The 133,401-nt window shown below is 32.2% G+C and overlaps 2 protein-coding genes across 3 annotated transcripts; one reads left to right on the forward strand and one right to left on the reverse strand.

Annotated features, from left to right (window-relative positions):
• The first annotated feature begins 2,089 nt into the window (after nucleotides 1–2,089).
• Nucleotides 2,090–83,821, forward strand: LOC134699384 (beta-glucuronidase-like). Of its 2 annotated transcripts, none has more exons than XM_063560987.1 (12): nucleotides 2,090–2,348; nucleotides 4,087–4,263; nucleotides 4,997–5,166; nucleotides 6,346–6,488; nucleotides 7,385–7,584; nucleotides 8,562–8,708; nucleotides 9,576–9,751; nucleotides 11,406–11,555; nucleotides 12,224–12,311; nucleotides 12,990–13,166; nucleotides 14,184–14,319; nucleotides 83,553–83,821. In XM_063560987.1, exons 1-12 carry the CDS (start codon nucleotides 2,112–2,114, stop codon nucleotides 83,678–83,680), a joined length of 1,929 nt encoding a protein of 642 aa, XP_063417057.1. In that variant the 5' UTR covers nucleotides 2,090–2,111; the 3' UTR covers nucleotides 83,681–83,821. The 2 variants fall into 2 exon arrangements, with proteins under 2 accessions (XP_063417057.1, XP_063417056.1); XM_063560986.1 differs by lacking the exon at nucleotides 83,553–83,821 and adding an exon at nucleotides 15,541–17,196.
• A 16,675-nt stretch (nucleotides 83,822–100,496) lies between these two features.
• LOC134699382 (uncharacterized) lies at nucleotides 100,497–116,698 on the reverse strand. The gene is made up of 3 exons (XM_063560983.1): nucleotides 115,988–116,698; nucleotides 115,049–115,132; nucleotides 100,497–102,637 (listed from the first exon to the last, which is right to left on the reverse strand). The coding sequence occupies exons 1-3, from the start codon at nucleotides 116,640–116,642 to the stop codon at nucleotides 100,497–100,499; spliced, it is 2,880 nt and encodes a 959-aa protein (XP_063417053.1). The 5' UTR covers nucleotides 116,643–116,698.
• Between the last annotated feature and the right edge of the window lie 16,703 nt (nucleotides 116,699–133,401).

Raw genomic sequence — 133,401 nt, forward strand, 5'->3', positions numbered from 1 at the left:
CCATGAATTATTTCGATTCTAATAGGACAAATAAGTTAACTTAAATACTGAAGCGAGGGTTGGTATGCCGTGTGTGGAGCTGTTCTTTTTTACTCCTTGTTAGATAAAGCTCAAATATTCTCATACATCTTTAACTTGCATTAATTATTTCGTTAATAACCGCTAGAAAAAATATGTTAAATTCTCAAACTCAATATTTCCGATTTTTAATTTACATGTTTTCTCGTAAGCTACCGTCAAATCCAAAATTGACATTTCGTAAAGAAGGAGATGCCATGTTGACTCGCTGAATCAAAGGCAATAGAATAGAAAACCTCAGAATTCCATCGGAATACAATATTATACGAACCTCGTTGGTTACAAAAAAGTTTTTATTTTTGTGATATTGACTAAATATTGTTTTTATACTGCAACTTAAATTAGTATATTGATATTTTTTTTAATCGTAACATAAATATCAAGCTTATTTGCATCCCTTAATGAACCCCTCATTGTAGAGAAATTGTTCCATGATGAAATTGACATTGCACAAAATATGCAGTGTTACTATATTTAGGAAATAAACAAAACTAGTTGCAATACATTAATTCTTTTTATTATGCATCTGAATAAGAATAAAAGTTCTGTAATGTTTTTTGTTTAATTAAAATTAGTAATACAATAAAGTTGGCATAGCGTTTGCAATGTAGGTTCAAATACATGTGGATTTACGTGGGAGGTATATTGTTACATCCATTATTATGTATATCTCTGAGTCTGCGCTAAGTATAGATATATCGAGAATTTTCACACAGTGTTGTTTACAAAGCGAAAGAAGCACGTCATATTAGAATTTTTTTTATGATGTTGGTCATATTGGTAGGAAGGATGCAGCTGGGACTTCAGACAAAACCATAATTTTTTTTAAACAAACCAGGAACATATATATTAGATATACTGTTCCCAGAACAAACACAATATAAGAGTAGCAAATGTTACAAATTCAAGTATAAAATTTTTCAAAATATCGGAACTTGATATAATGCAAAAATCGAAAATAGAATAACAATTTCGGATTGATCAATACATTATAAATTCTATTTCACCAACTTACTGCAAAGAAAAAAGAAGGTGTGGCATGATTACCAATGACGCAAATCTGCACTAGAGACAAAACGACACAGAAGTAATAACTATACGGGTCACCGTTTGACCTTCAACAATTAGCAAAGCCCCGATACCGCATAGTCAGCTAATTATAGATACAAGGCCCCGAAATGACAAATGTAAAACCAGCATAGTCAGCTATGACAAGGCTCCGAAATGACAAATGTAAATTAATTCAAACGAGAAAACTAGTTAAACTTTTCTTTTATCTCTGAAAGTTCCGGAAATAGTGAGAAAAAAAATAGTGATGGCAATGCATGTTGCTCATTATGGAGCTCTTTGACAGGTAAGCTAAACATATGCACTTTGGACGGTTTACTGCTTTTGACATAAATGACACTAACTGTCACATTTAGTAGTTTAGTATATTTAAAGGAGACGATTATTAGAATATCCACAACTAACTTGGAATACTATACTATACATGTTTCTATAAAACAAAGAGATGTGGTATGATTGCCAATAAGAAGATTATCAACAATTGGAGTGGATGTAAGTAATTATCATAAATACAACCGTACAACCTTCAACAATGCTGAAATCCTATCAATAACGGGGTAAAAATATACCAAACTCGACTATCGCACTTAGGGCTTCTCTCGAGGAATAGTCGAGTTTGGTATAACTTAACCCCGTTATTGGTAGGATTTCAAACTCCTGTGCTATAATTACTCTACAAAAATACCTTACTGAAATGTGTTACTCACTGTCATAGGCAGCTTATATAAATACACAAAAGAAGAAGGATAAATCGTTATTTCACTTTATTAATCTATTTTGTAAATTATATACATGTTCTTTATGAAAGATACGAAAATCAACATGTGATGATCGATGAATTCAATAATAGTTATTTATCCTATCAGTTCGAGTTTCATACGTATTTTCCTCAATTGTTATAAACCGGTATTGATTCGAAAATTAATAATTTTTTTACAGCGCTCTGTTGATCACATGATTTCAAAATGGTAGATATATATAGATCGTTCTGTTGGAAAACAAAATCTCTATTTGTTAGTTCGACATTACTGTTTATATTCTTTGATGTAGTTCGATGTGATTATTTTCCCACTCTTTATCCAAGAGAATCAGAAACAAGAGAAGTCAAGGAGCTAAATGGGTTATGGAACTTCAGAGCAGATATGTCAGTCAACAGAACTCAAGGCTTTGACGATAAATGGTATATGTCACGACTTGAAAAGGTAAATTAAATTTATAATCACATTCAGTTTCAGTTGACACTGATTCACAGCTTACAATTGTCTGCACAACTATATACATATTGATGGTAATGTAGCGGCACAGGCACTTGTTTCTATCCATTGGAAGAACCACTATTTAACTGACTGTCACGCAGACGACCAGGGTTCAAATCCCGGTTTTGACGATATGAATTTGTAGAGTAGATATGTGCAATATACGTTGATAGTGGTTCTTCCAATGGATAGAAACAAGTGCCTGTGTGTAGCGGGGGTGCTTCCCCTCAGTACAGGTAGAACATATAAAGCCAGTCCTAATCAACTGAGCTAGGGATACAATGCTTTGGCTCAGTGAGTTAATACACTGACTGTCACGCAGATGACCGGGGTTCAAATCCTGGTTTTGACGATATGAATTTGTACAATAGATACGTAAAATGTACGTGCTCTCCGGTTACATTTGGCACCCGACTAAAAAATCCAGGATGGTTATCTGGAGTATAGCCAGGGTTTGTGTTGTTTAGAGTCATATATAAAGATATCATGACTCTTGTGGTGGGGGAATAGTGTAGTCGGGGTGCATATAAAGCCAGTCTTAATCCACTGAGCTACTCACGGGGAATCGAAATCTTTTGCTAAGTGGGTTAACGCACTGACTGTCATGCAGACAACCAGGGTTAGAAACCCAATGGTGACGATATGAAGTAGATACTTGCTCTACGGTTACAGTAGTATAATTAATCCCCTTTACAGTCACACGTCAGACGGTCATTTCCCGATACTCATGATACTGTTAGCATCAAATTGGTTAAAATTTTACTGTGATTCGTCAACATATATATATCCTAATCGTGATTTGTGAGAGGTCTCAAATAACCATGATAAGTATTGTTTGCATCATTTTGGAAAAAAAAATAACCTGTTGCTACAAAATCAGTCGATTTTTTTATTCGTCTAACCATGCTAAAAGAAAGTGTACATTTTATCCTCATGCACCAAAAATTACTGTTGCCGTCATTTGACAAGAATTTTTGCCATTATTTGTCATGAAAGTACCCCATTTACCATGATTACTACTCTCAAATACATGTATTTGTCTGAAATCTTGACTGGACTCAGGACCCAGCATTGCCCAGTCTTAGGTCTGAACTTAAAATAGCCAAGTTTAAACCAGCAAAAAATTCTCTAATCTTATTCATCACATGTTCATGTAACTTAAATATATATGATACATATGTGTATATGCTTGACTTGTGAATAAGCATGATAAGTAAAACATTATAATTACTTTGTTGTCTAACAACATTTATCTGGCCTAGCTAACATGGCTTATGGACCTAGAGCTTGTGGTCAATCAGGGAGATTATATACTAGCTGTTTCGAATTTTAAGCAATCAGTTTTGACTTCAGTCAAATCAAGGATATTATTTTTTAATTGGCTTTCAATAGACTATTTTCAAATTACGGACTGTTGACTCTGGATTGTAATTTTTTAACTGGTTAGCTTGGACATCATGGCAATGTATATTGTACCAAGTCAGGTAACGAGCAAGCTTAAGAAGTACAAGCTTTCAATCGGTACAATTTGGGGGGAAAATTACCTGCTTAACATTTTTTTCACAACAAAATCATCAGAAAACAGTAAACTTTCCCCTTAAACATGTTAAATTACACTAATGACTTCTATAAAATATCCTAAAAAAGACCACATCTTCAAAAGAAATTGCATCTTTTTTTCCAGACAGGACCAGTTATACCAATGCCTGTACCATCAAGTTATAATGATGTGACACAAGAGAAATCTTTACGAGACTTTACAGGATGGGTTTGGTATGACAAGGAGTTCTTTTTGCCTCTATCATGGAAAGGACAGAGGGTTGTGGTTAGAGTAGACAGTGCACGATATTATGCTAAAATGGTAGGCTTAAAAATCATTATATGCAATTCAGTTACATCTATATTATGTATATACAATGTATAACTAAAACTGGATCTCATATTTACAGCAATAAAATATGTTAAGGCCCAAACTTTTAATATATGTGTTTCTTCTAACTCTACATACTCTAATCTTTAGTGCCTACCCTATATATATAACACATATTTTGCCATTTTTAAACAAGCACTGTTAAAGCAGAATGATTCCCTAGTAAAGTAACATTGAAAGATACACTACAAAATAACAATTAAAATGTTTTAACTCAATCAAAAAGATGTACATGATATATTAAAAGAAAACTATTAAAAACATGCACTGATATATTTTTGGTAATGTGTAACATGCATGTGTAAGCTTTGTAGATAAATAACATGTAAAACCAACCTAAGTTTGCACCCTGGATGAACTTGTTTTATGAATCAGCACTTTTTGTAAATTTATACATACATTTGTGTATACATGAAATCAGGTTCATTGTACTCTCATCTGTGACAATGAAATATCCATCAAGAAAAGTTTGTTACAAGATGTTTCTTTTTAATTGGAATGAGTCAGAAATTGTTGACAAATATCTGCGAAATCAATATTGAATCAAATTTCATTGTATAATATATCTATTGTAGTTATTGTACACTAGCTTTGAATGTAATTAAACATTTAGAGGAAATAAATTAATTCAATCATTAATAGCTATCTTATTTTGTACTTTCAGTGGATAAATTCTGTGTTTTTAGTTGAACATGAGATGGGACATTTGCCTTTCGAGGCAGAGATACAAGATACTGCAAAGTTTGGATCTCTGAACTATTTAACAGTAGCGGTTGATAATACACTAACACCCACTACACTGCCACCTGGTGAAATAGTGTATAAACATGGCAAGTGAGTATTCCTAGGATAATTATTAAAAGAAAAAAAGCTACCCAAACCTTTTCTGTCTGATGTTGAATAGGCATCTATATAATATAGGTTTTGTGTAAAGATACATGCAACTAGACCATGTTGCCAACTTCAATTTTCACTGGTGACTGGTGTTGACACTCATTAAGACTTTTTTGGTTATCATGGTTATGCCACTTTTTCTATTTCTATGATCATGATGATAGAAAGTATACAAAATCAGGCATTCACTATATAAAGCTAAACAGTTACTGTTACACAAAACAATTAGTTTCTTTTGGTGTTATACCATGTTTTTAAATCTTCTTGATTCAATCTTGAATCTTAACATGTAAAAGGTCTGCATCCTCTGATGTCTTCATTATATAAACTATTATTATTGAAGGTCTCATATTCTCCCTGGTTTGTCATGTAGATGCTTATATGTTACAATGATAGAAATTATTATAAATTAAGGAATGTATCTCCCTCATGCAAAGCTCTGATTCCTTGCACTGTTTTGGCTATACTTTTGGGACCTTTTGGACCTTTTGGATTATAGCACTTCATCTGTTATATAATAAGCTTTGGATTTTATATATTTTGGCCATGAGCATCACTGAAGAAACATGTATTGTCGAAATGCACATCTGGTGCAAGAAAATTAATTTTATTATAAAAGTTACAAAGAAAACAAAATCATTTCATCCTGTCATGCCTGTTGTCATGCATATATGTCTACCTCTAACCAAACTTGTAATATGATGTACAGAATGATATATGTGAGATGTTGCATGCTTGGTAATTTCTCTATTTCTGTTATTTTTATCATTACTGTGACTATAGTTTTCTTTGTTAAAAATGTTAAAAGCATATTCATATATTATTATTTACATAAGGTGCAAGTGACCTAATAAAACCCTATATATATATATTGTATTAGGTCACTAGAACATGGTGTAACAAATTTATCTTACCAACTATCTTAACATGTGGTATTGAGACAATGAATGCCAACAATAATAACTTGATCATGTTGATAGCTTTAAATGTTTTATAAATTTATTTCAATTCATGAATTTCTTCACCTGTTGAAACCTTTCAGATTTTCCCTCAGCATAGTGTTGTTTTCACAAATGTGTATTGAAATTAACCATGCTTAGTATATATTTTTTTTTACAGTTATCCCCCACATTTCTTCATTCAGAACTTAAACTTTGGATTTTTTAACTATGCTGGTATAGACAGACAGGTTCGTTTGTATACAACACCACTTGTACATGTATCTGATGTCCGTGTTGTAACAGATTTCACAAATAATGGAGGCAAGTCATTTATTTACATTTATTTTAATAGGATACAACTCAACCCCTAAAAACAGTTACCTGTTCCAATTACAAAAAAAGCTTGTTTGAGTTTCCCCTTGACTGTATCATTGTATGCAGATGACCTTGTGTACCATATTTACATCTTCAATTTTGCTTGCTTAATTAAATAAAGTTCTAAATAAATATACTATAATCCTAATTATACTGATTATTTTATTTTCCTTCCTAATTTTCAATGGGGTTTAAATCACAAAGACCAAACACTACCAAGTTACTTTCTTTGATAAACAGTTCTGGTTTCTCACTTGGGGTTGATTGATATCTTTGAACTTTATTTACTGGTAGTATTGTCAGCATCACAGATCAGATCTGTTTGTTGACCATGTTAACTTTTGCCATGCTGTGTGATCAAATCAAGGTAATTATTCTCCCAACAGTTACATCATATTTATGGTTATGGTACTTCATACCTGCCAACTTTTCAAAATCTCCATGGGGATTTTAAGCCTAAGAGGACCTTATGCTCCTATTATATCATGTTTATAGTCATAAGAGTTAATCTAATTCTGTATAATATTGTTTGAATGAGTATACATGTATTTGTGCTTAAAAGAATATTATACTCATTTGAATGCTGTTTTTAGGCGTTAAGATAATACTATACAGAATTTCTAAATTCAGGTAAAAACCTCTTGTGGTGAAAATACCCCTTAAATTTTGGAGGAGCTAAGTCTGGTAGTTAAGTGAGGTATGGAAAACCACAAAACTAAAATGTACGGATAACCATCTATTAAAATCACAATTGAAACCATGCAAAATTTGTTATCTATCTTAATTACGAGACCTTTTTAAATGTATCAAAATGAAATTGTTTTTTTCCCCAATGAATTTAGGTTCAAATACTGGTACTGTCCATTGGACGATAACAACAAACTCTGAAAAGGTCAAAGTTCAGGTGGAAGTTGTTGATGCTGATAGTAACACTGTTGCCATGGGAGAAGGTATCCAAGGTCAAGCTACTGTTTCAAATGTTAAGCTATGGTGGCCATATTCAATGGTTAAAACTGGAGCTGCCTATATGTATGTATTACAAGTAAGTTTTTTACCAAATGTATAGAGTTGTTTCCTTTGTGCACATATACTTTTTCAATATCTAATATATACTTAAAAGTCATGAAAGTTGAGGTAAAACTGTAACAATGAAAATTAAAACATTTAACACCAAGCTTAAGTTTCTTTCTATAGTGTTGCCATTTGAACATGTTGAATAGCAGATATGTTTTTTATTTTCTGAAAAACTTGTAAGTTATATAGAATTATCTTATTGGCGAAAGGACAAAAAAGTTCAAATCACCTACACTCATAGTTTTAGCCATAATGATCTTGAACATTTTATTTGATGTAATGTTGTTAAAATTTGATAAAAGTATATATATGTATGTCCAATTGTTTAAGTTTTGGCCTTTTACGTTAACAGTGATGTATAATTTGTGACTTCATACCTGTTGGTGATATGTTGACCTGATATGTGGCATAATTTTGCCAGATTTATATCAGTTTTCCAGGAAAATTAACAGTTGCAAGACCACTTGCCCAGAAATATTTTTGATTAAATACTGGTATTATTGTGTATGCCATATTCTTTATTATTAGTAATTTCCAACAGACAATTGCAAACTTCTATTAAAAAACTGAAAATGAAATATTTTCAAACTTTTTTTATTTTACTTTTAATAATTATAAATTTACATTAAATTTACTCTTATAGTTGGAGTTTAAAAATACTTTTAACAGGAACATTAATTGGAGTTACTGGATCTACTCCTTTAAGATCATAAATGGTAACTTTTCAATTTGCACTGGAAAATAAATTATCATTACATTTGAAAAAAAGGTTATAAACACTGTTGTAATTATTAGACATGTACATATAGTTTGTCAAATTTGAAATTACCCTTGTTTCTAAACTAGTTTTGAATTTTTTGAATGACTTGGATAAATCAGGCTATGATGAATCTTAAGCTTATTCATTGTGGTACCACATATTCTTATACCTATTATTTAAAACAGGTCACAGTAAAAGATTCTACAAGTGCATCAACAGATATTTATAGACAGCCATTTGGATTCAGGACTGTTAACAAAACTAACACACAGTTACTGATTAACAACAAACCATTTTATTGTCATGGTGTGGCAAAACATGAGGATTATGATGTAAGTATATACAAGGACACTATAAACAATGTGCAGTTGTCTAACTGACAATCATATGCATATTGCGGATTCATTTATTTTCATGAGTACCAATTTTCCTGGATAAAGGAAAACTTGTTTGAATTGGTGGACATTTATTTTCATGGTATTTCCAAGGTCTGCATACAAGCTTATACAAAATTTATCAATAGTTATATGTTAGTTGAACATTTAATTTTGTGGTTTACCTGTACCCACGAAATCCATGAAAATTGGTATCCAACAAATAATTATGAATCCACAGTACAACATCTATTTACAGTTATAATTATATTTTTACTTATCAAAGTTTAAGGAATTAGACACATTATGTATACATATAAATAGTCTTAGGGGTTAAATGAAAAAACAGCAACAGATGCTAGCAAAAATATTGTGATATTTTTAAAGAACAGATATAATAACTTTTCATGTACTACCTTCTCAATGTTTTTTCTATTGCAGTTTTCAAAGTTAAAGTTCTAGTAAAAACAGAAAATAAATTTACAATTTTAGTAGTTGATGATGAGAATAGTACTTTATAAGTTTAATTGCTTACGGAATCTTTTATTTCAACATGAAACAAACCTATTTTGAAGTTAACAATGTCACTGATGAGTCTTATGTAGACGAAACGCGCGTCTGGGGTACTAAATTATAATCCTGGTACCTTTGATAACTACTAACATGTGAATAGATACAACCAAAAGGAACCTTCTAAGCATAGTCATAATCTTTCAATTAAAGGTCAACATTGGCTATGAGATTTTCAAAATATGGTTTCATGAGAATTTCTACTTTAATCAAAGAACAATTCAGTCCACACTAAAACACTACTCTTTATTCCAGCTTAGAGGAAAAGGTTTGGATATGGTTAGTGTAGCTAAAGATTTTAACATATTGAAATGGTTAGGTGTGAACTGTTTTAGAACATCCCACTACCCCTATGCAGAGGAAATAATGGACCAAGCTGATCATCAAGGCGTTGTAGTAATTGATGAATCACCTGCTATAGGATTAATCTAGTAAGATGTTATTGTATAAAAATAAGAAGATATGGTATGATTGCAAGTGCGACAACTATACAAAAAAATTCAAATGAAGTAGTAATTAAGTTTTAAATGGCCTTATGTGGTTCATAAGTGTTTCTCGTTTCTTGTTTATATATTGATTTAACGTTTGGTTTTCCCCATTTGAATTTTTTTACACTTGTAATTTTTGGGGCCCTTTATAGCTTGTTATCAGACCACAGATAAATTATCACGTTGTGATTGGTTAAACGCCGTCACGGGGTGACCCCCTATGAGACCGTATGGGGTTAGTAAGTTTAATATGGGGTTCGTGACGCGTTAATGGCGATGTCATCCATTAATGTTGTTGTGTTTCATTGTTTATTTTTCAACAAAACACCACAGAAAAAGTCCAGCGTCCGATAAATTCGTTATACGGTTAACTACTGACCCCCTACGGATCCATAGAGGGTGAATAAAATTAATAGGGGACTCGGCCTCCGGCCTCACCCCCTATGGATTTTACTTACCCTCTATGGATCCGTATGGGGTCAGTAGCGAACCATATAACTTTTTTAAAATTGACTTTTAATTGATAAATTGTTACTTGGATGGAGATCGAGTTGTCTTATTGGCACTCATACCAAATCTTCCTATATCTATATAACCAAGTTAATGTATCTTTACATACACAAATCTTGTCAGATTTTTTCTTGTGCACTATAACTTAGCTTATTCAGATGATGAATTGCATTACATGCACAATAACATGTGGTTGATATGAAGGACCCACATGCCATAAAAAGAGACCAGGCCCAATCGTTTTTTAAATTTATTTCAGAATGCTATATATTATAAACTGTCAGACAAATTTTTAATAAGCTATTGCCCTTAAATGATCAGTTATAAGTTTGAAAAAAAACATTACCTGATATTGTCCAGCTATTGAAATTAGTCTTAGAAAGATAGACATTTTGACTTGAATAAATGATCATCAACATGATCAAGAAAGTGATAATGACCAAAATCTTATGTCTACTCATTATGGGAATTATTGATCTTTATAGATAATCTTTTATATTGTTTCACTTTTTTTGCCGTTTATCTTGAAAAAATAAAAAAATAAATAAATAGAAACTTTGAGAAAATGAAAATTATAGATGAATTAAAGAACTGCAAGTATGTTAACGTGGCTGAAAATGTCGGTGCACATTTAGTAATTATTCCCCTTTTAATGATAATTTAAACTGAATAGTGGCTATTTATGCAGCGTTGGGTTAGCCTCTATAGCTAGTTATAATTTAATTAGGTTGTAATAGCTTCATTCTGAAAATGAGTGCACCAGCAATGATTTCACAACAAAAGAAAGCATTCAATTCATGTTATAATTACATTTTAATGGTACAGCGATGACATTAAGAATTATATGAAACTTTTTATTGGCAATGTTTTAACATTGTCACTTATAATACTGGTGGTTCACCCAGTAAAATCTTTGTATTTTATTCTGAACTAAATTTGATATTGGAGTGTTATGGTTAATCAAAATTTTGGATTCTAATAAGACATAGTTAAAGGCCATGCATTGACTTAAAATGGTTTTCTCATTGGCACTCACACCACATCTTCCTATATCTATCATGTCTATGTTATGTATCTTTTGTTACAGTGAAGGTAATTATGGGAACAAGACCTTGACCTTACACCTTCAAGCCATGAGGGAGCTAGTATCCAGAGATAAGAACAGGCCTGCTGTTATAGCATGGTCTCTAGCTAATGAACCTAATTCTAGATTAAGTATATCTGGTCCTTACTTCCAGTGAGTATAAAAAGTAGATGTGGATTAATTTATTTAAATGTATACCAATTTGTGTGGATTGAGGAAAACATTTGTTTTCTTTAATATATGTATTTGGTTTTGTTATTTTTCTAAAATATACATGAAAGCCTTATATAGACTAGTTGTTTTTGCATTCAACATTCAATTTTGTGGATTCACTTTACCTATGCTATGAAATCTATAACGATTAATATTCTTAAAATAATATAAATGCACATTCTAATATGACACGCTTCTTTCGCTTTGTAAACAACACTGTGATAAAATTCTCGATATATCTATACTGATAAAATTCTCGATATATCTGTACTTAGCACAGACTCTGTGGTGAACATAATAATGGCTGTTACAATATACTTCCCACGTAAATCCACATGTATTGAAACCTATTTGCAAACCCTTTGCTGATTTTATTGTTTTAAAAATTGCAATAAAAAAAAGACAAAATCACTTTTATTCTTATTCGGATGTGTAATATTAAGAAGTATATGCACAAGACCTTGAAGAAACCAACAAAATAAAAATAATATAAATTCCATGAAAGTCTATAAATGAATTTGACGCATAAAAATTCATTTAAGTCATTTCAAAACATGACGTCATACAAATGAAAACGCTTGTGGTAATTATACCATTTTCCTTCTAAGACAGGTATATGATTTGACAAAGGCCTTGGATCCATCTAGACTGGTAACCTTTGCTTCAAGTAACAGTAACCCATTGACTGATCATGCAGTAAGTTTATGAATTATAAATATATTTATACAAATAGAACAGAAAATTATTTTATCTTGCACTCTTCACTGGGTGAGTCCCACTGTACTAAAAACCAACATTTGTCAGGATGTTTTTTTCCTCTTTATAGATATTGGTCTGGATCTGTTTTGGGATTTTGTTTCCAATAATTTACTTTTTGAAGGTCTAAGGTCATTTGGAGACAGCTAAATACCAAAAGAGTAACTAAATTTTTATTCAATAGAAGAAAATATGCATATTTTGAAAACTAAAGTATCCTGATGCATTTTGCATTTATCTTTTCAGCAATCTTTATCAGTACATGTACAAAGAATATACACGTTTTAGTAATATTTATGATATTCAGATGAGTTTCAAGATATCATGGACAAAAATAATTATCAACCAAAAGGAAAAGTCATGCTACTCATGCAAGACATGAAAAAGGCTATTTTCAGTTACAACTCTTAATGAAACACACAGACATAAACAAGAGTTACAATCATTCCATGAGAACTGATTGAAATATTTGTGAGTTTATTGCATAAAAAAAGGAAGATTTAGATAAAATGATTAAAAATCTTGACACAGAAATTCAACATGTTCAAGTTTTTATATTTTGAGTTTTGTTGGCAGAGAATCACAGATCACAGTAACTGTTGTGTTTTCCTTTTATAGATGAACATAGTTGACATTATTATGGTAAACATCTATTTTGGGTGGTACCAAGACACAGGTTACCTGCAGACAATTCCATACCAGGTACCACCAACTTTGGGAGGTCTATTTAAGCACTACAATAAACCTGTAATGGTTTCAGAATATGGAGCAGAAACTTTAACAGGATTACATACAGTAGGTTTTGGTTCTTCTTGTTTAATTAAATAGGTAGCACATTCTTTGTGAATAGCAGTAGTTTTCAGATACCAATGATGTATGCTGTTTCAAAGATATAAGAAGATGTGATATGAGTTCCAATGAGAAAACTTGCGTACCCGAGTCACAATTTAAAAAAAGTTATCCATTATAAGTCAAAGTACAGTCTTCAACATGGAGCCTTGGCTCACTCCAAACCAGGGAACTATAAAGAGCAAAAATTGACATGTGTAAGACCATTAATTATATAAGGAAACCAATGGTCTAATCTATATAAAAAAACAAGAAACACTTAAGAAACCATATGTACATCAATAAACAACAACCACTGAACATCAGCTCATTATCTGTGTTAACTTCCAATTTAATATAACGCACCAGTACTTAAAATTTTAAGCCAATAATCTTACTTCTGTACTTTACATAACGCACCAGTACTTTAAATTTTAAGCCAATAATCTTACTTCTGTACTTTACATAACGCACCAGTACTTTAAATTTTAAGCCAATAATCTTACTTCTGTACTTTACATAACGCACCAGTACTTTAAATTTTGAGCCAATAATCTTACTTCTGTACTTTACATAACGCACCAGTACTTTAAATTTTGAGCCAATAATCTTACTTCTGTACTTTTCATAATGCACCAGTAATTTAAATTTTAAGCCAATAATCTTACTTCTGTACTTGACATAATGCACCAGTACTTTAAACTTTAAGCCGATAATCTTTTTTCTGTACTTCAGATGTTTGCTCCTCTGTTTCAAAATAGCAAACTTTTAAAAAATATTACAAATTGATAGTAATCTATGTAAAAGAGGGGCAAACAATACTAAATGGACAGTCAAACTCATAGATGGAAATAAACTGACAATGCTATGTACAGAAAGACAGACAAATAATAGTACACAAGACATGTAAATGGTGAGATAGGCCTAGTGAGATTCAATTTTTAGCAATAATATATATAAAGTTAATATTTTATTTTTCCATAGAGTCCATCATTTACATTCTCAGAAGAATATCAGAAGGACTTACTTATTCAGTATCATCAAGTATATGATGAGCTTAGAAAAGAGTATCTAGCTGGGGAAATGATCTGGAACTTTGCTGATTTCCTTATTGATCAAAGTAAGTAGTTTTGAGTAAAACAAATTATAGAAAGATTGAGCTATTGTCTATTTGCCAGACCCTCATGGGTAGACATGGTGATTACACACCCCTAAGAGTAAATTCAAATGAACTTAACATATATAAAAAATACCAAATCTGTTTGGTTTTAACCTCAAATATTAGAAGAAGAAAATGTTGATTAAGCAGCTCAGAGTTGCCTTTAGATTCTATTTGTTTATGCCCCACCTACGATAGGGGCATTATGTTTTCTTGTCTGACGGTCCATTTGTTTGTCCGTCTGTTTATCTGTCTGTCGGTTTGTCCATTTGTCCCACTTCAGGTTAAAGTTTTTTGGTCAAGGCAGTTTTGGATGAAGTTGAAGTCCAATTAACAAATAATTGAAACTTAGTATACATGTTCCCTATATATATAGCTATGATATGATCTTTCTAATTTTAATGCCAAATTAGAGTTTTGACCCCAATGTCACGGTTCATTGAACATAGCATGCATAGAAAATGATAGTGCAAGTTTCAGGTTAAAGTTTTTGGTCAAGGTAGTTTTTGATGAAGTTGAAGTCAAATCAACTTGAAACTAGGTATACATGTTTCTTATGATATGATCTTTCTAATTTCAAATGCAAAATTAGAGTTTTTACCCCAATTTCACAGTCCTCTAAACATATAAATTGATTGTTCAGTTGGGCACCCATGTACTTTGGACATACTCTTGTTATAAATATGTTTATAATCAAGATATTCTCACTATTCATATGAATTTACTGGGTCCTCTGGCATGTATACAGCAGTTGACCTGGTCTACAATTTGATTTGAATGTTTAATCGTCAATAAATTAGAACTCTCTAAAAACTTGAATGAATTGAGTGAACCACATGCAGTCACAGAATATAACAGAATATCTTCTCTATACATATATCCCTTCATGAGTCAGTTTTATATAGACTTTGATTGATCGTTATTATACTGAATTGTTCATTGCTTACCATCAATCTTTTTTGTAAGTTTTTTTTTGTGACACAGACTCAAGAGATGTAGAAACATACCTTTACGAACTTTCTATGATGCTCATTATTGTTTACATAAACTAAGATTATTTGCAAGACAACATCTCAACACATTTTTGTGTTCTAACAAAACAATTTTCTTGCACTATTATATATTGATCTGTAGTCCATGTCATTTTCTTATGTATTAACGCACTTTTTTTTTTTATTACAGAAACTAATTGGGCATATGGTTGTAACAAAGGACTATTTACAAGACACAGACAACCTAAAATGGCCGCTTTTACTGTTAGAGAGAGATATCTGAAAATGATTAATGAAACTCAGAAGTACCAGAACTAATAAAGGGATAAACTTTTGATAATCATATACTAGTATATATATATATATATATCATGTTAATATCAGGTATATATAGATATATGTGAACTAAAACAAAACGCGTCTCTTAAATTAAAATCTATATCAAAGATACGAATGATTTACTATCATAACTATACATACTCAAGGTTTTTTTAAATTTTTTTTATTTCTTTGTTTCATACATTCCAAGTTTACAGTAAAAGCATTCCTACCTCATACCATATTTATATCACTCTAATTTTGTTAATCAGAGTTTACAATTTTAATAAGATCACAAATTTACTGATTGAAAAAAAAAGAAATTACTAAATGGTATGATTTGATAATGACTTTATCCAATATTTTTCTTAGAAAACCTTGACAAACAAGTAAGGGCTAATTATGGCCTCAAATTTCAGGTTCATCTAACGAAAGATTTTGGACACTTTTTAAACACTTAAAATCTATTTCAATTGATTCAATTGGTTTTTTTGAAAGATTTTAAGTCATTAAAAACGCTCTGATTGAAGCTGTAATATGAAAAATCAATCTAATATGCCAAAAAACGTCACTTTTCAGATGTTTTTTTGTCAAAAATGAAAGTGGCTGCATCTGTGTTCATCCTCAACCTTTATATATGTTATGTATTATCATCAAATACAACTTACATTTCAATATTATGGATGAACACAAATGCGGCCACTTTCATTTTAGACAGAAACTGTATAAAATTTAACTCAAACGCTAAAATTGTAAAGATTTTAGTAATCTTGCATGACTAAATGATGCTAGTACATGATGTATGTGCATTGTATTGTCAAAAACAGACCATATTTATGTAGCAGAATACTTTCCAATAAATAGCTAAAAGATTACATTTTCACAATTTTGTAAAACTGCTATATTTTGGGGCCAAAAAGGGGTCTTACTGAACCTACTCATTTCTCTTCAGTGCAATATGTTATTTTGATATTTTAGGTTGAAAAATTACAACGAATTTTCAAACTTTTTTATGCAACCCCAAGAAAAATTGCCACAAGATTTTTTTTCAAGTTTTGACCTAAATCACATAATTATCAAATAAGCACAACACTGTATTTTTTGGCAATTTTTTAATGAGGTTAAAGGATACGAAGAGAGAAGGTTTAATAATCAGTTTGAAAATGTTGTACAATGTATTGTGTTTTTTAATAATTAAACGTAGTAGGCAAGTTATATATGTTCGTATTTATAAATTGTTACTGTCACAAATATAGGAGGATCTTAGTTTTATTTGCTTAAAGCTTATTAACATGTTTTAATTTTTTTTAAAGACTAATGTGGGATGCTTTTAGTATTTTTTAATTAAGGAAAGCCTACACTAATTATACAATAAAATGATATTTATAGAAAGGTTGTAGCATTGTTTTCATTAACGAGACAACAAAAGAAAAAGATGATACTTAAATTTTTTTTTAATAATTTATGTACAATGTTAGATGACTTTGTGATATTATTGATGTAAGGAGGTTGTAGTAGTCTTCTTATGAATGAATGTGAATGATGCAATTGACAAAAGATTTAAGTTCATTTTTCAAATTGCAAATTAGTAGTTGCCTTCATTATGATTATATGATATAAGAATGCTGTAGATAATTATTTTTTGTCCTTTATGAAATTGGGAAATTGTTGCAAAGTTTTTATAATTTTATAGATATCTATTATATTTTTGTATGATATTCCTTGTTTTTTTCTATTATGATTTACATTATGATTAAATTTTGAATACCTTTAATCTACATTATTTGTTTGAAATGTATGTTTGTAATCTATTTTATAATTTTACATCCAGTGCTGCCAATCTTTATACTGTTCAAGACTAAATGTTAAAAATAAGTATGTGTGATTTAATCTTGCCTTATTTAATACTCACTCCACAAAATACTTAGTGTAACCACCTTAAGTTTTCTCTTTTTTGTAAATCTATATTGAAGGCTTTGCCATGTTTTGAGAACATATACCAGCAATTAAAGCACCAATATTGTGGATTAGTTATATGCAAGTACATGTACTAATGTTTTGACATCAGTTAGCACTTAGTTCCTATTGCTCAGTAAAATGTGTGTTCATTATGAAGAAATCCAAGATTAGGTATGATCCAAAAAAAAGTAAACACATTTAATTAGAGTTTTCTTCCTATAATATAGAATCTACATCACTAACAATCACGGACTTATACATACCAAACATTATTATTTTGTAAAACAAGTCTTTAGGAATATCAAATCATTTGTACCTGTTCTATTACACATTGTAAAGTATTTTATTGTCCAATAAGTCTAAGCATTTGGATGATGTAATGTTAAAAGAACAAACTTATAGTGTAATTGATTGATGGTTTGTTTGTTTTGTAAATGTCTAGTGAAAAATAGTTCATGCATTTCAGTACAAGAAACAATGATCAATAAATACAATATGTAGGTTTTTGCTGACTATATGCGGTATGGGCTTTGCTCATATTTTGAAGCCGTACGGTGACCTATAATTGTTAATGTTTGTGTCATTTTGGTCTTTTGTGGATAGTTGTCTCATTGGCAATCATACCATATCTTCTTTTTTATATTTGTAATGGGAAAACTTATATGGACTAAATAACAATCATCATTATAGTACAATCATTTCATTATTAGTATCTTTTTTTTGGTTCTGTTTTCTAAAGTAACTTTGTGCACATTTATTTTGGGTTGTATTGAAATGTTCTTATTAGTAGTTGTTTTTATTTTTTTATATTTGTAGTGCTTTTGATATTATATGTAATGAAATCAATAAAAATACTTTTGCTTTGGTGAATTTAAATGAGTTGATAAAGAGTTTATGACTGTCAATGTTGCATTGACAATATCAGTTAAGGCTTGAAAACAAGATAATATTGTTCAAACATTTGACGAATTTATACTATATTGTGTGCTCTTTCCAGTGTTTAATGTGGTTTTGTCATTCTGTTTTGTAATTATCCTGTAACTTGATTAAGTGAAAACATGAAGGGAAAACGTGAAGGGATATAGTCACAATACTGTTGTCAGGTCATTAAAGATTGCATATTTTGGCTTTGATATTGATTCACTGATAGGGTCTTTGCATTGGAACTAAACAAACTTATTTCTCAAAAACAGTTGTTGGCATGACACTGGTTATGTTCTTTTCATATATTTTATGATAATATGATACTAAACCCCTAGCAGGAGGGGTTGTGCCTGATATTCATATGATGAAGACATAATCTTTCAATCAGTTTAATTGAGGTCTGGAGCTGGCATGTCAGTTAACTGCTAGTAGTCTGTTGTTAATTATATATTATTTTCATTTTATTTATTTTCTTTTGTTACATCTTTTGACATCAGACTCGGACTTCTCTTGAACTGAATTTTAATGTGTATTGTTATGCGTTTACTTTTCTGCATTGGCTAGAGGTAGAGGAGGAGGGTTCAGATCTCATAAACATGTTCAACCCCGCCGCAATTTTGCGCCTATCCCAAGTCAGGAGCCTCTGGCCTTTGTTAGTCTTGTATGAGTTTTAATTTTAGTTTCTTGTGTATAATTCGGAGTTAAGTATGACATCCACTATCACTGTACTAGTATACATATTTTTTAGGGGTCAGGTGAAGGACACCTACGGGTGTGAGAATTCTCGCTACATTGAATACCCATTGGTGACCTCCGGCTGTTGACATCTCTATGGTTGGGTTGTTGTCGCTTTGACACATTCCCCATTTCCTTTCTCAATTTTATTGACCTTTTAGAAAAATTTCTTTTTTAAGGCTATTTCCATGTCTTTGTTTAATTTGTAAAAGAATGGCTATCCATCAATATGAACTCAGGGTATAATTATAGAAACAGAAAAAAAGTTAAATCTCGCAAATACTGAACGCTGAGGAAAATTCAAAATGGAAAGTCCCTTATCAAATGGCAAAATAAATGATAAAACACATCAAACCCATGGAACAACAATTGTAATATTCCTGACTTGGCACAGGCATTTTCAAATATTGAAAATGATGGATTGAACCTGGTTGTATAGCCTTAAACCTCACACTTTTACGACAGTCGCATTAAATTCCATTATATTGAAATTGATGTGTGATCAAAACAAACAGATACAATAGGTAAACATGTCACAAATAGGGGTACATAACACTAACACACAAAATACTTGGGGTGATTTTCGGTGCTCCGGAAAGGAAATCAGATCCTGCTCCACATGTGACAGCCGTCGTGTTGCTGAAATTATCACAAGTTAGCCGATAAATAGTCTTAATTTGGTAGATCACATTCGTGAAAAGGGAGCAGGATTGTAGTTACAAAATATGGAACATATCTGATCTCATCTGTATTACGGATATTCCATAACGGTCAACCAACTCGTGATGGCGTCCGTAAAATTTACTAACTGATGATTTCAACTTCACCATTTGGAACTCTTGGTTTAAAAATGAAAAGGTCACAGTTTGCATTGGAAGCTGATACCATCTCTTATGTCGTAAAGTTTTGTTTTCAAGCAACCCTCATAGTCAGTTTCTAGTCCTAATCAAAGGTCAAACACATCAAATAAATGGATAACAACTGTCATATTCCTGACTTGGTATAGGCATTTTCTTATGTAGAAAATGGTGTATTGAACCTAGTTTTATAGTGCTTACTCAATTGTATGACAGTCTTATCAAAGTCCATTATATTAAACACGATGGGCTAAACAAAACATACATCATAGGTAAAATTGTCAAAATAGGGATACAGCAGTCATCACCGTGTCACAATCTCACACAAGAAGCACAAACATGTATATATCAAATTTAACAACCACATTTATTGCTTACTTATATATGTGTTTAAAATCAACCCATAAAGGATTGAAATATTTGAAGTCCTGTGACTGAATGGCAAGGTTCGCATTAACTCTAGTGTTTCGTATTTGACATCAGAATGTAAACGTTGCACATGAAGAGATATAAATCAAATAAATTTGTCTTTCAAAGTATTTCCCAAATTATAATAGAATGACATTATTATAGACTGTCGGGAAGTTAAAAGAACAGAGCTACGTCATATATACAAAAAATCACAAACAGTCACCCGTATGAAGAACACCATTAACATAGAAGGATAATACAAACAACACATGACAGGATGTATAAGTACAGAGCCATTTCAAATGGATTTCATCGAAAACAGACCAAACAGTAAAAGTAATTTTTACAATAGAACACAGACAAGTAAAAGAACAATATGACACGTTATTAAGATAATAAACACAACATCACGCAGAATCTATACACCAAGACCATCATGTATATTATTAAGTTGATACGGAATATTTAATATTTATCAATAAGGTATTGGTACCTTTCGAGTAACTTTTTTTTAGAAAAAGGACGAGACGTTCTTTGACATACTCCTGGTTAAGGAATTTTCTGCTCAGACACTGGTGACGTTTTACAAAGTCTGAGTAGGAGCTGCAAACTCTTCAATATCGTATAATTTGAGAAATGCATATCCAATATGCAGGTGAAGTTGATATATATATTGTAACCAAGGTTGAGGAAATTGATGATTTTAAAATTAAAATTGTTTCGTTTGTCATAGATTCCGGTACTGAGATAACTGTGTATGTCAAATTCGATGTATAAGTCTAAAAATGAGACAGAGAAAGCCGTGTCTGTTGTTTCTTTAATTTCTAGTTCTGAGGGACATATTAATGGAACCGAATCAGAAAAGATCAGATTGTTAATGGAAAGAACATCATCAACATGATCATTATATCTGAAAGTGAAATTTTAAATAAATAATCTGGCTTCTATGATCTTCTTGATTTTGACAAGTGTCTGAAGGTATTCCGACTCATATAGAAATAAAAGATAAGACAGGAGAGGCGCATAGTTCGTTCTCATTGGAATGCCGATAACTTGTTGATAAAGTCTACCTCCAAACTAAAAAAATATATTGTCGATAAGAAACTCCAGCATACTGATCACTTGTTTCTTCTGTATGTGTAGCATGTTTTAGTAAAAGTTATACTAATGCTTCGAGTTCGATTTGAAAATTTCAAAGTGACATTTGAGTTGAGCTGCCAGTTACAGTTCAGTTAGTTTCAAAAATAGGGCTGAGGGGCTCGTGTAAGTTACGGTGAATCAAGAGTCAAAATTGAAAAAAAGTACCAGAAACATCGATATTTCGAAAAAAATTTACATCCCAAGACCCCATTGTCCGCCTTATACTTTTCCATAGCTCTAAATGGATACAGTTTTATAGCAAAGCAGTAAGTCAAACGACTCATCTGCACTTTAGATAAAACAAGACTGATGTTGTTTTATCATCGTCAATAATGGTGATGTTGGATGGCTGTTTAATATCCAGCGGAAAATAATATGTGTAATCAGAACCAGAAGTAAATGTAGTCAAGATGATGATTGCCAAAGAGACAACCCAGGGGCTCCAACAGATACCAAATGACATTGAAATTAGCTAGCAAAAATAGGTCATCATATGGCCATCAACAATGTGAAAATAAAAAACCACATAGTAAGCAATAATAGGCCCTGATAGAAAAAAAAACAAAACGCAACCAAACAGTTAAAAAAAACCACACATACCCTTTCTATTTTACAAACACAATAAACGAAATACAAATATGATATAAATACATGAGTGTACAGCAAAAAACGACAATCAATGAATTACAGGCTCATGACTTGGGTAGACACATACATAATGTTGCATGGTAAACTATTTGCGAGCCCCAATCCTCATAATCTTGAATTGTGACGAAACAACTTAACACTAGAACAAATAATAGAAATATATTGTGATGGTCTAGCTCATCAGATCAAAACAAAGGAAAAAACAATAAACAAAATTCAAAAGACAATAAACTGCTTCCTAAGTGCAGCTGGAAACGACCACAGAGGTCCAACCTTTTATTAATAGATAATTAAAAAGCAATGTAAGGGAGGATTAAAAAAGACATACAATTGTTTTAGGATGACCTTCCTTACACTGCTTTTAAATTATGTTTTGTACTTAAGGATGTCAATGTACTTAATTGTCATGGTTTGGATTTTTTGTCAGATTTTTTTTAATCCTCTGGTTTTATCCATTTGAGATACAAATCTTTTAAATGTATAGTTATAAGTCATTTGTAGAAGTCTTATTTATTTTTTAATAGTTTTTTAAAACTTTAACCTGTCAATGATAAATATATGAAAAATCAAGAGAGAACATTGTCCCTCCAAAATTTCAAAGGGAAATATCTCGAAAACAAGCACATCTATATTTTTTGTTGCCTTTCTAATTTCTTAATTAATCGCCTATCAATATGTACTAGTATTATGGAAAGCTATTTATTACGAAATTGAGTAGAGGACTTCCTTAAGTAATTGGCGATTCTATTTACCAAGACACCCATGTTTTTTTCCCACATTTGTCCTTAATTCATAAACGGTGTCAGCTTTATACCCCCCTACAAACATGCCATTATTTTACCATTCCTTTGTGGTATATATGGAAAAAGTAAAATCACAAAAATACTGAACTTAGAGGCAAAATCAATTCGGAAAGTCCATAATCACATTTCAAAATCAAATAACAAAACGCATCAACATCGAATGGACAAGAACTGTTATATTCCTGACTTGGTACAGCCATTTGCAAATGTAGAAAATGTTGGATTAAACCTGGTTTTATAGCGCTACATGTAACCCTCTCACTTTGATGACAGTCTCATCAAATTCCGTTATTTTTACATTGTTGCGTTATCTAAACAGACACAATAAAGAAAATAGTCAAAATATGGGTACATCAGTCATCATCGTATAACAATTTTAAAAGAAACTTGTGGTATAATTTCAAAGAGATCCATACACCTTTCCACAATTCAATGTCTGGAAGCTAGACAATTTTTTTTCTTCTAATTTGGACATCGTTTTGGCCTCTTATTCCTAAACTGTTGGGAACATAAACCGCGAAACCAATCTAAATCTTCCTTTTGTGGTCATAAACCTTGGGTTTAAATTTTATACCTTTCTATTGACTTAATATACTAAAGTTATTGCAGAAAATCAAATATCATCGGACGACGAAGACGACAAGGACATCGTTATACCAATATACGACCGGATAATTTTTGCGGTTGTATAAGAGTACACAGATATGTGAGTACTTGTAGTTACTGAAAGCTAGAACTAATAATAAAAAAAATTGTATCTTAGAATAAGATATTAAGCGGTACATCTCCAATATCCAATAATTAAGAGTACATACATCATTATCAATCAGACAAACAATGCCTTTCGTAAAGCCAAAATTAAGGTATTGACATTGGATATAGGAATAATTTAATGGGTACAAAATCGATTTATACCGATAAAAACAACATTTAAATATATAACTATGAATGTCAAAACTTCAAAATATATCATTATATTTATGAAAGAATCAAGTTATGGAACATTGTACTGGTATCTATGATTAGTTTTATTTACAACCACCGGGTCGATCGATGCATTTGGTGGTGGAGATTTATCTTCCGAGAGTATCACAAAGCCCAGTAGTCAGCACTTTTTGTGTTGACATGAATTATCATTGATATGGTTATATTTAAGATTAACTGTTAACAAACTTTAGAATTTTTGAAATACTAAGGCTTTTCTACCCCAGGCATAGAATACCTTAGCTGGATTTGGCAAAACATTTCGGAATTTTGGTCATCTATGCTCTTCAAGTTCGTACTTTATTTGGCCTTCTTAACATGTTTTGATTTTGTAGACGAAACGCGTGTCTGGCGTAAATATTAAATTGTACTCCTGGTATCTATGCTGAGTTTATTTGCAACCACTGGATCAATGCAACTGCTAGTGGAGATTTATGTCCCCTAGAGTACATGTATCACCAGCCAAGTAGTCAACACTTCTGTGTTGACGTGAGTTATCATTGATATGCTTATAATTATAAATTAACTGTTAACAAAACTTTGAATTTTTGAAAAAAATAAAGCTTTTCTACTTTAGGAATAGATTACGTAGCTGTATTTGGCAAACTTTAAGGATTTTTTTATCCTCAATGTTCTTCAACTTGGTACTTTATTTTCCCTTTATAACATTTTTGATTCGAGCGTCACTGAAGAGTCTTTTGCAGACGAAACGCGCGTCTGGCGTTAATATTAAATTTTATTCCTGGTATCTATGATGAGTTTATTCATTGCTCAATGTGAAGATTTTGTGATGTAGTTTGTTTTTCTTAAACTATAGGCAATAAAACAACTATATTTGTTGTATAGAAGTTTTTTTGCTGTTCATGCCTGCTTGGCATGATTCATCTGACCTTGAACTCATTTTCATGGTTCATTGGTCAGTGTTTAGTTTTCTTAGTTAATGTTAAGTTTATGTGACAGTTGTAATAAAGCTTTATATTTAGGACTATCAACATAATATCAATGATAAGTACATTGTAAAGAAGGCGAGACATTTCATCGTATGCACTCTTGTATATGTTTGTGAACCTGTTTGTCTTTTTTTTGTCTCCTATTTCTACCATTTTGTCTGTTTACTCTCGACTTTTGAGCTTTGAATGTCTCCTTGATATCTTCCAGCCTTTTTTTTTTTTTTAGCAAAGACTGTTTTTTTTTTATTTTTTATTGATCTTTTTGGTGTTCAAGCTACAGTGCATACAAACATACATACATTTTTGCAATATATAAGTGATTGACATATGGCATAGTCATACTATTGATATTTTACGAATAAGACATAGTAAAAACAAATACAAGTAAATGATTTGAATAATCGGTATATGATACAAGTAAAAGATACTTTGGAATACATTAAATATACATGATCATAACGAGAATAAAATTTAATTAATTAATAACTTCCATAAATTCCCCCCATCTGTCGACAAATGACTCGTGCTTGTCTTTAGAAAGATATAAATATTCTAATATCTCCAGACGTCTTTTCAAAAATTTGAGAAAAGCTTGCACAGATATAAACAATCTGTCTAATTGTGTGTACTTTACATAATGAATGTAATATTTTGCCTGTAAAATACAATAGTTTAACACTAAGTTATCAGAATTCAATATACCAAAAATGACACTGTCTTTATTTAAAAATATTTTTACTCCAAAAACTAAATGCCACCAATTAGAAAATTCTCTCCAAAATCGTTTTATTTCTATACATTCAAAAAATTTATGCTCTATAGTTTCTATTTCTTTACAACTGGCACACTCATTAGTTAAAGAAAGTTTATATTTTTCAAGGAGATAATTATGTGAGACTATTCTGTGTAACACTTTATATTGAAAAGCTTGTAGTTTGCTTTCAATAGTACATTCAAAAGCTAGTGAATAAATATTGTTCCACTTTTCGTCACTAATTTCTATATTAAAACTTTCTTCCCACCTTTGTTGTGAAATGGGAGAAACACTTACCCGATCGATAAAAAGTGAATATACATCTTTAGTATATAATTTGCTAATAGGCATTTTTTTATTCTCATGCTCAAAAACGAATCCAAAAGAGTTGCTCTTAGGTGACATGTGTTGTTGTAATAACAAATCTTTCCAGTCACGTGGTATAGCAAGTTTAATAGAAAGAATGTCTACAAAAGTAACATTCAAATTATATTTTTTGTTAATAGCGTCATGAGACAAAAATTCGCCTTTATCATCTACAATATCATTAATGAACCTTATGCCTTTCGTGTACCAAGATCTGTAAAAAATACTCGTTCTGTTAACCTTGATAAACGGATTGAACCAAATAAATTCTTTTCTAACATGAAATGCATTTAACGGGATGAAAATACCCTTGAAACGTTTCCAAGCAGATAGCACTTCTATATAAAAAAAGAGGTGCTTTTAAATTTAAAAACTCAAATTCACATCTGCTCATAAATAAATCCTCTAAATCAAAAAGGGAGAAGAATGCTTTGGAAACATGTTTCCATTTAGAGTCATGTTCTGACAAAAATCGTTTTACCCACATGATACGAAAGGATAACAGCTGTACTTCAAAATTTGGTGCTTTCAGTCCCCCCTCGCTAGGAGACTTTTGAATAACTTCCGATTTAACTTTCGGAGTACTATCATTCCATAAAAAGTTATTAATGTCCCTTTGTATTTTAATTACATAAGATCTTGGTACATGTGTAGATGAAATGACATAAATAAGCTTCGATATTGCAAGTGATTTAAGAATTACGATTTTACCGATCAAGGAAAGGTTTCTGATCCTCCACATTTTAATAATTGATTCCATTTTTTCTATGCATGTATCTAAGTTAGAACAAACCATTTCATCAAAAGCGTTAAATTTTAAACCTAAGGTTTTAAAACCATCTGTCCATTTAATAGGAAGGGAACCTTCTTTGTTAAATTTATTTCTTCCAATCCATGTTGCTTCGGTTTTCGAAAAATTGACTTTTAACCCTGAACACTTCTCAAAATCATTAAAGGAATCTAATAAAATTTGCGCAGAAAATGCATCTTTCAAAAAACCAGTGGTATCATCAGCCAACTGTGAAATTTTTATTTCAGTATCCCCAATTTTTATACCTGATATATGGTTGTTCTTACGAATATTTATTGCCAGCAGTTCAACGGCCAAAATAAATAAAAAAGGAGACAAAGGACACCCTTGTCGAACACCTCTCTCAATTTTAACTAGACTAGAACTAAATCCATTATTAACGACAAGACTAGATATATTTGAGTATAAAGTTAAGACCCATTTCCGGAACTTGCTACCAAAATTAAAACAAGCCAATGCTTTTTGAATAAATTTCCATTCTAGCGTATCAAACGCCTTTTCGAAATCGACTAGTAATATAAGCCCTGGATAATTTTTTAAAGAAGTAAACAATATAATATCAGCAATTAGTCGTAGATTTTCACCAATATATCTACCAGCCACATATCATGTCTGATCCGGATCTATAAGTTTCGGAAGAAATAATTTCATTCTTTCCGCAATAACTTTGGCTAATAATTTGTAATCAAAATTTAAGAGAGAAAGAGGTCGCCAGTTCGACAAGAGTGTTCTATCTTTATCTTTCTTTGGAATAAGAGTCAAAATACCCCGTCTTTGGTCTATTGAGAGGGTTCCGGTCTCGAAGGAATATTCATAGCTTTCCAAAACATATTTTTTTACATCAATTCAGAAAATATTGTAAAACTCAGCGGTAAGCCCATCTGTACCAGGGCTTTTATTATTTTTAAATGTTTTTAAAACTTTAACGCACTCAGATTCTGAAATATCTGCATCGCATATATCCTTTTCCAGATCAGTTAGCTTAGGAATAAAATTTAAATCAAAAAAGTTAGAATCACCTGAATATTTATCAGGGTCTTCTTTTGATGAGTACAGATTTTCGTAGAAATTTCTCTCTTCGTTTAGAATTTTTTCTTGTGACAATATTTCAATGTCGTTTACAACTAATTTGTTAATACATTTATTTTTATAATTACGTTTTTCTAATGATAAGAAATATTTTGAATTTCTTTCATTGCCTTCGCAGTGCTCGGCATGTGATCGTATAATAGCCCCTCTTGTTTGATTATTTACTATTTGCTCTAAATCTTCTTTAACAATATCTAATTCAATTAAAAGTGTATTTATATCTTTATCTAAATATGTACGAGAGAGATTTTTCTGAATTTCGTCTAGTCGTTTTTTTAAACTGGACTCTCTTTCCCGCAATTTCATGTTTTTATATTTGGAATATTTGACGGTTGCGCCCCTTATTTCACTTTTAATGGTATCCCATTTTAAATTTTTATTTTCTAAATTTTGATATTTATCATCACATTCTGATAAAGTATTTTTGACTATATCCACATAATCTTTGTCTGTCAATAAACCCGAGTTGAATTTCCAGAAACCGGGACCTCTCTCACTAAAGTTTTCGCCTGACAGTGTCAACTTGATAAGACTATGATCAGATTTTATAGACGGAACAATGGATGTTTTTGTAACACTGCTTGACAAAAAATTCGATATCAACCAAAAATCTAAACGACATTGTATAAGCGGGGTTCTTTGACGCCAAGTATATAATCTAGAGTCTACATTTTTTGTCCTCCAAATATCACATAAGTCAAATTCTTCTATAAAATCTTCTAATTTACTCGTATATTTGACAGGTGTGTTATATTTTGAACCACCCATTTTGTCTAAAGATGGATTTAGTATCGTATTAAAATCTCCACCCAAAACGAGATTTTGTTCTAACTTTTCATTTAATAAAATCTTTAATTTTTCAATATATTCAATTTGGTCATTTTCAAAGTTTTTGGTCGGTGCATAATAATTCACAAAAACAAAATCTGTGTTATCAATTTCAACAGTTAGAATGAGATACCTTCCGTTTTCATCTGCAATTTTTTCCTTTAATATATAATCTGTTGAGCCGTTAAACAAAATAGCAACACCTTTAGAGTTCGTTTCCCCGTGCGAAAAATAAATATCTCCACCCCATTCCCTTTTCCATAAAGTTTCATACGATTCAGTACTGTGTGTTTCTTGCAAGAAAATGATGTCGCTTTGAAATTTTTTTAACCAAAGAAACATGGATTTGCGTTTAAAATCGTTTCCAAAGCCATTTACATTAAGAGAAGTTAAATTGATACAATAATTAGCCATTTTCTAGTTTTGGCTGTACAGTCTTATTATTTTCATATGTGATACACTTAACGTAGTTGAACATTATATAACTAAGTAGAAACAAAATACAGAAAAACATATCAAATATACAATACAATACAAAAAGAGAGAGAATTCTCTCTGTTCGGTCTGCCTGACCTAAACCATATAATTAATGTTAATGTTTGTTATATTCATTGTTCATTCTCAATAAAACGCATGTAACTTTCATTCATTAATAAAAACAAAACACGTTACGGTTTAAAGTACATGTAACTTTCATTCATACATAACAACATTACAATTTACAACCTTTACTATAAATGACCCAATTACAGATTGAAATACACGTGCACAGGTACACAGACATTCTTGTTGATAATTTTGTTTACCTTTTCTTGCCGACGTACGAATATGGGACACAGTTATATAATGGCAAATATGTATTTTGATAGAACTGTGGATTGCATTGCATATCACTGGATTCATGTTTTTGCATATATATATATATATATATCGGATAGTTTTTTAAGATTTGCATTGGGTGCAAAACGTATAAAAAATGTTTAATATATACATTTTTGTTCGCCAACATTGCTGGGGATCGAAAGGATATTCGCACTTTACAAAAAAGGAAATGAGAATTCATTTTATAGAATACCAGTATATTGGATTATTCTAACGTGTGTATGTGCAATTTATGTAAATATAGTGCCAACAACAACAAAAAAGTGGGATTTTTTTTTCTCCCGGGATTATAGTAATACACAGGGAAGATGATTACTTTCATGATGTCTGCGTGCCTGTACCGTGAGTAAATTTTTATATAAAATTACAATATACGCTGCATGTATTTTATTGACTTATTTTAATTCATGGTGAAATTATTTCGGATAAAGTTGTATGTAAATTTAAAATTCATAAAAAGTAGTTTTATCTACAGATTACCTATTAAGGTAATTCATTTGAAATTTGCTTCTTTATAACTCACTGGAATAATGAATACTCTTTTTAAAAATAAAATAGAGAATTGAAACTCTTAAGATACTTTGAAAATAGTAAACATATAGGATTTGAAAAGAGAATACATGAAACTAAATATATAATATCTAACAAATTTTTAACCTGAAAGAAGAAAAAAAAATGACATTCAGCATACTTCACTGCATGTTTATTGTCTATCAAGATGAGTTCAAACAACAGTAAATTAGTTTAAAAGTTTTTATTGTTTACATTTTGCGGAGAACCGATTTTACTCCCTCCAAGATAATATTGTTTTTTCTTGAACCTATCTTTGCTGTACCAGATGGAGGTGTACGTGAGGAAATGATAGTTATGTTGTGTGCATCTATTTCTTTTAAATAGTCAAGTATCCTTGATCCAATTCCGTAGTCTCTGTCGTCATCGTACCCGTCGTGTGTATGTCCGTCTTTGTCTGTAAACCGATATACCAATGTGTTGTATGTACATGCAGATACTGGGCCCTGCATTATTTGTCGGGCAGCTTCACGAACTTCTGCGTATGTTGTGGTGACAGCAGCTGTGACACAATAAGTATGACCATTGTCACTAACTTCATTAGAACTAGTTTGCTCAAATGTACCAAATTTAGACTTGTTACTGGCATCAAAAATAGCTAAAGCTTTTGGTGTTGACACTTTTTCCACATATTTAGATCCACTTTTGATGAAGAATAAACTGTTTCCTTTAATTTTAGTGCCCACATCTACTTCTTTGTACTCCTTTTGTTTTTGTACTAGTCTTTTTCTGTTTTCACGCATATCGTCTGGAAACTGTGGAGATATGTATATGCCATTTAGTAACTCTTTGTTTTGTTTGCCTATTGTTCGTGCAGTGTTTATGACATGCTCCCGGTCATTGTAGTCATGGAATTTAACAACTATAGGACGGGTGCTGTTTTTATTTGTCTGGGTCCCTATTCTGTGGGCTCGGTCAATTTTAATATTTTCAGTTATTTTCAAAACATTTTTGAAAATCAATTTTAATTCCGCTATTACGTTTTCGTCATTTCGTTCATGAACCCCTATTACTATAGCATTTTCCCTCATGCTGCGTTCAACCAGGTTTGCTATTTGACTTTGTTGACAATCAAGTCTAGTTTCTAAATGTACCACGTATGACTTCATTAGATTTAATTCCGTTGTCAGTTTTGTATTTTGATTTCTGACTTCGGCTATCATAGTTGTTTGGTCTTCAGTTTCTGTTGCCACAGCTTGAAGTCTGTCTTCAATGCCATCTTTGGCGTATATGTCATTTTTAATACCATGTATTTCTTCATTTTGGTTTTCAAATTTTATTATAAGACTGTTTAATGTTTGTTGTATGCCTACTATGCCACTTAGAAGTTTGTTATTAAATGTTTGATCCTCAGAGTATTCACCGAGGTTTTGTTCGAGTGAGCTCTCTGTCTCCGTCATGTTAGTATCCGCCATTTGTATACCTGTGGTTTGTTTACTATTAAAAGTTTCTGTCTCTATTTCTCTTTCACGCTTACGAGTATTTTGTTTTTCACTCATTACCTTTATTCATTACTATCAAAGTAAGTTTGTTATGTGTTGGTTTCAGAAAAATTCACTGTTTCACCATGTTTAAGTTGAAATTATCAGGCAGGTCGAGCAGAGAGAAAAAAAAACTCAACCATTCATTTCCAAGGGCAGATAATAATCCAAAGACTGTTTTGTTTAGTCTGAGAATAATTGTACCAGGGAAAATGATATGTTAATTAATATTAACAATTTTAATTCCAGCATTTTGTTAAGCAAATTATTCATTGACATCCTATATAAGTATACTTTTTTCAGGTCCTTAAAGGCCAGAATATTCGTTTCCAACTTCTTTCTATATATTAAAACGGTCAGATTTTAACAAGTTTTCGTTCTGATATAAATATAATATTTGACATTAAAAGTTAAGCACAAATTCACGATCTTCCTCAACGTATTATTAACTTTGGTAATCACATCCTGCACAATATTTAAACATTATTAAGAAAGCACATCTATGCATGTTTTACCATAGATGAAACAATGAGTTGTTTTTAACCTAAAATGTACACAAAGATTACAAAATAAGTATTAACCATAGACATATGTTTTTTTCTTTATGAAAAAAATGATAATTGTACAGGTATCTTGGCCTGGTAAGAACTGAAAAAAAAATTTCTTGTAAAATTACCAAATACATATGACTATTTCAATAGGTTACTTTCCAGTTGACATTAACACAATTGTCAACAAACTATTTAGAAAATTCAAACGCTACCAAACACCGTAACAATTGAAAATAACAGCCATATTCCTTACTTGGAACAGGCAATTTAAGAAGAAACTGTAGGTTTAATAGATATAGGAAGATGGGTTGTGAGGGCCAATGAGACAACTCTACCTCCAAATAACAATTTATAAAAGTAACCCCTCTTGTATGCCTGTTGTTCATAGTTTCGTTTTATTGACAAAGCTTGGTCAGAAGGACAAAGAGTAATACAATTGAATTCTTAATACCATTGACTTATCGTCAGCGAATGTAATTATCCTATCACAAGTGGCTCTCCGTAAACTTACTTAATCAAACATTTGCAATATGAAATTTATACATGATTCATAATCAATCGACCATGACTGAGGGAGTAGGTCTAAAATATATTGACCAAATACATGCAAATGAGATGTCCGTATAAAAATACAACATCTTCCAAAATAGCACTAACCTACCACTTGTTTTTTCCCTTATCTTGAAACATATTTATAAAATACTACGGTTAACCAAAATCTCGCTTTTTTGTTAATAACACCAATAACGTTATTTAAAAAAATAAAAGTACCATTCAACACATTACGAAATCGAACAGCGTCATTAATCTTTTTGTCGTTTGAAAACACTGATAAGTTAACAAAAGATTTTTCAGCTTAATTAAAAAAGAAAAAGAAAACTGCAGTTTTTTTTATATAGCTTTATTTCAAAAGCAAAAGACAACAAATGCTTTGATTTAGTACTACATGTTTGATTTTAACAAAGTAGAAACATATAACACGTATACCATTTACAAAACATAAAATCGTTCTGAATAAACATAGCATAAGTACATGTGACAAAAACCTGTTGATTCGATGACTAAACTAAATAAATGATAGACAACTAAAGAATTAAGGCTTGTCTGTTTTGAAAGCAAATATGATTAAATTTGTAGATTAAAAAAAAAAAAGAAATGAATGCTGTAAAAATATGGAGAGCAGTCATAATTCTGTGAAAATGTATCTAGGTATATAGGAATAGAATATAGATCTCACGAATCACCAGATTATCAGAATAGTCACTACGTAAAAATTATTAAAGAGACTTTAAATCCGGATTGGTTATTTAGTTGTGATAAGTTTTACGTCGCTTATTTTTCTACAAAACGCAGTCGAATATCTCAGCGCACAATTAATTCGTTACATTGTTTAATACTGACACCCTACAGATCACATAGGGTGAATAAAAAGTAAAATCACAAAAATACTGGACTGTAAGGAAAATTCAATCGTAAAGTCTCTTCTCAAATGGAAAAATCAAATGACGAAACACAAAAAATTGAATGGACAACAATTGTCATATTCCTGACTTAGTACAGTCATTTTCAAATGTAGAAAATGGTGGATTGAACCTGGTTTTATAGCGTAAAACCTTTCAGTGATACGACAGTCGCATCAAATTCCGTTATATTTACAACGATGCGTCAACAAAACAGACATTACAAACAACAGTCAAAACATTGGTACAGCAGTCATCACTGTGTTACAATCTCCAAACAATCGATTACAAAAAAGGCACAAAAGTATCTATTAACTTAAAAATGCATTCATTGCTTCGCGTGTCTGACGTCAAAAAATATAAACGTCTCATAGGGAAACAAATCGTCGTTTAATGTGCATTCAAAACACTTATAATTTTACTTTAAGATGGTAGCTATACAGATTGAAATAAACAATTGATTTCCCCATAGGCGACAATGGTAGCCTTTTTAAAGATACAGACTTCAGAAAGTTGATTTTTTTAACGAAACCTTGCTAGTATCAAAGAAAAGTTATTAGGACAGTATTTTTTGGTCCAAAAAATATAGGTTCGCGTTGCTTTTCTTAGCGTATTTTGTACTTATCTCCCTTGCCTATCAATTGCTCTTAAAAATACGTGTCTTGTCTTAGCGTTGAAAAGTCATCTCAGTGCCTTTAGGTCTACGGAATAATTTTTATTTTGCCTTTTGTATAAAGCAGAGTGCACGAAGTCTATAATAATAAAAAATAACGGGCGCACATATCGACCAATCAGGATTCGCCATACTCTGATTTCTGAATACCATGTTATGCTAATAAAATGGCTGCGCCAATAAAATCTAATGGTGTACTGTAACCTACAGGGTTAAAAAATCAAAAATTTTGTTAGAAATAATTTCAGAAATAGACCGAGATTGAAAATTATCCAGAAGTTCTTTAGAATTTTTATGAAACCATAACTTGTTAATACCATTTAAGTAAAATATTTTTAGGATTTTTCAAATTTATAATAGAACAATAACATATATGACATATACTAAAACAATAACATAATGACAGGATCTTTAAAAGTACAGAGTCACGTCATAAAAACAAAAGAAACACATAGCAAAAATGAAAGATAATACAAACACTTTGACGGGATGTATAAGTACCGAGCCACGTTAAATGGATATCACAGAATGCAAACCAAACAGTAAAAGTAATATTAATATAGAACAAAGACAAATGAAAGTTCAATGTAACACGTTGTTAAGAAGATAAACAACGTCAGTACGCATAATCTATACATCACGACCATCATGTATCATTTTTGAAGTTAATACGGAATATGTATCAGTAAGGTCTAGATACCTTCCGGTGAACTTCTTTAGAAACAGGACGAGACGTTGTTTGACATACCCCATGTTCATCAACTTTCTGCTCAGACACTGGTGACATTTTACAAAGTCTGAGTAGGAGCTTCAAGCTCTGGAATATCGAATAACTTGGGAAATGTATATCCCATATGCAGGTGAAGTTGTTATATTGCTACTAAGGTGGGGGAAATTTGTAATTTCAAAATTGAAATGACTCGGTTTCTTTTCATAAAGTCTGGTACTGAGATGACTCTGTATGTTAAATTCGAGATATAAGTCTATAAATGAGTCAGGGAGAGCAGTTTCTGTTATTTCTTTAATTTCTTGTTCTGGGGATATGTTAATGGAACCCAATTTGAAAAGTTTGGATTGTTAATGGAAAGAACATTATCAATATATCTGAAAGTGAAATTAAATAATCTGGCTAGTTTGATCTTCTTGTTTTTTGACAAGCGAACCATATAACTACTAATATATTTGCAGCTTCCTTCGACCTCCTCTTAACTGTTTTTTTTCCACAAGTTTGCGTTGATTTAAAATGTCAGACAGTATAGAAGTATAAACTTTACTATAATATAGTGTATATTTGCCTAGAGTGTCTCAAATTCTATTTCATTTGCTAGATTTATAAACATGGGAAATAAGAAAAGGTAAGGTTTGAATCAATTTAGTAATGAAACAATGAAACTTAGCTAATGATAACCCTTAAGTACTGGCAGTTTATCGGCAACCCTTAAAGACGTCTCAAAGTATTATTCATAGATAGCTTCGTTAGTATCAAGGCTTTTACTAGCGTTATGATTATTTCTTCCTTTTCATTCCGTTTGAAGTTCTTATTGATTTTGTATTTGTTCCTTCCAACAGTGTGACTATTTTCGCAAATTTATTTCGTTTTGCTATTTCTAGAGGGCTTGTTCCGTCGTTTTTACTGATGTTTTGGTCAGCGTTATATTCTAGAAGTAACCTTACAACATCAACATTACCGAGCTCACACGCTACAAATAAAGGCGTTGAACCGTCTTCCTTTCGTATATTTATGTCCGGATTTCTGTCCAGTAAATCTTTAATGATATTCGTATCTATTCCGGAACATGCAAAATGTAATGGTGTTGCTTTACCAATTGTATGCATTATTAGATTTACAATTTGTTTAACCTGACTAACACAAAGAAATTGGAAAAAATCGATCACTAAATTCCAAAATTTCGCTTCCTCTTCATCAGTTATAGATTTGAAAATTTTCTTTATGCCGTCTTTAATTGTCTGAGTGTCGTAAAAACCGATGTTTAAATTAGCAGAACTGTTAAAAAGTATATTCACTGCCTCTCGGTTTAGCCGATAAGAAGCCACGAGTAATGGTGTTGAACCATCAAACATCCGTTTGTCTGCATTGGCTTTTTGTTTCAGTAATAATTCTAATACAGCTAGATCAATATTCTCATAATAACATGCTGCATGCAATGGTGTCATTCCACTAATTCCTGATTTATTGACATTTGCGCCTAAATCTAACAATTCTTTGATAATGTTTGTTCTATTCTGCAAGCAAGCAAAAGTGAGAGGTGTTATACTACTTATGCATTGATTCATATCAACACCTTGATCGAAAATCCATGGAAGAAGATTAGAATATCCTTTCAAGCAACATATTTCTAAACAACTGAATTGTAACTCAGCACACGGCGCTGTTTTGCGTGCAAGTGTTGACTGTTCTACCTTATCACGTTGTCGTAAATTGGAGAGTAATCTGTCCCTGAATTCTTCATTCGCCATATTACTATTGTCTAAAAGCACATCTTCTATTCTTCCATGTGACCATTCGAATACAAGTCTGTTTAAATATAAGGTTAATTTATCGTCTGACATTAAGGTGACAAACCCGTATTTATCACTGTCAGGTTCACAGGCTTTATTGCCCCAGAGAAAACGGTCTCGGATAAAACTAAGCTTCGCGTGGTCAATAAGACAATCTAGTATCTTTGTGCTGCAATAATTTACCAGGAAATCAAAAACCTTATTATGTATTGTGGTGTAAATACCATGTGTTTTCGTAAGATATGTACCAATAAGGGTATCAATGTCTTCTTTGATTGTTACCATCGACCTTCCTCTATTCAGCCCACATGCTTCCGAAACATCATCTATTTCATGCCGTATACTAGTTTCTTTACTAGTCAGGTATTTCTCTTGTAGTTCATTATCATTTATGACACAAAGTGCTAACGCAAATATCTGACACTTACCAACTTCTCCTTGATCCCAAAGGATGTTCAGCTCTTTTTCCCATACTTCGAACGGTAAACGGAAAAACTCTTCAATTTGAGTGTTGCCTTGCTTACTAAAAATAACACATAAAAGAGGGAAGCAGTCATAATGATACATCGTGTCTATATCATGATCGTATTTACCTAAGTATGATTTAGCTATGTCTTTTTTTTCTGATAGAGATAACCTTAAGGAATTTGAGTTTATATTACATTCACACGATTTGAATGGGAGTAAAACATTAAATTTCTTATCTAAGTATACCTGTGATCGACAAGATGAAACAATTTTACAATTATGATCGGATGAAATTTGTTCTACAACACCTAATAATTGCTCCCAGCTGTCAATCACTTGCTGTTTGGCAGTAAAAGTACCACCAATATGATCAATAACAAACACTGATCGTTTTCCAGGCTTATAAAAGTCTCTAATATCTTTTGGATCTGTTATAGGAATGACTGCATATCCCATTTCATTCAGATGAAGAGCAACATGTCTGGTAACAGCAGTTTTACCAACTCCTGGACCCCCAACAACAGTAACACAGTTGTTGTCTTTCAAATATCTTAAAACATACTTAGATGCCTTTGTAGGAACAAACTTTATATCATTCTGCCTCCATTTTTCTATTTGTTTTTCAATTTGTGCTGTTAATAAAGAACAAAAAGTATGCATGAGGCAAACATTATTGATGATTTTCCATAAAACACATTAAAAACCGAATTGAAAGCAGCATTGTATGATAATATTAACATTAAGACGATATGCATTAACTACCTATAGTTCGGTATTACAGCTAACATATATACAATTTAGAAATGTACAATGCATGTGTAACATGTTTAACACCGATATTTTCTGTCTGTATGTGCCTGTCCCATGTCAGGAGCCTGTAATTAAGAGGTTGTCGTTTGTTTATGTGCTACATATTTGTTTTTCGTTTATATTATGTACACAAAAAAGGCCGTTATTTTTGTCGTTTGAATTGTTTTACATTGTCATTTCGGGATCTTTTATAGCTGACTATGCGGTATGGGCTTTTTTTTTTCGTTGAAGTCCGTTTGGTGACCTATAGTTGTTAATTTCTGTGTCATTTTGGTCTCTTGTGGATAGTTGTCTCATTGGCAATCATACCATATCTTCTTTTTTTATTTATATTATTATATATGTATATTATAATTAACATAATTTATTATGATGCTACGGTTCATGTTGTGTGAAAGGATGAACGAAAAAAACGTATATAAATTATACTACAGTTCAGAGATATATAGTTCATACATATCCCCGATCGCGAGTGCAGAAAAAAAAATACTAAAATTTATATTCAAATTGAACGTGACCTTTATATCATATTAAACATAAAATGTGTTATAATGTGGTAAATAGTGAAATACACTTGTACTATCACTTGGAACCAAAACTTATCAAAATTACAAGGTAAGCAATAGGATAACTCGTGAGCCCGAAATTCTACTATAATTTTCATCACATTTGATCATTAAATTAAAACACGTTATGTATGTCATTTAAAAAAAATATAGCAGTCAATTAGTAAATTGACTAATTTTAAAGATAACGAAAGGACATGCAGCCCTTTTTATACAGTATATATGTCAAAACCATAAAAATAAGCCGTCATCTTTATTTTATGGTCCTATGAACTTAAAAGACGCTAGATCAATTAGATCAACCTGATCAACCTTTTTAAACTGTAATCACACTTTCTTACCTAACATTCAAAGTGGTTTTTTTTTCAGTTTTCAAAGGACATATATGTATTTTACAAAAAGGCACAAGGCTTGAAAAGAAACTTAAGTTATTCTAAAATTATGAACCTGAATGGTGTTTTAGTCTTTCAGAACGCTATGTCATTCTTTTTTAGAATCAAACCTAGATGATCCCAACTATCAATGAAATGTTCCTCAAGGCATGATAAAATGACCTGCTTTATTTTTATTGTTTAAAATGCAAACAATACTGTACTAAGTCATTTGATCTTTACCGAACTTAACAAAGAAATAACATGACGGGTTTCGTATACGATACAGAAAATGCTTAGCCTTCCGGAGCCCCTGGTTTCACTCCCGGTTTTTAGTGGAGTTCGTGTTGTTTCTTATTTATCATTTATAACTGTTGGTGTAAATGTCCTTTAGTTTTATGAGTCTTTTTTACTCCTTGGTTTTGATTGTTATTGTCTTGATTTATTTGATAATTGTATTGTGTTGTTGCCAAGTAGGAATTACTTTCCTATTTTCCATCTTTAATGTAACTGGACAGAAACTATTCCGTCTTTCGTTAATTAGACAGAAACTCCAGAAAATGCCATTAACCCCCATTTTATTTTCTAAACTAAAAGTGTTTAGGTCTTTCATTTATAGATAATGCATATTTGTCTGTTCGCATGACAAACCTTGTTGTGATATGATTGCTCGATTGGAAAACATAAATACGGTCGATCTTTCATTTGATCAATCAATCTTAGTCCCCTGTAGAGTTATACCGCAAGAAAATTTTTAAAATAAGCATGTGTCATACACAAAGGACACAAATACTAGTAGTTTAAAACCAGTATTTAGAAAATTTAGAAAATAATTCTTCCTTTGGACCTTAATGTAAACCAATTTAAAAACGGGACCAAAAATTCAGAATCTAAATACATGGTTAGATTCGGTATTTCAGAGAACCCCAATAGTTCATTTTTTGATGAAATCAAACAAAGTTTAATTTTTGCCCCTTTTGGCCCCTAATCAGTTGGGATTAAAACTCCCGAAATCAATCCCAACCTTCCTCTTATGGTCATATATTTCTATTCCCTTACAATCAGGGAATAACTCAAGGGCGTTTTTTATTGGTCTCTTCTGTACATCTCCAGAATGTCTTCTGGTGAAGAGTTCAAAACAATTAATCTGGACCACTTTTGGAGATATTCTACGGAAGACAGAAACACAAATAAGTTTCCCGTCGAATACAGCAGGTTCTTGTTATGTTGAATGAATTAAATTAGGTTTACGATTTTTACAAAAAAATATAGATACGTCCAGTAGACATAACTGTAAAATTGTGCTCTGTTCGTTACAGTTTTTCGAGTTAATGCTTTCCTTCAACACAATGTTTCTAAACAAATCAGGCTTTATACTCCACTATTTGATTTTTTAAAATAATCTTAAACTGCACAAGATTTCGTTGATTTGTCTGGAATATGAGTGGGATCAATTTACAACCAGATGCTTCTCAAAGCGCACTTTTATACGACCGCAGAGATCTAACCCTGAACGGTTGGGGCTAGTATGGACACAACATTCAAATTGGATACAGCTCTGAATATGGATTGTGATTAAATAGTTGACACAGCATAGGTGTCTGACACAGGATGAATGTGGTCTAATGAACTTAAAATAATTTGTTTTGCTTTTGAGCAATTAAGTATGCTGTTGAATATTAATCCTTTGATATTTGAAAAAAAATCTTTTTCATTTCTAAAATCTGAAATAAGAAAAATTGAACCCCAACAATTTTTTTCGCCTCCCCATTTCCCTTATTCCAAAAATGATCTCAAATTCAAATTTCTTATGGAGTTTTCAACAATAACTACTCATTTATATACATCATAAAACATAAAATGTCATAAAGGCATGATTTAAGTTACATGTAGTTAAATACTATTTTGGACAAAGAAAGATAACTCCAATGAAACATTTCATATTGGCAAATTTCCAATGGAATTTATTAATAATAAAGTTTTTTTGGCAAATTTCCAATATACATATTTATTATAAGAGCAGTTTAGTTGAGATATTAAAATGAGTTTCAATTACCAACCTTACACTGCTTTTAAATTATGTTTTGTAATTGTCCATTAACCTGAACCCTTTTCCCTTTTTTTGCACCTTATTCCTAAGCGGTTAGAGCCATAACTCCTAAAGACAATTCTTGCCATCCCTTTGTGGTTTTCCAATATCCAAAATATAAATATATGGTTAGATTCATTATATCAAAGAACCCCAAGAAATCAATTTTTGATGAAATTAAATAAAGTTCAATTTTGGACACTTTAGACCTCAATGTGAACCAATTTGATAACCAGTCCTAAATGTTAAAAATCTAAATGCATGGTTAGGTTCAGCATATTGAAGAAACCGATATATTGAATTTTTGTAGAAATCAAACAAAGTTAATTTTGGACCCTGATTTTGACCAACTTGAAAACTGGGCCCATAATAAAAGAACTAAGTACATGTGTAGATTCGGCATATCAAAGAACCCCAAGAATTCAAGTTTGTTAAAATCAAACTAAGAAAGGATATAATTACGAAACTGTTGTCGAGTCATTAAAGATTGCATATTTTGGTGTTAATATTGAGTCACTGATAAGGTCTTTGCGTCGGAACTAAACACATTTATTCTAAAAACAGTTGATGGCATGACACGGGTTATGTTCTTCTCATATATATTATGATGGTATGATACTAAACCCCTTACGGGAAGGATTGTGCCTGGTGTTCATATGATGAAATCATAATCTTTCAGTCAGTTTAATTGAATTCTTGAGATGGCATGTCAGTTAACTGCTAGTAGTCTGTTGTTATTTATGTATTATTGTCATTTTGTTTATTTTCTTTGGTTACATCTTTTGACATCAGACTCGGACTTCTCTTGAACTGAATTTTAATGTGCGTATTGTTATGCGTTTACTTTTCTACATTGGTTAGAGGTATAGGGTGAGGGTTGAGATCTCACAATCATGTTTAACCCCGCCGCATTTTTGCGCCCGTCCCAAGTCAGGAGCCTCTGGCCTTTGTTAGTCTTGTATTATTTTAATTTTAGTTTCTTGTGTACAATATGGAAATTAGTATGGCGTTCATTATCACTGAACTAGTATATATTTGTTTAGGGGCCAGCTGATGACACCTCCGGGTGCGGGAATTTCTCGCTACATTGAAGACCTGGTGGTGACCTTCTGCTGTTGGTTTTTTTATTTGGTCGGATTGTTGTCTCTTTGACACATTCCCCATTTCCATTCTCAATTTTAAGTTTAATTTTAAAGCCTTTGGACCTTAATGTAAACCAATTTAAAAACGGGACCAAAAATTCAGAATCTAAATACATGGTTAGATTCGGTATTTCAGAGAACCCCAATAGTTCATTTTTTTATGAAATCAAACAAAGTTTAATTTTTGCCCCTTTTGGCCCCTAATCAGTTGGGATTAAAACTCCCGAAATCAATCCCAACCTTCCTCTTATGGTCATATATTTCTATTTACTTATACTAAAGGTATGGTGCGAAAACCAAGAAAAATGCTTATTTGGGCCCCTTGTTAGCCCTTTATTCCTATACTGTTGGTACGTCAATTCCCAAAATCAATCCAAACCTTTCTTTTGTGTTCATAAACCTTGTGTTTAAATTTGATTGATTTCAATTGACTTATACTAAAGTTATTTTGCGAAAACCAAGAATAATGCTTATTTTGGCCTTTTTTTTGCCCCTTCTTCCTAAACTGTTGGGAACAAAAGTCCCAAAACCTATCCCAACCTTCCCTTTGTAGTCATAAACCTTGTGTCAAAATTTCAAACTTTTCTATTGTCTTTAACTAAAGTTATAGTGCGAAAACCAAGAAAATGCAAAATTGGGCCCTTTTTGGCCCCTATTCCTTAACTGTTGGGCACAAAACTCCCAAAATCAATCCCAACCTTTCTTTTGTGGTCATAAACCTTGTGTTCATAGATTTCTATTGACTTTAACTTAAGTTAAAATGCGAAAACTAAAAGTATTCGGACGCCACAGACGACGACGACGACGCAGACGTGATACCAATATACGACCAAAAGTTGTCTCTTTTTGCGTCGTATAAAAAGGACATTTCAGTCTATCTATTTTGTTTTAAAGTAACCGAACTGGCTTATTTTTGTATCAAGCAAAGTTCTCAAAATTATTTTTTCTGGTGGTCCTCGAGAAAAATCTGCTCAGGTCCTAACTATTATTTCTAATGCCAAATTTCGATGGTCAAAACCTTCGGACAACTACTTTTCAAATGCTTTCATTATATATGGATCCATTTGTTAGTATGCAACGTAAATCATACGTTTCCTAGACTCTTTTTTTAATAAATGGGTCATTTTGAAATTTCAAACAAATGTCGAATTTGGAAATTGAAAACTTTTTTAAAAGTTTTCAAACAACCCTCTGCATAAGCAAATAAAAACAAAAAGTACTTTAAGAACAACATATTAAAAGATGCAATCTAAATGATGTCATACAAGAATATCTTGGAACATATTCTGATCGGTGGTACAATATTTTGTCTCTCCTGTTACCATTAAAAAAAAAATTGAGTTATTAAAAAAAGGTTTAGTTAAAATTTTTAGCTTATTTTACGTAGATGAGTTTCAAGAGGAGAAACTTCTATATATATTCATTCTGTAAAATAATAGATTATTTGTCAATTTTCAGGTTGTACTGAAAAATGCCTCTTAAATTGGTTTTCAAAGGTTGTAAAAATTTAACTTTTTCCAACTTATCCAAATAAAGGGGGAGGCAACTCAAATACAAGGGTAGATAATTCAGATAGTGTTACTTTTACAATAGAATATGTTAGGAGTTTACGCATTTTATTATGTAGCAAAAAAAAAACGAGTCTGATGACCCCGTTTTTTTCTTTTTCTTATCTGAAAGCATAATCTATACAAAATTTGACAATTTTGCACAATCTGTAGTGTGAAAATAAGTCCCGTGACCCATTCTTTTTATCAATGTTTTTAAACAAGCAAGATATAAACTACATTTTGGCAAATTATTAAAAAAATCTATGGATTATAATTTAAACACCCCATTTTCAAATGTCTTTGAGTTCAAACAACGAACTATTTCATTCGTTTTGCACCTATATGTTAAGATAAGAAAATTGTCTATCCTGTTACTGTAACCATAGCAACCATAGTAACAGAATAGACATTATGATAACAGGATAGACAAATTTCTTTGTTTTTGATTGCTGTTGTGAAAAAAAAACTACTCCCTTTGGTGAAGTGATTATGGTTTCCTACATGTATTTTGAATTTGGTTTCCAACACGTTATTGAACTTTTTACAAGCATACTGTTGGCGCAATTAATCAAAATTGTTGGTAACAGCATAGACATGAAAAAAGTACCCTCTAGTTTTTTCATTTTTGAAATCAATACTGATTGATTCAAAATTGATAGGTAGAACAATTTAACGACTGATTTAAGTAGGGGGTAACACAATGGACATGAACTTCCCATACGCTGATTAAATTTTGTTTGTAGGTAATATGTTACATACAATGATAAAGAAGCTACGACGTTTCATAAGAGTAATATTTAACGTTCTTCAAAAGTCCCTTTTGCACATATCAAGACGATCATTAAATCGAAAGAAAAAAAAAACATTTGCAATGTGTTTTTCTGACGCTGTATGCACAGAAATAACCCCAAAATCGGACTTTAATGATGTACTTAGGTGAGGTAAGGTGAACATTAAGAAATTAAGAAATCAAAATTGATACTTTAAGCGTGTAGTGCATTTGCATAGGATAAAAATAAGTTAAAAATATTGATAGTTCATGGACCTCTTTTTCGAGATATTTGAGATTTGAAATATGGCGGGAACAGGCTGACTCGGACTTTTACCTTATTTTTGCATTGGTATTTTTTGTGTCTCCAAAAAAAAAAAAAAACGAAAATGTTTGATAAATGACCTTTCATGACCTATTAAGTCTTAAATGAAAAAAAATAAATGGGTGTTATGGGGCAAAACATTTTACCTAGTATTGTATGGAAAAACACCAAGGAGTCCAAACATTTGACATGAATTCCAAAACCTCACCTTTAAGCGTGTAATGCATTTGCATAGGATAAAAATAAGTTAAAAATATTGATAGTTCATGGACCTCTTTTTCGAGATATTTGAGATTTGAAATATGGCGGGAACAGGCTGACTCGGACTTTTACCTTATATTTGCATTGGTATTTTTTGTGTCTCCAAAAAAAAAAAAAAACGAAAATGTTTGATAAATGACCTTTCATGAGCTATTAAGTCTTAAATGAAAAAAAATAAATGGGTGTTATGGGGCAAAACATTTTACCTAGTATTGTATGGAAAAACACCAAGGAGTCCAAACATTTGACATGAATTCCAAAACCTCACCTAAGTACATCCTTAATACAGTTTGATCTGATCAAAATAGATGAAAGATGTGTTTATTATTAATGTTCTGAATCATAAAACCGACAAACTTTCATTTAAACCATTACAAATGAAATTCCTATAAGAAAGAAAAAAATGAGCATGGGTGTACTGAAAATTCGACATTTTTGGAAAATGACCCATATCAGCTGGTTGTGTACTAATTGATACTTCAGTCTGGGAGAAAAAGATTTATTTCAGAACTAGTTGCAAATAGCTTTGAACAAACTTCCAGTAATTGCAAATACTCTAAATTCTATGTTTTGAGTCGATGGTCTTAATGTTAGTTGGCCGGGTTCTTGTGATTGTCTAGTACCGATCTTTTCAGTAAATCTGATTGCAAGCGATTTGCACAGGTTGTTCTTATATTGTACTGTTACACTACTGTTTCAGCTTCGAGGAGGATCGAGCGCTCACAAACTAGTTGTTGTACTGTTACATCACTGTCCCGGGTTAGGAATCGGTCGGGATCCCGCTATTATGTTTAATCCCGCCACATTCTGTATGTATGTGCCTGTCCCAAGTCAGTAGCCTGTAATTCAGTGGTTGTAGTTTGTTGCTGTGTTACTTCTTTGTTTTTCGTTCACTTTATTTTATACATTAAATAGGCCGTTAGTTTTCCCCTTTGAAATGTTTTACATTTGTGATTTCGGGACCTTTTATAGCTCACTATGTGGTATTGGCTTTGCATATTGTTAAAAGCGGTATGGTCAGATGACCAATGGCTGTACATTTTTGTATCATTTGGTCCCTTGTGAGGAGTTGTCTCATTGGCAATCATACCACATCTGCCGACGGTTTTTTATGATCAACTCTGCCATATTCTTTATGAACATGTCCCAAGTCAGGTGCATGTAGTTTAGTGTTTGTCGTTGGTTCATGTCTCCGCTCATATTTGGTATTTTTCTAACTGCTTTGTTTTGTATAATTATGCCTCATTAGTTTTATTGTTTGAATTGTTTCACACTTTCATTGCGTTTTATAAACGGCTTCACAGTATCGTTTTTTTTTTTATTGTTGAAGGCCTTATGGTTTCCCATTATTGCTTCCATCCACTTCATATTATGATAATGGCCTCATCAGCAATCATATCACATCAATTCGTTTTTATATTATATACCCTACATTTTATCTCGTGTTTTCCTAAACATGCATGAAATATTTGTCACTGGGCATTGAAAATAAGCATCAATTTAAACTTGTGTTAGATAAGAGAAAACAATCTGATATTTATTTGTTTGTTGGGATTGGGGACAGGAGATTTTCGTATATTAATATGGTTGCCTGGTAAGAGCAAAACAAAAATAGAGATGATTAGCTACAAATTGAAATGAATAATAATGTCCTCTTTCCTTCTTCATTTCTCATCTGTTGATTTTAACCGACTACTAGCCGAGTCATGAGTATTGAAATTAGCGTTAAACACCAATGAAAATAAAAAAAATGTAAAAAATTAAAAGTTCAATAAAATTGTAAAGTTTGATAAATAAAATAAAATTTGAAATGAACTTAAAAAACAACACCAATCAGGCATGCGCCGGAAATTAATCTTCGAAATGTTGATGGTTTTCTGTACCTAAAGAAGAATCAAAATCTCTTCTTTAGAATTTCAAATAGTTGTCACTTAACTGTTACTTTCCGTGTAGTTTTTATACTCACCTAGCTTATCGTCCTACAGATAAGTCCAACTAAGTTATATGTGTATACATAGAAAAAAACCATGTGCAGAATTGAAAAGTATGTGCATGCATGTATATAAACATATGTTTGTATTCGGACGCTACGGCGTTCCATAAAGTAGTCTCTTTAGCAAAACAGCGCATGTCTATAAGAATACGTGCAACTTGTGCGCACAAGTTAATAACTCGTCCGCATAAGTTGTGTAACTCTTGTAGATTGGATTTAGGATGTTGATTATCATTGAAACGTGCTTTTGCATTTAAATGACGAGTTCTAGCGACAGCCATTACCTGGTTCATAAAACTGCAAAAATAAAAACATTTGGCAATTCTTAGATTTTTTACATGGCACTCCATGAATGAGTGAAAATAGCGTGTTTTTTTACTAAGAATTCCAAAACGTTTTTATTTTTGCAGTTTTATGAACCAGGTAAAGGCTGTCACTAAAACTAGTAATTTTGCAAAAAAATGAAAATAAATCCAACTGGATAACTGAGTTGACATTGGTTAAAATGTCTTAGATCAGAGAATTCAACAAGAAGTAGTCAATGTAAAAAGACAATGTGTGTCAATAAATGGTAAATATATTGACATTTCTTTTTTGTCAAATAAAATATTATATAACAGATAAGTAAAGAACAAAAGTTTGAAACCTATTGGTATAAATGTATGGTTAAATGTATTACCCTTACAGACAGAACTTCATTCGAAACCATTGTACAACTTTATTTTTAACCATTAAGAAGAAAATAAATTGAAGATGTATCGATGCAAACTTTTACAAAGCATTTCACCTACTAAAATGCTATTATTTTGATGGAAGGTAACAGACAATGATTTATGAAACAAATGCTTTATTGAAAAAGATTATCAACATTACGTTATGTCATGTTATTTTTTACACGATTTTTGGAGAAAAAATCATAATTTATTGCAAAAAGTAAATATAGAAAAAGATTTGACATTGACAGATATTGTTTTTGGCTAAAATAACTGATAAATATTTTTTTTGCTTTAACTTTCTTTTAACTATTATTGGGTTTTCAATTAATAAACCCTACAATGTATCTGATCAGAAAATGAAAAGACTTCATGTTTTTTGTCATTTCATTAGAGAATTTACAAAACGAATGTTTCTTCAAGGAAGTTAAAAGAAGATAATTTTTTAGTTAATGTTAATAAACATTTATTAGATTGATGCTTTATTTATTTATATACTAATGGAAAAAAGTATTGCAACACCTTGATTTTTTAAAACTTGAAAAATCAGCCTCATTTTTTGGACAAAATATAATAATAAAAAAGTGAAACTGCGAGCTACTGCTCACTGTTGATACCCCCGCCGCAAGTGGATAATATTAGTAGTGTAACTAGAGGCTCTAAAGAGCATGTGTCGCTCACCTTGGTCTATGTGAATATCAAACATAGGAGGCGTTTGAATTCATGACAAAATTGTGTTTTGGTGATGGTGACGTGGTTGTACATCTTACTTTACTGAACATTCTTGCTGCTTACTATTATGTTTATCTATATTGAACTTGCCCTAGTAGTTTCAGTGGAAAATGTTAGTTCAAATTTACAAATTTTATGAAAATTGTTAAAAATTGAGTATAAAGGACAATAACTCCTTAGGGGGTCAATTGACCATTTTGGTCATGTTGACTTATTTTTAGGTCTTACTTTGTTGTACATTGTTGCTGTTTACAGTTTATCTCTATCTATAATAATATTCAAGACAATAAAAAAAAACGGCAAAATTTCATTTAATTGACGAATTCAGTGGCAGCAACCTAACAGCCGGTTGTCTGATTCATCTGAAAATTTTACGGCAGATAGATCTTGATCTGATAAACAACTTTACTCCATGTCAGACTTGCTCTAAATGCTGTGGTTTTTGAGTTATAAGCCAAAAACTGCATTTTACCCCTATGTTCTATTTTTAGCCATGGCGGCCCTCTTGGTTGGTTGGCAAGGTCACGCCACACATTTTTTAAACTAGATAACCCAATGATGATTGTGGCCAAGTTTGGTTAAATTTGGCCTGGTAGTTTCAGAGGAGAAGATTTTTGTAAAAGATAACAAAGATTTACGAAAAATGGTTAAAAATTACTATAAAGGGCAATAACTCCAAAAGGGGTCAACTGACCATTTTGGTTATGTTGACTTATTTGTATACCTTACTTTGCTGAACATTATTGCTGTTTACAGTTTATCTCTATCTATAGTAATATTCAAGATAATAACCACAAACAGCAAAATTTCCCTAAAATTACCAATTCAGGGGCAGCAACCTAAGAAAGGGTTGTCGGATTCATCTGAAAATTTCAGGGCAGATAGATCTTGACCTGATTAACAATTTTACCCCATGTCAGATTTGCTCTAAATGCTGTGGTTTTGAGTTATAAGCCAAAAACTGCATTTTGCCCCTATGTTCTATTTTTAGCCATGGCGGCCATCTTGGTTGGTTGGTGGGGTCACGCTACATATTTTTTTAAACTAGATACCCCAATGAGGATTGTGGTTAAGTTTGGTTTAGTTTGGCCTGGTAGTTTCATAGGACAAGATTTTTGTAAAAGTTAACGACGACGGACGACGGACGCCGGACGCCAAGTGATGAGAAAAGCTCACTTGGCCCTTTGGGCCAGGTGAGCTAAAAATATGCAAGTGTTCGGTAAACAGGATGTTGTCGAGTGATGAATCTGAAAACACATCACACGGTATAGCTGACTTATATAAATCCTGAAACCAAATTTCAGAAATCCTTGTTTGTAGTTCCTGAGAAAAATGTGACGAACATTTTCAACTTTGCTATCATGTGTAAAACCATACAAGTGTTCGGTAAACAGGAAGTTGTCAAGTGATCAATCTGAAAACGCATCACACGGTATAGCTGACTTAGATAAACCCTGAAACAAAATTTCAGAAATCCTTGTATTGTAGTTCCTGAGAAAAAATGCGAAGAAAAATATTCATGGGACGGACGGACTGACCGACGGAAGGACAAACAGAGGTAAAACAGTATACTCCCCCTTTTTTAAATCGGGTGTATACATATTTGTACAATGTTATTGAAACATAGTTTATGATAACATTGGCATTTACACGAACAAAACATGTTTGAAAAAAAAAAGATTTATATAACCACAATTTTAATAACGAAATGAAGTGTTTTTTGTACAATAAACTGCATTTTACAACTTTTACTGCAGTCGAACTTTACAATGTCAGACATTTCAAAATTAATCTTCAGATGACTGTTCCCATCACGGTTGATCGTTATACGCCACAGAATTAGTACTTTGTGTGCAGCCTCCATTCAAACTGATAACCGCATCTTAACTTCTTCTGATTCCTGCCATAAATCGACTAATTTGTTGCTAAGGTAGCAGCAACCATTTCTGATTAAGGGCATTGTTTATTTCATGATGTGTTTAAACTGGGATGTCCTTTCGCGCACTTTCTGCCCAAAAGTGTCCCGTATATGTTCGATATGGTTCAAATCCGGGCTACCATCGGGCCAAGGAAGATTAAACAATTTCCACTGGAACAATGGATCTTCCTCCACGATGCTAATTTCCAACTTTGGCGAGCTCTGCACTACATTGGATACGGAAAACCGTGTGTTTGTTCGTACGCAAAGGTCTCCGAAATGGTCTTGTCGAACGATGACCAGTAGCGATGAGTCGATCTCGAACAGTTCTTGTTTAAAGGCTCCTATATGCCCACCACTCTCTTTTTTAGGATTGTATTGCATGCGATGAGTTTCCTTCTGACCGTCCTTTCATTATGCTAGATTTTCCCTAGCAAAAGGTATAGGGGTCCTCTTTATCTCGATAGGTCTTTAACATCGTTTATTGCCTAATTTTTATTCTTAAAACAACTTATAGTGGAATGGTGATGACCAACAATACGTGCGGTTGTCACAGCGACATCCCTGCTCCTCTCATGCTGATACTCTGCCATCTTGCTGCAGTCAAGAGTTGTCAATGACCCATTACAATGAGGATAAAAACATCTGTTTTTGCTGTTTACGGGTGCTGTAACTGCATGTGCAGGTATATAGATTCTTACATTGATACCAGTGGATTATCGGATTTATCCAATCTCGATAGTTAAATTATAAATTGTAAAGTGTTTCTCTAATGATTCAAAAGACATTTTCTTTTTTGTTTACCGAAAATCCCCTTCGAGTGCCTTTCACATTGCACGAAGTTGTCAATTTCATTAACACCTGTTATCATATTTTGGTTCATCCAGTCAGCCAAAAAGGTCATGACCCTTAAAATCATCCAATAATCTTCTGAGATCACCAGCAACCACACGTTGATTAATTTTTTTTATACAATGGGTTCGAAAAGGGATAAATTTCCATAGAATTAGAGAAAAGAACTTATCGAGTCGATATTCATTGATTAAACTCAGGTAATACTTAAATAATGTCTAACTAGTTCTATTTCACCAAATTATATCACAAAAAATTAAAGAGTGTTTTTTTAATTACAATTTCAATTTGGTGTTCCAATACTTTTTTCCATGTGTATATAATAGAATTGAAATTTATATGTATTCTTAACAAGGAGCTTGGACTTGTTGAAGACAATGTAACAATCAACTGATTGAAATAAAGGAATTTAAAAAATTTAAAAAAGTTGCAATACAACGCCTTTCAAAAAAAGTGAACAGAAAGTAATGAGTTTGCACACGAATTGATTTAGGTAAAACTTCTCGGTTTATAATCATTCAGTTTTCAAAAGAGGCGTTTTATACCAGAGGGACATTCAAACTCATATGTTGAAAATATACCGACAACGCCATGGTTAAAAAAACAGACACACAATTCAAAAATACACAATAAAGAAAACTAATGACTGAGCAGCACGAACGTCACCAAAATCTAGGGAGTGACCGCAGATGGTCCGGCAGGTTAAGCAACTATTGATTCACATGTAGCACCATCTCATTGCTCATGTTAGTAATACTCGGTAATAAGTCTAGTTGGGAAGGTCATTTTCGGACAAAAGGAACGGGGTTGTAGTTGCGACATTAGGAAATTATCAATTATCAACTCATAATGTCGTCTGAAAAACTTACGAAGGACTCATTTCACTTTCATCACTTGGAACATAGTTTAATAGCTTCTTTGTGAGCAGCAACCCTCTATCAAGAAAATCAGGACGGGTTATGCAAGCCTTACAATATGGTATCAACGTTGCTACATAGAAATCGAAAGTTCACAATTTTGGAAGCTGAAATCCTCTATCTTGTCAAAAAATTTTGTTTTTAACAGACCCTAATTGTCTATTTCTAAATGTAGGCCATGATATGAAGCAGACTTAACAAACTGTATGTGTTGTGTCGTTTATCTCTAGTTTGATTGGATAGATGATTTAATAATGTCACCAAATTTTGAAATATGTAGTAAGAGAACATCATCTATATAACTGAAACTAAAGATAGGTCTTTTCTTGCTTCCTCAGAAGGTTCTTTATGCAGTCAGCCTTATAGCTTAAACACGAAATTAATCTTTGTCTTTGCCCTTAAAGTTCTGACTATAGACCTATGACCTCATATCAAAAGACTCTAGGACTATATGACCAACGCCTTATGAGTTACATAGACATGCATTTCTAATCAAACGCACAAACAAAAATAGCTGTAATTATGTTAGACCGAATCGCTATGAATTGGACAAACCACAGGAAGAATTATCAAACATTCTATATGTTCTAAAGAAAAAAATCTAATACTGCAGTCCCACTAGGCCAAGATCTGTGAAACAAATACAATTTTTGTTAATCGTAGTACGATCGTGTAGATCGCAGTAAGGTCGTATCACGGTCGTGGTGAGGTCTTCAAGATCGTGCTGGGCGTGGCCAATATAGAACATATTCAAAATAATCGTGCTGCGGTCGTGGCGAAATCAGGTCGCAGTAGAAGCGTAGTGAGAGCGCAGTAAGTCGTAGTTAGATCGCAAAGGTCGCTGTAACATCGTAGCGTAGCGAAAGCGAAATCGTAAGCGTGATTTCATTCGGAGATACGGCGCTGCGATTTCACATTGACGTTATTACGACCTCACTACGACCATCACGTTCTCATCGCGACCCAACTACGCTTCCACTACGAATATCAAGACCATAGTACGATTCTAGCATACCCTTGCCGTCCTCATTATGCTCTCCTGACGACCTGACTACGTTCATACTACGACCATTAATCGCCTTGTCATTTTCACTTAACATATATTTAATCTCTGTATGTAATTATACGTCTTGTCCAGACAATGTACCTTTTCTGTAACGGCTCAAAAATGCTTTCCGTTTTTATAAAGATTAGACCGTCGGTCTTCCGTTTAAATGGTTTAAAACTATAGTATTTTTTGGGGCACCTTATAGTTTGCTGTTTGGTGTGAGCCAAGGCTCCGTGTTGAAGGCCGTACCTTGGCCTATAATGGTTAACTTTTATGAATTGTTACTTGGATGGAGAGTTGTGTCATTGGCACTCATTCCACATCTTCATAAATAAATTGACAAATCTGTGTATTCTCTGATATCTTTCACTAAAATATCGTCATGTGAGCTTTAAGGACCAGCGATATGTTGTAATTTAGGTTGGATTGGTCGGTCAGACATCTCTGCTTGATCCAGATTTGTTAATATCAGAACTCCCTTTGCCTATACATCGACCCCTAACAACACGTCCACGTGTTCTAGTTGAATTTGGTAGCATGACAGTATTGTTTCTGCTAAATTTACGTATTAATCATCAATATAAGAAATGAAACTGTATTGATATGGAACACGAAGTTGACGTTTTTGCTTGAGAACGTATTAAGATCGTGGTATGAACGTAGTATTATCGTGGTAAGAACGTGGTAAAATCGCAGTAGAAGCGTGGGAAGATCGTGTTGCAATCGGATAACTTGTTGTATGGTCGTAGTGGGAGCGTGATGGGCGTAGAAAGATCTTGATAAACGTAGTGGGGTCAAATAATAAGCGTTAGATCGTGGTATAATGGTAGCGGGTTTGTTGTGGAAGTGTAACGAGGACGTAGTAGCATTATAAAATCAACAGAAATTTAAATTTTCATGCCGCTGAGAACTTGATGAACCACGCTTTTGCTACGCTCTCGCTACGATGGCACAGCGACCTTTGCGATCTTTCCACGACCTGAGTGCGCTCTCACTACACATCTACTACGACCTGTTTTCATCACGACCGCACCACGATTGTTTTGAACATGTTCAAAGTTGGCCACGCTCATCACGATCTTGAAGACCTCACCACGACCGTGGTACGACCTTACTGCGATCTACACGATCGTACTACGATCATCAAAATTTGCATTTTTTTCGCAGATCGTAGTGCGATCGTGGCCTAGTGGTACTGGGGTATAAAGCGACATTTCTTGGAACAACGGATGAATGACTAACAATTGGTTGTCCACTCATTAGCAATTTTCACACGTAACAGTAATCTTACCTTGAATATTCTTCGGAATTACCTCTTCTTGATCTCTATCCAATTTGTGCATTATAATCCGAAGTTTAGAAATAATGCCAGGTACTACAATGATGAAAACATTACGTTAAGTCCTTTTCATAGAATTTATTGGCCTTTGAAAATCTGCAAACTATGAAAGGTTTTTATGTAGCTTCCTTCATAAGACAATTAAGGTTATGATATTGATCATTGTATTTAACATCGATTATATAATTTAATTCCGTTTTTTTTTTATTTGCGACAACACTTTGAATTTTACCTAAAATATGTTTTTAGTCTGTAAAATGATCATTGACTCGACTTTTAGATAAAAAAATGTAAGGACGGAAAATTGACACAAATGTTAAAACTTCATGGATTTATGAATGGGAGAGATTTCAGTATTAAATACAAATATATATATATTGATATACTGAGATCAGGATATAGATATAGAAAGATGTGGTGTGAGTTCCAATGAGACAACTCTCCATCTAAATAACAATTTAAAAAGTAAACCATTATAGGTTAAAGTACGGCCTTATATATCTATTTACACGTATTCCTGTATTTCTTTTTCAAAGTTGAGTTTCAAAACCAGTTATGTTCTAGATAATTATATGAAATGTCATTTTAATATTTTTAAGGGAAAATAATACCAATGACATTTAACTCAAACAAACCATTGATTGCAAACCCGATTTATTTTCATGTTATGAAGAGTTATATTACGATTCTACCAAAACAGTATATTGTACTGCTGCTTAGTTCTAAGAATTTCGCAAAAATAAACTTGTGCATGTTGTACTTATATGATATTATAGAAAAAGATAGTATGTGTCATTCTGTAAACTAAATTGCTTTTGTTAAACAATTATGGTTGTCAATCTTTTTCATTTGCAAAAAGGGTAAAATTGATATATCAAGACATATAGATTTAGAAGGCAACTTTTCACATGAAATACAACGTCCTCATTAATTTGGTAGTAACATAAGTACATAGTACCTACACTTTGATTTCGGAAAGTATCATTTTCAGTCATAAACGGGTAACCTTGACCTTTAACGTCTTAAACTTTTATTCCTCATAATCAAAAGTATAATTTGCAAAAGATCTGATTCCTTTTTTTTATTCTTATATCAAGTTCAAATTGCTGATTAAATATTAACAAAATAAAACGAATACATTATCCCTTATATACATGTATGTATTTAGGTATAACAATTTTTTTTAATCTTGCCTCAACATTCGGTTCACAAATATAATCAAAATTAAATAAAGGTCTTTCTATCCTAATTCACTGAATATGAGTATTTTTTTGAATTAAAACAGTGAATCTGGTTAGAATGAACGCATATCATAATCCGATTTTGATAATATGATATTTAAGCGACTATTTTATCAATTTTTAAATGATAAAACACTTCGAGGTAAATGGAAGTCACATCCCGTGTTAAAAAAAATCTGAATTTACTACTCTAATTCTGAAATTGTATAGATTCTTTATACTTTTCATTAAATAAGGAGATACATGAAAGTTGCTACTTCCGTTTAACAAAAAGGCCACTTCGGGATGAAATTTTATATGTCATATGTCTAACCACCTCATGCAAAAGACCCCAATCTATGTCATCTGTACATTGATAAAGGCAACAGTATTATACCAATGTTCAAAACACATAAATCGATTGAAAAAAACAACAAATTCGGATCGCAAACCAAAACCAGAAGAAAACGCATAAAATACAAGAGGAGAATGATAACACAACATTAAAATGGAGAACACACTGAAACGAATTAAGTATTAGACAAAATCCGATGAGTATAACGAATATAACATAAAAACTAAATACATGAATTTGGGATAAAAAAGTACCGTGACACGTCTTATAATAATGTAAACTCACAACTTTGAAATGAAACACACAGAGACGAACTATAATATAACAATGACCATATTCCTGACTTGGTACAGGACATTTTGTAAAGAAAAAATGGTAGGTTGAACCTGGTTTTGTGGCATGCCAAACCTCCATCTGTAATTTAATGGCCATGTTATAACATTAAAATTTACTACGCCAGAAGTGCGTTTTGTCCACACAAGACCTACTGGGGACGCCCAGATACAAAAGTTTGAAAACAAAAACACGCACAAAGCTGAACAGCATCGAGGACCAAAAGTTTAAAAAAAGTTGTGCCAAACACGGCAAGGGTTTTGTGTTTGGGACCAGAAACATCCCAATTATTTAGAATAATTTATAATTCTGAAATTTTTTTATAAAATGACTATATAAAAGATATACATCATAAAACTGAAGTATTAACTAATTCCAGAAAACAACTGGATACATTACATAAACCGACAAAATCCAACACAAAAAAATAGACACACACGAATTAGTCGAGGCCTCAACGCAAAGTGACGTCACATTTGAAATTATAAAACAGAACAAATAATCGACTTCACATTTGAATTTGTAAAACAGCACACAAAAAATGACGTCACATTTTAATGAATAAAACTATCTATGAAAAATTAGATAGAATTAAGATTGATTTAAGATTATATTTGTACTAAATACTGATATAACATTTAATAACAATGAAAATTGCAATACTTATCAATATCAAACTGAGGTTACCGTAGCAATTAGACAATTAACTATATTCTATGTCCGGTTAATTCTGAATCAAAGTGCAAACGTAATTAAACGTACAAAATACGTTGAACCAAATCAAATATTATAAATGAAGGCGGTGATTAATTTTCTTTAGCACAACAAATGAATGAACCGAAAAGACGTCAAGACATTTTACAAAATCCGATGAAGATTACAAATTAACATTAAAACTAAATACATGAATTTGGGATATAACATAGCAATGAGAATTCACACTCAGCAAAACAGTCACAATCGGGAAGAAGACACGTTCGGTAATTAAAAGATTAGACGACGAAATGACAAACCACAATCTTACATGTGGTAAAATCGTCCTTAGCTAGCTTCGTCAAAGACGCATAGTAAGAATCAACCTATTCGTGATGTTGTCCGTAAAATTAAAGGAGTGTCAATCTGAATCTGTCCTCCTTATAACTTTGTTGGAGCAGTTTCTGCGTTAGGAGCACACTCCTGTATATGAAGTCCCTATAGTGCGAACAAGCACGAGAATAACGTATCAATTGAGATATGTAAGAACCATACGAAGGGGCAAAAGGTATGTAACTGCTGAGAAATGGGAAATTGATAAGTGTAAGGTGTAGCCATCCATCTTTTGAACAGTTCTTCGGCACTCGTAATTATTTGTTAATTTGAACATTAATGGCTCAACAGCAAATTAAAGTCAAACTTCAGTACGTCAAAAATAATCAGATAAGGACCTCAAATCAAATGACCCTAAGACTTCACTTTACATGGTAAATGACTTATACAAGTATTAGAGGAGATTATATTATCAATACATGTCAATGCATCCTTTTAAGCAAATAATGTATGTCACGACATGTCCGAACTTACAGATATAATAGTTAAGTAAATAGAAGTTGTCGATAGTATATACGGTTTCCGAAAAAAAAAAAAGCACTAAGTAGCCAAAATCAAAATTTAGAACCTGACCGAGACCTCATTTTCTTTTTAATGTAACAAAGAAATCAAATCAATATACTTTTTAATTAATGGTTTGCTTTATTACATTTTTTATTCAAGCGTTACTTTTGTAGACAAAACGCGCGTCTGGCAAAATATATAAAATTTCCATCTTGGTTTATATGTTAATTTAACCTATATTTACCAGTAACAATTTTAAAATTACACTTATGTATAAGTAAAATACTTTTCATAGGGAGTTGCTAGAATGCCTCGGCCTTAACTATAAGAATAAATGCGCACACAAAAAATCAATGTTTGGGAGATAACTATGACAACAAAAAGTGTTCTGTTAAACAGGTTCCGTTTAAAACTACAATTATTTTTTTTCAATATGATATTCAAAAATCAAAGCGACTTCTTGCGAACTACTGCACATCGCAAAATAAATAATAGTAGTTATCAAGGGTACCAGGATTATAATTTAGTACACCAGACGCGCGTTTTGTCTGTAAAACACTCATCAGTGACGCTCAGATCAAAATAGTTGTAAAGCCAAACAAGTACAAAGTTGAAAAACATTGAGGACCCAAAATTCCCCAAAAGTTGTGCCAAATACGACTAATGTAATCTATTCCGGGAATAAGAAAATCCTTAGTTTTTCGAAAAAAATTTAAAGGTGTGACGACTTAAATTTATCAAAATACCATAAAGTAAGGTGGAATCTGCAAACAAAATATAATCAAATCAAACATTAAAAGTATTTCCACAAAAAGGTGGAAGATCTTACAATTTTTAATCAGAACTTTTACACGTTTGCTGTTAGGGCAAATTGCACACCAGTAACTGGATGGCTTTCAGGAATTATGCATAATCACTATAAAAATATGCAGGATTATACATTATAACAAGAGCGAAAGAAAAGGATTAAACTTAAAAGAAGCGAAGAGACAACGAATAAAAGTAAAATAACATAATTTTTATAATCTTATTTCAACAGCGTTAGAATATTGAATGACCATTAATATTTTAAGCACAAAACTCTTAAATTAATCCTTTATTTTACCAAAGGACGTAGAAAATTTTGTTTACGTATACTTTTGTATAATTTACAAAATAACAATGTTCCATAATCCTGCTTTTTCTTTTTTTTTGCAACAACATCCACTTTTAAACAAACCAAACCTTGCCATAGTTTTATTGCCGGTTGAAAAGATATAAATTGATCATTACCAACATCTGATGGTGCCAAAGAATAGTTATGTAGTCCTCCCATATTGATTTATCGTTAATGGTCATAGCTTTGTAGCCAGGTCCTATGCTATGATCAATATTCAGAATTTGTATCAAAGTACAACTCAATCCCTGATTATACAAACGTTAAAAAAAAAAGATTTCAAAGGAAAATTCAAATCGGAAATTCCTTATCAAATTGCGAAGTCGAAGCTCAAACACATCAATCGTATACAAAAAAAAACCAACTTCACAGTAACAAATACATAAAAGGTTAAATCATAAAAAAAAAAGTAAATTCACTTTTAACAAATACGTATTTTTAAATTTTTGTCAGATTTTATTTTCAACCTCTTCAATTATTTAAAACTTTGTAAGATAAATATTGTGTTTGCTTTTTTGATGACGTGTCACTTGAAGATAGCTTACTTATGAAAAACCAGCGTAGTAAAGAAAATATCTTAATGTTACAATCAAAAAGTAAAAAGAAGATCAAAAGATGTGCTTGTATTTCTGACGGGAATGTCGAGAACGATAATATATATCATGGTTAATTGTTATGATTCTTCATGTATGCTCATATAAGTTATATGGTTCGCTTCTGACCCCATACGGATCCATAGAGGGTAAGTAAAATCCATAGGGGGTGAGGCCGTAGGCCGAGTCCCCTATGAATTTTATTCACCCTCAATGGACCAGTAAGGGGTCAGTAGTTAACCGTATAACGAATTTATCGGACGCTGGACTTTTTCTGCGGCGTTTTGTTGAAAAATAAACAATGACACACAACAAAATTAATAGATTACGCGTCATGAACCCCATACGAAACTTACTAACCCCATACGGTCTCATAGGGGTCACCACGTGACGGCGTTTAACCAATCACAACGTGATAATTCATCTGTGGTCCGATAATCCACATTAGAGTTCAAGGCATACACTTAATCATTTCTTAGAAGATGCTTTATTGGTTTATTTTACAATTTTTAGATGGACTTAGAGTTAAAATGATTTTCTGTATCACTGTTAACGAAGGGTTTTAAACACTCATATAGAGTCAAAACTTGTTATAGTCATCATCAAATGTGAGTTTAGAAATTGTTGGAACGATGTATGATATGATAAACACGAATGACGTATCTTTGCTATAAACCCGTTTTTATCACTATTAATACTACTTACTATATAAACGAAGACTAGCAAGATCCTTCTGAACTGCTTCAACGGTACTTGCTATTTCTGTCTCGTTTTTAGCTAACTCTGTCAATCGTCTTAGGTATTGATGCTCAGTATCTTTATCTATGCAACATGCTTCTAAATTTTGTATTTTCGATACGAATTCTCCATTTGTCTTATTAAGATCTCTTTCAAACCTGACTGCTATATCCTTAAATATAGAAAAGTAATTTGCAAGTTCAGTGTCTTGAACATTTGTATTTCCTCTGTGAACTATAGCATTTCTTATTCGTCTGATTCTTTCTACATCATCTCCTAATGTTATCTCAGCTTCTGTTGGTGGCGTTATACTATCCCATCCTTGTGTTGGATTTGGCACCACATTTAAATTTCTTATTATCTTGTACATTAATGGCACATCAAATTCATTGTACTGGTTCGTGCGAACTGTTTTGATAGTAATCCATTCATGTGCTCTCAAGATTTTTATCAAGTAGTTGTTACAATTAATGTGTGATTCTAAAAGATGTGGCGGTTCTTTAATATATAGGAGTTCTCGAAGTATGTTAGGCAGCTCTTTTTGATTGACTATGGCTAGTCGTACAAAGTTTGTGTCCGTCGACGCTGTACTCACGAACGATGAGCAGCTCGTCGTTGCCATAACATAAGGTAAGCTAGCAGTTCCGTTTGAAAACAACTTCGATGAAATATATGATAACGTTTTCGGTTTTTTTCTTCATATGCCTCTTTTCTCTCTAGAATATCTACAAAATAAACCAGATATTTATAACTACATGTGAAAGCTTTAATTGTGGCAAGTGCTATATTTTCGTCTTTTACTACCAGAATTAAAAAAAAAAATGATTTTAAATTAGTTTCAGTTGACGTATTTTGTTAACCTAATAAACGGTGTTTTTTTTCAAAAGCATCTGTTAGTAGGAAAATTGTCGATGCTGTAATCGCGATAATTGTTAAATGGAAACAATAAAAAAAAACAATGTTAAATAAAAGAAAAATTCATGGTTGTGTTAAATGGGCTATATATATAATGACATTAAGTTGGATAACCGTATGTTAAAATTTTGAGAGTGACAAATCTATTGAGTTTTGAAAACTATTCTGTCCAATTTGACCGATAAACACGAAGTTATTTTCAAAACTATAAATAGAATTGGAAAAGTCCATTTCTTCTTTTGCTTTCGTTACTGACTTTCTGAAAATCTTTTTTTTTTGTGATCTTAAGATATGTGTCTTGAAAATATCTCTTGGTATATATATAATGAATTAAAATTGTCAGTTGATATTATTGTAAAATGGTAACAACTAAACAAAATCGGTGATGAATTCATGACAAAATCATGGTTGTGTTGAATGGATTATACTGAGACAGGAATTCGAATAAGTTTCATGTCAAAAGTAATTGCGATAACAAATCTATCGATTTTTGAATCCTCTGCTATAAAATTTGACCCAGATAGACACAAAAGTTAATGTCAGAACTATAACATACATTAATAGGTTCGGTTATTTTCTCTTCTATTTTAAGCTTATTTTTAATTGCTAGCTTTCTGAAAACCACTTGTCTAATGTATTTCTTTTTTAAGAAATTAATGCTTCTTTTTGTTAATTAGTGTAAAAGTATTGACCAAAGAACGTAAACCACTTTTAGAAATCTATAAAACTACTTAAAAGAAGCATTCAACACTTTTGTTTTAATATATATATGGAGTTATTTCCTTTCAGAACAATATCTCATCCTCTCGTGGAATAAACACGGACGAAACCATGTTTGAATAATTACATTCAATGTATGTTTCATAATAATACATGATTCTGATTACTATACAATCTCGGTTTATTCTTGAAGCAACATCATTACACATAATATTTATCATTCATGATGACACTAGGTCCTACAATAAAGTGCACAGGTAAATTAAATAAAAAACTGATAAAATACGTGTTTTCATGATTCTAGCTAAACAATATAATTATAAGTATTGAATGCTTCTTTTTGTAACTTCATAGGGTTGTGAAAGCGTTTACCGTGCCCACATGTTTAGAATAAACCGCTTCTGTGTTTAATACTAAATGTACTTCGGGCAACGCTTTTACACCCCCCATAACTTAAAAAAGAAGCATTCAATTCTTAAATAAAATGATGGCTTCAAGGGATACAATAAGTTCCTGTGTGAGGTCATATTTTTCCTTGATAAAAATGCAAACTATAATTTACTGCATCATTAAATTCGTTTGATAGTTTGTTGTTGCCAATTGTGGAATTTATTTTTGAGAGGTTGAACAGACAAATTGTCATTGATGCGCATTTAAACTTAAAAAAAAATGTGAAGTTTTTTTTTATTTTATCGCTATAATAAAAATGATAAAGGGACATTATTTTATATAGGAGATGAGTTTTAATGTAAAAAAATTTAAAACAAAAGAAAACATATTCTGGATAATTCATTCGTTTAAAAATGTTGAAAAATAATCATTTTTCCACGATAAAATGTGCCCTTACAAATAGTAAAACAAACAAACACATCACCCCTCCCTTAAACTAAGTTGGTACAACAAATAACTTACAAATTGACTTGTGATTTTGATGCACCGTTATTTGGGGGTAACATATTATTTGTTTCATCACGCATGCAGTCACAGCTTTATCTTATTGTGTCTGGACATGATTTTTAAAGTTATATCTTGATTTAAATAATTCTTTTCATTCTAATCATGTGCTTTATTTTTTTTTGGTTTTTTTTGATAGCTCATATTTTGGGCTTCATTGGGATTCGTTTATAAAATTATCTTATATTATCGTATTACTATACCAGGCTAACATAAACATGTATCATAACAAATGTAAATCAATTAAAATGATGGTATCACTCTAAAATCAACCTGATCATGCACCAATAAATCCCCAAATTACATAAAAAACATTGACATATAAATAAATAAAACAACCACTATACGGTGGAACAATAAAGATTGTTTTAGGGAAATATATTCATCCCAATGTATTTATCCATCAGAACATTTTATAACAATAAAATGTCAATAACATGTCTCAACAGGGAGTAAATTTAAACATGAATGATTAAAAGGCAAATGATGAATAATGTATATATAAGGAAACACGGGAGGAGTTTATCCTTCAGTTATCTAATAATACCAAGTGTTCAGCTGTTAATGACTGATCACGAGATAAATAATGTTGTTATTTGCTCTGTCATTTAGTCTCTGGTGAAGAGATGTCTCATTGCCAATTATATCACATCCTTTTGATTTGGCAATCTTATGATAATGAACTAGAATGTAATTCATATTATTATGAATGTAAACAAGGACACTACGAAAAAGAAAAATAAACTTAAGAAATAGCAAAAATGTGTCAGAGATGTATCTTGGATATATACTCCCTAAAGAAAAAAAGTAAATATATCTGTGAATCAGACATCAGCAACAGTATCAACAATCTTTACCGAAATACTGATACAACAAAATTTGCATTTGAACCAACAATGAAATAAGTACAGAAAACACTTTTAGTATATACCAAAATCTGTAACAAAATCATGTTAATAAAAGTCTGAAAAGAACAGAATTTGCTTTCAGTTATGACAATAAGCTTCGAATACTTTAACGCTGAACGCATTTTTTTAAAAACCATAATATTTCGTTCTAGAGGGTAATCCAGAATAAAAGAGTGCATCGATTTACTTTTATCTACCTAATTAAAATCAATGAACACTATACATTTATATTACAATATTTGAATCTTTCTTTTTTTTATTGAAGTAACCCTTGATACAAAACAATTTATTTTGGAAGGTGTTTTTGTTTTTCATTCTTGCTCGAGAACACGAATAAATTGAGATATTCCATCTAAGGGTCAACTTTAAGAATCTAGATAGTGTAAGTGAAAAGGTCGAATTATGAAAATTTTGACTCCGAGAAAAATTGAAACAAAAATATCATCTTAACTCTTTAACACTTTAATGTGATAGCTTTTTTACAAATTTTTTTGTGAATAATTTTTCACTCTCGTATCCAATAACCTTTACCATTCATTCATTCATCTTTTTATTACAACAAAAGCAATGTTCTCATAGTCTAACAGTGCGTAGCCACGTATCATCGTAAAGTTTCGAAAAACACATTTTGTCTTTTCTCATTTTTATCACATAACGCTTTATTTTTAAAAAGATTTTTTAACCTGCTATGTACACACTAAGTATTTATTTAACTCAAGTTTAAATAATATTGTCTATTCATCATTGAATAACACATTTTGTAACTCCATCGTTTGTGTCTTATGTACTTTAATTTGCATCATTAAGCGATAAAATGAAATGAAGCACGAATAATGTATAAGTCATATGACAGTTTCGAACTTTTCTAGTTAATTTGGTCTTATAAACAAATTGCAAATTGACCTTTTTGGTATAAGAAACCACAAAAACGTACGTCTACTGAACTGTTGTCGTCCAATATTGATTGTTTTCTAATCTTGCTGTAGTGGCCTTTACCAGGAGACCTCTCGTTATAATTGCGATAACCGCACAACGTTTATTATGTAAACACTTACCAATAGTGACGAGGGCCTGTCAAATCACCATTTATCTCCCTAATTGATTTCACAGTGAATAATCCCTGAATGCATAAAAATCTAATATTCTTTATTGATACTCAAAAAGAACACGCGTAAGTCGTGAAGTTTTATAAATAAAAAAAAAAACGTCACTATAAAGTTTATTGTAGACATATCGTTGCACTTTTTAAATACAGGTGTTTCTCAAACCACGCCCTTTTTGGGGATATCTTGAATATTCATAAAAAATTAGTTTGGTTTACATACTGGTTCCCAGTTATGCCCTTTGTGTTCCATCTCACAGAGACATAACTTAGGATTGTTACCAGCAAATCTACATGTGCATATTGTTTAATTGAAATTTATGGTAATCCTTCATTCGAGGTAGGGGTAGTGTAGAGAATTAGTGTAAGTTTAAACTCCTAGTTCGAGGCATAATCATAAATGTTGATAAAATGCCGCACAACCCTATGTTTTTTTACTTTTGAAAAAAAAATGTAGTGCACATGAAAGTTCAATTCTAGCATAAGATGTTTCTTAACTTTATAAAAAAAGTGGTACAGTTTTAGCTGTAAAAGGAGTTCCTATGGGAAATTGCATTGTCAACATTTACAGAAATGCAATCTTATGGAGCATGTTTAATGGCATGATTCGGTACTAAAAATTGATTGAGTTTTTCATAAAAAAAAATTCCAGATTATACTATCATTGGCCATAACAAATACTCATAGAAAACTATCTTGTCTCGTCAATTACATGCAGAATGTTAAAGTTGTACAGAAGTACACAGTAAATAGATTGATAATAAACAAATTGAATTGTGTGTGCTAATGAATGTTCGCAAAATAGAGAAAACGTGTAATTTAGTTTTGAAATTTTGGATTGAGGCTGCTATTAACTTGAAAATGTTCGATATAGCTTTAACGAAGTGTAATCTACGGATTCGCTCTTACCGCATATAAAAATTACTGACACCATATATATAAGTTTAAATTAAAAACAAGGTTTAGACCTATGATTGCGGTGGATGAAACCCGCAATTTTATACGTGTGCATGTAAAACAAATTTCGTTGTACAGGGGGTCTTAATGCAGCACAAACAACATTTTCGAAACGACCGGCTGTCATATATGCTTGCGACAAAGTTAGAAGTTCGCTTTGATTGAAATAACGATGCATTCCTATTGTTACCGAATGAAAACAAGTAGCATATGCCTGCGAACGAGTTTTTGAAGCGTTCTCATTACCTTATTTGCCAGATAGTTGCAAATTATGAAACAGTATTGTAAATGTTGTACACAAGATATTGTATTTGATCTATGAATGCCGCATTATACAATGCAACTATCCTTTTCTGTCATCAGAATGCATGTAAAGATAATCTTTCAAATGCAAAATGCTGATATTCAATGCAATGGTTTATTGAAATAGGTTACACTCGTAGCAACTTAATTTTAGGTCATACAACATGACAAGTATACTGAGTTGCGTAAGAAAAAAATCTAAGACTTTCCGATATTCTTGAAATACAATCTAAAAATCGTTTTTGAAGTAGAAACAAGTCATTTGAGCAAATGACGTTCCTACTATTAATTTTTGTTTCGTTTCCTCTTGAACCGTTTCTTTCAATACAGAAAGACTAAATATTAACTGTTAATATTTATAATAAATCCTGAAACTCAAATGAAAAAAAAACCATCATTATTGAAATTGAGAATTGAATTGGGAAAGGTGTCAAAGAGACAACACCCGACCAAAGAGTACAACAGTTTAGGGCCACTTCATTATTAGTATTGAAAGCGTGTCATTTTGTTCAACCTAAAGTGCACGACTCGTTGTCTATTGACTTAATTCTGATCACTTTTTACCATGCCTGTATCACACCATTAAAGAACACGGATGCATTTTTGGTTTGTCTCAACAGTGATTCATGTTAAAGTTGTTGTCTGTCAAAACAATTTAGTACCTTGCATAAAAGATATGATATGTGTCAAGTTTTGTTGTTTACGTTAAATTATTCTATTTCGCTGGGTTTTTTTTTATCCTGCAGTTGTTTTCTTATCACAATGTTTAGTTTTTGTACTATTATACCTCTTGTTTGATTAATTACAAGATTATTTTTATAAAGAATAAATTTACCTCTCAAATGTCTCCTCAGTTTCAGAATATAATCTTCTCGACTCAAAACGTAGTGATAGCTGTTTTATGTCATTCACATTGTCCGTGGCATAAAACTTTCAAGTGTTTCCATAAACAAGAATGAGGAAGATAACCGATATATTTTTAAATAGAAACAGCGTCAATTTGAAAATCTCTTATCAAAAGGTCAATTTTTTAGAACGAGTTTATCTTATTCGATTGTGTCTTTTAAATGTACGCAAAACTATTAAGGATCCACTACGATTTAAATCTCGACATATTGCATAGATACAAGTCTATTTTTAGACACACAGACGTGCATTAAGGGTGATCGGTGTTATGGTAAAAAATCAAAAGCGTTTTAAAAGACTGTCATAAATTGATTTCATCAAATAACAGAACTTAAAAGCCGAAAATAGATAAATAAAAAAAAAATAATAAATAAAAACGTGCTTATTTTTGAGACAGAAGCAATCGTGTATTTGCTGGATAATTTGTTGTCCATATTTTACATAATTTGATATTTCAGAGAATTTTACATACAACCTAAGTTTCTTTTCGTTTGCAATATTTTTAGAGCTTTTTACTTTTCTTCAATTTACAGTAGTATTCTTCTTTCCAAACTAAAAGAAACTGACAGAATTAGTCTTGATTTGATTCATACTTTTTAAAACATCACTATAATGCAAATAAAAAACTCCCTGAAACTGCCTTTATATAAATACTTGAATACTTAAAATCTATTTTTTTTTCAATGAACAAGTATTTGCAAAAAAGAGATATTACAAGCTTTCCACATTATTTTTATGTATCACATTCCAGATTCAGCACCTACCTTTGACATATATATATCTCAGTTGATATGATTTTCTAGAGCTTGCATTTTCTAGAAATCATTCCTTCGTAACTGTTACTAACTATGCAATCTCAAATTGATTGACCGTTTCTTAAATATCTAGTCATAAAAAAGCTGAAGAACATGATACTTATTTTAAATTCTGCTTGCTTGTGTAGCTTTTAAAATATGACCTATGATACGTTAATACCGGTAATATACTTGCTGTTTAATTGCATAACTCATTCAAATAACTTGAGAAATACTCAATTCTCTATGCTGCAGCATTTATCAGGTTTTTTTCCAGAATATGTTGGTGTTATTAGATATTTCAACAACAGAATCGCATATAATACATTTGTCACACTAACATCCACTCGTCTTTATTTTTGGCATCTGGCAGGACCATTTTTAACGAGACTGTTAAATTATCCATTTGATTGAATAAAAAAAAATCAAACATACCTTAAAACAAAACAAACCCTACAGTGATATTCACTTTCCCAGTTAAATTCTACAAAACGAATAAACAACAATACCAAACACAACTTAAATTAATCACAAGGCTTCAAAAAATATAAAATAAACAAGAAATATGCTTGAAAATGCATATGACTACAAATGACCTTCGTTAAATCGCTGATTGTGGGACTAAAACTAGAAACCACAACAATAAAATAAAATAAAATTGAGAATGGAAATGGAGAATGTGTCAAAGAGACAACAACCCGAACAAATAAAAAAAAAACAACAGCAGAAGGTCACAAACAGGTCTTCAATGTAGCGAGAAATTCCCGCACCCGGAGGCGTCCTTCAGCTGGCCCCTAAACAAATATATACTAGTTCAGTGATAATGAACGCCATACTAATTTCCAAATTGTACACAAAAACCTAAAATTAAAATAATACAAGACTAACAAAGGCCAGAGGCTCCTGACTTGGGACAGGCGCAAAAAATGCGGCGGGGTTAAACATGTTTCTGAGATCTCAACTCCCCCCCTATACCTCTAACCAATGAAGAAAAATATACGCATAACAATACGCACATTAAAACTCACATATACTGCACGTGCAAATAATGCTAGGTGAAAAACGACGATTTTTCAATGTTATTTTCAACTGTTCAGATGCAGTAACCGTTACAATATAACGCAAACAGTAAACAAAGGTACAAGAATTATAATTCAATAAATGTTCAAAAGCAAAATAAAATCTCCGATTTAAAACATTAATTATCCTTTGATTAAGGTATTTGATTAGGGATACTACTTAAAAGTCGTTTGAGTGACACACGTGTTTCAATCATAGTTTTACGTCTCAACTTTTTCATTTACGATGCTCAAGAACAAAAACTGTCAATATGAAGAAATCTATCGAAAAGGTTGGGAACAACCCCTCGAATGAGAGTAACCTTTCAATGTTATGACAACACATGAAATGAATATTTTTCCCTTTGAAGTTAAAAACAAATTGTTGCTTTAAAGTAAATGTTTACTGTTTATTCATTAAAAAGTAGACTCTAAAATAAGTTTGAGAGAATAATCATAGACACAATAGGGCAAAGTCATCTTATTTAAGAGAGGGGAGGGTAGAAAAAAGGTAAATTTTAAACAAAAACTATATAAATGTTACTTTGCGTAAAAAATAATAAATTGGCGAAAAATATATTGTTTCGGCGAAGGAGGTGGCGAAAAAAATAATTGACCCAGGGAAAACCCTGAGTGAAGTGTTGATTTAAATAGTTATAACGGCTTACAAGTATGGAATTGAAGAACTTTTAGGATCCAAAATTCCAAAAAGTTGTTTATAATACGGCTTAAGTAATCAAATCCTGGGATAAGAAAATCTAGGTTTTTCAAAATTTTCAAAGTTTTGAAACAGGAAATTTTTAAACCAATGATCATATAATTGATATACATGTCAACATCAAAGTGCTGAATACTTGGCTGGTGATACCATCGGGGACAAAACGTCCACCAGCCGTGACATCGACCCATTGGTGTAAATAGTTATCAAAGGTTTCAGGATTATAATGTAGTACGCCAGACGCGTGTTTCTTCTACATCAGACTCATCAGTGACGCTCAGACCAAAAAAGGTATACAGCCAAACAGGTACAAAGTTGAAGAGTATTGATGACCCACAATTTTAAAAAGTTGTGTCAAGTACGGCTCAGGTAATATGTTCCTCGGATAAGAAAATCCGAAGTTTAAAAGTAAATTAAAGTTTTGTAACAGGATTTTTTTTTAAACAAATGACCAAATAATTTATATTCATGTCAACACCGAATTGCTGCCTACCTGGTGATATCCCATATGCAGGTAAAGTTGGTATATTGCTATGATGGTTGGAGAATTTATAACTTCAAAATTGAAATCGTCTCGTTTGTTATAAATTCTGGTACTAATATAACTGTGTATGGCAAGTTTTTAAGTCTTTCAGTTATAGATAATTCATATTTGTATGATACACCTTGTTGTGTTATGACTGCCCAATGGGAAAACATAAATATACTAGTAGTTTTGAAAACAATATTTCTGAATTTAGAAAATAATTCTTCTCCAACAATCAGTGAAAAACTTGATTTATGGTCTGTAACTAGATTCACAAAAAACAAAATAATTAAGAACTAAACCAGCAACAACCCTTTCAATTTTTATGGTTTTTCAAAAGTTTTTTTGTCCTTTTTACATAATACAATGTATGAGTGAAACTAGCAGGGTTTCTGTTCCAAAAATTGCAACGTATTTTTATTTTTGCAATTTTATGAACCAGACAATGGCTGTCACTAGAACTCATCTTATAAATACAAAAGAGCACTTTTCAATGTAATTCAACATACTGATTCCAATAGCCATGCTATGTTAAAGCTTTTGACATCCACTGACAAAAGTTGCAATACAACGGCTTTCAAAATTAGTGAATATAATGTAATGTGTTTGCACACAAAGTAACTTATGTGAAACGTCCCTGTTTATAATCATTCAGTTTTCAAAAGAGGCGTTATATACCAGAGGGACATTCAAACTCACATGTCGAAATTATACCGACTACGTCAAGGTTAAAATAAATCAGAAAATCAATACATCAATATACAATATAGAAAACTAATGACTGAGCAACACTAACCTCACCAACATCTAGGGGGTGACCACATGTGCTCCGGAAGGTCAAGCAGCTAATTCTCCACATGTAGCACCCATCTCGTTACTCATATTAGTACAAACCCGGTCATGAGTCTCGTTGGGTAGGTCACATTCGAAACGAGGCTATAGTTGCGACATGACAGCAACCCTCTATCAAAAATAATCATGACAGATTATGCAAGCCCCAAAAATAACGGGGAGATATACATTCCGTGTGCAGACGCTGCATAAATGTTGCTACATAGAAATCGAAAGTTCACAATTCAGAAGGTTAAATTCTCTATTTTGTCGAAAAATCTTGTTTTTAACCGACACTAGTTGTCATTTTCTATATGAGGGTAAAGAGTTGAAGCAGACCTAATTAACTGTATGTGTTGTATCGTTAATCTCTAGTTTGATTGGATAGATGAGTTACAAATGTCACCAAATTATGAAATATGTAGTGAGAAAACATTATCTTTATAACAGCAACCAAAGCTAACTCTTTTCTTTCTTCCTCGGGAGTTTCTTCGTGCAGTCAGCATCTTAGTAAAACACGTAATTAACTTTTTTTTTTGCCCTTCAAGTCCTGACTAAAGACCTATGACCTCATATCATAAGACCCTTTGACTATATAAACCATGCATTATGAGATTCCGGTTAAATTGAGTGCATAGACAAACATTGCTTTTCAAAAACACACAAACAAAAATAACTGTAATAACGTAGGGTCGGATCGCTATAAATTAGACAAACAAGAGGAAGAATTATCAAACATTCTATGTGTTCTATAGAGAAAATCTATGCTATATATTTGACCTATTTTTAAGTCATTACCTAAAACCATTAAACGGGGAGACAACTCTTATATTTGTAAAAGGATTAATTTGACAAGGCTGAGATAAGACAAAGGGCAATGAAGTTTCGATATCATTTACCAATTATATTATCATTATGTTGCAATACTAAAGCGACATTTCAGAAACACAAGTGATGTTACCATGGAACAACCGTTATTTTTTTGTGATTTTACCTTTAACCAACAATTGGTTGTCCACTCATTAGCAATTTTCACATGAAATAGTAAATTTACCTTGAATATTCTTCAGAATTACCTCTTCTTCATCTTTATCCAATGTGTACATCATAATCCGAAGTTCAGAAAAATTCCCAGGAACTAAAATGATGAAAACATTAAGTTAAGTCTTTTTAATAGATTTGTTTGGACTTTTTGAATATGAATACAATCGCAGTTTTTAGTGTAGCTTGGTTTGTAAGACAATAAAGGTAATGATATTGATCATTGTGTTTAACATCGATTATATAATTTAATCTAGACTTTTAGATAGACAATTTAAGGACGGAAAATTGTCACAAATGATGAAACTTCATGGGTTTAGGAATGGGAGAGAATTCAGTATTACAATAAAAAAATATATATTGGTATACTGAGATCACGAAACCTTGACCTGCGTTTTCTTATTCATCACTGTCAAAAGGTACATGTATTATTTTTATTTTTTATTCTTATATGAAATTATAAATTGCTGATTAATTATTAAAAAATAAAACGAACATTATCCCTTATATATGTATTAAGCTGTAACACTTTTGTTGTGTATCTTTCCTCAACATTCAGCACACAAATACAATCAAAACCAATTGAAGGTCTTTCTCACCAAATTCATTAAATATGGGTATTGCTTTTGAAATAAAATTTGGAATCCGGTCGAATGATTGCATATCACAATCCGATTTTGATAATATGATTTTTAGGGACAATTTTATCAATTAAAATGATTAACAACTTCAAGTTAAACCGAAGTCACATCAGGCGAAAAGAGCAACTTAGAAGCCAAATTAAAAATTTAGAACCCGACCTTGACCTCATTTTCTATTAAATGTAACAATGACATCAATTCAAAAGATCGTAGGTCTCTGTAATCAATGGTTTACTTTCTTTCTGGATTTAACATTTTTTTATTTAAGCGTTACTAATGAGTCTTTTGTAGAGGAAACGCGCCTTTTGGCGAAATATATAAAATTTTAATTTTGGTTCATATAAGTTTACGTTTATTTACAAGTTACAATTATAACATTACACTTATGTATAAGTGAAATACCTCTCATATGGAGTTCATGGAATGCCTTGGTCTAAACTATAAAAGAAGATGCGTACACTAAAAAAAAACAATGTTTTGGAGATAACTCTGACAATGAAAAGTGTTCTGTTAAACAGGTTCAATTACAAAATTTTAATTAATTTTCAATATGATATTCAAAAATCTAAGAGATTTCTTACGAACTACTACACATCGCAATAATTATAGTTATCAAGGGTACCAGGATTATAACTTAATACGCCAGACGTGTGTTTTGTCTACATAAGACGCATCAGTGACATTCAGATCAAAATAGTTGTAAAGGCAAACAAATACAAAGTTGATGAACATTGAGGACCCAAAATTCCAAAAAGTTGTGCCAAATACGACTAAGTAAATCTATTTTCAAAAAAAATAAAATCCTTAGTTTTTCGAAAAAAATAAAGTTTTTACAACATGAAATATATTAAAATGACCACATAACATAGCGGAATAAGACACAAATGACAATCAGATCAAACACAATAAGTCTTTCCACAGGAAGGTGGAAGACCTAAAAATTCTCAATCAGAACCTTTACAAGTTTACTATTTAATTACACACCAGTAACTTGATCTTGGGTACGCCTCTTGTTAAAGTGCGAGTTGTCTCATATAAAAATGAGAACTAATCCCTTTAAGCCGTTATATTAATTTTACTCGTAAAAGATTGTTTATTTCTGTAATTGTTACTTCGTCCGAAATAATCTGTTATCGGTCTAGTAGGTGCACCCTTTTTAACGGTTAAATCTAGGTTAAATGCCATGATGACAATGCATATGCAATTGTCCATTTAAGTTTTTAATACAACCACAGCTCGGACGTGGACAATCTATGACCATATCCGTATTCATACAATTCACATCATAAAAATGCATGGATCAGTATACTTGGAAATAGTGATTCCAAAGAAAGAAAAAAAACAGCATTAAGCGCCTGTTTTTAGACATAATGTTTTTAGAAGATCATATTCTATCTAAACTGCATTGTTTCAGGGTATCATTTAAGTTTCTTAAATTTATCTAATCAATATATTTTTGTAATTGAAAACAATTTAATTTTTTCCTTAACATATGCAACATATTTAGTTGGTAGTGCATGCTAAGTGGAAAAGGTTAATTGTGTCTGAGACAACTGTTACTTTAGTTTTCTATTTTGTGTTTTGTGTACTATTTGTCGTCTATTTTACTTTTCATTTTTCAGCTATGGCGTTGTCGGTTTATTTTCTACATGATATGAGATTGAATGTCCCTCTGATATCTTTCGTCCCTCTTTGAATGTAATTAAATACAACATTGATCATACACAAATGGCACAATGGAAACCAACAAATAAAACTCTAGGAGTGAAACAACAAGTTTTGCAAAAATTACGGTGAGAAATGTCACTTTTACCTATGATTTGAAAGAAGTGTGAAATCAATAGCCAATAGCATCATTAGGAGTTTATGAATAGGATCAGTAAAGGTTTAAGTCATGTTTAACTCATTATAATAATGATAAAACATTGACTCAATAGTTGTGTTTGTTGCGCTCTACTGCTTTTCTGTAGTCTTTGTCGAATCCGCAACGTATATCGACAAACGCTATGTCATTCATTGGTTGTTGGGGCAATAGTAACAGTAGCAATGTAATAATATGTGTTGCGGTGAATAAGTATGATAAAAATAACGTATAAAAGAGGTACGAAAGATACCAGAGAGACAGTCAAAGCTCTGACATTTTCAGGAATTATGCATCATCACTAGAAAATTGTGCTGGATTATACATAATAACAAGAGCAAAAGACAAGTATTATACATACAACAAATACGAAGAGACAATGATAAAAATGTAGAATAACATAATCTTTATAATCTTCTTTCAGCAGTGTTAACATATTGAATGAATATAAGCATTTAGAGCCAAAAAATCTTATATAAATTCTCTATTTTAACAATGTACTTTGAAAATTTTGTTTACGTATATCATGTATATTATTGCATAATTTAACAATAACCTTGTTCCAATATCCTGATTTTTCGTTTTTTTGCAACATCATCCACTTTAAAGAAAAAACAAAACCCAACCTTGCCTTAATTTTATCGTAGGTTGAAGAAATATAAATTTATCACTACCAGCATCTGATGGTACCAAAAAGTAATATAGTCATCCCAACTTGATTGATCGTTTCTGATCGAAACTTTGTAGCCAGGTAAAAGCCTTTAAGTTTGTTCATTATCAATGACATCTATATTTTTGGAGTCTCCTTTCCTGCGATCAATATGCAGAATATGTATCAAAAACCGCTCAATCCCTGATTATAAAAACGTACAAACAAAAGATACCGAACTCAAAATCTTATCGAATTGCAAAATCCAAAGCTCAAAAACATCAAACGAATAAAAAATAACCATCATCTTCACTGTAAAAAAAATACAAAAAAAGGTAAAATCATCAAAAAAATAAACTCACTTTTAGCATATTTACATATTTTTAACTATTTTTCAATTTCAAGCGCTTCAGTTATCTAAAGCTTTGTAAGGTTATTATATTTTTTTTATGACAAATAACTTAAAAATAACCTACTTTTGAAAAAACAGCGTCGCAAAGCAAATATCTGTATGTTACAATCCAGAAATACCGTAGATCAAAGACATGTGATTGAATTACTACGCATGATGACAAGAACGTCGAAAACAATTATATATATCATGGTTAATTAAGAGATAACTGTATTGTATTTGAAGCTTTAAGGACGTCCATCGGTAGTTTTATTGTCGCAAATTTAGTTTACCTGGCGACGCGTTGCGAAGACAGGTAAACGGGTATTTGCGACATACAAGCTTATACAAAATTTATCAATGGTCATATGTAAGTTGAACATTTAATTTCGTGGTTTACCCACAAAATCCATGAAAATTGGTATCCAACGAATAATTATGAACCACAATACAACATCTATTTTAAGTTATAATTATATTTTTTCATATCAAAGTTTAAGGAATTGGACACATTATGTATACATATACATAGTCTTAGGAGTTAAATGAAGAAACAACAACAGGTGTTGCAAAAATATTGTGATATTTAAGAAGAACATACATAATAGCTTTTCATGTACTACCTTCTCAATGCCTTTTTTATTGCAGCTTTCATACATGTCATAGTTAAAGTTCTAGTAAAATAATAGAAACTAAATTTACAATTTTACTAGTTGATGACAAGAATAGTACTTTATAAGTTTGATTGCTTACGGAATCTTTTATTTCAACATGAAACAAACCTAACATGTGAATAGATACAACCAAAAGGAACCTTCAAAGCATAGTCATAATCTTTTAAAGGTCAACATTGGCTATGAGATTTTGGAAATTTGGTTTCATGATAATTTCTACTTTAATCAAAAATTCAGTCCACACTAAAACACTACTTTTATTCCAGCTTAGAGGTAAAGGTTTGGATATGGTCAGTGTAGTTAAAGATTTTAACATATTGAAATGGTTAGGTGTGAACTGTTTTAGAACGTCCCACTACCCCTATGCAGAGGAAATAATGGACCAAGCCGATCAGCAAGGCGTTGTAGTAATTGATGAATCACCTGCTATAGGATTAATCTAGTAAGATGTTAGTGTATAAAGATAAGGAGATGTGGTATAAATGCAAATGCAAAAGTATACAAAAAAAATCAAATGATGTTGTAAGATTTAAATGGCCATATGTGGTTCATAAGTGTTTCTTGTTTCTCGTTTATATATTGATTAAACCTTGGTTTTCCCCATTTGAATGGTTTTACTATATTAATTTTTGGGGCCGTTTATAGCTTGCTATTCCTTGTGAGCTAAGGCTCCGTTTTGAAGGTCGTACTTTGACCTATAATGGTTTACTTTTATAAATTGTTACTTGGATGGAGAGTTGTCTCATTGGCACTCATGCCACATCTTCCTATATCTATATAACCAAGTTAAAGTATCTTTACACACACAAATTTTGTCAGATGTTACTAGTGCACTATAACTTTTTGCTTATTCAGATGATGAATTCTATTACATGCACAATAACATGTGGTTGATATGAAGGACCCACATGGCACACAAAGAGACCAGCTGGCCCATTTGTTTTTTAAATTTCTTTCAGAATGCTATTTTAAAATGTCAGACAATTTTAAATGTCTGTCAAAATTTTGACAGTACATATTATGGTAATTAAAACAGGGGTGAATTTTTTTCACATGTCACACTGTATCTAAAAAAAGATTTTTAATTATTGCTAAAAACTTTACGCACTTCTTAGTTATATTAATCTTATGATATGTATACTTTTTAGTGATGATTCAAAATTTCATTTTTGAGTTATTGAGTATTTTGTAAAAAAGGGGGAGTTGTTTTTACATGTCGCCCCCCTATCTCAAAAATTGATTTATGGTTATTGCTTAAAACTTTACACTTTTCTATGTTATATAAATCTTAAGATCTGTATATTTTTTGGTGATGATTCAAATTTCATTTTTGAGTTATTGAGTATTTTGTCAAAAAGGGGGAGAGTTCTATTACACATCGCGCTGTATTTCAAAAGCAATTTATGATTATTGCTTAAAACTTTACACACTTCTGTGTTATAATAATCTTAAGATATTTATACTATTTGGTTTTGATTCAAAATATTATTTAAGTGATATTTAGTATTTTGTAAAATCAAAAAGAGGGGGGTTCACATGTCCGGCTGTATCGCAAAAACAATATATGGTTATTGCTTATAACTTTCTCAGAAACTATTTATGATTATTGCATTAAACTTCCCCACTAGACGTCGGTTGTATCATGCTCTCATGGCGCAGCTGGTAATTTGTAGGAGTTATTGCCCTTAAATGATTAGTAATAACTTTGAAAACAAACATTGCCTGATATTGCAGAACTATTGACATTTGTCTTAGAACAATAGAAATATTGACTAGTAAGAATAAATAATCATCAAGAAAGTGATAATGACCAAAATCTTAAGTCTACTTATTATGGGAGTTATTGATCTTTATAGATTTAGGAAGATGTGGTGTGAGTGCCAATGAGACAACTCTCCACCCAAATAACAATTTAAAAAGTAGTTAATCTTTTATATTGTTTTGCCTTTTTTTGCGGTTAAATATCTTGAAAATTAAAAAAAAAAAATCAAATAGAAACTTTGAGAAAATGAAAATTATAGCTGAATTAACACTAGTAGCCCGATTTGAGTCTGAAACGGTCATTTTGGTCTGATCACATCTTGATTGACTGGATTTACCGCTAGAGAAATTCGTCACGATATATAAGATCGTTAAGTCGCCGTTGAGATCGATAGCCTCATCAGGTAAATCAGTTCGTTGAGGCGTGTCAAGACGGAAAAGACTGAATCGTCTAGCGGGTTGTTTGGACCCGTTAAGACCATGTCAGACCAAAACAGACCATGGATACAAAGTAACGTCAAGATGTTGTCAGACCGTGTCCAGTCGTGTTCAGATTTTAATCAATGGACACAAAACGAGTGAAACTTTCCCATTGTTTATCAGGGGTTGCTCCCCTTTTAAAAATAAAATAAAAATTAGAAAGAAGACGGTTTATGTTAACTGAAAGTCTACCACGTCCCTTTAATCATGTTAATTAAATGAAAAACATATTCAATTTGAATTCTTACTTCATCCTATTGAACATGTTTTGTATATTTTAACATATCCAACTAAGTGAGACATCACGTGACTTTTGTGACGTATAATAGCCGCCATTTTGTATTATATTTCCCCCTATAAAATGCATATATGCTTCAATAAAGTTTAATTTTCTCATAAACCTAATCCGTTTTCTTACTTTTGCAAATCAATCCTTGATATTCAAACATATCTCTATCAAACAATGTTGGTCCTAACAGTTTAATTTTTGATTTAATTCGGTCAAATCGGAATCGTAAAACATGCACTTTTTCTCGTCATTTCTCCGTTGACGCAATGCTAAATTACCGATACCCATGTCTACTTTAACAACAAATAAAGAAATTCTGTAAATAAAACACAAACTTTGCAAATCGATTAAGTATATTCAAACATACAGCTAGCAAGGAATACTACTTAAAACAGTTTAATTTCAGGACAAATTCGGTCAAACATCGAATTAAAAAAGGGAATTTTCCGAGATTTTTAAAAATGGCGGCTGATGTATCATATGAAAATGTTGCATCAAATCAATGATTTCTATAGTAAGACTTTCCTAGATTATATTTAATTTTTCATAAAGAATCTCTGATGTTTCTGTTATTTTCCTTTAGTGATATTTCGATATCATTGATTTCAAAATTTCTTAATAAAAAAAATTATTTGAAGTGTGACACGGGAACATTTATTTGACAGATATGAATCCAGGAGTTACTGTTACCAGAAAATAGTTTGCAAAATCTATAATAAAAAAATCTCTTTTTTTTAAAGGTGTTTTTCAAGTTTTCTGTATATTTTATCTTTCTTTAGAAATATATTTATACATTCCTTTTAGAACAAAAAAAAGAGTTTCCATCCTAAGAGAAAAAACAGCAATGACCTATTATACTAGATAAATGTTCTATACCTTTAAAATTTCATTCCTTGACCGAACAGGTGAAATCTTACTTGGGTTATACTGTTACATCATAATATATTGTCAGGTAGACGTGCAAACCAAAAGCAACCAGGTGACATTCAACATCCTGTCAGTGTGTATACATGTATTACCAGAGTTTAAATTTTGTGATATACAAAAGTTTTCATAAATGTACAAATAAATATCTTCTCCTTCCCGTGTCAAATCAGAAGAAGTATGTTTTATATAAACTTTAGGAAAATATGAATATGATGAAAATTTCTTTAAAAAACTATTTTTTGCTTAAAAGGCATTCAAATATTTATATGTTTCTATAATTATTTCAAAGAAATATTCTGATTAAAATTTAATTTAAATGAATTTCGATCATTGAATATGATTTTGTTGTAATTTATTTTTTAATTCAATATTTAAAGATAAATCCAGGCAATGAATCGATGTAAAAAAGAGTTTATTGTATACATTCCAACAGAGAGTTATAATACGATTGGTCTGGCTTTAACAATATTGTATACCCGATATTATCTCTCGACAGAGTTATCGGTCCTGAATAGGACTGATATAGTTGGGTATGAAAAGTAGCTCAAAGTCATACTGCTGAACAAACCGCCGCGAATTGACTAAAAAAAATCAAAAGATTGCCGAAATAACATATATTCATTGAATGTAAGCACCTAAACCTTTATATTAAAGGTTTACAAGTGATTACAATACAGATCATTTTACACCCTTATTAAATAATTACGGATGTCGGCCGTGAACACTTGAAAACGCGTGATCTTAATAATTATGTTTAATTAAATTTAAGATGTAACATTTTTTAATATTGTAAATGAATGCATTCTCATTTAACTTTTAACGTTGGCTCTATAAATTGCATTTGAGTAAATTTGAGGCAGGGAAAATATATATATATATATTATATATAACTAGAATCTATGTCTTTTCTCGTTTTCCGTTTACTGTCATGCCATTGTCCGTTCATTTTTGCCAGAATCATGCGTATGACTTTCTATCTTTATTTTTTAATTAGTCTATAATTTGAGAGCCTTTTATAAAAAAAATATTACATACCATGCAGAAGACTTCGTTAAAAAATAAAGTTTGAATATTATAGCAGAAAAAGGCCAATGTACCTGAAGTACATTCAAAGACCTGGTTATATATATTACATAAATACAGCATAGTAAAGCTGGTTTAATTTGAATTACTATATCCATTAGGGACATTTTCCGACGATAATTAATCAAATCTGACAAGCTTGATTAAAAACGGAAAATACGCCCGTAAACGATTTAATGTTACCGTACCCTACTTGTCGCATGTCGGCATCTTCAAATGGCAAATTTATTTTACACAAAATCGTTGACATGGTAGATGGACACTACAGCACAATATAAGCTGAGCTGGAAATTACAATTGGTGAGTAGAAATGAATAGTCTTTTAAAACATGCCTATCAGACATGAGAATAATCATTGATCCGGCCAAGAGTTTGAAGGAAAAATGTTTACATTTCAGTCATTTGTTACATTTGTGCATACAGGTATGAATCGACGTTATAATACACAACATTCTTACACAGTAACTTGTTCAAAGGCAAAGTAATAATTTGGGCTTGTAAAAATATTGTTCCTGTGATTGGACCCCCCCCACCTTTTTTTCGAAGATCAATGCATGAATTTAAAAAGGTACATATAAACTATGGTTTAAATTCCCCCTTTTAAAAAGGGCTGGATACACACCTGTTTATTGCCTAAACCATTGTGTGTATTCACAATGGTTTGGTTGTGGGGGGTGGCCTATTACCAGACCTAACCCCCTGATGGAGTAACCCTACATATTCATATGTATTGTATGTTTAATAATGTATTGATAACTGTCACGTCCTAAAATTTGCATGAAATATTTGTCACTGGATTTTTTATAACTCATAACCAACCAATCTCCACATGTATGTTACACTGATGATGTACCTATTTATATAGCCACTGATGGGTGGTTTACAATAATTATAATTTATCACATATTTGTTATGAATACCTTCAAGGCTTGGGTTTGCTTATGCAATAACCTCAAAATTGCCTGGGGCAAAAAAAAAAGAGTATATTGATATTGTGCCCTGATTCCAAATGATGTGACAGCATTGCGTCCTTAACGAAACTTTTTTACACTTTTGTGATAAGAAATTTAAGATAATTTTCCAGGCATGTTTCATTAATTTGCAGGCGCGGATCCAGAGGGGGTTCCAGGGATTGAAACCCTTTCTCTTTTTGAGGATCAATGCATTTGAATGGGGACATGTAATTGGAACCCCCCTTTGTCCTGGTTTTCAAAATGGCTGGACCCGCCTCTGAATTGTTATCAATGATTTGTTTTGCTCTAAATTTTGTAGAACTTAAATATATACATATATTATAACATGTTATAATCTATACATACTATTGCTTTGTCATGTATGTAGTAATATTCTACAAATTCTATTTTGAAATAAAAAAAAGTATTATTAAAAGAATTTGTTGAATTATTATTTACCATGCAAGACCCTCATTGGTAGTCATGGTGGTTACACTCCCCTAGTAGTAGTAGTCAATTCAAATCAAGGTATTATGAACTTAACATACAAAGAAATACAGGATCTGTTAGGTTAAATATTAGAAAAAGGAAATAATGACTAAGCAGCAGAGAGATGCATTTAGATTCTTTTTTTTTTTTTATAAAATATGTTTTTAATCAAGATATTCTTACAATTCATATAAATTGACAGGGCCTAGAGCATGCACATAGTTGACGAGGTCTCCAAATTAATTTGAATGATAAATTTGTCATTTGGTTAGAACTATAGAAAATTTTAAACAGAAGGGTTGAAACAATTGCAGGTAAGTTCAAGTCACATAATTTCACAAAATATATTCTCTATATTTATTTCCTGCTCTTGATTCGATACATTCCTTATTTTCTGATGTACTTACTTAAATGAGAAGATCAGGAGTTAGTTTATATAAATAATTACGACTTTGATTGACCATAAGTATACTGAATTGTTCATTGCTTACGATCAATCTTAGTTGTAAGTTTTTTTGTGACACAGACTCTAGAGCTGGAGAAACATACTTCTTTGAAGCTCATTATTGCTACACGTGAATTAAGGTTATTTAGTTGCAAGACAATTTCTCAACACGTTTTTGTGTTCTAACAAAACAATTTCCTTGCACTATTGATCTTTAGTCCATGCCATTTTTTTTATGTATTAACACACTTTGTTTTATTACAGAGACTATTTGGGCATATGGTTGTAACAAAGGACTATTTACAAGACACAGACAACCTAAGATGGCGGCTTTTACTGTTAGAGAGAGATATCTGAAAATGATTAATGAAACTCAGAAGTACCAGAACTAAGAAAGGGCTAAACATTTGACAATCATTTATTTATAGGTTTAAAGCGAGAAAAGCTATTGAATTGAGATGACCAATAATCATCTTTGCTATTGGCAAAGTTATTAATTTCGCTGACAACACCATGTAGGCCCTTAGTTTCTAGCATTAATTTTTCATATCAGTCTACTCGGATGAGAAAGGAATTTATCAGTCAGTAATATATCAAAGGAAAACTTCTGAAAATAGTGATAAACTTAATATAGATATATATATATATGTGAACTAAAAGAAAATGCTACACTTAAAATTAAAATTAATATTAAATATTCGAATGATTTAACTGTATAACTGCCTAGAGGATTTTAGATAGAATATTTACAAAGAATTTTCAAATTGTTTAATGCAATTCCAAGATTGCCACTATATTTTTCAAGTCTTATCTTTAATCACATATTTAATAAGCTCCACACTTATAATGTTAATGAGTTAAATGAATTTTATTAGGTAATTTGTAGAGTTTTTTACTCTCTTACAAAGTTTAAAGTCTATGATGAGCCTGAAAGGTTGTAATGTTATTTATTGATAGTTAGACTTAGTGGGAAAAATGAAATTTTAAATTGTTTATGTTGCAAAATAAGAAGACCATAGTAGTTTATTTGCTTGTTGCTATTAATTTATTGCCAGTTATGGATTTTTTTTAATAATAAATGTGCGAAAGTTACTATTATTTAATTAATGATAATGGAAAGTCCACACTTTTTGAAATTAGATGTTTTAAAGGTTGTAACAAGGTTTCTTAATGAGACAACACAAGAAGATGTAACATTTGTTTTTTCTTGATATAGGATTTCACTATATGTTTCTATAAATGAACTTTATTTTACACTTAATAGAAAAATGAAATAAAAATATGGGGTCACAGTTTCTTTAATCTCACAATCTGCCTTCAAAAGAAGCATACTTTTTTGTAAAAGTACTTTTTTTCATTGAACTAATAGGGGAAAAAGAGGTAATATCGAAATAAAAAAAGAACTAAATTACAGAAATTGCTAAATTTTTACAATAGTCTAGTTTAAGTACAGCTTATTTGAGAATAATAATAAAAATATAGGTCATAGATGATTTAAAAAAGATATTTCAATTTTAAAGCCACAAAATGGCATTTTAACACCAAAGAGAGATATTTTTTTAACCATAAGATAAAGTTGCAGCTAGTTAAGGTGGTACCTAACACTACAGGGAGATAACTCTGTAAAATCAGCATAACGTTTTAGTGACGTCATGCTGTTAAGGGAATATTAAGCTTCTCAACAATCAAAATAAGTTTTTGTCAAACTGCTATATAAACAGTGTAATTTTTCTGATTAAACGGTTGGTTCTATTTTTTTGAAATTTTTATATTTTTGTCAAAAGTTCAAAGTAAATACTTTGTCAAAATTTTAAGAAAATTAAATGAGTCAAATTAATTTAAGTTCAGGTGTTAGGTACCACCTTAAGTAACAAATTAAATGTAATGAAAAAAAAAAGTTAGATTTTTCTGAAACTTTTATACCCTCCAGTCTCCTTAAATGATTGTGGGTTCAATCTACCTAGAAAAAAGGTGCAAGATTGCCATTACTTTATTTGATAAATGAGATTATGTTGGGATGCTGTGTTTGTTTTGATATGAAGGAAACTATTATGATAAAATGAGAATGCTAGATTAAGTTATTTTTGTTATTTGTATAAAGTGGGAACATTGTTATGATATTTTAAAAGATATCTAGTGCATTTTTTAATGACATTCCTTGTTTTTTGTTGTGATTAACATTTATAGTTAAATTTGAGAACTTCCAGACCTGTCAACTCTAATGCTATACAATTGCTTAATTTAAGAAATTAAGTATATGTAAAGTAATATATATACCTCATTATTTGATTCTCTTTAAAAAAAAACTGATGATCAGTATTTTTATGATTGAACAGATAATCATGATATTTAACTTTGGAATAAAAGTAAAACATTTAAAAACAATTAAGATAACTGTAAAGGCAAACAAAAAAAACCCAACAAAACAGTAAATATTACTGGAATCTACATTTTTTGGTAAATGAAGGTTGCAATATGCCCATACATTGCAATTTGATTTGATTAAATAATGATACTCAACATACTAAATCATCAGAAGTTTTGTCTAATTTCTGTCTTTTATATGTTTTATTTTAATCTGTTAGAATAGCTATATACTTGGTCTGATACTCACTTTATTTACAATATTTTGTTGTGTGCAATATAAGTTAGTCTAGGATATGTAACACTTTTTTTCATTGTAAATTATTTCTGAAACTGATGCAACCTTAATCAGTATTTAATGTGTACATGCAAGTCAGGTGTAACTGGTTGTGAAATATCAGCCTTTTGTTCTGTATTCTGTATTTAAATCAGTGTTTTGAGATTGAGAACAGCTGTTACAGCATGAATCTTTTGAGTTTCTTATAATATACAATAATGTGCATGTGATAATTTTAAGCATGAGTCAATACAACATGATTTTTTTTTTATTTTAAGCTTGACTGTTGAACATGTTTGATAACATTTTTATATCACATTCCTGACTCAATTATACCAAAAATATCTCGCAATTTTTTAACCATTTTGTTACATTTTTAAACAATATTTTATCAATATAAAATGTTTGATGATTTGGATTGATATGATCTCTTGTAACATGAAATCCTGTAATATTATTGGTCAGATAAGTCAATGCATGCTGCTGACATAGTGTTTAAAAACATACGTTTGAGATAAACTAAAGTATAGACCATCATCTTATATTCCTCCTATTGTTTTTGGTTATAGTACTATAATTACTATATGTATAAAAACAATTCTACAGGAAAATCTGCTCATCCACATTTTGTATTTATATTATGTTTTTAATGTAATCACTTTTGTAGAATTCTTACTTTTTTATATTTGTAGTGCTTTATTACCAAGAAAAATACAAATCATAAACTAGACCTGTGTTTTGTTTTTGTTTTAGTGCATTTTCCATGTTTTATGTCAGTAAAACCTTAAATTTCATTAATAAAATCCATTAATGTGTTAATTGTATACAGATGCATGCATCAATTATTACTGGTGATCGATCTTTTTTTGCTGTTGCCACATCAGAGCAATGGAAGGGTACTATTAATTCGAATTTCAAGATATCTTCTATCTTCTATAAGATATGTTCTATAATATATAAGATATCTCTTCAAGTATATAAGATATCTTATAAAATTATTTTTTTACAATAACTTACATATTTTTGAGATGTCTTATATATATTATAGAAGATATCTTATAAATTTATATAAGATTCATTTAATGTTATAATGTTATATAAGATATCATAACGATTATAATAAGATATCTTAGAAAGTATATGAGATATCTTATAAATAATTTTTATATTAAGATATCTTATATGATTTATAAAATATCTTATAAAGTTTATAAGATATCCCATATAGTTTATAAGATATCTCATAAAGTTTATAAGATAATTAAGAAACTAAGGTTTCAACTCCCTCAGGCAAAGTTGGCTTTAAATGAATTTGGCTATTTATTTTAGGTATTTTTGACATACAGCTCTTCAACCGTTTCGGTACTTATACATCTTTGGATTTCAAATGTTTGGCTTTGAGCGTTCCTGATGAAGGTAAATTTAGAAAAGCGCTTCGGACACAAGAAATTAATAACGTGTTGTTTTCAATATTTTACATCACTGGGTCGATACCTCTGCTGGTGGACTCTCAGTCCCAGAGGGTATCATCAGCTCAGTAGTTAGTATTTGGGTACTGACATGATTTAACAAACTTTACTTAAATTTGTCAGTTTATAAATTTATTAATTATTAAGAAACTAAGGTTTCAACTCCCTCAGGCAAAGTTGGCTTTAGATGAATTTGGCTATTTATTTTAGGTATTTTTGACATACAGCTCTTCAACGGTTTCGGTACTTATACATCTTTGGATTTCAAATGTTTGGCTTTGAGCGTTCCTGATGAGGGTAAATCCAGAAAAGCGCTTCGGACGTAAGAAATTAATAACGTGTTGTTTTCAATATATTATACAAGTATAGTTTATAAGATATCATATACATTTATAGTTTCTCTAAGATATCTCATATATGTTTTTATATATCTGATATAATTTAGAAGATATCTTATAAAAACAATAATATGATATATCTTATAAACTATATAGCATATCACATACACTATATAAGATATATCATATACTATATAAGATATCTTATTAACTATATACGATATCTTATAAACTATATACTATACCTTATAAATTATATAAGATATCTCATAAACTATATAAGATATCTTATAAAACTTTTGAGATATCTTAAATAGCAAACCGGCTCGCCATAGAACTGAGAACAGAAGTTTAGCTTCGAGTATTGATTTAGGAATGGCATTGTTGGTAATCTAAATTGATATGTCAAAAAGCAGTAATTGAACACGTGTTCAATCAAGGAAATAGACGAATGTATAGTTCCTCGTGGACTGTTGATTCTTTTAAGACCCCTCGAGCATCATGAACAAGAATATCCATCAGGTTACAGTAGGTGTATTTTTTTAGCAAAGATCCTAACACAATATATACCGAGGAAATAGACCTTGGTTTAAACTATGTAACATTCAAAGAATGGAGTAATATGGAGTATGATTCCACTAAACATTGATGATTGCACTATACATTTTGACGTGAGATAGTTAACAGAATGTTCCTTCTGGTGTTTATATGTCTTATTTTACTGATGATGCAGTGGTTATCATCACTTTTTCATCCCAACTATCTTAGTACCCATGTGCGGTGTTATGCAACTTTAGTATATACAAATCAAGAACTGAAAACGTGATTTGAAAATGGTAAATGGAGATCAAGCCATGAGAAGAAGAACACTTTTGTAAAAAGAGAAGGGTGGGCAATTTAATTTAATATTATAAACGATATCGCACTAAGATTTAATGCTCTAAATACTTGATCAGAAATGGATATATTAATAGTAGTAATTCACAAGTTTCAATTCACCATATAAGCATATAAAAGCTTTAGGTTTGGGGTATGTTTCGGCAAATTCACCATATAAGCATATAAAAGCTTTAGGTTTGGGGTATGTTTCGGCCTCCTTTCAGTAGTTCTAATTCAAGAAAATGTGGCAGGCAAACACTCTATTTTACATTTATCACAAGGGTGTCAACATTTTGAAATGAGCTAATAAAATGTTATTGAACTATATTGAAATGATAGTTAAAAGTGTGAGAGGACAAGGCTGTTACGGTACAGTTATCTTCCAAATGTAGTCGGAAGTTATGCAAAGACTAAATTGATTGATTGCCTTGATAAACATTTCGAAAACGGCCGTGAAAAATATGTTATTGTTTAGACTATAAGGAAGATGATAAAGACATCACGACACTAACAAATCATTAGAAAATTAACCCAGACAACAGATCGGATAAAAAAGTGAAAATACTACAGCATTGCATCATACCAGACATCTCTACATAAATCTAAACATTTCTAAGCAGGGAATGATCTTAGGTGCACTACTGCTAGGCGTTATTGGTTAAATAGCTTGATATCCAGTATCACCTAATTTAAAATATGTTTGTATATGTAAAATATCTAATCTAAATTTGAAAGTTTGGAATGAAATAATGTTTTTTCTAGTCTGTACGATGAATAAACACGACATTCATTGGTGGACCAAACAGACAAGAAAAATAAAGAACAAATAACACAACATTGACATCATAAACAGCCTTTTTTTAAATAAAATACACGAGTGTGGTTACTTATTGCAGGTAGAGTCGGAAATGTGAGGTATTTATTGGTATATTTCATCTTTCTTTCCCCATTTCTCACCAGAAACGTTCCATTGTATGGCCTTTAAATACCTTTTAAAATAAAACGTTTAACAAATGAAGGTTCCCTCTATACGGGCTCATTATCAAAGGTGTAAACGTAACACATTTATCAGTTATAAGAAAGAACGACTGAAATGAACACGATACAGGTTTATACTCACCATCACGAATACGTTGACCGATACCTATATGATACGTATTGTATAAAACTCATAAACGAAATGATTTGGTGGTTATAATACTCTTACATTTATGAATCATTTTAAGACATGATTTTGATTGACTAAAAACTTTAAAAAATGAGCAACTGAAGCCTAAAGGAATACTAGATTTGGAATGAAATTTAGCCGAAAACTAAAAAGAATGGATTCAATCATTCGAACTCTATCCCACCCCAACGGGAATCGAATAAAAGTCAGGAAAGTAAAATCTACTGAGCAACAATCTTCGAACGCCGTAAAACAGGTCAGTTAATCTCGATATAAACAAAATGACAGTCACAAAAATCAAAGATCTGCGTATGTAGGAAGACAGGCTCTACGTCAAAAAATTGTGACACAGCACATGATAAACGGAATTACCAAGCGTTTGATAAGGAATGTCATTCATGCAATTTAAGAACCTCTTTGCTAAATATTGCATGTCAAAACAAACGAAAAAAAGTAGATGCAATTCAGTATGATAATTAGGACAGCGAAGATGAACTTTGTATTGGAACTTTAAGCGTAGACAGTATTCAACAGTGTGAAGAATGGAAAGAATCTACGTCTATAAACAAACAGTCTATGGTTGTCTAAGCTTGATACAGCAGCTCAGGCAAATATCGTATCCGAAAAACTATTTCGTTAATTTTCGTTGCCGAATATTAGGACGGAAAAGACCAATATTAAACTCGTTACATACGATGGACACAACATGTCGCCAATGGTACAAGATTTTTAGAATGTATATTCAAAGACAGAAAATACAAACTTAAATTTTTACTAGGTATATTGCCTAAAACACTTCATATTTAAGTAGATCCTCTTATTCCGTCCGTATAGTTTACACACCGCGTTATGTTTCAGCAGCACTTCGTGATTAAGTCCAAACAGAATCAGACCGTACAGAGAGCCTCGATGGCATCGCAAAACAAGGCGATTTGGTATCGTAATAGTTAGGAAACCCGGAAAACTATGCGTGTGTATAGATCCGAAAGTTTTTAATCGTGCGTTCAAGCGTTAACATTATCACTTAGAAACAGTTGATGAGATTGTTGAAAGATTGCATAAAGCTAGCGTTGTTTCGTGATTTGATGCAACACATGGGTTCAGACAGATTCGACTGGACGAGGACAGTTCAAAACTATTAACTTGTAATAAACAATTTGGACGTAATCGATAGCGTAGATTACTGCTTGGTATTATTGTTTTAGTACCGGAAGTCTTTGCAAATGGCGTCAGAGAGATGTTTGTAGACTTTCTGGGGGTCGAATGTATCGTTTATGATATTGCTTTTTGGAGAGAGAATAATAAACAACACAACAACCGCGTTCGTAAAGTGCTTAACAGGTTCCAGCAAATAAACTTTTAGCTAAATATAGCAAAATTTGAGTTGCGCGTTCTCGAAGTCCGTTACAATGAACTTTTTATAAGCAAAGCTGGCTTAAAAGTTAATCCGGAAATGTGTGTGTCATACAGAAAATGCCTGCACCAACCGATGTGGCAGAAGTTAAAAGGTCCCTAGGTATAGTACAGTATTTGTCAAAGTTCATACCCAATCTATCAGATGGTTCCGATCCGCTCCGCAAATTGCTAAAAGGTGACATACAATTGCATTCGGATCGTTTTACGATTCTACAATGTCAATAAACCTGTGACGATATCAGTGGATGCAAGCTCCTGAGGTCTTTTACAAAAAAAGCAGCCCGTGGAATACGGATCTAAAGCTCTAACCGAGTGTGAAATGTTAGCAATCTTGTACGGTTACGATGAAATTGTATCATTATTTTTACGGTCGCCGAGCCTTAATGAAACCGACCATAAGTCGTAAGTTTAATCTACGACAAACCGCTTTATTGAGCTACACCACTTGTACAACGCATGTTAATGAAACTACAGCTATATGATTTACGAATTGTGTACATTCCCGGAAAATTTATATTTATATCCGATGTACTTAGCAGATCCTATCTACCAGATAGTACGTAATGACAAACTTATTGATGATGAACTTGATATTAGTTACATTGAAAATAACTACCTCTTTCGTCTAGAAAGGTAGCAGAAATTAAAGACGCGATCGAAGCCGATGAAATCTGAGAAAATTTTATTCTGGCGTAATATAAATAGTGAAATTGTTAACTTTTTTACAAACTATAGGATTTGTAACAAGTTCAGAAAGGGAATCTGTAGAGAACCGCTCCATGGACAAAGTTAGGATCAGAATTATCGGAGTTCAAAGGAAAGCATTATTTACTTTGTGTAGACTATTCCTCTAAATATCAAGAAATTGCATTGCTTCCGTCATTGTGTGAAAGTGAGATCTTTCTTGGCAGAAAAACAAATTATTTACGTTGACATGGTTTTAATCGTAATAGCAACTAAAGTCCTACAAAGACACAATAGTAAATACATAAATAAATTGACATGAAATGAAAATATCAAAATACATGTAGCAATTATTATCAACATAACGTATGCATCTTCTTAACAACAATCCATTATAGTGCCTAACAAGATTTTGTAAGGTAGACGAAATTGACTTAAAACGATCGTATTGACTTTTGATGTGTAGAAATAGGCAGATCGGACATATTTTGACTTTATTTACTTACTAAAAGTACTTCTTAAGTTTGGAATTAATCATAATCAACATATTCCAATTAGACTTGTTATAATTTCATAAACATGTCGTTATGTATTGGTATAGTTTTTGGATCTTTCATTAGCGTATTTAAGGCTGTAGAAAGTTTGGCATTCAAAAGTCAACATAATTATTGACTTTATACAGAACATTGAATGTTTCACAAATAATACGGGACAACAAAGCAAAATCATTTCTTAAAACACTGCAAAAAAATAATTCTGATTGATGCTGTGGTATTGTCATAAATTGCACTGGAGTGAACAGTGGTAAAGCAAACGTCGAATTCCCTCACACAATGTTATTACACACTATAGCGTGAAATTATCCTCAATGTAATTAACAGTAAATATGTTTCCTAGTCAACATAAAAATAATTTAATTTATTTTTAACTACCATTTTACTTGACTAAATAAGTAAAAAACTATAAAATAAAATATTTAAAAGTACAAAATGTGTAATGCAATCTATCACTATACTTTAATAGAAGTACACAAAATATATAAATAAACAAATTCCATTCTCAATTTTATTTAAAAGAAACAAAGAGTTTGTTTTAATTTTAAATGACATAATTACCCATCATCAAGTTATTTTAAATTAATAATATCATTAAAGAAATAAAGTGAAAAGACAAATCATTATTCGTATACGATATATTTCAACCAAAAACATACCGTCAGCGTATGATACAATTGATCAGATTCAAACTGTTACGTTATAATATTTCTCTATACTTGTTCAAACAAATAACACAAATATAATAACTAAACTTTACTGATTACAAAAGATATACAGAACCATAAAATACAATACAACTGTAATACTTAAACTTTCACAACTACTTTTATCAACAAATGCACGTGCGTTTATTTACATTTTACCGGATGTTTACAACAAGTAGGATGCGCCGGCATCTATTGCACGTCATTACCATCGTGACGTATCGCATTCCTAACATACCAAAGATGAGAGAAGGTTTCAGCAGTATCCCATGCTGAGCGCATGAAAAATCAGATTACATTAATCACTATCAACACGTGTGTAAGGAACAATAATGACCCGAGATAATCATTTAACAATAGGGAATACCACCGATCATTATTTAATTTACATTAAGATAAGAAAATAACCTCTACCTTTAAATGGACAATAAAATTGATTACAAGTTTAAGACTAAATTAATTAACAAATCTAATTACTTAATTTTCTGCTTACGAAAAGTAAGAAGATAATATTTAACAAGTTCGGGAAAGATAAAAAATAAATAAAAAATTTACTAAGCATACAAACAAATTCTATAAAATAATGAAACTTAATTTCAAGCTTTTCTACTCGGCAATTCTTATGCATTTCATAAAAAAACATATAAATTCTAAAAAATCTAGTTTCAGGAATAAAATAATACAAAACAACATCTATACAATAAAGTAACTTAGTAACATATAATAAAATTATCAAACTGACCTTTACATGAAAATCTTTCCTACTGACGAAATATACCTCTTGATATCTGAACAGTCAGCGTGCGTATTCCGAAAGTTCCCAAAATGTGTAAAATTTCACTTAAAAAGTAAAATCACAAAAATACTGAACTTAGAGAAAAATCAATACGGAAAGTCCATAATCACATGGCAAAATCAAATAACAAAACGCATCAAAATCGAATAGACAAGAACTGTCACATTCCTGACTTGGTACAGGCATTTTCAAATGTAGAAAATGGTGGATTTAACCTGGTTCTATAGCGCTAACCATCTCTCTTTAATAACAGTCTCATCAAATTCCGTTATATTTACATGATGCGTTAAATAAACAGTCACAATTAATTAAATAGTCAAAATATGGGTACATCAGTCATCATCGCATAACAATTTAAAAAGGGACAATTTAACAGAACACAAAAACATCTATAGAAATAGACCGAGATTTAAACTAGTCCAAAAGTTATAGGTAGAATTTATGAGAATTCAAAAATAGTTAATTCCACTACGCGATTGAATGATTTTGACGTTTGTGGTTCAACGTATATAGTACTTCATGATAGAAATGTATCATTATAACATATAATAGACCAAAATAATACTGACGGGATCTTTTAAAGTACAGAGTCACGTAATAAGAACAAAAGAAATACAAAGAGTCGCATATACAAAACAAACCACCAAAAAATGAAAGCCAATACACACACATTGACGAGATGTATAAGTACCGAGCCACGTCAAACGGATATCACACAAAACCATTCAACAGTAAAAGTAATATTAATAATAGAACAAAGACAAATGAAAGAACAGTAAAACATGTTGTTAAGATGTTAAACAACATCAGTACGCAGAATCTATACATCAAGACCATCGTGTATTATTTGAGAAGTTGATACGGAATATTTATCAACAAGGTCTTGGTACCTTCCGATGAACTTTTTTAGAAAAAGGACGAGACGTTCTTTGACATACCCCTGTTCATCAAAATTCTTATTATTTTATTAGTCTTTATTAATATTGCTTGTTAAATTTTTGAGATATTCTTTTGAATTGACTCTGTGGTTATATAAAAACATCATGCTTTGAACGACAAAATTATTTCATTTACTTAAATTACTCTTACTTATGGATTTTGACATACTATGAATGATAAAATTATTTCATTCAATAAAATACTTTAAATTTCTATTAAGTCTGTTTTTTACTTTATACATTTGACTTGATACTGTACGTATGTATCCCGTCATACTTTGAACCACACCTTATTTATTTAATATTATTACATTTACTGTTGAGTCTGTTGTTTGTTATATCAACTTTACGTGACTATGCATGTATGTAAACCTTCATACTTTGAACGACAAAATTATTGTTATGTCTACCTGTGCGAATTTCAAACGCGCAATTTTACACCAGCAATGAAAACCTTCTATTCTTTCCGGGGAGACTTTATATAGATAAATTACGTGGTATAAGAAAAGCAATATGAGTATATTAAATTTGATGTATGCCTTTTTGTGCTTCTTCGTTTACATTTGTTGTTTTTATAGTGTTGCAAGTATGTTTGTTTTGTTCATACTTTTAACGACAAAATTATTTTTATGTCTTCCTGTACGAATTTCAAACGCGCATTTTTATACTAGCAATGAAAACCTTCTTTCATTTACGGGTAGACTTTATATACAGAAATTAAGTGGTACAAGAAAAGCAAAAATAGTATGTTAAATTTGATGTATGCCTTTTTGTGATTCTTCGTTACATTTGTTGTTTTTATAGTGATGCAAGTATGTTTGTTTTGTTCATACTTTTAACGACAAAATTATTTTTATGTCTACCTGTACGAATTTCAAACGCGCATTTTTACACCAGCAATGATAACCTTCTTTCCTTTACGGGTAGACTTTATATACATAAATTAAGTGGTACAAGAAAAGCAAAATGAGTATGTTAAATTTGATGTATGCCTTTTTGTGATTCTTCGTTACATTTTTTTTTTTTGTGATATTAAGATGATAACACAATATTGACTGCTGTACCCCTATTTTTGACATTTTTACTCTTTGAGTATGTTTGTTTTGTTCATACATCGTTGACAATGTAATGGAATTTGATGCGACTGTCATACAAGTGAGAGGTTTAGCTAGTTATAAAACCAGGTTCAATCCACCATTTTCTACATTAGAAAATGCCTGTACCAAGTCAGGAATATGACAGTTGTTATCCATTCGTTTGATGTGTTTGGACTTTTGATTTTGCCTTTTGATTATGGATTTTCCTTTTTGAATTTTTTGTGTTTTTACTTTTTTTCTACTCAGACACTGATGACGTTTTACATAGTCTGAGTAGGAGCTGCAAGCTCTTGAATATCGAATAAGTTGGGAAATATATATCCCATATTCAGGTGAAGTTGGTATGTTGCTACCAAGGCGGGGGAAATTTATAATTTCAAAATTAAAATCGTCTCGTTTGTCATAGATTCTGGTACTGAGACGACTGTGTAAGTCAAATTCGAGACAAAAGTTAAAAAATGAGGCGGAGGAAACGTGTCTGTTGTTTCTTTAATCTCTAGTTCTGGGGGATATATCAATGGAACCCAATCAGAAAAATTCGGATTGTTTATGGAAAGAACATCATCAATATATCTGAAACTGAAATTAAATAATCTGGCTTCTTTGATCCTCTTGTTTTTGACAAGTGTCTGGAGGAACTCCGATTCATATGAAAATAAGAAAAGGTCGGCAAGAAGAGGCGCACAGTTTGTTCCCATAGGAATGCCGACAATTTGTTGGAAAAGTCTACCTCCAAACTCAACAAGTATGTTGTCGATAAGAAACTCCAGCATACTGACCACTTGTTCTTCTGTGTAGCATATTTTACCTTTTTGTTTGTCACTATTAACGAAATATGCCTTATGAAATCCTAAAGTAATAAATTTATAGCGTATGCTACCATTTTTATGTTGAAAGGCATTGTGGATAATTTCTTTTAGGCGATTTGTCAATTTTACATGGGGAATGGTGGTATACAGGGTTGAAAAATCAAAAGTTTTGATGGAACTAACTTCAGAAAAAGACCGAGATTTAAAATTGTCTAGAAGTTCTTTAGAATTTCCAAGAATCCACATATGGTTAATACCACTACGTGAGTAAACAGTTTCACAGTATTTCTGAAGACCCTCTTTCACTGCGGACAGAATCTTAGTCAATCTAATGGACAAATCTTTAGTGGAACATGAAGATGAGCCAGCAATATACCGTTGTTTGTACGGAATTTTATGAAGTTTTGGTATCCAATACAAACAAGGTAAGTCCTCCGATTTGGTCTTCAATGTAATGTTTATTGAAGCCATGAAGGACTTATGATTTGCTAAAATCTCATCCTTGTCAAATGATATGTCTTCGTATGTGGAATTACCTGAGTGCTCCGTTATACCCAATTCTTTTACAAGACATTCGTAGTAATACGATTTACATACAAACCCACATGATTAAAACCCGCGAAAATAAATAATAAGATTAATAAAAATTAATATAAAAATTGAATTTCTAATAGAACCAATTACAAATATCTACGTTTTCATTAAAAACTTTCTTTAAATATACAAATGCAAAAAAATAAAATTTATTATATTTCTCAAATGTGCTTCCGTTTAGATTCTAGCAGTATCGTCTGCAGATCTCATATTTCTTAATCTACTACATGGTAACTAATTAAAATAACACACATGACCCCAATTCAAATCTACTACACATCGGTCATAAAATGATCATAAAAACATAATGAGCTTAACAAGATAGTACAGTTTGACACAAAAATATTGACGTCCAAATAACTATTTCACAATTGTCTAGGTTTTCGACATTTCAGCAAGTCCATGCTTGTCAGACACGTCAGAAGTTGTAAGTGACATCGGATCGTAATTGGCGTGTGCTTATTTCGGGGACTTTTCACACGAACATGATGAATGGGACACATCTTTAAAACCAACGAAAAAATGTTTAACAAGGACAATTCACTAAATGACCTTGAGTTTCCAATGTTGAACAATTCAACCGATCGCAAACCGCAAATAGTTACAACTCACGACCAAGAAGAAACACTGATCCAAGCTTCCACGCCGACCTATCCGACCACTATAACAAGATCTGGACAAATCTCAAGAAAACCTGCGTAATTCACAGAACACTTTGTGTAAAATTCAAAAACTGTTAAAATTTGTTCAATTTAGGAGTTGATAGCAGTTCGATTCATTTTACTTAATTTTTCTAGTAAAAAAAGGGCATTAATTTCACTTAAATGTGAAAAATAAAAAAAAATGAAAAAATATCACAAAAGCTAATTCATCTTGAAATAAATTTTGAAAAAAAATGTGTAAATATTGTTTTAAGATTCATGTACTTTTTTCCCCTTATAATAGGTAATCCACGCTGTCAAATTAATGCTTTAACATTTGTACAATATATTCGACACCCCCTGTAGATGCTCTGACTCCAGACAGTGACTTTTACCTAAGAAAAAAACCGAACGATACATGATGCCAGCGAAAATGCAAAATAAAAATGGTTTACAATGCAGCAATTGGATAAAAATACTCTAGGAGCTTTAGCGAAAAAATGTCTATGAAAGGTGGTCTAACAAGAAGAAAATCTACACATAGAGTTCGCAAGACTACAGTTTCCTCACTTCTTTACACCAATTTAAAGGCTACTTCCGTCATGCAGTTGACAGGCCATACGGGTATTGCTTCGGTCAATGAGTATAGTTCAGCATCATTACAGCAACAGGAAAATATGTGTAGTAATTTATCTGATATTGGTTCAGGAAGCAGAGGAATTATACCACAAGAAGCATATTCAAAACCTTGCTTTAGAGCGCATCTTACTTATTTTCCTGAGGATAATATTTTTGTTAATGTAGAACTAAATGAAGTCTGTAAAACAATAGAAAATTATGAATCTTCAAAAAAATATGTAAAAATCAACAGTGGAAAAAGTTCCACATTTTCTTTTCTTCAACAAGCTTCTTTTGGGAACGTGGCAATTGACATGTATAACACTGAAAAATAAGATTATTGTTATGTATTTATTATTTTTTTCACAAAACGTTATTCACTTATTGTGATACGAATTTTGTTAACGCACTGCTATACATTTTTGAAATTTTTCTTCAAATGTTTTTGGAACTTTTGTTGTAAATATTAAACATAATTTGTTCTTTACCAGCTTAAAAATATGTGATAAAAAAATGAAAAATATTATTACATGTCGTTTTCAAAATTGGCTCTGGTGTCAGCCCTCGATAAATATCAAGCCCGCAGACTAAAGCATTTATTACCATTTTTTCTCGAAAAATACACGTGCAAAATTAGAAATATGACGACCATTTTGTTTTGTAAAATTAGAGTTCGGTAGTTTTGTTAATTACTTTGATCCTATCTTATTTAAAACATACTATATTGTTCACACTGGAAATGCATCAAATAAGTTAACAAACAGGAATATGCATGCACAATAATAATCACAATTCTATTCTGACACTTAAAAATATTTTATAGTGTGCATATGTTGCAACATAGGAAACTTAATAAAACAATCGAACTATATAATTCTCCCTAGTCACAGTGTTGTGTAACTAGCATAATAACATTTGACAACTGATCAAATTATGAGTATTCCTTGCTTCAAAATTAATAAATAATTTTTTAGCTTAAAGTCTAAATCTGTCTTCATTTTCAAAAGTATCAACTTTTCGTTAATAAATACACTTTCATATGATATAATGTTAAGCCTTCATATACATTCGGAGAACACAAATTCTCTTTAACGAAAAAAGCTTGATACATGTTTCGACAGACTTTAAATACTTTTTGAAATAGTAATATGTGTTTAATAATGCATTAAACTATATTCATTATGGTTGTAGAATTAAAACAGAAAATGTATCAACCTCGATGAATGATACTGATGTAACGTTTGTTTGCACATCAATCTTAAATACCAGGTATCATGAAATGTTCTGATAGGGGCACGTATTCATATGCACAAATGTGTAAGGAAAAACCTATTAAGGAAATCAATCATAGACTTTGGAACGCAAGACGTGCGTTACGTCTACATTGGAGTTGTGCTCAATTTATTAGTTGGCAAGCCAAAGACGTTGATTATATAGAAAATGGAATCCGTTAAAGTCTGACAAGGAGATTTATAGAGATATTTAAAATGTACATATAATCTGATGTACAGTAGTTGTCGTTTTTTTGTGATTTATACGTGTTTCTCGAATCTCGTTTTTTTATATAGATTATACCGTTGTTTTTCCAGTTTGAATGGTTTTACACTAGTAATGTTGGGGCCTTTTATATCTTTTTGTTCGGTGTGAATCAAGGATCCGTGTTGAAGACGGTACAATAACCTGTGATGGTGTACTTTTATAAATTGTTATTTGAATGGAGAGTTGTCTCATTAGCACTCACACCACATCTTCCTATATCTATGTACGTATTACTAGTAACTGAAAACGCCAAGACAAGACACGGATATCAACGAACAGTAACATTTGAAAATAGATTTCATAACTTTACTGGGTCCATGTTACAATACAGTACATTTTTTCTTTGTCTTTTTTTTGTCGCTGTTAGTCGATTTCCATATAGGATTTTCCAACAAGGAAATGATATCGATATCGTTATTTTGTTTCGCAATATCTAATGGACTTGTTCCATCATTTCTGCAAATATCTCTGTTAGCGCCGTGTTCAAGAAGTATAGTTGCAATATCAATAAAACCGAACAGACAGGCAACAAAAAGAGGCGTTGAACCGTCTTCCGTACGTATGTTGATGTCGGTGGCTCTCTCTAATAATAGTCTTATCATACCAATATCGTTTGTAAAACACATCAGATGAAGCGGAGTAGCACCACCTATAACGTTTATTACTGTCTTTGGTTCTTGATTAACATAATCAAAAACGGAAGATTGACAATTCTCTTTAATCCATTCCAACCATGTGTTCGATTCATCTTCAATTGTAGAATCCCATGCTTTATCGATTTGCCTTATTTCATCTTTCATTGTCTGACTATCATATAAACCAATATTACAATCAGCAGAATGAAAAAGAAGTAGTTTTACTGCTTCTCTGTTGTTTTCAAATAATGCATGAAGTAATGGAGTTGAACCATCATATATTCGTTTGTTCATGCAAGGTTTGTTTTTCAGCAATAAATCCATGACAGCTGGGTCGGCCTCGGACTCACATGACAGATGAAGAGGTGTAACTCCAAGCAAACTATGCTTGTTAATATCTGCCCCAAAATTTAATAATGTATTTATTACTTTTATTTTATTGTCAATGCACGCGAAAACCAGTGGAGTTATGGAAGTAGTACGACATTGATTTATGTCAACACCTTGATCAACAAACCATGGTAACATATTATCATATCCTGCCCAACAACAGGCTTCAAAAGAACCGAATACAAGACCTTTTTCATTTATCATTGTTAAGCAGGCAAGTTTTGATTGTTCAGCTTTATCGAGATGCAATAACTGAGTAAGGAGTAAGTCCCTGAATTGTTCATTTTTCATATTGTAATTATTATGGAACATATCTATAAATTGCCCATGGGACCAGTCAAATATAAGTCTGTTTACATACAAGGTTAATTTATCATCTGGAATTATGTTTATAAACTCATTTGCATCTGTCTCGTCTTTCTCACGTAACTTGTTCCAGTGAAAACGTTCGGTAATAATATCAACCATTGCATGTTTAATAAGGCAGTCTAACATCTTTGTTCCATAGAAATATACCAGAAAATCAAATAGCTTATCATGAATTGCTATATAAACATTGTTTTCCTTCTTAAGATATGTACCTACGAGTGTATCCAGCTCTTCCTTTATCTTAATCCCTGATGTTCCTCTATTAATTCCACATGCTTCACACACGTCATCTATTATAACACGTACATCAGGTTCCATATTTATCATGTATTTCTCATCAAATTTGTTATTATAAATAACACAAAGTGCTAGTCCACAAATCTTGCACTGACCAACTTCTCCTTCATTCCAAAGGCTGCTCAGCTCTTTTTCATATACCACGAAAGGGTTTTTAAAGAACTTCTGGATGTCCCGGTTGTCTTGTCGACTATACAGAAAGCATAACAGAGGGAAACAATCATATTGCAACAACATAGCTTCTGGTATATCATTTCCATGTTTACCTAAATGAGCTTTGGCTATTTGTATTCTCTCATCCTTTGATAACAGTAAATCTTTTGAAATTAAATTACATTCACATGATCTGAATTGGGCTAAAACACAAAATTTGTTATCCTTGTATACTTGTGATCTACATGATATAATAATTTTACAATTATCTAATACTATGTTATCAACAACATCTAGTAACTGTTTCCAGTTGTCAATCAGCTGTTTATTAGCAGTAAAATTACCACACATATCATCAATAACAAACACAGTTTGACGCCCAGGCTGATAAAAGTTTCTTATATCTGTCGGAACCGTTATAGGAATGACCTGATATCCCATCCCTTCCATCTGTAAAGCTACATGTCTTGTAACAGCTGTTTTCCCCACTCCTGGACTGCCAACAACAGTTACACAGTTTTCGTCTTCTAAACGACTCATCACAAATTTGGAAGCGTTAGTAGGTACAAATTTTATATCATCTTGTTTCCATTTTTCTATTTCTTTTTCAATTTGATCTGTAAAATATAGCACACTCACACTGCTATTAGGCATATAGAACTTATAATCTTTATTCAAATGAAATATCAGGGAAAGGAGTACTAAAAATAATACTTGGATAGATCATCGGGATGATAAATAATTGATAATATTTTGCTGTAATACTTAAGTTATGTCGACTATCTCTTGGCAACCAGTTTTAATTGGCGGAAGAAGCAGTTTATCCCATGAGAACAGCAAAACTAGCAATACTAGTGTATTTAGACTTGATTTGAAAGCACCAACCGCCTTATTGAATATCGAATCCATTTTGCTTTATTGAGCATAATTTCTCGTACAAACAGGTTTCAAGACTGAAATATTTTTTTTAAATGTGTATAGAAAATTAATTGAGTTTTCGAATAGAACTGGTGTATGTGTTATACCATGAAAGCATAGTACCTCACAACAGGTTTCATACGAAAAACAGTCGAAAAAATCTTCCTTCGAAATCGTCAGTTGTAGGAAGTTAACCCTGCATTTCATTGCAGAAAAAAATATGAGCCAAAAACATATACCTTTAGCTCTTTAAAGTTCTATTCTATTTGTATTTCGTGTATAAAATATTATGAAAACTTGATTTAAGATGGTTACTCAAAACACGGGACAAATTTGACATTCCGGGATTGGAATATCTAACTTTATCAGTTTACAAGATTACACAAATATATTTTGTCCAAGTTATAGATAATCAAATACTAAATGTTCCCATATGTCCCAATATATCACTGTCGTAGCTGTTGTCACCACAGTTGTTTGATTAAAAGAACATTTCACATGGGAAATTTTAAAATTCCCATGGGGATATAAGAAGTTGTCATAGGAAAATTTAAAGTTCCCATCGGAAAAGAAGAAAACAAAAAGTTCATATGGGAATGAACCTTTACCAATGGTACAATTTTACTTCCAGCGGCCACGATTTTACTTCCCATGGGATCATTAATTTTTCAAATGATAAATGTACTCTCTATGGGAATTTTTTTTTTCTTTTCATGGGAAACAGGTATATTATAATATAAGGAACATGTTTTGCTTTTGATTGTTTCTTCTAGAAAAAATACATTTGTTGACAATGTAGGATTTATGGTAAATCATTGCAGAATGCAGGTTTTCTATAAAATGTTTATTTGGTTTCGCACTAATCATGCAAATTCCATTAAACTCTGTAAAGAATGAAGCAATGAAAAATAAGTTTTAAATAAAGTTGTAAGTGTATAAGGTCATCACAAAACATTCTTTTTTTACTTATTTCTTTTTCGGTGCGTATACATAATACCACACATTTTTATTTTTACAAAATACAAGATCCATGAAATAAAAACACTATGGCGTGCTGAAAAAATATTTATGTACAATCTGTATACACGTGCTTGATAAATTTTCTGGTTGAATGAACATGAATTTAAATCGCTTACAAAGAGATGACAATCTGAATCAATATAGTGTGGCATGTGTCGATAAAACATTTATAGTCATGGTAATTACCAAAGATATCAATATATAATTTGAAATAATATATTTGTATTAACATAGTCTACTTTTATATTATATGTCATTTGTGCCAACTATATCATCCCATCAAGTCCCTAGTACGTAATATTTAGTTGGTTATTTGCGGTATTTCTACGGACATATCATCATTTTGGTTCCTTCCGTGTTAAATTCTGTATAGGCAGTTTATGTAGATGAATAACAAGAACAGAACATGGTCAATTGAAGTCTTATTACTAGCTTTGTTGTGTTGTTTTGAAAACGTAACATTGACATCATGGATTAGTGATTTCTGTGACTGTTTCTTACAAATATACGTACATGTACCAAATATACAAGTTAGTTACTTTTCACACGGTGAGTAAGGTTGTTCTGCGAGAGAACGTTCTTTGCTTGTGATTCGGTCCTGACTGGTGCTGGCGGGTTTGTTGACATTGTATCAGAACGGCAATAAAACAACCGTTCTGATGCTTAATTTTTCTCTTATACGTCCTATGTACCATGCGAGGAATATTACAACATTTTATTCATTGCAAAATGCATGCAGATTCGTTAGACGAAAGTGTCCTGACAACGTGCTGGTGATTGGGTAAAAACAGTCCAGGTTCCGGTAACTTTGGACATGCGCAAACATGTGTCAGGTTTAAACATGTTTTGTGAGATCTCAACACTCCCCAATAGCTCTTGCCAATGTAGAAAAAAAACCATTCTGGGACACTTATTTTTTTTCCAAAACACGTTATAACTAATATCCGAGACTAGTATATATCCCTTATAATATGCATCCTTCTTTCATGTTAATTTGTTTAAACACCTTTTGACTGTATATTGCGGGCACTGCTAAAATAAGCTTTCAAAAAGCAAATTTAAATTTCATTCCTTTAAATTTAAGCTTGTATATCGGATGAATTTGACCACATGACAATATTACTAGACCATTGCTCGTGCACGACATATTCCAATGTAAAACACGTGCTGTCACAATGTCATATTCGGTTTTAAAGCATCAGCCCACACAGGTTTAAGGAATAGCAATTTGATTGGATCATAGACATATATATATGTCTTTAATTGGAAGAAATTAACCACGCCTACCTCAAACTAATACCCAATCGACCGCACTTGAAAGAACCATACATCAAACATGAACAGGATTACTAGAGATTTTGGTTGGGTATCAATATATGAAAAGTTGAGACTCTTTATTCAAACTCTATAATGAAACTTAGAAATATAAAACTTGCCAAGAAATGCCTGTAATTCATGTTTCGCTAATTAAGAACACATTTTACACACCATTTCACCAACCAATTCACAAGTGAGGAAGTGTTTTTTCTTTTAAATTGCAAATTATTTTTTTTTATTTCGGATGGTTCTCTTTTCGTTCAAAAAATCATCAGCAATTATCTTTAATTAAAAAACATCAAAAAGTTCTTTAATATGTATGCAATTGGGAAAATATTCATAAGGCGGTCTGTCTAACTGAGAGAAGAACGACTATGCTGTCTCTGTGAATCAAACGACATGTTTGACGAGTACATTACATTATGAGTTGTGGAACATTGAAACTAGAAAGAAAGACATTTTACCGTTCTACTGTTGGACAAACCCTATAACTAATATATATGAATTTGATCAACTGTTTAATTCACCACGTATTTAATTATTAGAAAAAAAAAATATGTAAATTTATCAAAGTTATGTGAAAGTCAGTCCTCGAAAGTAATTTAACTGTATCGTTCACATATGCATGTAATGATTGTATCTTATAGTTATGTGTATATTCTCTATCACTAGTAATTGGAGTTATATGAGAAAGAGTATGCATATTCCTTTAAACTATAGATAACACGAAGACAGCCTACCATACGGGTTATATACAAGTTTTAATGTAGGACTCGGAGGTACGATGGGGACGCTGAAGTGCGATGGTCTACGCCAACGTACGATGGTCCGTCCGCTGATGTGCGATGGTCTATTTGATGCACGATGTGCAATTGTTATGAGAAGTACATACACATGTTTTAATAGCTAGTACATGTACATGAATTTACATGCATTTTGCCCATAACTGTCTTAAATGACAGTTGCATAATACATGACAGATTTGATTTTCTGCATGTGAACATAATTCTGCATAAACATTTTATCTTTACTTGGTTCTTTCGTGAGTTCCTGGATTTTCCTAATATTATTATACAGAGTGTCTGTACGTCAACCCGTATGTAGTAAGAAATGTCAAGCCCCATCTCGTGGAAGATATTAGCAAGCAAAATCGAGAATTGTGCAAATGATGATACAAGCATGAAAATTAGCACGAATCATCATTGTTATATACTTTTTTAAAATAACCTGCTGGCCATACAAAAAAAACATTTTTCAAGATGGCCGCGGCCTTTTTAAAAATGACTGGTTTTTTTCGAATTCGAAAATGCTTAATTTTCTTGAAACATGTTGCTTTGGCCTTCTGAAGTAAAACAAAAATATTATTAGGTTTGGTGGCTACATTCCTGGCATAAATATTTGACATTTCAGGGTTTACGCGAGCACGAAAATGTAACAAATTTCACACATACACATTTGAACAATTAACTATTTACTTGGTGCTTTTGGATTATGAATTGGTTTGATCACATTGATCAGGTTATAAAACAAATTCGTTTATCTATTTTGCACATGTGCAAACTCTTTGTAGACATACAGAGTGATTTGCACCAACTACCAGGGCATGATGATGTAAATCGTAGTTCATCTAACAGACGAGGATTTGAATTTCGAAACATATTTTGGTCGTCTTTTAATTCCATTAAAATCTATGCTTTTTTATTCACGTCAGTGTAACCTCTAGGATGACACTGTTTGAAAACACGCCTATTCAGTTGAACTGATCAAGCATTTGATGATAAGGTGAACAATTATAGCTGCAGATCATCCACTTTTGGTATTGGCTCAGCAAATTCAATGGGAACGGCCAGATTTGTACGGAGAAGATAAGTTTATCGTATTGTTTGGTGGATAGAACATTAAAATTGCTTGTTTTAAAAAAATGGTGATATATTGCAGGAATGTGAATGGACTTTTGTCATCACTGAAGCCGATATTGCAACACACAGAACTTCATATTACTTTCATGTATATTCAAATGTACCTAGAATAAGACAGGCGCATCAGATATCTGCGTTTGTTTTGCTCGAATCATTTATCATTTATGTCTTAACGCAGAAAATATAGCTCATTACTCTGTGTCGTTCGATTATTTGATAGACCGGTGTATGAATCAGATATCGTTGCATATCAAGCATGATAGCGTATTTCTTTTAGTCCAAATCGTATTAATTATGTGCGATGGTTACTGATCCATTTTCGAGATCTGGCTTCCCTTCACGAGCATCACCCGAAAGGTGGCAATGAAGTTTGCAAATGGTAATGTCATGGTAAGTAAGACAAGCAAGTTGTTTTCTTATATCAGAATTGATCAACAATAAAAAAAAAAAAAAAAAAAAAGAATAATGCAATTGTGAAGGGCGATGTTAGAACCACCGCAGATCCCTTTAAAAGACGATGGTAGGATGGACGTCAATAGACTAGTAGATGAATTTAAAAGATCTAGTGGTTTGAGTCATTCTAAAACAGATAAACGACATCATGAAGACGAAATACAATAAGGTCTCTTTGAAAAGTATCAAAAGGTTTCTAAAGTGATGAAGGAGTTTGATAATCCATTTTTTCTTTTTCTAGAACAGTCGTCAGATTTGTAAAAAAATGACTCTTTTAAGGAAATGTTGACTCTTAGACCGGTGATATATGTATATAACCAATATGAAGATCGTTTGAAGCAAAAGCAAAACCACGGAGAATCTGCTTTTTATAACCATATGAAAAAGAACATTTTTCCTATTAAAGCCGTCAAATGAAACTGGAAATATTTTTGTCAAAAAACAAAGCTGTAGAACATGAAAAGTGATTGCGATCTCTTTTCTAGACTTTTAATTTATTTTCTTGTCAAAGTAGACAGTTTTACTTAGAAGATTTCTTTATCCACGAAAACTAAATTACTTTTCTGTCTTTGTCTAGAACAGTGTTATAAGATCGCAGAAAATTGGTATGCTTGAAACACTGTGCGATTTGCCATTAACAGATCCAAATTCTGACGCATTCATCGTTGGTGGGCCAGCAATGGTTAAGTCCTGGCCACCACGTGCAAAACTATTTGATTATACAAATGATGTCCTACTGCCTTTCATAAAATATTGCACCGATAAGTGTTTAAGAGTGGACATTGTATTTGATGTTTACTAAATTAATAATGTAAAGGCTAGACCGAGATAAGGCAAGGTGCTGGTGCTAGATGCAAAGTTGTTGGTTCTGGTACAACGCCAAGGGTTTGAAGTAGTGTCTATCCAGATGACAACAAAACATTTCTAGCCGACAGAATTGCTGCTTTAGAGACTAATAAAAATGATTATCGTACTCAAGGTGAGATTTTCCTTACAATTTAAATACGGATACTTCACATTTATCCCTTTCTAACCAAAAACAAGCAGATATACATAATTATGTTTGTCCATGATAAGCTTGCTGCTGAAAATGGTGGATAAAAGTAAATTAAAGTAGTACTGACACAAAGTTAGTAGTATTAGGGATTGCAACTCTCGCAGTTTAAGTTATGAACAAATTTCGTATAGATTTTTGAAGGAATACAGACCTTCGATAGTGTCATGTTTATGACATATCAATGTGTTTGGTCCTTGTGAAGCTGCTATTCTAACCTTCCATGCATTCTGTGAATGTGACACTGTGTCAGCATTTGGTGAGAAACTAAAGATGTTCCAGATGTAACGGATATTTTTGCTCGCTTTAAATGACGACACAAACATGGACATCATAAAAGCATTTGCTTGCATCATGCACGTCAATATCAACATTTACTGTTAAAAAGGCACGATTTGAATCATTTGTCAGGAAGCAGCGAAATTATTAGTGCTATGTGCTATTCGGCCTACCAGAGGTTCTCTTCCGGGGCACATCAAAAGAGAAGCATATCAAGGTGGATTCAATCGGAATTATGCATTCAACAGGTTAACGTATCAAGTCATGGACACTTGGTTCGGATGAAAGAAAAAAAAACTTGGAACCAAGATTGATTTCTTTGGATAGCTGCCGTTGCACCCTCATATCAGGAACTTGTGTAATGCGGATGCAATAAATCCAGCGGTGTTGATAACTGTAAAGCTACCGTTCTGGCCTTCTATGTACGGGTTTGTGAATTGTCAACTGTCAGCTCATTATTAGAAATGCAACCAGTCTTTTCTAACCAAACTAAGCAATTGAACTTGACATAGTAAGTGATATGTCTTGTAAATCAGAAGAAAATGGAAAAAAAAAGAAAAGTTTTCAACTTGTTTGCCACCGTTTTCGAACCGGAAGTCCATTTCGTCATGTATGTATTATTTAATCAAAACTTACATTGGATTTTACCTACAACACAACTTTGAAATGATTTTCAAAATGTAGTCATTTTCTACATTTTTGCAACCATTTTGGAACCGGAAGTAACTTTTTCGTCAAAAATGTATTGTTTCATTGTACATAAGGAACTGCAATTTACCAAAACTTACTTTGAATTATACTTAAAACACAACTTTTAAATGATTAACTAAAACAAGCCATTTTCAACGGTTTTGCCGCCATTTTGGAACCGGAAGTCATTTTTTCGTCATGTATGTATTGTTTTATCGTACTTTAGGAATTGTCATCTTTTTTTTTAAACTAAAATTGGAATGAACCTATAACACAGCTTTCAAAGGATTTACGAAATGTAGCCTTTTGGATATAACGCCATTTTCAAAATAAGCGGTGGCCATCTTGAAAAATTGAAATTTTTAATGGCCAGCAGCTGATTTTTTTTAATTATCGTTTAGTCAACCTTTATACTAAATTTCATGCTTGTATCACGATTTGCACAATTATTTCCAGAATATCTCCCGCTAATCGTACGTAAAAAGAAACCGTTTATAGATTTCGAAAGAAAACAATCTTTATATGGAAGTTTAACTTTCCCCTTTTCATCAATCTTCGACATGAAAAGCTTTGAAAATGAAGTTTGTGTAGACGATCACACTTCAGCGTTATCACCATCGCACTTTCGCGTAGCTATCAACAAGATAGCGTCACAATTCCACCATCGCACTTCAGTGTAATCATAAACTTACTTCATCTTCAAACAATCACACCCAAGCATAACCATCGCGGTTCGGAGTACCATCGCGGTTCAGAGTCCTACATATATAATACCATAAAGTACTTTTAAAATCCTCACCCGTCCGTGTTGTAAATGGAAAACACTGGATTCTCTGTGTTAGTAACATGAGAGATCATAACGGACAAATTAACAAAACTGTGTTTGCGAAAATGAAACAAATTAAAAGATTATTGTGTGGACAAGTTACACATTGAAGTAGGAAATTTGACCGAATGAATGAAATGAACTTGCAAATAAATCAGTGCACATCTGTCAAGTGGCTTAACATATGCATATAGATAAAAAAAAGCAAAAAAAAGCAAAAAAAAAACAATAAGTAAATACATGATAATTATGATGTCAATTTCAGAAATTCAACAATGATAACTGTAAGACAATCTTAAACACGATTCATACTTTTCCAGCTAAATAGATTCAAACAGATTTATCATTCTAATTCTTAAATAAATTCTACAAACAGGCGTGGATCTGACCCTTTGCTGTTCAGTGACCAATATTACACGACATGGTCTGAGACCACAATTGTCGTCCCTTGATTTTTGTTGTTCACAAATATAGTTCCTAGTGTTGACAGTGGGTTACTTTCCATTAATTTTTATACCCCTTCCAAATTTTTGTCTCCATGTTCAATGCTTCAAATTGCAAGTAGGGAGGACGAAATTACACTGTAAAAAAGTTTGGGTTCAGAATTTTAAATGAAAGTAGTGATTTGGTCCAGCTGAAAAAGGTTTAAAATTAGTACTTCGGAAGCTGTCAAAATATTTCAAGACGCACTAAACCGATGAATTTTTCAATAATTTTGATATAATTTGTCCCACCAGTAGTAAAACACACTGTAAAAGTTTCTTTGATAAAGCGCAGGTGGGATTTTTTTAATTTTTCATTTATGTTCTAAAAGAAATGCCCTAAGAAATAATTGTGGTCTCGGACCACATGCACGATCATATTGATTTTAAAATCGGCCGCTGGACGGTAGAGTTTCAATCATAGTGAAAGACGTTTGAATAGAAAAGTATGATAGAAACACCTGAAATTTTATCAAATGATATTTTTGTTAAACTGCTCCAGACATGTTATCCGCCAGTCCAATGCAATATTGAATAGCCTTTTACAAATTTCGAAAAATAAATGATCCCTTGGAAAAGTAAATATCGAGACTTAATGTTCCCAGGGGGAGAATAAATGTTCCAAAGCGAAAAATGGGTTCCCATGGGAAGAAAAAATTGTGCCTTTAGGAACAAATATTTCCTTGAAAAATTAGAATTTTCCATGGAAAGAACCTTTCTTCTAATGATCCAATGGGATTTTTTATGATAACTTTAAATTTTCCCTATGAGAACTTTAAATTTTCCCATTGGAATTTTTAAATTTTCCTATAGAAATTTTTAAATTTTTCTATGGAAATTTTAAAATTTTCCTATGAAGATTTTAAAATTTCCCATGTCAAATGTACTTTAAATTAACTGTAGTGACAACAGTGACAACAGTGACATATTGGTACACATAGGGAATTTTTTTTTGTGGATTATATATCATTTGGCCGAAAACTATTTGTGTTACCATGTAAACCGACAAAGTGTGATTTGCTAAGTCTAGAATGGCAAATATGTCCCGCATTTGCAGTGTGTAAAGCTTTTACAGAATTAACATGGGAGTGCACATTTTATTTGTGAGCTGCACTGGTTATTATATTATATGGAATGAAAAGGTATGTGGAACTTTTTCTGTAGTACTGAACTGGATAAAACTTTACCCAAGCCGAGTATTTATTTATTTGAAACAAAGATGAATTCTGCACACTTCTTTGGAAATTGGAAAAGACAAATAGTGGAATTCAAATATGTTATTTCTCCTGAACAACTAGTAGACAACACTTGTACAACACAATGAAAAAAATCCTTGAGAGGCACTTCAAATCAAAAGGCAAAAGGCAAAAACGAAAAGACAAATAATTAACCAATCATTATTCGGAAAACTAACAATTGATCACCAATATCGCCACGGATAGATACCGTCACTATAAAGACGATTGACCTATATAGTAAATAAATAAAAACATGAACAAAGATTTATCCAACTCATGTGTGTTACTACTTTGATACATTTGTATGCAAAATATTTTAAATCCAAAGCTTATATAAAAGATGAAGAGCTCAAAATATAGACTTTAACAAAATCTTAGTTCTAACATATTTACACACATAATACATTGTACTACTGCAAATCCTTGCACCTTTAGTGGTATACAATTTCGACATTTTGTTAACGATAAACACATTAATACTATTAAGAAAACATTATAATGAGAAACGTCTTCCTGAATTTGATAATCTTTTATTCAAATGTACTGAAATTAGAATCAAAACTTACTTTATTCAATCCAGCTAGCTCTTTTTGAACAGATACAATGTAGTATCTCCTGATAGTATATTATTATGCCTGAATTCTTTACTTTTTACAATATTGAAAACATGTTTAATGTCTTTAATTGTGAATATGACCATTATATATTGAATAAGAGTAGCACAAAGGTGTCACATATGGAGCAGGAACTTCTGACTATAAAAAAAATTACGATATTTTCTCATTTACTTTTTTACACAAAAAGCGTAAAATGACAATTTATAATAAAACCATTATTTTTTTGTGTATGAATAAAATGCGGGTTTTCCACGCTTGATGAACATTGTTTTTTGGGTAAAACAGTGGGGTATGTCAAAATTTATTCAATCCGACTCATTTAGAATGTTTTTCTCAAAAATGATTTAATGGTCTAAACCACTACTTTTGAGCAGTTTTCCTGATTACTTTCAGTGTTTGCGCTTTTGTAAAGGAGTGTTGTTAACCCCCATAGAATAACAAAAGAATCATTCTCTTTTTATGAATATTGCTAAACCAGGGTAATGGGATATGATGATGGCAGTGTTTAACAACTATGACAGTATTTTTAGCCCTCGCACGATCGGCTCGGTGCCCGAAGGTGTTTGGTGAGCTTTAAAATATTATCTGCGGTTGGTCAGAAACAGGTGAGGAGGCCATTTTAGGTTGGCTGCAATCTTGGTTTTGTTGAGTAGCTTTGTTTTTTACTTCTAGTATTTTGATGTTTCTTTACTTCACAAAGGCTGCTTTCAGGGCAAAATTGGTCAGCTTGGAAGCCTGCTAATCATGATGATGATTAACTGATAGATGAGTCTCGGACTTGGTATTAAAGATGACAGGGAGTATTATCAGGACCAAAGTCGCGAGACAGTAACATGAAGGTCATAATCTAACACATAGGATACAGCCTTCTGACGTCATAACACTTCCAAATCTACAATGGGTTTTAAAGGGCATGTTGACTCGGGAATTTACGAAGAACTACGGACGTTAACTGTACATCGTTGGATTAGTTTCTGTCATTTAAAGTAGTAAGTCGTTTATTCATTTAAAGGTAAACCCTCATCGCAGATAGGTACAGGAGAGCTGACTCAGCACGTTCGATTAGCTGTTATGAATGTTTGAGATCTGACCGGATGGATTGTTATGGGTTACGTACTGTAAACAATGTACAATGTTCGTACAATCCAATCTTTTGTATTCGTGACAACATTGTAATGTAGCCGATTTTTACAATTAATAGCATTTTGCAGAAATAAAGCATCGTTATTTTTTTCCGTGTTTTAGTTTTTCATACAGTTAGCGCAAAATGTAAGACGAACATGTAAATCATATAATGCTTTAATAAAATATTATTAACAGCCATTTTGAGCTTTTATTTTTATAAGAGTAAATGGTTATTTGAATATAAATTTACTTTTTTACATGTTTTAGAAAAAATGAAAGTAACTATAAAGTATTGTTCAGTTCTATTTCAATGCAAACGTAAAACTCCATTTGAAATAGTAGAACTTATCAAAAATTATGCAAGGAAAAACTCGTGCGCGGTAATTGTGATTATATTAAAAATCACTTTTAATCTGCATTTAATGTAAGCATAAATAGTAATAAGTTATAAAGTCTTACTTAACAGCTAATTTTATCACTCGGATGTTCTTACTAAAAAAAGTAAAATCACAAAAATACTGAACTGAGAGGAAAATCAATTCGGAAAGTTTAAAATCACATGTCAAAATCAAATAACAAAACGCATCAAAAACGAATGGACAAGAACTGTCATATTCCTGACTTGGTAAAGGCATTTTCAAATGTAGAAAAAAGGTGGATTAAACCTGGTTCTATAGCGCTAACCATCTCACTTTAATGACAGTCTCATCAAATTCCGTTATATTTATATGGGTGCGTTATTTAAACAGACACAATAAATAAAATAGTCTAATATGGGTACATCAGTCATCATCGTATAACAATTTTAAAAGGATCAATTGAACAGAACACAAACACATCTACTATCCACGAATACATTGATTGATTTGAGTGTCTAACGTCAGAAACTGAACACAAGAACGGTTAAACCATCACAAAATGCTGCCTTATATTTAAAAAAAATCAGTGCTCAAATTATATACACTAATCTTTTCATTTAGAATAAACCTGTGTGTTTGAATTAAATTTGAAAATTGAATAGACACGAAATATACATAGGTCTCATCTTAATTCATTTCTTGATACTCACTCAAGTTCTACGAACATTTACCTCGAATATGCTTTGGGATTACTTCCTCTTGTTCTGCTGTTACATTGTACATTTTCAATTGAAGTTTCGAAACTTGACCAGTCACTAAAATGATTGAAATATGTACCTTTTAGAATTAGATTATCAATATATTTGCAGATTGCAAAAAAAAATATTGATGTTTGTCAGAGATTTTGGAAGTATAAGTTTAAAAATGTTGTCAATGTAATAAAAGTGTTCAACAGTAAGTTCTTAAATGTTAGAACACCACATTTCCTAAAATCTGGATAAGTAGTAAGTGCATGTATCATTACTACCTAGGATGAATTCCTTAGATAACTATCTAGTAACATTATAAATTTCAGAAACAAACGTATCTCTAAAACTCTTCATGTTTTGTATTATTTCTCTTCATTCTAGTTGGAGTTCGAGTTCATTATCAGTCATTTGAAGACATTTAAAATTGAAACTATAGAAGCAATGAGCAATGTATATGTTCAATAAATGTGAAGGCTTGTATAAACACAAGACATATACTTTATTTAGTGCCTTTGATTATCAAGACCAGGATTCTGATGGATAGACATTAAAAACTAAAATATGTACACGAAGGCAAATCTGCATTCCGGGTCAGAGCATAGGATTTTTAATTTTGTGGATTTTTTTCGCTTACAAAATGATCAATTATTGGTTGATTTTTTGGTCAAAAGACACTCTTACAGGATTTATAAAAGAATTGGATATATTATTGAGTAAAGCTTCAACAAAACATCAATTCATATTCTCGTTGATATCATCTAAACATATGTCAATTTATTCTTAAACAAACATGTTTATAATTGACATAAAGGTTATTTTGAAATATACTTAGTTATAAGTAAACAAAATCATACATTGTTCTGGGTAATTTAATCATTGTTTTCTGTTATTCAACTGTTGATTACTTTTAATGCTACTAACTTTGTGAACGTAGACAAACAAGATCTTTGCGAACCTCTGCAAAATCCATTGTCAATTCTGTCTCGTATTTTTCTAACTCTCTCAGTCGTTTAATGTAGTGTTGCTCTGTATCTTCGTCTATGCAGCACGTTTCTACATTCTCTATTTTGGACACGAATTCTCTGTTCGACAACATGAGGGTTACCTCAAGTCTTCTCGCTATATCTTTAAAGGAAGAAAAATAATTTGCCAGTTCATGGTCATGAACATTCGTATTTCCTCTGTGTACAATCTCATTTCTTAATCGCCTGATTCTTTCTATATCATCACCTACTGTTATCTCAGTTGCTAATGGTGGCGTTTGATTATCCCATCCTTGTGTTGGCATTGGAACCAATTTTAGATTTCGTATTATCTTGTACATAAGTGGCACATCAAATTCATCATACTGGTTTGTACGAACAGTTGTGATAATGTTCCATTCATGTGCTCTCAGGTTCCTTGATAAGAAGCTGTTATTATTCAGATGTGCTTCTAAAAGATGCGGCGGTTCTTTGATTAGTAGGAGTTTTCGGAGTATGTTTGGGAGCTCATTTTGAGTGGCGAGCCCTAATCGTGCATAGTTTGTGAATGTAGATGCTGTATCGACGATCGACGAGCAGGTAGCCGTTGCCATGATAAGAAGAAAATATGAAATGCCTGGAGATCGTTATTCTTCACATGGTTTCGAAGCCTTCTTATACCTACAAAATTATAATCATTGATATAGATAACTAAATGATAAACATAAAAACCAAATGATATTCAGCTTTGTCAATGTTATGGAAGTCTCGTATTATAAAATAAACATCGTTCAAGACCGAGAGTTAAAATAATTCCTCAGTAAAGGACCTAAATATCGTCCCCCGTCAATTATTAATTGGAATGAGTGTCGTAATATCATCCACGACTCACTCCATACTTACTGTATGAAATGGATAAAACGGGAAAAAAGCTGACAAAAAATCTTTGGACTCTTTTTTTAATTCAGTAATGAAGATAGTTGATATACATGTACGTATTCAACATTTTAAAGAACATTTTACTATTACCAATAACAACAATAAACCTATTTCTCATATCAAACATAAACTAAAAGAACTAGCCAAGGAATTTGTTTTTGTCCCGGCCGATAAAGCTGCTAATAATATTATTATTGTTTGACATAAATTTTTCATTGAAGTTCTGAAAAAGGAAATCACCAATTCACCAACATTCCAACTAACTCCATTTTCAGAAAACGAAATCTGTAACAAACATAAACTTTTAGCCACCGCTTTACAATCAGAGCCAAATACAATGAAAGTCCCAACTATGTATTGGCTTACGAAGCTACACAAAACCCCTTACACATATAGATTTATTTCGTCTTCAAGCCATTGTTCACCTACTAAATTGTCTATTCTTCTTACCAGCACACTTGGAACAATTAAAAACCTTATAAGAAATTGTTCAAATAAGGCCTTCGAAAATAGTGGAATAAATTACTTTTGGAGTGTCAAGAACTCGTTGGAAGTACTTGATAAATTGCATGCTTATATTGGTGATTTTGAATCTGTTCAAAGTTTTGATTTTTCTACCCTCTATACCACATTGCCTCACATTCTCATTAAGAAAAAATTCACACACCTTATTAAAAGGGCATTCAAACAATCAGAATGTGAATATATATGTTCAAACTCTTTTATGTCATTTTTTAGTAGCAATAAACAAAAAAAACTATGTTAATTGGACATGCTTTGATACTATATATGCCCTTGAATTTTTACTAGATGACATGTTTGTTCGCTTTGGGGATTCCGTATATCGTCAGATTGTCGGAATTCAAATGGGGACTAACTGTGCATCACTTATTGCGGACCTCTTTTGGTATTGTTATGAGTTACAATTGATGACAAAAATAAGCAAAGACCCATCAAAAACAACATCTGATAAACAAATTTAATAATACTTTTAGATATTTGGATGATATGTTGGCTCTCAATAATGACGACTTCAGTATGTATATTAATGAAATTTATCCTGCTGAACTTACTTTAAATAAAGCTAATACTAACAATGACCACTGCCCTTTCCTTGATCTTGATATCTATATCACTAACGGAAAGCTGAATACTAAAATTTATGATTAAAGGGATGATTTTTCCTTTCCTATCGTTAATTATCCGTTTTTGGATGGTGACGTTCCCTTGTCACCATCTTACGGCGTTTATATATCTCAACTTGTACGATTCGCTCGTGTATGTAACAATGTTTTAGATTTTAATGAGAGAAATTTATGTATTACTGAAAAATTATTACACCAGGGTTTTCGATATCATAAACTAGTTAAAACATTTACTAAATGTTATCATCGGTATAAAGACATCATTCGTAAATATAGCTCAACATGCAGACTTTTTATACGTTCAGGTATTTCACATTCAATTTTTTATGGAAATATTCTTTATAAAGCACAAAGGTGTCAGTATTCACCTCAGAAACTTACAAAACCTTTGAATAGACTTATTAAGAAGGGGTATGATTACGATACTGTTGTCAAGTCATTAAAGATTGCATATTTTGGCTTTTATATTGAGTCAATGATAAGGTCTTTGCGTCGGAACTAAACACATTTATTCTAAAAAAAAAAAACAGTTGTTGGCATGACACGGGTTATGTTCTTCTCCTATATGTTATAATGGTATGATACTAAACCCGTAACGGGAAGGATTGTGCCAGGTGTTCATATGATGAAACCATAATCTTTTAGTCAGTTTAATTGAAGCTGGCATGTCAGTTAACTGCTAGTAGTCTGTTGTTATTTATGTATTATTGTCATTTTGTTTATTTTCTTTGGTTACATCTTCTGACATCAGACTCGGACTTCTCTTGAACTGAATTTTAATGTGCGTATTGTTATGCGTTTCCTTTTCTACATTGGTTAGAGGTATAGGGGGAGGGTTGAGATCTCACAAACATGTTTAACCCCGCCGCATTTTTGCGCCTGTCCCAAGTCAGGAGCCTCTGGCCTTTGTTAGTTTTGTATTATTTTAATTTTAGTTTCTTGTGTACAATTTGGAAATTAGTATGGCATCCATTATCACTGAACTAGTATATATTTGTTTAGGGGCCAGCTGAAGGACGCCTCCGGGTGCGGGAATTTCTCGCTACATTGAAGACCTGTTGGTGACCTTCTGCTGCTGTTTTTTTATTTGGTCGGGTTGTTGTCTCTTTGACACATTCCCCATTTCCATTCTCAATTTTATTTAAAAACAATTATTTACTGGTTTGTTTAAGCCAAACTCGTTGATGGCATTTCATGTTCCTCCGCTTAGCAGGCATCTGTAAAAGTAAGAACGCACAATGGTCGATCCAAAGCCGGTACAAGGTGTATGCTAAGGGTGAAACAGCTTCTTAAAACTCCTAAATGCGTGTCGGTCTAGTTCCGAGTAATTTCTTATTTATCAGACTTCAACATGTTCCCGTCCTAAATATGCTTTAAATTGTCGTCCGTTCACCTTTTTCAATAAAATTATAAAGACAGATGTTCATCTTCTTTCTGTCATTGTCCTTATTTAAAATTGGAAAGGGTTTTCTACCTAATATTTTAATCAATCGGTAACTGTGAGAGTACTTAAATTCGTGGGTATCAACTTTCGTTGTTTGAGCAACAATTATATGTTCTTTTATATGTTTTTATTTTCGTGAACATTATGCTTCATAATACAAATACAAAGTTTACATTGACCGATGTAAATTGTAGTGATCCTACTAATTGACCCGCGAAAGAGTGATCAACAGATTGAAGACCATCACAGGTGTTAATTATGCCATACGTATGTAATCTAAAGGAAACAGTTATAAACAAATGTTATAATAAACTCATCATAGATACCACTGCAGGATTAAAATTTTATATTTACGCCAGGCGCGCGTTACGTCTACAAAAGACTCATCAGTGACACTCGAATAAAAAATGTTTAAAAGGCCAAATAAGGTACCAAGTTTCAGAGCATTGAGGACCAAAAATTCCTTAAAGTATTGCAAAACACATAAACTTATTCTTGAATTTTAAAATATTCTTCCAGGATTGAAATTATTAATTCCCCTTACGTACGAGAATTATGAATGAGAAAATAAAATTACGCTTCATCATAGCATATCGTTAACACTGTGATTACTATTATAGTATTCTCAGATTTGGCGATATCTATAATACTAAAATTACGAGGTCGGATTTGTCAGCCGTCATCACGCAAAAACGACAAATCAGAGAATTCAACTTTATATATAACTAATATAGTACAAAGGTGTAGATTAAAAATTACACCACTCCAGGCCCTTTTGTTTTCCAAGTAATTAATATTGCCAATAATTAAGAAGTTCCGGGTCGAGTCCGATACCGATACCAATAGTATATTCACCTGTTACTATTACCTTATCTGTATGTTCCGCATCTGACAGGCGCACCAACAAACGGGGTATTCAGGATTAATATGCTATATACACGGGTCATAATCACAGGGTTGACACTACTAAATTGTCAAATTGTTACCTATTGTAAATCTGGACTAAAAATAAGGCGTATAGGTACAGTTTTCAATTTGTTAGCGGGCATGACGTAAAACAGCGAATCAAAGAATTCAACTTATAACTTATATAGGACAATGCTGTTGATTAAAAAATATTCCATTCCAGGACCTTTTGTTTTCCAAATAATTATTATTACCAAAAATTGATAAGTTCCAGTTCGACGGGTTCAAACAGAAAGATTTGAAAGCAGAGAAAACTGTGCATCTTATAATCGGCATGACTTTATCAGATGACAATACTAATACTAAAATAAGGCTTGCGCATAGTTGTATACTTTAATTCAGTCACGGACCCGCGATATCACGGGTGTGTTCTAGTACAATATATTTTCTAGATCATATCAGTAGTCAAACCTACATAGGGATCTTTCCATGTCTTTAATTTGTACAACGGTTATTTTATTTCGTTAGACACTTAAATTCGTGGATTAAGTCATACACAAAAAACACGAAAATTGGTTTCACAAGAATAAAATACTTTCAAATATATTTATTCAAGATGACGTTGTTAAGGAAGCTGACCATAAAATGCTCAGAGAATAAACTCATCATATATACCAGGACTAAATTTAGTATATACGCCAGTCACGCGTTTCGTCTACAAAAGACTTATCAGTGACGCTCGAATTAAAAAAAACCGGCCAAATAAAGTGCGAAGTTGTAGAGCATTGAGGACCAAAATGCCTAAAAGTTTTTCCAAATACAGCTAAGGTTATCTTACACTACTGTCTTCATTCTATTGTAATTGCTCTGTATCGTCCTGATCTTCAATATTTAAAAAAACCTGGACGCTCAGAAATAAGCCGACACAAATTGATATATGTTTAAGAGTATATAGTATGTTATAGAACTGATTGACTGAGTGTACATTCGCATGATGGACGATTCATCAGGTCTTGCTTTTTGGAATTTACTGACCCTGTATATATCATATTAGGTCACTAGCACACTATGTAACTAATAATATAGGCATGATATGATTGAAATATTCAAATTTTAAAGTAAATTTTGATTTTAATAGATAAATACTTACCATCATAAATTCTGAGTGTAACCCCAATTGCGTCATAGGTCAGATGGAAAATCCCGACTAAAAATAAACGTACTCTCACTGGTCCGGACATATACCCCTGTTTGCCCATATTCTTCCATTCAATTTCCTCAAGACAGAAACGTAAGGAAAGGGGATGAAGGGGAGGTGGGTGGGACCTATAATTTATGATGGTAAGTATTTATCTAATAAAATCCAAATTTACTTTAAAATGTGAATATTTTATAGCTATAAATACGTTACCATCATAAATTCTGAGTAACAGAATCTAACGTAAAGCTGAATCCCCTGTAACAAAAGAAACAGGAGGAAAGTTCAATCTTTGTGCTGAAACTATAGGTCCAAGAGAGTATAAACTCTCGGCAAAAGTAGCCATAGATTGGAGGTAGTGAGATATAAAAGAGTTCTCATTTCTCCAGAAACCTGCAGACAGTACCTCTTCTAAAGATGCACTGTTAAACAGAGCCCAGGATGTAGAGATACCCCTAACAACATGAGCTTTAACATTAAAACTATTTAAAAGTTCTGCCTTAGAAGAACCATAAGCTAAAGATATGCATTTGCATATCCAAGTAGAAATAGTTTTAACAGAAAGATCTGAGATTCCTTTTTTAATAGGAATAAAGAGTCTTGAGTTAGAAACAGAACGTAAACTACACGTTCTATCCAGATAAATAGAAAGGATTCTTACTGAACATAAAAGTACAGAAATAGAATCGCTAGAGAGTGCAGGAATCACAACTGGTTCTGCACCCTTATCTGGAATCTGATTCTTTGCCAAAAAAGCAGGATCCGTTAAAAGAGTAACAGCAGATTTATCCCTGTTAAATCGAAGGCAAGCATCAGAGAGAAGGCATGGATTTCACTCCTTCTCCGTCCAGAAGCCAAAGCTAAAAGAAAACAGAATTTATAGGAAAGAAACCTTAAATCTATTGTTTCTGCTGGTTCAAAAGGAGGAAGTTTTAAAAAGGATAAAACTAGTCCAAGGTCCCACTTAGGAACTAAAGTTTTTTGTCTTTGTCTTTCAAGACTAAAACTACGAACCAAAAGAGAAATATGCTCATTGATTCCAAAATCTGGGCCACCAGAAATATGAATAGTTCTTGAGATAGCTGATCTATATCCCTTAATAGTAGAGGGACATAATCCTTTGGATTCAAAAAGAAAAACTAGCAAGTCTGCTAATTGTTGTACAGTGACTTGGAAAGGATCAATTTCCCGCTCACTACGCCAATCTGAGAAGATTGACCATTTTGCATCATAGACAATGCTAGTGGAGTCTCTGACAGACTTTGTGAAATGCTTGGTTGCTCCTTCCGAAAAACCTCTCTTTCTGAGGCTAACCCTGAGAGAAGCCAGGCGTGTAGATGAAGTTTTTCTGGATTTTGATAACGAACCTTGCCCTTGATTTGAGACAGAAGGTCTGGTCTCAGAGGTAGAACTAGAGGACAAGCACATGATAGGCGCAGAAGGTCTGGAAACCAAGACTGTTTTGGCCATGCTGGAGCAATAACTATGATCTTGCAATTTTCCCCTGCTATTTTCTGAAGTACTTGGGAGAGAAACCTGAAAGGAGGGAAAGCGTACCCGAACATTCCTTTCCAAGATAGGCTCATTGCGTCTACCGCAAAAGATTTTGGATCTGGAACCGGAGACACAAATGTTAGAAGTTTGTGATTGAGACTGGTCGCAAACAGATCTATCTGAGGTGACCCCCAATGAAGAGTCACAGCTTTGAAAACTACTTGAAGTAGTTCCCACTCCGTGTTTACTGGAGCAAGGGATCTGGATAGAGTGTCGGCTAGAATATTGAGGTACCCCGCAATATGTCTCACCACTAGATTAACCTGGAGTTGAAAACACAGAAGGAGAATATCTCTGGCTATCTGATAAAGGGAAGGTGAATGAGTTCCTCCCTGATTCTTGAGATAAGCTACAACTGTTGTGTTGTCCGTGGCCAGAATGACAGACTGATTCTTTAGAGACATTTGGAAATGATTCAGTGCAAACAGAACTGCTTTCATTTCCAATACATTGATATGCTCTTCCAAAAGATCTGGATTCCAGACTCCCGAGATTGTAAGCCCCTCCAGATATGCTCCCCAACCGAGGGTGGAGGCATTTGTGAATAATGTTAGACTGGGAACTTGAGGGGACAGACATAGGCCCCTCATTACATTTTCCCGTACTAACCACCATTGAAGGTGTGGAAATAAAGGCTGAGTGATTGGAATCAATGCTTCCCATTCTTGTGAAGCTGGAATCCATTACTTGTGCAGATAAAACTGAAGCGGACGAATGTAAAGTCGTCCCAATGTAATTACATCTGCCAGAGAGTTCAATAGACCCAGAAGTTGCAAGAATTGACGTTCTGTGACTGATTGAACCGTCAGGAATAAATGTATTTTCTGACATAGTTTTGTAAATTTCTCCTCTGGTGGGAGGACTAGACCTACACTGGTTAGGAAATGATCTCCCAGGAAAACAAAGTCTTGAGACGGAATTATCTCTGACTTTTTCCAAGAGATTAGGAAGCATAGGGACAGAAAACAATTGATGACCAAATCTGTCTGAACCCTCAATTGAGAAGGGAATCGTCCAGGTAGGAAGGATTCTGAATAGACAGGGAATGTAGGTGAGCTATAGCTGCCTGCATGATTTTGGTAAAAGTCAAAGGGGCTGTAGACAGGCCAAAAGGGAGAGCCTTGAACTGGAAAACTTTGTTGTTCCAAACGAAGCGAAGGTATTTCCTGTAAGTTTGGGAAATGGGAATGTGGAAAAACGCATCTGAAAGATCCAGAGAAGTAGTCCACATTCCTGGAAGGATTGAAGCCCTGATAGATCTGTTTGTTTCCATTTTGAAGTGGGGAACAATAAGAAAGTTGTTCAGAATAGATAGGTCTATGACCAGCCTCATTCCTCCAGTCTTCTTTGGAACCAGAAAAAGACGGGAATAAAATCCCGGAGACAGAGTTAAGATCGACACCTCCTCTGTGCAGCTTTTTGTAACATTGTGTCCACTTTTACTGATAGAAGTTGACACTTGACTGGGTCTTGAGTATGAGACAAACTTATTTGAACTGCAGACAGAGGAGGTGGGTTCTTGAACTGAAGTGTTAATCCCCCTCGAATTATTGACAGCACATAACAGTCTGAGGTAATTTTCTTCCACTGATTTAGGAAAAAACTTAACCTCCCCCCTACTGGTATTGATTTTTTGAGGAACTTGTTGTAAATTTCCCCCTGGGGAAGCTGTCAATAACGTACGAGGGGGCAAGAACCTAGGTACTTGACCCAGGTTTCTTGGGACCCTGAAAACCACCAGAAGGCTTACCTGAGCTTTTTCCGGAGTTATTGGGTTTGTTCTGCGGTTTGTCGTAGTTATTCTTCCTTTTCTTAGCAGAAGAAGGAGGACCACCTGAAGCAGAAGTACTAGTAGAACTAGATGTAGCATTAACCGACCTCTTGCCATTAGTAACTTGTACACTAACTTTGACTGGAGGAGGGTTTTTGCTGAGTTCCTCTTGAACCCGCTGTAAGGGTAAACCAAACATCTTGTCAGAAAGTGGAGATTTCAGTAAAGAATCTTTCAAAGGCTCAGCGATAGAAATGTTTTCAAGAAACTCTGCTCTTTTAGATAGAGTGCAATTAGCAATAGAACCCATTAAAAGCAACTGAGATGAACCTAGAGCTTTATCCAGTTGAAGTAAGAAGGATCGTACTTCTGCTGGAACAACCGAATCTTCGCTGTTAAGCAAATGTCCGGTTGCAGCTAAAAAATGTTCGGCTGTGCCAAGAACTTGAGAAGCACTACGAAGGAGATTCTCAGTCTTTGACCAAACAGGTTGAGTGAGACGAATTTTCCCAATAAAGATGACATAGATTTGTCACAACTGGGAACAAGTCTACCCAGTGAAGAATCAAAGATATCAAAATCCTTGTACTTAACCTGATCATAAAAGGATGACATTCCAAATCCAGAGATATTGTTATTAGCAACCTTTTCACTAGCAGAATTAGCGATACCTTCATTAATAAATTGTAAAGCAAATGCCATATGGCCAGATTCAGGAAAAGAATTGTGAGAAGTCACAGTATCCTGAAAAATACCACAGGAAGCTTCAAAAGTTGAAGAAGGTTTCTTCGGCTTGGAAGGAGGGGCAAAAGGGATATGTGCTTCATCCCTCATCAAGGTATACACCTTATCCTTAAGATCCTTCAAGGATGGAGGATCCTCAGTCTCCTTGGTGGGAGGTTGTTGAGCTGACTTAGAAGAAGGCTCAGCGGCCGTCTTCGATACCTTGGGAGAAGAAGAACTTTCAACATCCTCCTCAGTGAGGAAAGCCCTTTCATGACTCCCAGGGGAAACAGAAAGCTCATCATCCTCCCTCTCATCCCATTCTACAGACTTAGCTGGAGAAGGTTGATGAGAAGAAACTCTATTCTCCAGTAGAGACATACGACTGGATAGAGTACTAAATTCAGCCTTGAAAGACTCACCAAAGTCCAAAAGTAACTTCTGAAAACCATCCAAAGATGATGCATGATCAAAAACCTGAGTACCATGAGAAGAGCTAGAAGATTGAGCTTGAGAGTCAGGTACGGTGGTAGAAGGAGCTACTGCAGGAGTCAAAGATACTGCTACGGGTAGAGCAGGAGCTAAAGGTGGTGCAGTAGCTACCTCAGAAGGGGGACCATAGAAATTGTCCATATAAGGCCAAAAACCAGGTTGGTTTGGCATAAACCCACCATAAGGGTAAGACTGTGGCCAAGGTGGCTGAGACCATGAGGGTAAAGGTTGTGTGCCCGTGTTGGGAAGCATATACCCACAATAGGATAATGGGGGTCTAGAACCTGGCAAGTTCAAGCCCATAGCTGTACCTGGGACAGAACTAATAGTACCCGCTGAATTAACAGGCCTAGATAAAGTATGAGTCACCGAAGTTGACGTAGGTACCCCCCCCCCCAAAAAAAATGCATGGCCGAACCTTGATAAGGGTCGGATAGGTAGTTTTACCAGACTCCGTTGTCGAAACTCCGGTCAATGTACTGGTAGTTTGGGGGGGACTTAAAGGTAGTGACCCATCTAAGAGATAGTCCGAACCAGGAATATTTACGTACGGACTATTCAAATTAAAGTCCATAATAAAATTTACTTTAGTAAAAAAAACACAAATAATTTGTTTAGAAATTTAAACTAAACAAGGGAATAAATTTCCAATAAAATACACAATATATGAAAAGCAATTAAGCTATTCAAATAACTAAACACTTCTCTGTTGAATCTTTAAAAATGTGCACGTATGACCGATGTCGCAGATGGAAATTGAATGGAAGAATATGGGCAAACAGGGGTATATATCCGGACCAGTGAGAGTACGTTTATTTTTAGTCGGGATTTTCCATCTGACCTATGACGCAATTGGGGTTACACTCAGAATTTATGATGGTAACGTATTTATAGCTATAAAATCAGTTTTACATTGAAAATAAAATCGTTGTATGAAAATCGTGCTATACCTTTAAATCACTTTAAATAATACTAGTTAAGTTTTAAATGTTCAACATATCAATAAAGACTATAAATATATATACCGTTTAAAAAATACAAGTTCTTCATCTTTTTTTTTATTTAAATGATTTAAACGTCATAATTATTGACTGCAATCTCATCATCTATGAAGTCTTTTTTGTGTTAATTTTCATAATACAGCCAAGATATTCCATACCAGGGGATTTTGCGCAAATACCTATCAAAACACTCTGCATCATTTCCATGTCCCAACTATATTTTACATTCATCAGGATTCGTTGTGTTATCAACACATCCCTTTTTACGACACATGTTCAAAGATAAAACATATCAATCCCAGTTTAATTCGTAAGCATAAGTATTTCCATGTCAGCAAGACTATATTTTTGAAGTCCCATTCATATAAGAGGTTTATGTTTATTGTGCTATAAAGAGAGTGGCAAACAGACCATCGTTCAGCCTTATCTGCTTCATGAAGGTATTATATTTTGTACATAATCACATATTTATGCTTGTTTATAAGCTAACTCTAGTGTTTACAGATAATCTTCAGTTTATATAATTTGCTACTATCAAATAAAAGCTGTAAGCTTCTTTTTTTTTTATAAACTATTGATATTTTCGATTTAATTAAAATAAAATCGATTGCACATGAAACACAGAAATGACAATTCTGATGTCAGGAAATAGGTTTGTTCTTATGTACTTTACGTTTGTTGTTACACTAATGATAACATGAATATGATAACTTTAGGTCATTGTACGGCCTTCAAAAATGAGCAAAGCCAATACCACATAGTTGGCTATAAAAGGCTTGGAAATGACAAATGTAAAACAATTCAAACGAGAAAACTAGCGGCCTAATTTTTGTCAAAATATAATGAACGAAAAACAAATATGTAACACAGCAACCAACGTCAACCACTAATTATACGCTCCTGACTTGTCTTTAATTCGTATATATTTTTTCAAAGTTACCTGTTATGTATAATCTGTTTCCTAATACATTAGTCTCCTTTAACTAGAATAAGGAAGATCAATGACGAATCTTTATTAATAGATCAACTGTCATTTAAACATTTTACTCTCGCGATAACTGGAATGAATTATTCAGGTAACATTGAGACAGTAAATTTCGATTAAAGGTCATGTACAGTTTTAGGAATGTAGTTTAAAAACAGTCTGAGTCCGTGTTAAGCACTGTATAGGCTTATTTATTTATTTATTACCATCAAGAACCTCCTTCAGTTTACTGGTATTTAATAATTTATTGATCAGCTTTAATCAAATTTTCATTTATGTTGAAAGCCTTTACAGAATTGAAAATAAAAGGTTGTATTACTAAAGTTTTAAATAAACAATATATAATAAATCCCTTAACTGTTTCTTACGGTGAGATCACTTTTAGATCTGCGCCACATTATTAAATATGTGCAAAAACAGAAATAAACTCGAATGCCGTGAAAAAGGCTAAGCAATATCATGAATATGCAATCAAGTTTAACTTAGTGTTTGTTTTTAGATTCGATTTCCGTTCTAGTTATAACAATATGAACATATATCCATAACATCAAAAATATCTAGGTTTTTCTTTGGTAAAATGTTATTTTTCATAGTTTTTAATATTTGGGATATCTATTGCTGAACTGATGAAATTTTTACCTAAGTTGTTAAAACATTGGTATTGTTTTGAAAAAAATATAAGTTTTGCAATCATCCAACCGTAGTGTTTTTTGGTGTAAGAATATACCTGTGACAAAAGAGAAAGATGTCCTAATCTGTTTTACAGAGTTCATTGAAATTCAAATTTTAAGGTATCGATTATTGCACCAGTTCAAACATTACACTTGTTATGTGTTTATTGTATTTAGAACATAGTTTAATTGACGTTTCAAAAATGTGAAGTAAAATCTTTCAGACAATCGTTCAAATGCATTAAAAGTGGCCTCTTTATACGGGAGGATAATATCTTTGATTCGATATTTGCCATTTTATGACGAATATTTTATGCATGTCTGTGTACAAAAAAAGATCATAAAAAGCCAGTACAATGAGTACATGGCAAAATTTAAAAAAAAATCAAACTGGAAAAAAACCAAAGACCTAATTGATGCTTTATTGATAAACAAATACCTAGTTATTACAGATGAAGGAATCAAAGATATGCTGAGTTAACCTTTTTTTCCACAGATAGTTATTTTGCTGGCCTGACTTTGTTTTGTACAACAATAGGTATTCTTAAATAATTAATTCATAGATAAGTGGTTGGAGAATTCACTTGTTCATTTAAGGTTAAAAAACCTGTCAACAAAACAAACTAGAGGCTCTAAATAGCCTGTGTCGCTCACCTTGGTTTATGTGCATATTAGATAAAAGACACAGATGGATTCATGACAAAATTGTGTTTTGGTGTTACTGTGTTTGTAGATCTAACTTTACAGAACAAATAAAACTATAATGAAAATGGCCCAGAATGTGACTGGAAAATATTTTGCAAAATTACAAAATTTATGAAAATTGTTAAAAACTGACTAAAACAGCATTAACTCCTTAAGGGGCCAGTTGACTACTTTGGTCATATTGACTTATTTGTAGCTCTTACTTTGCTGTACATTATTGCTGGGCGCCTTATTGCTGTTAACAGTTTATCTATATCTATAATAATATTCAAGATAATACCCAAAAGCTGCAAAATTTTCTTAGAATTACCAATTTAGGGAGCAACCCAACAACAAGTTGCCCGATTGGTCTGAAAATTTCAGTTCAGATAGATCGTCACCTTTGAAAAACAATTTTATCCACAGCAGATTTGCTCTAAATGCTTTGGTTTCAGAGATATGAGCCAAAAACTGCATTTAACCCTATGTACCAATTTTAGCCATGTCCGCCATCTTGGTACACGGGTGGGGTCATCGGACACAGTTTCAGCTCACCTCGCCTGAAGGGCCATATGAGCTTTTCTCATCAATTGGCGTCCGGCCTCCGTCATAAGCTTTTACAAAAATCTTCTCCTCTGAAACTACTGGGCCAAATTAAACCAAACTTGGCCACAATCATCATTAGTGTAACTAGTTTAAACTAGAGGCCCTAAAGAGCTTGTGTCGCTCACCTAGGTATATGTGAATTAAACAAAGGAGGCAGACAGTTCATGACAAAATTGTGTTTAGGTGATTGTGATGTGTTTGTACATCTTTAACTTTACTGAAAATTCTTGCTGCTTACAATTATCTCTATCTATAATGAACTTGTCCGTGTAGTTTCAGTGGAAAATGTTAGTAAAAATTTACAAATTTTATGAAAATTGTTATAAATTGATTTTAAAGGACAATAACTTCATAGGGGGTCAATTAACATTTTGGTCATTTTGACTTATTTTTGAGTCTTAAATTGCTGTACATTATATTCAAGATAATAACTCAAAACAGCAAAATTTCCTTAAAATTACCAATTCAGGGGCAGCACTCTAACAACGAGTTGTCCAATGCATCTTAAAATTTCAGGGCAGATAGATCTTGACCAGATAAACAATTTTACCCCATGTCAGATTTGCTCTTAATGCTTTGGTTTTTGAGTAATAACCAAAAACTGCATTTAACCTCCATGTTCTTTTTTTAGCAGTGGCGGCCATCTTGGTTGGTTGGGCGGGTCAAAAAACAAAATTTTTAAACTAGATACATCAATGATGATTGTGGCCATATTTGGATTAATTTGGCCCAGTAGTTTCAGAGGAGAAGATTTTTGTAAAAGATCATGGATATTTACGAAAAATGGTAAAAAATTGACTATACAAGGCAAGAACTCCTAAAGGGGTCAACTGACCATTTTGGTCATGTTGACTTATTTGTAAATCTTACTTTGCTGAACATTAATGCTGTTTACAGTTTATCTCCAACTATAATAATATTCAAGATAATAACCAAAAACAGTAAATTTTCCTTATAATAACCAATTTAGGGACAGCAACCCAACAATTGGTTGTCTGATTCATATGAAAATTTCAGGGCAGATAGATTTTGACCTGATAAACAATTTTACCTCGTAACAGATTTGCTCTAAATGCTTTGGTTTTTGAGTTATAAGCCAAAAACTGCATTTTACCCCTATGTTCAATTTTTAGCCATGGCGGCCATCTTGGATGGTTGGCCGGGTAAAAAAACACAAACTTTAAATAAGATACATCAATGATGATTGTGGCCATGTTTGGATTAATTTGGCCCAGTAGTATCAGAGGAGAAGATTTTTGTAAAAGATCATGGATATTTACGAAAAATGGTAAAAAATTGACTATAAAGGGCAATAACTCCTAAAGGGGTCAACTGACCATTTTGGTCATTTGACTTATTTGTAAATCTTACTTTGCTGAACATTATTGCAGTTTACAGTTTATCTCCATCTATAATAATATTCAAGATAATAACCAAAAACAGTAAAATTTCCTTAAAATTACCAATTTAGGGGCAGCAACCCAACAATGGGTTGTCTGATTCATCTGAAAATTTCAGGGCAGATAGATCTTGACCTGATAAACAATTTTACCCCCGTGTCAGATTTGCTCTAAATGCTTTGGTTTTTGAGTTATAAGCCAAAAACTGCATTTTACCCCTATGTTCTATTTTGAGCCATGGTGGCCATCTTGGATGGTTGGCCGGGTCAAAAAACACAAACTTCGAACTAGATACATCAATGATGATTGTGGCCAAGTTTGGTTTAATTTGGCCCAGTAGTTTCAGAGGAGAAGATTTTTGTAAAAGTTAACGCTGGACGACGGATGAGGAACGACGACGGAAGACAAGTGATGAGAAAAGCTCACTTGGCCCTTCTGGCGCGGTGAGCTAAAAATGTGTGGCATGACCTGGCCAACCAACTAAGATGGCTGCAGTGGCTGAAAAAGAGAACATAGGGGTAAAATGTAGATTTTGGCTTATAACTCTAAAATCAAGGCATTTAGAGCAAATCTGACCCCATTTTGGCTTAAATTGTTTATCGGGTAAAGATCTATTGCCCTTTATAGTCAATTTATTTTTATACGACTGCTTAAATTTTTTGGCACCAGACTTTATAACTTTGGTATAAGTAAATATAAATCTAAGAAATTTAAACACAAGGTTTATGACCATAAAAGGAAGTTGGGATTGATTTTGGAAGTTTTGGTCCCAACAGTTAAGGAATAAGGGGCCAAAAAGGGCCCAAATAAGCATTTTCTTGGTTTTTCGCACTATAACTTTAGTTTAAGTGAATAGAAATCTATGAAATTTTGACACAAGGTTTATGACCACGAAAGGAAGGTTGAGATTGATTTTGGGAGTTTTGGTCCCAACAGTTTAGGAATTGGGGGCCCAAATAAGCATTATTCTTGGTTTTCGCACAATAACTTTAGTATAAGTAAATAGAAATCAATGAAATTTAAACACAAGGTTTATGAACACAGAAAGAAGGTTGGGATTGATTTTTAGAGTTGAGGTCCCAACAGCTTAGGAATTAGGGGCCAAAAAGGGGCCCAAATAAGCATTTTTCTTGGTTTTCGCACCATAACTTTAGTATAAGTAAATAGAAATCTATGAAATTTAAAAACAAGGGTTATGACTATAAATGAAAATCTCTGAAACCAAAGCATTTAGGGCAAATCTGCTGTGGATAAAATTGTTTTTCAAAGGTGAAGATCTATCTGTAGTGAAATTTTCAGACCAATCGGGCAACTTGTTGTTGGGTTGCTCCCTAAATTGGTAATTTTAAGAAAATATTCCAGTCACATTCTGGGCCATTTTCATTATAGTTTTACTTGCTCTGTAAAGTAAGATCTACAAATACAGCAACACCAAAACACAATTTTGTCATGAATCCATCTGTGTCCTTTATCTAATATGCACATAAACCAAGGTGAGCGACATAGGCTCTTTAGAGCCTCTAGTTTGTTTTGTTGACATGTTTTTTAACCTTTAATGAACAAGTGAATTCTCAAACCACTTATCTATGAATTAATTATTTAAGAATACCTATTGTTGTACAAAACAAAGTTAGGCCAGCAAAATAACTATCTGTGGAAAAAAAGGTTAACTCAGCAGATCTTTGATTCCTTCATCTGTAATAACTAGGTATTTGTTTATCAATAAAGCATCAATTAGGTCTTTGTTTTTTTCCAGTTTGATTTTTTTTTTAAATTTTGCCATGTACTCATTGTACTGGCTTTTTATGATCGACTACTGTGGATTCAATATCATTTTATTGATACCAATTTTCA

The sequence above is a fragment of the Mytilus trossulus genome, unplaced genomic scaffold (genome assembly GCF_036588685.1).
Source record: "Mytilus trossulus isolate FHL-02 unplaced genomic scaffold, PNRI_Mtr1.1.1.hap1 h1tg000050l__unscaffolded, whole genome shotgun sequence".
Classification (NCBI taxonomy): domain Eukaryota; kingdom Metazoa; phylum Mollusca; class Bivalvia; order Mytilida; family Mytilidae; genus Mytilus; species Mytilus trossulus.

Coding starts and splice junctions, on each gene's coding strand:
- LOC134699382 (XM_063560983.1), bottom strand. CDS start 116,642: ATGGCAACGGCTACCTGCTCGTCGATCGTCGATACAGCATCTACATTC. Junction 115,133..115,987: donor TGTTTGTCTACGTTCACAAA/GTTAGTAGCATT, acceptor CAATCATTTTAG/TGACTGGTCAAGTTTCGAAA. Junction 102,638..115,048: donor AATCCCAAAGCATATTCGAG/GTAAATGTTCGT, acceptor TATATTTTACAG/ATCAAATTGAAAAAGAAATA.
- LOC134699384 (XM_063560987.1), top strand. CDS start 2,112: ATGGTAGATATATATAGATCGTTCTGTTGGAAAACAAAATCTCTATTT. Junction 4,264..4,996: donor CACGATATTATGCTAAAATG/GTAGGCTTAAAA, acceptor TTGTACTTTCAG/TGGATAAATTCTGTGTTTTT. Junction 13,167..14,183: donor CTTTAACAGGATTACATACA/GTAGGTTTTGGT, acceptor ATTTTTCCATAG/AGTCCATCATTTACATTCTC.